The sequence below is a fragment of the Colobus angolensis genome, unplaced genomic scaffold (assembly GCF_000951035.1).
Source record: "Colobus angolensis palliatus isolate OR3802 unplaced genomic scaffold, Cang.pa_1.0 Scaffold32, whole genome shotgun sequence".
Taxonomy (NCBI): domain Eukaryota; kingdom Metazoa; phylum Chordata; class Mammalia; order Primates; family Cercopithecidae; genus Colobus; species Colobus angolensis.
Window position 1 is genome coordinate 5,784,275 of NW_012116488.1, and position 138,338 is coordinate 5,922,612.

The 138,338-nt window shown below is 48.8% G+C and overlaps 2 protein-coding genes and 1 long non-coding RNA gene across 3 annotated transcripts; 1 reads left to right on the plus strand and 2 right to left on the minus strand.

Moving 5' to 3' along the window:
* DEGS2 (delta(4)-desaturase, sphingolipid 2) lies at positions 1-12,846 on the plus strand. Its single transcript, XM_011951481.1, has 3 exons — positions 1-84; positions 9,505-10,247; positions 12,355-12,846. The coding sequence occupies exons 1-3, from the start codon at positions 3-5 to the stop codon at positions 12,499-12,501; spliced, it is 972 nt and encodes a 323-aa protein (XP_011806871.1). The 5' UTR covers positions 1-2; the 3' UTR covers positions 12,502-12,846.
* Positions 12,847-14,776: 1,930 nt separating this feature from the next.
* Positions 14,777-98,201, minus strand: EVL (Enah/Vasp-like). The gene is made up of 14 exons (XM_011951482.1): positions 97,917-98,201; positions 76,405-76,573; positions 62,982-63,159; positions 36,306-36,369; positions 33,331-33,395; positions 31,053-31,282; positions 30,107-30,228; positions 26,732-26,792; positions 23,226-23,289; positions 21,547-21,613; positions 21,389-21,451; positions 17,747-17,813; positions 17,201-17,258; positions 14,777-15,313 (listed from the first exon to the last, which is right to left on the minus strand). Exons 1-14 carry the CDS (start codon positions 97,925-97,927, stop codon positions 15,276-15,278), a joined length of 1,257 nt encoding a protein of 418 aa, XP_011806872.1. The 5' UTR covers positions 97,928-98,201; the 3' UTR covers positions 14,777-15,275.
* LOC105518474 lies at positions 18,802-20,577 on the minus strand. Its single transcript, XR_001002838.1, has 2 exons — positions 20,124-20,577; positions 18,802-19,838 (listed from the first exon to the last, which is right to left on the minus strand). It is a non-coding gene; the product is annotated as an uncharacterized LOC105518474 (long non-coding RNA).
* Positions 98,202-138,338: the final 40,137 nt, after the last annotated feature.

A 138,338-nucleotide genomic window follows, 5' to 3' on the forward strand; every position in this document is an offset into this window, starting at 1 on the left:
CCATGGGCAACAGCGCGGGTCGCAGCGACTTCGAGTGGGTCTACACCGACCAGCCGCACACGCAGCGGCGCAAGGAGATACTGGGTGAGCGCGGCGCGGGGCTCCCGCCGGGTGGTGACCACCCCGTTGGCCTGTCTGGCGTCGCATCGGGGAGTCGAGCCCAGATGGGCCGCTCAGCTCTGGCCCAAATGCCGGCGGGCGCTCCGCCATTGCTGCTCCCCTCCCCGGGGTCCCCGGCCGGTTCCCCGAGGGTCCCCCACCCTGGCCGGCTGTGAAACTCCCCGGGACCTGAGGATTCCGAGGACCCGAGTACGGGTCCGTGCGCCAGGGAGCGCGTCTCAATTGCTCCTCGTGGGTCGCGGGATACGAGCCACTCCCGGCCGGGGCCGGGGCGCAGGAACGGCCCCGGGACGCGCTACGAGGCGCACGCGCTCCCTGGCCCGGAGGCAGCTTGCGCGCTGCGGCGCCTCCACCCGCAGTCACTGGGCGCCTGCTGCGCTCAGAGCCCGTGGGTCCCGCGGCCACGGGCGCCCCAGCCTGGAGTTCAGGGCGGATGATCGCCAGGAAGGGAGCAAACGCGAATGAGAGGCGCGCGTTTTTCTTTGAAAAAAAGCAAAGATTGTACTAAGGAATCCGTCTATTCTGGCATGTCGCTTATTACGTGGCGGCTGTTTTCCTTGTCGCTTCGTGTCCTCTGCGAGGAGGGCATCTTTACCCACTCGCAGTCACTCTCGTTCATGTCAGAGGCCCCATCCAGCCCACAAGCAAGGTGGCCGCAGTGAGTCGTCCTTGGCCAGGGCTTACGGGGTCAAAGGGTCAGCGTCTGGAGAGTGACTTTGGCCAGATGCCACCAAATCGCCGCAGGCTGAGACAGGCCTGCCCCTCCCGCTCCCACGCGGGAGGCACCCCTGCCTAAGTCAGCACCGCGCGTTGGCACACCTTGTAATCTTCAGTCAGATCGGGGAAACAATACTATTTCATTGTGGCTTTAATTTGCACTTATTTGATGGATGGTTTCACATTTTAATTGGGTGTTTTGTTTTATTTTATTTATTTATTTATTTATTTATTTATTTATTTAGAGACAGAGTCTCCCGATCTTGGCTCACTACGACCTCCGCCTCCCAGGTTCAAGCGACTCTCCTGCCTTAGCCTCCCGAGTAGCCGGGATTACAGGTGTGTGCCACCACAACCGGCTAATTTTTGTATTTTTAGTAGAGATGGGGTTTCACCATGTTGGCCAGGCTGGTCTCGAACTCCTGACCTCAAGTGATCCACCCGCCTCTGCCTCCCAAAGTGTTGGGATTACAGGCATGAGCCACTGTGCCCAGCCAACTTTTTCTTTCTTCCTCTTTTTTTAATCCCATGGCAGCATACTGAGAAACCATCACTTTTAAATGTTTGAAACCCAAGATATATTGGGTGGCTAGCCTGTGACTGCATCCCGAGGTAGCTGGGGCCTCAGGAGCTGGAAGCCTCTGTGTGGGTTTGTGACTGCTGTGGTTTCTCCTGGGAGGTGAGCTGCAGCCCAGCATCGTCTGGTCCCAGCAGCGGTAGCTGCCTCCCCTATGCTGTGGAGCTCCTGAGGAGGGCGGGGAGGAACCTTGGGGGTCATCTGACCCTCCCTCCCTGCTCATGATGTAAACAGGGCAGGTGTCCTGGCTACTGCCCCTCAGCAGGTCTGAGGTGGGGCTGAGGTTGAAGCAGGGGCCTCCTTGGCCCTGTTTGCATTTCTGTCCCCTCCCCTGGTTGTCCCCAGCTTCCCCTCACAGGACTCATTGGCTATCTGGCCCCATGTGGAAAAGGCAAGAGGCACATGGCAGCCAGTATCCTGGTCCCTAGGAACTCATATCCATAGGATAGGAGCTGGGCCTACCCAGGGCCACCTGGAGGGACCCAGACACTCTGGGCTGTGGCTTCACTTTCCCAATCTGCAAAACGGGCAGTCGTCCTACCAGGCAGAGTAAGTGTGAGGACGAGATGAGACCTCAGCTGGGAAGGTGCCCGGGACGGTACCTTGGCCTCCAGGACATGGGGAAGGAGCTCTCTCTAAAGAGGGAAGCCACAGGCCCTGGAACCAATCCAGGAGGCTTTCTGGAGTGGGTGACTAGGAAGGTTGAAAGACTTAGGGAGAGGCACCTGGGGCCAGGGCGTGGGGATCACAAGTCCTCAGGGCCAGCTCTCCAGCTTGACCCACACTCCTTCTCCTGTGGGGAGGAAGCAGGGGCTTCCTTTCCAGCTAATAAACTTGGAATGTGCCATTCCCTCCCTCCCGGGCACTGGCACAAGCTGTTTCCCGGGTGAATGTCCCTCCTCCCTGCTCTGCCACGCTCTCTCTTGGTTAGCTTTGCCTGCTTAGTTCAGGCCCACCTCCTGCAGAAAGCCTTCCACTGCTCCCAGGCCTGGCCCAGCTGGATGGGGACCCCTCCTCTGGGTTCCCCTCCAGGCTACAAGCCCTCTGGGCTCTTTGGGGGCACAGTTCAGGAGCTTGGATGTGGAGCTGAACTCCTGGCAAGGACCCTGACACCCACTCATTAGCCACGGGTGAGTTTGTAAACAGAGGAAGGAGTTGAGGCCTGGGCAAATTAAAAGGGGTTAATAAATCATACCTTCCTACTGGGGCTGTTGTGCAGATTAAATGAGGTGATACGTAAAGTGCTTATTCCCGGACTCGATGAGTATCAGCTGCGATAATAGTTAATGTCTCAGAGATAGACCTGGCAAGGCCTGTCGTTTCCCTAAGGACAGGGAATACTCTGCTTCCTCCATGCCTGTGCTATCCCAGTCCTCGGAGAAACGCTGTGTAACTGCCAGCATCTCTTTATAGAAGAGGCAGGAGTGAGGCTCAGAGAGGGGAAGCAACTTGCCTGGGAACACACGGGCCAGGCTGGTGCTCAGGCAGCCTCCTGCCCCACCCAGTTGGCTCCTGCAGCCTATGCCAAGCTCCTGGGTGCCCAGGGATGTTCAATAAACATCGTAATCTCAGAGTCAGAATCCAGGAAGTCCTTGCAAAGAGCTGGCTCCAGGAGCTCTGGGGTTGGGGCCAAAGTCCCTCTCCAGCTCCTGCCTGGGAGGGAGACATGCTCCCCAGGACATAACTTCCTAAGAAAGTGGGGTCTCCTAGGCCAGGGCTGAGGCTCCCTGGCCTGAAAGGGCAGGACCGGAGCCAGCAAAACTGGTCCCATCAGAGATCCAGCCAGGCGTGGCTGGTGGAGTAAAAGGCAAGCTCTGGGTTTGTTTTTTTTTTTTTGAAAATGAATAGCTTTGTAATTTTGTTTGTTTTTAAATTATGAAAGCACGGCGCACATGGTTTTTTTTGAATACAAAAATTCAAATAAAGAAAAACAAAAGAGGAAAACCCGGAAGCGAGACTGCTGGCCGTTGCTAGATTATTTGTTTCAGAAAGGCCGGGACTGGGGCTCTGTCAGTGGTAACTGGTAAAATCCAGAACCAAACTGCCAGAGCCATGAGAGGAACTTGGGGCTCCATCTCCCAGCCACGGAGCTGCATGGCTGCAGGGCAGCCCCATCTCTGTAATGTACAGGGGCCTGGCTGCTCCCAGACCTTCAGTATATATTTGTCACTGGAAGTGAAAGGCAGGTTTAGTGAGCGGCCGGTGAGAAGGTGGCCACTTTCCACAACTGCCAGATCCAATTAGGTCCCAGGGTACCTTCCAGAATGGACAGGGTCAGGCTTGTCTCTTGGCACAAAACCTCAGGTGGCAGGGATGGAAGCTGTGGGTAGGTGGCTTCCGGAGCATTAGGCCAGGGCTAGGGAGGAAGAAGTTTAGGAAGGAGGGGATGGATTAGGAGGACTTTGCTGCCTTTGTGAGGAGAGGCTTGTCCCAGGTCGGGTTACTCAGCCATGGATGGGTGGGGGAAAGGCCACGTTGTATGGAAGCATTTCCTGCTGTGGCCACCAGGTGACATTGTCAACCCTGAGCAGCTTTGTGGTGGATCAGGGAGCTGGGAAGCAGGTGGCGGCAGAGGTGGAATGTTGGCGCAATGACAGGCAGTGACAAGGGGCACCTCCCACGTGGCCAGTGAGTGACTGTCATGTGATGGCATTTGGCCTCCCTGGGAAGGTGGTAGAACAGGTCTCCCTAGATGTTGCCAGAGCCCGGGCTTGGGGGCTCAGAGGGGTCCAGTGTGGAGGTGGTGAGAGGCCCCTTTGCTTTCGGGAGCCCTGCTGGGGACAAGACAAAAGTGACTTTATTGCCAGCCAGTCAGGAGGGGCAGGGGTGGAGTGGCCTGCGACTGAGAGGAGGAGTCTGACATGGGGTGGGCCCTGTCTCTGCCACTCTTGGAGGCAAGGGCACAGCAGCTTCTCTGGCAGGGGACTGTTTCTGATGCAGTCCCTCTGCTCAGTGGCTCAGCGGATTTGTCAGGAGAATTTCTGGGCAAAAGCTGTAACTCATCAGTCGCACCAGGATGATGCAACTGTCGTGCGGGTGCAGGGGCCTTTGGGCTGGCCTCCCCTCAGCAGGCCCTGCCTCCGACTCTGCCCTCTGGAATTTTATGAGCGAGCCTGCTAACTGATATAAGTGTGCAGATCTGCTAGTGCCAGACATTTGACACCTTGGCACCTGCTGTCCCTTCTTCCCCATGGGCCCCTAGGGAAGACCCCATCTCCATGTGCTCACAGCCATAGAGGCTGTCAGAGCAGACGCCTTACAGATGGAGACTGAGGAGACAGGTCCAGAGAGGGACGGGGCTTGCCCAAGGGCACACAGGAGTCTGATTGAGCCTGATCCATGATTTTTCTTTTTTGAGACGTTTTGTTGCCAGGCTGGAGTCCAGTGGTGGGATCTTGGCTCACCACAACCTCTGCCTCTTAGGTTCAAGCAATTTTCCTGCCTCAGCCTCCCAAGTAGCTGGGACTACAGGCACATGCTACCTTGTCCAGCTAATTTTTGTATTTTTAGTAGAGATGGGGTTTTGCCATGTTGGCCAGGCTGGTCTTGAACTCCTGACCTCAGGTGATCTGCCCGTCTTGGCCTCCCAAAGTGCTGGGATTACAGGTGTGAGCCACTGCACCCAGCCCTGATCCAGGATTTTCTCTGGATGCTTTGTGGCAGTGTAGCCAAGCACTGCATCACTGCTGATGGAGTCCGAGTCCATATCAGGGCCCTGCTCAGCACTGTGCAGGCCTGGAGTCGGGGGTCCTGAGTTCAGGTCTTGGCTCTGTCAGCCTTGCTGCACCTTCATGGGCCCTTTGCACCTCCCTGGACCTCAGACCCTTCATTTCTGTGTCCTGCCTGGACAGGGTGACTTCTAGCAACAGCTGTCGTTCATGGCCACCTGCCCAGAAGCCTCGTGCCTCACCTGGGGCCACTGCTGGAAACTGTCTGTGTGGGTCTGTGTATCTTGGTTCCAGGTGGCTGTGCACGTCGGGTTCTGTGCTACCCCACGGAGCAGAGAGCCCTCAAGGCACATGTGTCACCCAGCTACTCCTGCCAGCCAGGCTGGAGGTCTGGGAGGGCAGAGTCCCTCCTCAGGTCAGTTGAGTGCCCACAGCAGGGCAGAGCTCCCTGGCTGGGCCAGGTTTGGGTGTCTAGCTAGGAATTGCAGGTCTGCAGTTCCTCGCGGGGCTGCCAGGGAGCTGTGTTTCTCCCTGTCCTCTGCCTGGGGCTTTCCCCCTCTCCTGTGACCCGGAGAAGATGGAGCCCAAGGCCATGGAACTCACTGACTCCCACTCCCCAGTCCCACCCATTCTCCTTGTCCCCCTTTCCTTGAGCCCCTGGAAGAGGCCCTGAATTGGTCAGTGTTCTCCAGAGAGACAGAACTGATAGGATCTATTTATCTATGTATATATGTGTGTATCTATCTCTCTCTCTCATCTATTATCTATCATCCATCTATCTATCTATCTATCTATCTATCTATCTATCTATCTATCTATCTATCTAATCTATCTATTTTTGCCATTACTGTCACCCAGGCTGGAGCGCAGTGGTGTAATCATGGCTTACAGCAGCCTCAAACTCCTGGGCTCAAGCGATCTTCCCACCTCAGCCTCCCAAGTAACTAGGACCATAGGCACACACCACCACACCTGGCTAATTTTTAAACTTTTGCATAATAAGGTCTTGGTCTTGCTGTATTGCCCACTCATCCTGACCTCCTGGGCTCAAGCAAACCTCCTGCCTCAGCCTCCCAAAGTGCTGGGATTACAGTGTAAGCCACCACGCCTGGATCGATTGATCTATCTATCTATCTATCTATCTATCTATCTATCTATCTATCTATCTATCTATCTACCTATCTACCTACCTACCTACCTATCTACCTATCTACCTACCTACCTACCTATCTACCTATCATCTATCCATTCAAAGAGGGGATTTATTAGGGGAATTGGCTCATGTGATTATGGAGGCTGTAAAGTCCCATGACAGACTGTCTGCAAGCTGGAGACCCAGGGATGGCAGTAGGGGTAGCATGGTTCAGTCTGAGTCTGAGGGCCTCAGAACCAGGGAACTCGATGGTGGAACCCACAGTATGGTATTGAAGGCCTGAAAGCAGAGGGAGGGTAGGGGGTGCTGGGGTGGTTCCTGGAGTCCAAAGGCTGGAGTTTTGATATCCAAGGACTAGAGAAGCATGTGTTACAGCTCCAAGAGAGGGAAGCAGGGGGAGAAGGAGAGAGGGATGGGAGGAGAGAGGGAGGGAAAGACAGGAGGGAGACCCTTGCCTCTGCCTTTTTGTTCTATCGGGGTCCCAGCTGATTGGATGGTGCTGGCCCACATTGTGGGCAGGCCTTCCCCACTCAGTCCACTTACCCTCTGCCAGTCTGGAAACACCTTGACAGACACACCCAGAAATAACACTCCATGGCTCTCGAGGAGTTCCTGAGTCCCCTTGGCACTCAGCTCTGGTGCCCCTTGCTTTCTCCATGACACCCACCCTGGCATCTCCTTTCCGTCCTGCCTTCTCCATGATGCCCACCCTGGCATCTCCTTCCCGTCCTGCCATCCTCTGGTGCCTTCCTGTTGCCCTCCCTGCCCGATGCCCTCCACGGACCTATCCTCGCCACCTCATCTCACCCTCGCCTTGCCCCGGGCTGCACCAGAACGGCTTCTGCTGAGACACCATGACCTGGCTAAGTCCAGGGACGCCTGCCCTCTCTTCTTGTCCCTGGACCTCTGTGACCCCTAGCAGCTGACCACTTCCAAACTCTGGCTTCAGTTACTACCCCATCCTGACTGCACCCAGGGTGACTTCAGCCACAGCCCTCTCCTGCACATCCAATTTGCATGGCGTGGTCCCGAGTGTTCCTGGCATGTCCCCATTCCCACTCCCCCAGGGACCTGGGCGCTCTGGAGCTGAAGATGGTAGATTTTTGCCATCTTTGCAAAGAGCGTGGGTTGTTTTCTCCTGGCAAGGAGTTAGTCAACTGACCTTCTTGGGTGGGTGCAGAGTAGACCCACTCCTAAGACAAGGCTTCTGGGGGGCCCACTGGAGGCTGGGGTATTCAGTGAGGCCTCTCTGCCTCAGTGGGTTGGGACTCCCAGCCTACGCCGCCTCTGGAACTCCTTGGTGCAAAGCTCCAGGAGCTACTGTTTCCAGAACTGTCACGGGGCTCCGGCTCTAGCAAAACTTCTCTGGGCCCTGGGCCTTTGGCAGGAGCCCCTGGACCAGTAGCATGGGCATCTTGGGCCCCCTGAGTGCCATTCTCTGCTTGTTCAGCTCCTTGGAGGTCCCTCAGCCCTGCGCTGCAGTCCAGCAGGTACCTGCAGGCAGGTGAGGTGACCTGGGGCTCCCTGCATCTGTTTCCTTCTTGAGTCATGCCCTGTGCTGCCCGTGCTCAGCTACCTCGTGCACTGCCCAGTTTTTAGTTACTTCCAGTTGGTGGCTCCCGGGCCTGTAAGCTTTGGGCCTGCTCTTGTTAAAACAAGCCAGGGCCAGGTCATTGCCCCAAGACCAGCTTTTACTCTCAGAGCACCTTTAATGACAACAGCACCAGCTCGTGCCTACTGAGCGCTGGCACCCCCAGGACTCAGACTATCGTGCTGGCCTTCCCATAGCCTGATGGACATAGAGGAACAGCATCCCCATGTCCCAGATGGGAAGACGTAGGCTGGTGGGGCCCCTGCTGTTGGCCAGGTGATGGCTGGGGATGGGCCCCTGAGGCTTGTTGGGACCTGCCTGCACTGGGCCTCCTGCCAGATGCGCCAAGTTAGAAACAGCCCAGAGTTCACGCAGAGGGGACTTAGGGGCATGCTTGTTGGATGGGCCAGCCCAGTGGCTGTTTCTGGGCTCCCAGCGGCTCTGGAGGCCCCAGCACACCCATGGGAGATAGGACCAGCCCATAACTGGGGCTGGGTGAGGGGCTGGCAGGGTGGGCACTGGTGTCCTTCTGTGTGCAGGTTTCTCCTCTCTCTGGTGGTCCAAAGTGGAGCCCCTGAAGGCAGGCTGGGGCTTGGAGGGGCAGCTGAGTCCTAGGAGGTGCTGAGGAAAGCAGGAAGGGCGCGGGGCTCCCTGAAGGTGGGCTGCACAGGGCGTGGGGAGGGACCCCGAGGCCGCACCACACAGGGAGAACTTAGTATCTTTGTTTAGCAGATGGGCAAAGTGAGGCCCACTCTCCAAGGTCAGGGCTGCCAGGCTCTGTTGTGGCTCTCACTTCTGAAGGGTGCAGGAGTGGCTGATGCTTGTCTGCACCCAAGAGCTGGAGGGCCTGGGCTGGCCTCCCCAGAGCTGCTTGCTTGTGGCTCACCTGGCACAGGTGTGGCCTGCCCCTCCCTCTTGCCCCAAGGCTTGGCCTCCTTCCAAGGGGAAGCAGCAGCTGGTTGCCTGTGGAACGGGGACTGGGAGGGGGGCCGGGGTTAGGGTGGGAGTGGGGCTGGAGCTGGCCGGCCCCCAGGTAGGTTGGCTACTGCCCTGGGGGCAGGGGCGTCCCTGGGTAAGAGGGAGGCAGTAGGCAGTGGCGCCCTTGGACCTGCGGTCTCAGCCGACGTCCAGGCACACAAAGGGGACTTCGCATGCAACTCCTTAGCCCTGGGCCTGGGCCAGAGCCTTCCTGAGTGGGAGCTGCCAGTAGGTCCTCCTAGCTTTGCCTGACAGGAGACATTGCTTCCCTGCCTGGGACCACTTTGCTGTGGGCGCTGGGCCCCGACCTCTGGGCTGAGGCCCCCAGTGTGCCTGAACACACAGGCAGCACTGAGGCATGGCCTCTGAATCGTCCCCGCTGGCCCGGACCTACTAGGTGGGAACAAGGTGGGACGAGGCCTGGCTCAGGGAGCAGCAGGGCCTGTCTGCCAGCGTGGGCTGTATGTGCCTCTGCTGGAGTCCTGCCTTCTGAGTCTGGCGGGATGAGGCTCGGTCGGGGGAGGGGGGCAGCAGGCCCTCGAGGGACAGGGCCTGTGTGCAGGGGCAAAGGGACCAGCGAGGTTTGCTGGCCACTCCTGCCTTCTCACCCCTCGGCCACCGCAGTGGGAAGGAGCGTGCGGAGGAGGGTGGGGTACAACCCCACTGAGCAGGGCCTCACACCTCCCTGTCTTCCTTGCAGCCAAGTACCCGGCCATCAAGGCCCTGATGCGGCCCGACCCGCGCCTCAAGTGGGCAGTGCTGGCGCTGGTGCTGATGCAGCTGCTGGCCTGCTGGCTGGTGCGCGGGCTGGCCTGGCGCTGGCTGCTCTTCTGGGCCTACGCCTTCGGAGGCTGCGTGAACCACTCGCTGACGCTGGCCATCCACGACATCTCGCACAATGCGGCCTTTGGCACGGGCTGCGCAGCGCGCAACCGCTGGCTGGCTGTGTTTGCCAATTTGCCTGTAGGTGTGCCTTATGCCGCCTCCTTCAAGAAGTACCACGTGGACCACCACCGCTACCTGGGCGGTGATGGGCTGGACGTGGATGTGCCCACGCGCCTGGAGGGCTGGTTCTTCTGCACGCCCGCCCGCAAGCTGCTCTGGCTGGTGCTGCAGCCCTTCTTCTACTCGCTGCGGCCGCTCTGCGTCCACCCCAAGGCCGTGACCCGCATGGAGGTGCTCAACACGCTGGTGCAGCTGGCGGCCGATGTGGCCATCTTTGCCCTCTGGGGGCTCAAGCCCATGGTCTACCTGCTGGCCAGCTCCCTCCTGGGCCTGGGCCTGCACCCCATCTCGGGCCACTTCGTGGCCGAGCACTACATGTTCCTCAAGGGCCACGAGACCTACTCCTACTATGGGCCCCTCAACTGGATCACCTTCAACGTGGGCTACCACGTGGAGCACCACGACTTCCCCAGCATCCCGGGCTCCAGCCTGCCCCTGGTATGTGGCTGGGGCGGCAGGGCTGTGGCAGGGCAGGACTGCATGGCCATCTGAGGAGGTGGAGGCCCTGGAAGGGCCTTGGGTCATACCCAGCAGCCTCTCCCTTTTTGTGCTGGTCATGGCATGGCCACTTGCACTTGTCCCCAGGGCAGGAGGAAAGGCCACACAACACAGGCGAGTCCTCTGCTGGAGGCTGAAGCCAATTCAGGGAAGTAGGGTCTGAGAGGCATTTCACACTTCAGGCTGCCTGAAGCCGCCATGATACTGACGGGGTGTCTTCCATGAAGCGGGGCGCATAGCAACACTGCATGGGGAGCACCACCCTTCCCCTCTGCAGGCTCTTTCCCTGCCCATTCCTTGTCATTGCCCTGTGACCCTCCAGGGGCCAGAGAGGACAGGGTGGGCCTTGCTCTTTGCAGCCCAAGGGGCTTGGCCAGAGCTGATGGGGAGTGGAAGTCCCAGGTATGGGCACCTCTGCCTCGGGAGACTGAGAGCTGGAGAATTTCTGACTGAGAAAGGAGGAAGGGGAAGGGGGAGGAGGCGCCGTCCCTCAGCCATTGCCAGCCTGCGCCTTGGTAGCCTCTGGCTGCCTGGAAAGAGCTGGAGTGACCTGTGGGCAAAGGGGGCGGGAGGAGGTGGCACCGGGGAGGTGTTCGAGCGCCTGAGCGCGCCTCTGTGTGCACCGGGGTGTGCCTGTGTCTGTGAGCCTGTCTGCCCTGCGATGGTGGCTGGATGCCTGCCCCGTGTGCAGGTATTCGCATGTGCGCTGGAGCGTGCGCGCCCGTCTGTGTGTGGTTATGTGTGAGCGCTTACCAGGGTGTGCAGGTGTTTGTGCACACGTCCCTGTATGTGTGTGCACCCTGGCTTGTGAGACTCTGGAATCCCTCAGACCGAATTCCAAGCCTGGGCCATGGCCTGTGCCCTCCATTCCGGCTGGCAGTACAAAGGCGGTGCTCTGCACCAGGGATCATCTCACTTGAACCTCACCACAGCCCAGGAGGCAGCTGCCTCCTCATCCATTGTCCCTGCTGTGTACATAAGAAGGCAGAGGCGCAGGGAGAGATGCCCGCTTCAGGAGGTGATGAGGCGCAGGGAGAGAGGTGCCTACCTCAGGAGGTGACAGGGTACAGAGGGGAGAGGTGCCCATCTCAGGAGGTGGCAGAGCAAGAACCCGGACCCAAGTTGGCACGAGTGCCTGCTGTTAGCCACAAGCCTTTACCTCTCCTGAGCAAAGTGAAAGGCTCTGGGTACCTGGTGCTGGCCCTGCCTCCTGTGGCCCTGCTGCCCTGGCTTTGCGGCCGGGCTCCCTGCATCCTGACAGCATCCTTAGGAGGTGACAGGGCGCAGAAGAGGCAGGAAGGGCATCCCTGTGGTGGAAGCTGGGCCAAGGCTGCATGCTGTTGAGCAATAGGGCGGCGTGGTGGTGGTGCAATTGCGGGCGCTGAAGCTGGGAGCACTTCCTGGAGGAGGCGGGTGGGGGTGTGTGTGTAGAACAAAGGCTGGAGGGCACAGCAGGTGCTCAAGAGGCCCTTGGAACGTGACAAGCAGTGAGGCTGGCTGAGGCCGACGCTGGCGGGTCACAGGGCTGAGATGCATGGGCGTGACACTGTGGCTTGGCAGGACTCAGGTGGGCACTCAGCACTGTGCAGGCACTGCGGGGAGAACCCCCCGGGGGCCCACCACCCCAGCAGTGGGGTCTGCCAGATCAGAAGGTGGGGTGGGGCCAAGTGGAGTGGGGCACTGAATTCTGCAAATACCACTTGGGGCAGGGTGCTCCGAGCCGAGCCTGTGGGTGCCTCTGCCATAGCGTCCTGGGCTCAGCTAAGGCCACTGGGCCCTCCAGCAGCCAGCACCAGCCTTCTGGGCACCCAGGGAGTGGTGAGTGGCAGGGAGGGCCAGAAGGGTGGCCTTGTGTTTGGCTGAGCTGGACGTGGGCACCCCAGAGGCAACAATGTGTGTGCATTATGTACACCCGTGTGTGTGCGCGCGGAAACATGTCTGTACGTATGTGTGTGCGTGCCCGCCACGTGTGCGCGGGTGTCTGAGTGTGCTCACGGGTGCGGCCCCGAGGAGAAGCAGCCCCTCAGCCCCGCCCTCCTCTCTACAGGTGCGGAAGATGGCGCCCGAGTACTACGACCACCTGCCGCAGCACCACTCGTGGGTGAAGGTGCTCTGGGATTTTGTGTTTGAGGACTCCCTAGGGCCCTACGCCAGGGTGAAGCGGGTGTACAGGCTGGCAAAGGATGGCCTGTGAGCCCGGGCTGCCTCCTGGTGGCGGTCATCGTCCCCCACCGGCCCCTTGGCCTCGCGCCCCAGCACTGAGGGGCTGCATTTCCTTCCTGTACCCCGGACTGCTGCCCTTGTCCCCGAGGAGTGTCCTGGGCAGAGACACCTGGCGATAGCAGTGTGGGCTTCAGGGCTCCATCTGCACGTGGAGTTGCCCTGGACCTTCAGCGTGGCCCTCCCTGTCTGGGCCTCACCGGGTGAGACCTGGCCCTGCCCCACCGTGACCTGCGTGCTCTGAGCCCACGGTCCCCACGGAGCTGACTTCTCTGGGGTGCCTGTGCCCTACATTAAACCCAGCCTTTGTTTCACAGCCCGTGGACTGTGTGCTGAGGGGTGGTCTGGGCTTGAGCCTGGCCATAGGGAATGGGGCGCGAGGCCGCCCCAATGGCTGGAGCTTGAGGCCTGAGTGCCGCTTCCTCCAGGCCAGGCCCAGGTCCTGCCGTGCACTCCTGGCTCTTTGTGGGATGGTGGCTGCTGCTGGGCAGCGCTCCCTGAGGGCCTGCCACTGGTGTGCACACGCACCGAGGTGTGGACAGCAGAAAGCTCACTTTGGTCATCTATGTGGCCCAGAATCCCCTCCTAGCAGCCCGGGGACCCCACTGCTCCCTTGCCTGGCTAAGCCCTGCAGAGGCTGGCTCCCCCATCCCCCTGAGCCCACACCACCTGCCTCGCCCACACCCCTCAGGCCTGCTCACCTCCTGCTCTCCCTATCCCCTCCTGCGGCGGTGAGCATCCCTGAGCCCAGAGAGGGTCTGTACCCCATACCAGCTCGGAAAAGGGGCTGGGTGGGGTGGGTCCTGATGTCCCAGAGGTGGGCAGGCAGCAGGAGGGGTCCCTGGGTGAGGCCCTCCCTGCCAGAGAGGGATGGAGTGGGCCCAGCCCTGCAGCTCCCACCACAGCCCTGGGGAAAGGCGGCGTCAGCCTCCACGACTTAGGAAGGGAGACTGAAGCTATAGTCAGGGCTTGAAGGCCTCTCCATGAGTGGGGTGCCAGGGGCTGTCCCTGCTGACCTGGGAGATACAGGCCTCCCCCTATACCTGGGAGTGGCCCCCCATGGTGCTGGGCTCCCGTGTCCCTGAGTGGGCAGCTTGCTGAGTGGCGCAGGGAAGGGGCCTGAGCCCAGGACTTGTTCTGCGAAGGAAGTGCCGCTGGCCCCAGCACCAGGACTTTGAGCCGGGCGGCCCCTCCCTGTGCACACAGGCCCGCCCACAGGCCGAGGGGAGCCCCAGAGCACCCACTCCTCCTGCTGTGCCTGACGGGCGCCTCGTCCAGCACACTTCTGCAGACAGCGCAAAGGGACATGTCCCGGCCTCACCCACAAGCTGGAGGCTGGGCCCAGGGTCGGAGGGTGGCTCTGAAGACAGTCCTTAGAGCTCTCCTGGGGAGCCTACAGGACTCCTGGCCTGGGGGGCAGCAGGGAAGTAGGAGAGAGCAGCTCTGAGCTGTGGTCTGCAGGCCCTGGGTTAAAAGTGCCACCAGACCTAAGCGAAGCCACTCAGAGAGCTGAGCCTCCTAAGGGGCAGAGCAGTCATATTCCTGTTGCTAGGGCTGCCAGGAAGCCCAAAGACATGCAGTGTGCTAGGAGCTGGCCCTTGAGATCAGCCACTGGGTCCCAGCAGGCCAGTGCTGGTTCCCTCCCCTGCCATGGCCCTCGGGCGCTGGGCACACTGCTCTGTGGCCGCAGGAGGTCATGTGGGGGAACTAGGGGCATGAATGGTCACAGGATCTCAAGGCCTGCCTGCTGGTGGCCCTGGGTCCTGGAAGCTGAGGGTCAGAGCCTCTGTCTGTGGCTGCTGCCAGAGGGCAGGGGCCTGGGACAGCCCATCGCAGGCCAGGTGGTCCTCCCAGGAGACTTTGTGGGGCCGAGAAGGCAAAGCTGCCTTGCATTTGCCTGGTGCCTGCTGAGCCCCAAGTCCATCCCTGCCCTGAACAGGTTGCTCGCAGGGCCCTGCCCATCAGAATGCACACAGAGTCCTGTGAGGTTTGGGGTGTGGGCTGCTCTTAAGAGCCATCTTTCTGGGGGTCCCGTAGGGAGTTCCCTACAGACAGGACCTGAAGCCCAGCCCCAGGACACCAGCCCACCCTCCCGGGCCTTGGGAATGTTTGAGCCCAGGTTCCTGTTGAAGACTACCACCTTGCTCCTACCTACCACCCCCGGTCACCGTGGTCCCGGGCGCTTCCCTGAAAAGGGGCATCCCCAGCCTGCAGCGTGAAGGATCAATGCGAAGGCCCGAGCCCGAGGGTGCGGACAGTAAACTGTTTATTACTGTGTGGACACAGACACCGTGGTGCATGACAGACAGTTTCAACACCATGAGCGCTGGGGACAGAGCTGCGCCTGGACAGCTCTGCGGTGTGCAGTGGCGCCACGCCGGGCCGGCGGTCACTGCCAGCTGAGGCGCTAACAGCGCCACCTGGGAGAAAACCTGGAAACCGTCTAATGAAGCAGGTGACTTAGGGGCATCTCTCTAGAAACCCAAAGAAATGTACCTTAAATAAGCAAATATAAAACACAAAAAAGATGAGCAGACCTGGTGTTCTGTGTCAGGTAGAATCTAAAAAACCCAGGAGTTGCACTTGGTTTCCTCACTGTAACGTGTGGTCACAGGTCAGGACGGTTCGCGGCAGCGCGCCCAGGCTCCTGTGCGTGCTCCGGTGCACTGGAGTCTGGGGCTGGCTGGGCTCCTGGCTGTACTCTGTCGCCGGATGGACTCGACGTCTCAGCGCTGCGAGGCAGGCCCCTTACGTGGTGCTGATCCCGCTCAGCTCCTGCCTGATGGCTGCGGGACAGGGGGCGGCAGCTCAGGTGCAGCCAGGCTCCTCATCAGGGCCCTGCACCCCTGGTGTGGACCTGCCTGGTATCTGCCCCGCTCCATCTCCACGGAGCCCCACCCAGGCTATGGCGCAGACCTCTGGGGTGACGACAAAAGGCTTTGGGTCTCATCTGTTGTTCCTCCTGCGGCGGACCCTGCTGTCACTGCCCTTTTAGGGGAGGACCTGGCATGGAGACAGAGGCTGATGCTCTGCCTGTGGCCTCATTGCTGCTGAGGAGTGGTGGGCACTGGAACCCTGGTGTGAGGAGCTGCTTTGTGTGGGGACGCAGGGTCTTTGTAGGCTCTGGACAGGTGGGTGTCCAGGTGCCGGGGGCCCGGGAGCCCTTCCCCCAACATAGTGGAGGCCGAGGCTCTGCCCTTCCAGCTCCTGCAGGGGTCAGCAGGAAATCTTGGCCCTGGTCCCCAGGGACCACCCTGGCTCTGCTCACTCCTCGGGAGAGGCGGGGCCTCTCTTGTCTTCTTGTCTCCTCCCGGCTTCCTCACCACCCCAAGCTAGTGCACCAACCCCCTGCCTCCCAAATTTGGGCCTTTCCCTCCTTTCTCTGGTATCCACCCCCTCCCGGACTCCCCCTCCTCTATGTCAGCTCAGGCCTCTCCCTGGATGGACCTTGTTGGGCCAAGCGCCAACAGCCAGGAGAAGGTGAGGGGTGGTGGGGGCGGAGCATCCCCCAGCCACAGGGAGCGGCTTCTCAGAGCCCCTGGCCCAGCCCATGCCCCTCCCTGGGCTCTCGGCCAGGGTGGCTTCCACCGGGGCTGCACCCACGGCAGGTGGAGAGGCTGTGGTGGGCCCTGAGTTTCTGACCCAGCTAGGCCTGGGGCCGGATGGCGCCCAGCAGTAAGGTGGTGTGACCAGTTGGCTGGGTGCCTGCCTATCGCCCAGGCTGCCTTTTCCCCTCGTTTGTTAACTCCTTATCTCCCCAGCCCAGGCCTTTGGGGGAACTGGACAAACAGGAACTGAGTGCTCTCTGCTCAAACAAGGGTGGGCCGGCTGCGGGAGGAGGTCCGGGTCTTTGGACTCCCACCTGCCTCTTACCTCTGCCATCAGCCTCCACCTCTGTGTGCTTGTGGGACCCTTTTGCCCAGGTCACTGCGATGCCCTGGGGGCCAGACCCAGCTACACACCCAGGTGTCAGCCTTCGTCACCCTGGCTGGGGAGGCAGGTGGGGGAGCTGGCACAGGCTGTGCTGCACAGCTCTGTCGCTAGGTTGAGTCTGCCCTGCCCAGACTCCCCCTTTTCCTCTGGCTGCAGATCTGAGCCAGTGCGCTCAAAGGCTCTGGTGGAAACCAGAAGGACGGATGTGATGCATTGAGACCCGCCCTGCTCAGAAGCCAGAGGCTGCTCCCCGCCTGCTCCCCAGTCCAGGGCCAGGCAGACTGTGAACGAGCTCAGGCATGGAAGGTGCTTCTGTAGTGCTTGGTCTCCCTGTACCCCCAGGAAGGCAGAGTGGTCCCCTCAGAACCCCAACACCGGTGACTGGAGGTGGCAGTATCAAGAAGGCAACATAAACCACCAGGGAGTGAAATGACAGAAGCTCAGGTGGCTTCCTCCAGACCTGGCTCTGGAATGATGCTGGGGTCTCCCCTCCATGCACTTCCCACAGGAAGGTGCGCAGGGATGTGGAAGGTCGGATTCAGGCGTCATACTACCAGGGAGCTACAAATTCTTAGGCAAGCCACTTAGCTTTCCTGAGCCTGTTTCCTCAACCAGAGATTGTAAGAAGAATGAAATCTCTCACAGGGCCCAGTGCAGCATGGGCTCCAGCTCAAAACTGCAGGTCCCCAGCCTGGGTGACAGGGACCCTCGTCCTGTGGCCCGCCTGGGGCTCCACTCACCGTCGATGATCTCTTCCTTCACCTTGTGAAGCTCTCTGACCACCTCCTCGAGGATCTCCTGTTGGGAGAGGCGCGTCCAGGTGAAGGGACAGGCAGTGGAGACAGAAAAGCTGGCCTGGGCTGGGCTATGTCCGAAGGGTTCGGGGCCTCCTGGGCCTCTCCAGAGTTGCATCTGTCACCCTCGTCTCCTCGTGGCCCCCTTGCCACGCTGAGGGGGGACGGTGTGGGAGGCCTGGGAAAATCCTGCCGCCCCCTCCCTCAGGTAGACACCACTGAAGCTAAGGGCTGCCTCGGGGCAGAAAGCCCCAGAGGCAGGCCTGGGGGAGGTGCCCAGAAAGGTTGAGGGACATCCTAATTCTGGTGATGGCAGGGACTGGGGACGAAGGACAGGCTTGAGCACCCCCTTTCCTCCATGGCTGTTCCTTGACTGGCCTTTTGGGAGCCACGTGTGGGCCCCCAGGGCCTGCGGGGCTGTGCTGGTCAGAGACAGTCCCCAGCCTGCTGGCTGCCCTCAGCCTCTGAGGGAAGCGCACAGGGCACGCTCACCTGCTTCATCCGGTCCAAGTCGAAGGCATCCAGGGCCATGTCATTCACGCTCCCAGCAGGCTTCATCCTGGGAAAGGGCGGGTGCGGTAAGTGGGAGCAGGGCCTGTGGGTGCCCTGGCTGGAGATGGGTGTGGGGGAAAGCTGGCTGTGCAGAGGCCCCGCTCAGGCTGGGCCCACCTGCTCCCCTCGCTCCACAGAGGCTGCTTGCTTCAGACTCTGGCCACCTCAGACCCAGTCTCTACCTGGAGAGGTCTCCATGGATACTGTGACCATATTTCCCAACCCGAGAGCCAAGGCTGGCTGGGGTCAACAAAGAAACCGCTTTCTGATCAGAGAGCTCTTACACAGAGGTGGCAACTTAAGCAACAACATCGCACCCACCTGCTGCCTCCCTGGAAAGAAAAACAGTATCGACAGCCTCCTCCTCAGGCTGGGAGCTCATGCTCCAGGTTGAGCTGGGGTTCGGGGAAGCAGCAGCGGAGGCAAGAGGTACAATGTGAAGTTGCACGGTTGACACCAGCCTGGAGGCGCGCTCCTGACACACACCAGCACCCCCGGTGCTGGAGCCGGTGTGCAATCTTGGCTCACTGCAACCTCTGCCTCCCAAGTTCAAGTGATTCTCTTACCTCAGCCTCCCAAGTAGCTGGGATTACAGGCATGAGCCACCAAGCCCAGCTAACTTTTGTATTTTTAGTAGAGACAGGGTTTCACCATGTTGGCCAAGCTGGTCTCGAATTCCTGACCTCACGTGATCCACCCACCTGGGCCTCCCAAAGTGCTGGGATTATGGGTGTAAGCCACTGCACCTGGCTGGTTTTGCTCTTTCGAGGTAGTTTGCATGGACTACTTCTTTGAAAAGTTTCTGAACTAAGGTAACTGATTTGAATTTTATTTTTATTTATCTGAGACAGGGTCTCTCTTATCACCCAGGATGCAGTGTAGAGGCCTATCATGCCTCACTGCAGCCTCAACCTCCCAGGCTCAAGTGATCCTCCCACCTTAGCCTCCCAAGTAGCTGGGACTACAGACATGTGCCCTACTTTTTAAAAATTTTATTTGTAGAGATGGGGTCTCACTGTGTTGCCCAGGCTGGTCTCGAAGTCCTGGGCTCAAGTGATCCTCCCGCCTCGGACTCCCAAACTGCTGGGATGACAGGCATGAGCGCAGTGCTGGCCTGATTTGAATGTTAATGCGTCACATATGCATCTTCCCTGGAAGATCTTGGCAAAATGCTTGTCTATCTGGTCTTTTCAACGTGACTTGGTGCTGCAAGACACACTGCTGGGACCCAAGTTCCCTCGCACACGGACAGGGTGGAGGCTGGAGCCCATGGTTTCAGGGAAACGTAGGTGGCATGAGCCCCTGGGTGCGACCATGGGCACACACACATCTATCTCGCAGGGCCAGCCTTGGCTGCTGAGGGGTCACGGGCACAGATAAGGACCATCTGGTGACTCTGAGGACCACTGTTGCCCACAGCCAGGGAGAATAAGGATGAAGAATGCGTGTTCCCACACCCTCCAGATGAGCTCAAGAAAGAGGCCAAGCCTAGCCCTAAATAGGTCTGTAATTCTGGGTCCTGAGAGTCAAACGCATCTAGCCAGAGGCCCCTGGGTCCTTCAGGCCTCTCCTGTGGGTTCCAGACCCTATTCCAGCAACAACTGCTGGGACACCTGGGCCGACTGCTCCACCTCGCCTGGCCCTGGCCCTCTCCATCTGCGGCCCTGAGAGCCACCCAGCGAGAAACACAGCAGGCTTCCTAAGCAATGCAACACACCAGAGGGGTGGTGGTACACACTCCCCTTGGAGCCATCTGGAAATTAGAGAACAGATTTGTCTCAGAGCTAAAAAGAGACCCTATTCCAAGCATGAATGGCCTTGACAATGTTCCTGCCCGGTGAGCGACCCTTGGCCACTCACAACATGGCAGCCTGCCTTTGCTGCACCAGCAGGACATGGCGGGGTCTGCTGGGAGCACTGCAGGCTCCCCCTGCTGCTGTATCTGCTCCAGGGCCCTCGCTTTGCCCACTCTGGTTGCCTTCCCCTCCCCAGCCACCATCATGGCACCCTGTGCCTCAAGCTCCCTCACACCCTGCACATGAATACAATGTAAACTTCCAACTCCTCCCTCCCTCACACCCTGCACATGAATACAATCTAAACTTCTAACTCCTCCCTCCCTCACACCCTGCACATGAATACAATCTAAACTTCTAACTCCTCCCTCCCTCACACCCTGCACATGAATACAATCTAAACTTCTAACTCCTCCCTCCCTCACACCCTGCACATGAATACAACGTAAACTTCCAACTCCTCCCTCCCTCACACCCCGCACATGAATACAATCTAAACTTCTAACTCTTCCCTCCCTCACACCCTGCACATGAATACAATGTAAACTTCCAACTCCACGCTCCCTCACACCCTCTTCCTCACCCTTCCCGTTCCCCACCCCATGGCCTGCTGTCTACTCCGAGGTGTGGGAGAGCTCGCGGGTGGCTGCAGGCTCAGGGCCCTGGCACTTACCCTTCCTTCTGCTTGGAAGGCTGTCCCCATGATCTCCATACAGCAGACTCCTCCTCGTCCGGGTCAACGAAAATGCCAGCTCCCGGCAGAGGCCTGCCCCACCCCACTCCCCAAAGCACCCTGTCCCTTCCACCATGTGACCCGCGCCCTCTCCAGAGCACCCTCAGGACCACAGTGGCCTTGATCACACGGTGTTCTCCGCAGGCAGGGACTGTCCCCAGCACACGGCCCGGCTGACCATAAGCCTTCGACAAACCCCAGCTGACTGCTAAGACCGCCTCATCTCTGTCCACCTGTACTGGTCTTGGCATTGCTGCCAGGGCCAGGCCTGGCTCTGCTCTGCTTGCCACCTGTTTAGCTCTGCAAGGCCAGTTTCAATGCCTCCTGCTCTGTGACAAGGATGGTTTCCCTTCAATTTGTGGTGGCAATGGAGACATTCTTGATGCAGGTTCTAGAGCCTTCAAATTCAGGCCACATGTGCCTCCAGATACTATGTGGCTGGCTGCCTCTGCCTTTCTGGGCAACCTCAGTTCCAAATATTCTATCATGTTGTCATGCCAGCTTTTGACTCGGGAAATATGGTCAGCATGTCTGTGGGGAAACTGGCTGTGTGTGCTGGACGCAGAGGAAGGACTCTGGGCTGGAGGAAAGGGGTGGGGCTCAGGGCCAGAGACAGGACTAGTTGAACTGCAGTGTGCAGCCCTGGCTAGTGACCACACTCCATGTCCAGCTGTTGTTTGCACAGCTGTCCCCACCACTGCCCTGTGCAGCAGGGGTTAACACACCTCACTTTGTGGGGGGAAAAGAGAGGCTTGGAGAGGTCCCCTAACTTGCCCACTGTCACACGTAGTGAGTCCAGAGCTGGGACTCCAGGTTGGCCCCCCTGCACTACCTCTGTGGACAGGTCACTGCTCTCCTTGGTCACTGCCCTCAGAGGGAGGAGGAGGAGCTGCCAGGACCCGAGGTCCTGGGTCTGAAAGAACAGATCACCTTCCCAGAGCAAGCTGTTAAATGCCAGGATGTGAGACAAGGTGCAAGGGTGTTAGTCGCGGGATGAGGGACAGAGGAGCCCCAAACCCTGGGGAACATGTGAGCAGGAGGGTTGTTCGGTACCTAGAGTGAGGCTGCGACTGAAGGGGGCTCTTAGCTTCGGGGCTCTTTGCCACAGACGGGGTTCTACGGCAATGGAATGAAACAGACATGTGAATCGGCGCCAGCGCCCACCTCTGCCCCACCAGCCTCACCACTCAGGCCTTCCCGGGGCAGCTCACCTGGACAGAATCGAGGACACAGGTTTCTCCACCGAGTTGCTCCGCTCCCAGGGCTTCCGGCCAGCCTCTGTTAATTCATTTCATGGATGAAGAACCTCACAGCTGAGAGGACTCAGTAGCCACCCCAATCCCCTAAACATCCCAACAGGAAGCCCGCACCCATGCCGAGGGTGCAGAGCCCCGTGGCAGGAAGATTTGATTTGAGTCGAGACAAAACCTGGCTCCTTGTTCTCAGTCCCCCATGGCCTAGGTCAGGTTGACCCTGACCTGTGACCTGGTTCTGAGCCCTTCACTGTGCCAGGTCTCTCTGGAACGTGAGCCTGCTGGGAAGGGACCCAGTGACTGGAGCCACAGGGTGAGCAAACAGGACCTCCCTGGACATCGCAGCACAGCCTTGCTCCCACATGTGGTGCGGCGGCCAGGCCCCTTAGCCTGGCACCTGCTACTGAAGGGCTCCTTAGTCTGCCCCTAATGCTGCGCTTGGCTCTGTCCCATTCTGGCTGGCTTGTCTTTTCTTTTTTAAGGTAAGTGGTATTCGGTTATATTTTGTTCTACTCCAAAAGATTTGTTGCATTTGTTGCATTAAAAAGATTTGTTGACTTTGCAGGATGAGCAGAGGCAGAAGACAAAATCTCTAGGGGTAGTGGGGCAGCTGCCTGGCCCCGAGCTGAGCCTTGGCACCCTGCAGACCAACTGTGGGATTGAGGCAGTTTTCCACAAAGCCACCTTCGGGGACAGGCGCTGGGCCTGCAGGCACTAGACCTGGGGCTACAGACATGTCCCAGGTGTGTGGCCTTGAGCAAACCACTTTCCACACAGATGGGAACCAGGGAGCCCACTCACTGGACTGTTGGAAGAAGCAAACAGGGCGGGGCATTGATCATGTTCATCAACCAGAGGAGGCAGATCAACATGCCAGGCAAAGTCTTAGGAGGAGAGGACATGGGGTGCAGTCTCACAGGGAGGCGACACCCAACCCGAGCATGCCCGAGAGACACACACGAACAGCTGGCAAGAGCCTCCTCTGCCCAGCTAGGGCAGCCTGATGCCCCTGCCTCTCCTCGCTATGCTCACGAGCACAGGCCTGGCACAGAGCAGGTGCTGCAAAAATGGTTGTCGAATGAACAACCCTGGGGTCTTCCTCCCACTGCGAAGCCTCATCATACTCTCCTAATTACCTCCCATCTGCCACAGCTTAGACAGAGAGAAACCTGAGCCAGGGAAGGGGCTGCGTTTCGGGTGGAGCAAGATCTACTGCCATCTCTGTAATGTCAGTCATCAGCTGGTGTTTCATCGGGAGACATGAGTCCTGACACTGACACTGCTTAAGAGCACTGGCCCCGGCCAGCCTCAGGAGCCCTGGACACAAACTCCCACCCTGGGATGTGCTGGCAGGCAAGTGCCTTCCCTCATGCCGGACTCAGGGTCCTGGTGGGAAAGTGACGCGCAGGTCACCCTGGGGACCCCTCACAGTGGGTCTGCTCTAACACTTCCTGTGCTCCCGCATAGGCTCCTGGGGGAGGCTCTGGAGGACCCTTCAGAACTGGGCCTCCCAGCGGCCTGGCCCTCTGCTCAGGCATACTAAAGAGGCGGGATCAGAGGGTCCTCTCAGAAGGGTCCCCCCCCTCCCACTCTGAGACCTCATGCCTCAGTGGGGCCAGCGGGGGCCGCCCTCTCACCTGAGGAGTTAGGTGGCTGGCTGGCTGCTCGGGTCCCCGGAGAGGGGGAGGTACTAGGATCTTCCTAAAACGGAGAAGAAGGAAGTCTGTTTAGGAAGGCCACCTGGGACCAGGACAGGACATCACTGGACACTTCATAAAACCTCAGTTTTCCAAATGTCCCCAGTGAACACACATGACTTTTATAATTAGCAAAACATTAAATATTTAAAAGTGAAAACTCAAAATCTCAGTGCGGAGTGCATCAAGCCAGTGGACAAACCGGGGGAAGGGAAGGCTGCAGGGAGCTACCGGTTCTCTGCAGGGTGATGCAGAACTTCCTTCTGCCCCTCAACAGCCCCAAGCCCCGAGCCCCCGTGGGCCGGATGCCTCCCGTGTGTCATCTGGCTGACTTCTCGTGAGCACCCCGTGGAGTGGCCTGCTCCCCCTGTGCGGCACACACACCTGCCCGTGCAATACGTCTGTGGCAATGCTCAAATAGTGGACGTGTTCACCCAGCAGTGGAACACCTGACTCTCATCATGCACGGCACGTGCGTCAGGACGATTTTTCAGTATCAAGTACGCGCCACTGATGAAGTATTAAGAGTAACCCTTCCACTTGACGGAGCAGGATGCACAGCATTCAAGCTGCTGACAGGCGGCCTCCCAACCTGACGTGTCACTCCACTCCGAAGCAAAGAACCTCTGTCACCGTGGCAGAGGTCTTTGCTTTGTCTCCTCTGCTCACTACGTCCCCACACGAGAAGAGGCCTGGCACCTATCAGGAACACCCTGCGTATCTGTGTGGTGAATGAGTAAGTCCTGGGGGGGCTCTGGTTGAGAGACAAAAGCAGGTGCCAGGCTGCAGGTGTTGGGATGAGGTCCTTAGGCCTCCTCATTTTAAAGACAGCTGAATAACAGATTATGTCAATCCACACACACGTGTGGGGGCCGCGATGAAAGCTATATAGGGTGACATCAGAGTCACTAAAAAATTATCATCTTTTCTCGTATGTTTTTTTTTTTAAACCTCCCTGCTTAAAAGGGAAGTTATGCTTCGACTCTAGGCTGGGAAAGAGATGGCCACAGCGCTCCCCGGCCCTGGGCACAGAGGCTCGCATCCCTCCTCTGGCAGTCGCAGTCCGTGAGGCAGCCGTGCCTGGCGTGCCTGGGTGCAGGTTTTCAGGTGGTAGAACTGGTCCTTGGAGCAGTAACTCCACTGGCCCACGGCCAGCTCTGCCATGGCAGAGTGCCTGCCCAAGTCACCGGACTCCACATTTGGGGCTCTTTTCGTCTTTCAGATAAGCCTTCTTTCTTCTCTGTTAATGATAAACGTAGTACATGTTCACTGCAGAGAATTGGTGAAATGCCGGGAAGCATAAACGAGAAAATGAGCGCCGGCCATCAGCCTCTCTCCCTCCCACTGTACTTGTTTGGTGTGTGGATCTTCTGAAGGCCCTGCTCTCTTTAGAGGCTAGTCCCGGGTGTGAGAAGGGACCATGGCAAACAAGAACCAGCTGTAGCCAGGGGCCTATCGACAACAAGAGAGAAAAGACAGGGGTCTGAGGAGGAGAGTGCCATCCTTGGGGTTGAAGGTTTCAAGAATGTTCCTCTTTTAGAAGCCCCTGGGCTTTGAAATCCATTCTTAGAGCTAGAGGAGTGAGAGTTTTAGTTTTCAGGGGCTGGGACTGCAACATACTGGCACCTGATTAAGAAAGGCCAGCAATGTCTTCAGAGCCCCAGGCCTGTAGCTGGAACAAGGCCACAGTATTTTGATGTCTGTGATTATCCTGTGGCCTGCAATTTCAGAAATTAATGGCAAGTCAGTTGGCTAAACTCCACAGCATGTGCCAGGTACGGGAATGGTGGACGTGTGAGAAGCCCAGGCCTGGCCCTCCAAGGGCCTAAGATCTGGCAGGAGACAGTGAGTCTGCACAAGCAATCGTGCCTGTGCTGAGGGCCTGGGGAGAAGACCAGGGCTGGGATCAAGTAGTGAAGAGCTTGTGAGGCCTGGGGGTCGGGAGGCTGTTTTTTTTTTTTGTTGTTTTGTTTTGTTTTTTTTTTTTTTTGAGGCGGAGTCTCGCTCTGTCGTCCAGGCTGGAGTGCAGTGACGCAATCTCGGCTCACTGCAAGCTCTGCCTCCTGGGTTCATGCCATTCTCCTGCCTCAGCCTCCTGAGTAGCTGGGACTACAGGTGCCGCCACCGCGCCCAGCTAATTTTTTCTATTTTTAATAGAGACGGGGTTTCACCATGGTCTCGATCTCCTGACCTTGTGATTCGCCCGCCTCGGCCTCCCAAAGTGCTGGGATTACAGGCGTCAGCCACCGCGCCCGGCCGTTTTGTTTTGTTTTTGAGACGGAGTCTTACTCTTGTTGCCCAGGCTGGAGTGCAATGGTGCAATCTCCGCTCACTGCAACCTCTGCCTCCCAGGTTCAAGCAATTCTCCTGCCTCAGTCTCCCAAGTGGCTGGGATTACAGGCATGTGCCACCACACCCAGCTAATTTTGTATTTTTACTAGAGATGGCGTTTCACTATGTTGGCCAGGCTGGTCTCAAACTCCTGATCTCAGGTGATCCATCTGCCTCAGCCTCCCAAAGTGCTGGGATTATAGGTGTGAAGTGTTGCGCCGGCCGGGAGGCTGTTTTTTAAAGAGTAAGGTTTATGCAGAGAAGTGCAGGCTGAATGGGAGCTGGCTAGTGGGGCAAAGGGACCCATATGTGCCCAGGACAGGGCTGAGAGGTGCGGATCAGCTGGGAGGGCTATAGCCTCAGGGTAACACCAGCATGACCCTGACGAATGGGAGGACAGGGCAGGAAGCCTACTCCGGTCCCTGGCAGTTGTATTTCCTCTCACTCCGCACTGAGGTGGAACCTTTAAGGCACTTGTAGTTAAGGCTAATCTTAGCCCTGTCAGTAGCAGTCTTTTTATAGGAAAAGCTTAACACAGAGGAAAAGAGAATTAGCTGCCCTAAGTGGAAGCAGATGTTGGGAGTTCTGGCAGCCAGGCTGGCTCTGGGCTGCCTGCTAAGGACAAGAGCTAGGGGTCCAGGGCTCCTTTGCCACAGCTCACCTGAAGCTCCTGCTGGAAGAGGGGTCTTTAGAAACAGAAATCATTTGAAAACAAAAACCTCCCTGGGCTTCTGGCAGACGTGCCCCACTGCAGTGTACTCTTGGGAGTCCCAGTCCCGACGAGACCCTGGTTGGTCTGTGCTCCCCGGGGCTCCTGGGCAGGCGAAGTAGCCCTGCGCTGCAGTGCCAGGGCCCCAGGTTTCTCCCCTGTTGGGCTGCAGCTCCAAGGGTGGAGCAGTGTCTGGTCGGTGGTGCTCAGTGAGGGCAGGTCTGTCGCTGGGGCCAGGGTGGTGCAGGGGCAAGCGCTGCAGAGACCCTCCGCCCCTCCTGTGAATCACCTGAAGAAGTGCCCATCCCACGCAGGTCCCAGAGGCCTCGCCTGAGATCAGAGAGCCTCCCTGGCGATGCACTGATCTCAGTGGGAAGCCTGAGGATGGGGCAGGCTGCTTGCTTACCATTTGGCTTTCATCTTCCTTCTTCTCAGCTGGCTTGTCTGACTGGGAGGCTGCTTTTCTCCTAGGCACAGAGAAGGGGAAGATAGAGATCAGCTCCTCACATTCTCACACTGTCCCAGAACTCTTCTGCCTCCTCCCTGCCAGACCCACCCCAGTCCTCAGATAAACCTGTGGGGGAAAATGACGGTGTGAAGGAGGCGGCTTGTCCAGGCCCCGTCTGGTGAGGAGCCAGGCCCAGGCAAATGTCCAGGCCCTCTGTGTGCTCATGGCCTGGGACACGAAACTGGTTTAGGCAGAGGGCGAGAAGCCTCTGTCTGTTTAGCTCTACTGGTGGCAGCTGCAGTGTCCGAGGGGTGGAGGGGAGGCGGGCGTGCTCTGTTCCCAGGACACCGAAGACCTGGCCACATGGGACAGAGAGGCACTTCTCTGGGCTGCAGTCTGTCACACAGGTCAGGACATTGGACACTTTCACCCTAAGGCCCTCGTGTCTCGGAACTCAGTTAACCCAGCCACGCCCTCCCCAATCTAGAATGCCACTCAGAGCCTGGAAATGCTCAGAAGAGGAGCCCTGGAATAGGTCCACGTGACGCCCTTGAGTCGGTTCACACACCTCCCCAGTATGAATCCCCGTTTCATGTACTCTAAAACCTCACCCATATTTTTTGGCCTCAGTGGTATCTGTTGACCTCCCAGATCTACACAGGCAGACCCTCAGTGTTCCCCAGAGATAGGCTTCTGTGGCTCTTCAACTTGAGATGAACTGCCCATCAAGCATGGAGCTGGTCTGAGGTGTGGCGAGGGGCCATGGCCTCTGTCTGTGATGGGCCCATCTGGCAGCCTCCTCAGCTACAGCAGGGGCCCCTTCTTTAGCTCTCATCTCAGGACAGGTCTGCCCACCTCGTCCCTCAGCCCAGAAACCAGGGAACCACCCCTGACACCAGCTTCTTGTAACAGTCAGCCTGGTCAGTTCTACCTCTAAATCTGGGTACCCGCCTGTCCTTTTTGTCTTTACTTTTGACACCTTCCTGCATGCCCCCATCATCTCTTCCTGGACTGTCAGAGTCTCCTAACTGGCCTAGCCAGGATCATTTTCACCTCACCAGCTGCCCCCCAGCAGCCAGCGTCCCATCTCTTAGAAACAGAACGCTGACCAAGCCACTCGCTCGCAGGGGGTGTCGGCAGGAGGAGTGTCTGTGAAAGTGCTGCTAAACAGGGGCTTTCCGTCCATGGTTATTTCCCTCCTGTCCTCCACTACTGGCAGAGAGACTCAACTGCATGCCCTCAGAGGCAGGAGACAACCAACATGAAAAGAAACCTGGCAAGGGCATTGTCATCGTCAACTCCACCCAGGAGCCATCACTAAGGTGGATTTCAAAGAGCAACCTGATTGATCCCTGCTGAGCTATGCAAAGCATGTGTGTTCTCGGGAGGGCCTTGGCTCTCCCACCAGCATCTGAATCTCACTGGCTCCTGGCAATACTGGCCTTGTCCTGTTCTTAGACAGAAAGGTGCTTCCCCTCAGCTTGGTCTAGGACTCAGGGAGAGCATTCATATTTTCTTTTCCAAAACGATTTCTATTTCTCTGTGGCCCATCCTCCCCTCTGAGTGCTCTGAGGTGGAACTGGATGCCCTGCACCAGGAGGCTCCCTCTTCCAGCCAGACTTTTGGTCCATTTCCTCCACACCTAGCTCTCCAGGCACAGAGGGTGTCGGCCTTCCCAGCTTTACCTTAACTCTGCCCACTGTCCCCCTCACAGCACAGGACGTCCTCATCCTTCCGTGAGCCCTCCCGGCCTCTCCCCCATGGAGCCCTTCGCCTCTTTGTGACGGCTGTCAGCCCCGCACACCTGGACTCACTCACAGGAAACTGCTCAGAAGCCTGCCTCCTGTCTTGGTGATTTACACACGCCGAGGCCCGTGCTGCGGATCCACCTTGCTGTTCCCTGAAACACGCGGAGCCTCCCCTCCCTGCCATCTGTGATGCACGCAAAGAGGCCCTTGGCAGGAAACCCAGGCTGTGTCCCCGCCATGAAGTGCCACACCAGCTGCCTGCACCTGTGGGCCTCTGTCATCTCGCGTCATCCTCATGGAGCCACGGGAAGGTAATGAGAGGAACTAGGACTGCAGTGTGAAGACCCTGGGCACACACAGAGTTCTCACTTGCATCAGCCAATTGGAAGGCAGCTGGGAGGGCCAGGAGAAGGCAACAAAGTGGCAGGGGGTGGAGGTGGGGTTACCAAGGGAACAGGGTCCCTCCTGTAGCTTCCTCTATTCTGGCAGGAGAGGCTGCTCCTGTGCCCTCTGCTGCCTAGGTGAGCCACGATATTGGTAGTCCAAGGTGAGCACATTCCTGATGCCAAGTCATATTTTATTTTATTTTATTTATTTATTTTTTTTGAGGCGGAGTCTCGCTCTGTCGCCCGGACTGGAGTGCAGTGGCCAGATCTCAGCTCACTGCAAGCTCCGCTTCCTGGGTTTACGCCATTCTCCTGCCTCAGCCTCCCGAGTAGCTGGGACTACAGGCGCCCACCACCTCGCCCGGCTAGTTTTTGTATTTTTAGTAGAGATGGGGTTTCACCGTGTTAGCCAGGATGGTCTCGATCTCCTGACCTCGTGATCCGCCCGTCTCGGCCTCCCAAAGTGCTGGGATTACAGGCTTGAGCCACCGCGCCCGGCCGCCAAGTCATATTTTAAAATAAAATCCAAGCTTTGCATCCCTTTTGAGAAAGACCTGGATGATCTCCCCACCTGCTCGGGTTTCATCTGGGGAACAGCAGAGAGCCACAATGGCAGGCTGCAGCCACACCTGCTGCAGCGAGCAGACACACATGGCCAGGTCTCAGGCCCTAGAGTCCGGCCGGGATGTAGATGGAACTGCTCTCTCTCTGTCGCTCAGGGCAATGCCCTCTGGGCTCCTACCCTTCATAACTCCTCCTGAGTCCTCCATAACGAACCCTGGAGGATGGGGTGCCTTCACCACACATTCACCAGAGTGTCCTCTGCAAACTCGACCACTGTGGCCACATCTTATTTCTGTTAGGATCTTAAGAGCGAGGACTGTTCTTTTTCCTGCGTTTATCTCTGAAATTGTCTCCAAATTTATCTCTGCTCAGGACAGGGCTAGTACATGATAGATGCTTCAGGAAATACTTGCTGAGCTAAAATGAAGGATTTGGAGTTTAAAGGACTCCTGTGGGCTTGCTGCTTCACACTAACCCCTTGAGAAGTAACCCCAGGGGAAACTTAAGTAACAGTTTCCCCTGCTTGGCTAAACCCAGGGAACAAAGATTCTGGGGCCAAGAAAGGATTCTCTGTGCAGCACTGGGGGCCAGGAGCTTCCCACTAGGCACAAGTCTCGGGAGGTGTAGAGACCTACCTCTTGGCCAGCAGTTTGTTCATTTCCTCCATGAGGCCTCCTCCGCCACCCCCACTGCTTGCCCGGTTGGCATCGGACTTTGAGGTCCCACTGGGACTGGAGCCTCCAGATGCATCTTCTGGCTGAGGAAAAAGGAGGCCACGTTTTAGATTCTGCTGCTGATGGCAGAACAGGGAGCAGCAACTACGTGAGGGGATGCAGGGGACTGTGTGCGTGTGAATCCTATGGCAGCAGCACTGCAAGGGGCCTCACGGACCATCTAGTCCATTATTCCCCAACCCCACCGGGGAGAAAACCAGAATCAACAGAGGGACAAGGACCAGCCCAGGTCACACAGGTCGCAGACACGCCCCAGGCCTGCAGGCTCATGGTCAGTGTCTTTGCCAAGACCAGCCATGACACATGGTGGGAGGGAGGGAGGGGAGAAGAGACTGTTCTGTGGGAAGGAAACACAATGTAAGCCAAAGGTCTGTATCAGAGCTATTCTTACAAGCACAGTTCCAGAACATATGAGCAAGGGCTAGGGAAGAAACAGCCAGGTGGACCTAGTTGCCAGGATACAGCTTTGTACAGTGGAAAGGGCAATGGACTTAGATTCAGGAGACCCAGGCTTGAGTCCAAAATCTGTTATTTATAAACGGTATGACTTGAGCAAATTATTCAAGCTCTTTGTGCTTCCACTCCCTCATCTCTAAAGCGGGACATATTTCTTGCCCCACGCATGAAGGTCAATGTGAGGCTCAATGGCTAACTAAAGCACCTCATAATTTCAAATTGCTGTCCCATGCGATTTCTTATTTGAGAAAAAGGGGCCAAGGGCCAGCTAGCTTTGGGCAGGGAAGTAGTTTGCTCAGCGTCTCGCAGACGGGGGAAGGAACACAATCGCTTTGCAGATGGCATAAGCGTCCCTCGGTCCCATTCCCGCCCCGCGCACAGGAGGTCTTACCCGTTGGACTCTTCTCAGCTTGGCCCCAGCTATGGCAGCGGCCAGTCCTGACATGGAGCTTTCGTCGTGGCTGGACCCCTGGGCTCCTCCAGCTGGCAGTGGGGGTGGGGGAGGTGGGGTAGCCCCTGTGGGTGGAGGTGGGACTGGGGGTGGGGGTGGCGGTGGAGGCCCACTACATGAGACAGGGGCGCTGGCTGCAGATGAGGGATGCCCTGGTGGGAGGATGGGCCCTGAAACGCAACAGTGAGGCTCAGCCAGCTCCAGCACTCAGCTGGGGGCTAAGCCTGCTGCTCTCAGCTCAGGTTCCCCAGAGGAAGGACAGAGGGCAGGCTGCTCCTCAGAGGGATGAGGAACAGCTCCAGGCCTGCTTCATCCAGGAAGCCCCCATGGGATGAACTTGGCTCTGGCACAATTATTCCCTATTCTGGTGTCCTCAGTACTCCGGGGCCTGGCTGGACCCACAGTGTCCTCTATTTGCTTAACATTCCTTGAGCCCAGGCAATTTCCTCTTGCTCCAATCATGTTTTTCCAGGGGGAGAGGAAGCTGTCTGGTTACAGTTTGTGCCTCTTCTCTTCTCTGCTCCTTCTAAGAACCTAGCATCCCCTAGGCAGAAGCTAGTCACCAAGATCCAACTGTGACTGACACTTGGTCTTTGGAGGCCGTGGCAGGTACTGTGGGTCCCAGGGCCAACTGGGGGCGTGGGTCAGGGCGCAATGCTGAGTGCTGGGCTCCAGCATCATCCATCCAGCCCCCTCCGCCAGCGCTGCCTGAGCCTGTTTTGTGCCAGGCAATGTGCTAGGTGCTGGGTATGGTGCCGGGGAAAACCAGCCACAAGCTCTCTGCTCAGGGTGCTCACAGCCTGTGAGGAACAGTCAACAAATTGCACGGGTGAATGCAGATGGAGGACTGTGGCAAGCTGACAAGTGTTACCAAGGGCAGGCACACGGCACCATGCTGGCATAGAAAGAGGTGCTCCAGCCTGGCCAGAAGTTCACGGAAGACTTCCTCACAGAAGTAACTGTGCGCCGGGCGCGGTGGCTCCAGCCTGTAATCCCAGCACTTTGGGAGGCCGAGATGGGCGGATCACGAGGTCAGGAGATCGAGACCATCCTGGCTAACACGGTGAAACCTCGTCTCTACTAAAAAAATATGAAAAACTAGCCGGGCGAGGTAGCGGGCGCCTGTAGTCCCAGCTACTCAGGAGGCTGAGGCAGGAGAATGGCGTAAACCCGGGAGACAGAGCTTGCAGTGAGCTGAGATCCGGCCACTGCACTCCAGCCTGGGCGACAGAGCGAGACTCCGTCTCAAAAAAAAAAAAAAAAAGAAGTAACTGTAGAGCTGGGACATGACTGGAGAGCAGGGGTTCAGTTAGGTGAAGAGGGGTAGGCAAAGTGTGAGGAAGGAGGAAAAGGATGTAAAGTGCTTTAGGCACCAGAGGGAGAGAGGGCGGGCACAGGCTGTTCCAAGAGTGATGGGGAAGGCACGACTTGATGACAGCGTCAGACCTGCATCAGAAATGCAGAGTGGCTGGTGGGGGCGCAGGAAACCTGCAGCAGTTAGGTGGGGGTGATGGGGTCAGTCAGCATCTCACAAGCAGGGCGCTCCTGTAACCAGTAGGGGCTCGGGTTTCTCATCAGTAAACAGGATAATAGTTACCTGCTCACTTCATAGGGTGTTTGAGAAAATGAAACAAGACAAAGCACATGAAAGCACTTGGTAAATTATCCAGTCCTTTGCCTATCAGTGAACATGACAATTTCTGGAAAACCCTTATCCTTCTCCTTTAACATGCTAAGCTCCACCAAACGTCCAAGACGGACGTGTGGCAGCACCTCCTGTGGGAAGTCTTCCCTGACCCAGGGTGGGCCTTCAGCACCTGCTCGTCACTTGCCACAGTGTGCGCTATGTGACACGGCAAGGGTGGGTGCGCTGTCTCCTTGACTGGACAGTGGGCTCCCTGAGGGCAGGAACTGCATCTGCAGTCGTAGTCATGTCCCCAGCCCTTAGCGCGGTGCCTGAGACACGGGAAGTGCTGGCTGAATGTCCACTCCGGAGGAGGCTGGTGGGCAGTGGCCAGACCCAGCTGAGCAGACTCCCCAAGCCTCTGCTCTGTTCTCTTTGCTACCCTCACCATCTGAAGTGGCGGTCGCACTTTGAGACCGAGGCTCCCCGTAGCTACTCACACAGCGCCCCGTGTGTCCCTGGGCCTCATCTACGTGGAGGGGCTACCACCCAGCGCCAGCATGGGAGTCGGCCCTAGGGGAGGAGGGCTCTCACCTGTGGCCGAGGTTCTTCTTTCTAGAGATTCCTGTCGCTGCTGCTGGTGCTGCTCCATCACTTGTCTGAAAAGCAACCACAGCGGGGCAGTCTGACTTCTCCACACTGGAGAGCACACTCTGTGCCTGTGCTGCGCTTGCAGGCTCCGGCTTCAGTCAGGTTTCGCCAGTGCTCCACAAGCACCCCTGTGTGCCACAGCTGCCTCTACTTAACAGGAGGGGGATGTGACTGGGTCCAGCTCCCGAAATGGGAGCACCAGCTGTCTCCTGAGTCTCAGGCACACTGAACACAGAGCTCCTCATGGAAGGCCAATGTGATTCCACTCCCTAGAGTGACCAAGCTCTTCCCTGGGCTAGATGAGCACATCTGGCTTTTGGGGGCCTGTGGCCTCAACAGACCCAGTCTCAGGAACGCCTGTTCTTAGGACCTGGCCAAGCTTTTCCCGGCACAGTTCTCAGGTGTGTTTTAGTTGCCAGCGGAAATGGACACAAAGGCTACACTTCTCATTTTCTTTACCACAGACCGGCTACAGGCCCGCCTTCGTCTCGGGGGCCGTTTGGTACGCTGAGGCACACTGCTACGTGTACCACAGTGGGAACTCACATCCCAGTTCCTTATGGCAGGGTGGCCTCAGGGTGCTCTTCAACGCAAGCTGAATGAGGACACTGAGCCCCAGGTACATCCACAGAATCCAGGGACCGAGTTCTGGAGTGGGAGGCACCTTAAGAAATCATGCAGGCCACAGACAGCATCAAGAGCTCAGCTGGTGTGGTACAAACTGAACACCTGCTATGGAAACACAGGGTTAAGAATTGCTCTGAAGGCAGCTCTGGGCTTGGTGGGAGGGAATGCCAGAAACATCTATTTCATGGGGTTCTTGTAGGGTGTATGCCTTAACTAAAACAATATGGAATGCCCAGGTGCAGTGGCTCATGCCTATAGTCACAGCACTTTGGGAGGGTGAGGCGGGTGGATCAGGTCAGGAGTTTGAGACCAGCCTGACCAACATGGTGAAACCCCGTCTCTACTAAAAATACAAAAATGAGCTGGGTGTGGTGGTGTGCGCCTGTAATCCCAGATACTCAGGGGGCTGAGGCAGGAGAATCTCTTAAACCCAGGAGGCAGAGGTTGCAGTGAGCCAAGATCGCGCCACTGCACTCCAGCCTAGGTGACAGAGCAAGACTCCGTCTCAAAAAAAAAAAAAAAAGGAAAAGCCCCTTTTAGCATTAAGTTCTGAAAGGCTCCCAGCAGCATCTATATTAGTGTCTCAAACTGCTGAAACCTCCCCAGCAGGAGCCACACACCTGGAAAACCATGGTAAAATCACAATATGTGAAAAATACTCAAGTCACGTCTGAACCTATGATACTGTTTGGATGCTTGGAGTCTCTGCCTCACTAAGTCTTGCCCCTGCCCGCCTCCAAGAAAGTGGCGTGGGACAAGCGAGAGTCTCCCCTGCCGCATGTGTGTTCCTGTCTTGAGGCAGGTGTGTGTGTGTGTGTGTGTGTCTTTGCGTGCGATCACGTCTTGGGGCAGGTGTGTGTGGTTCCACCTTGGGCAGGTGTGTGTCTGTGTGTGTGTGTGGTCCCGCCTTGGGGCAGGTATCTGTGTGTGGTCTTGCCTTGGGGCAGATGAGTGCTTGTCTGTGTGTGGTCTCGTCTTGGGGCAGGTGTGTGTGTGTGTGTGTGTGTGTGTGTGTGTCTGTGTCTGGTCCTGCCTTGGGGCAAGTGTATGTGTTTGTGGGTATGTCCCCTGCTGTTCACACCCCAACCGCCAGGCGGTGCTCCCATTCCCGGCCAGCCAATGACCCCACACAGCTTGGTTTAGGCCCTGGAGTACAGAATTCAGCACTGCGGGTGTTGAAGAAGCAGTTTCGAGAGAAATGAAGGACCCATTTAGCGGCCATCCACTCCTGTACGCTTACACCTGGCATCTGGTGGCTCACTCCTTCACGCCTTTTTGTGGGTAGGGCCGGCCTTGGGTCCTGGCAGGGAGCTGCAGTTGGAGTGAGACTTGACTGCCAGTCTGGGTTCTGCCTGACTCCCTGGTTACTCTGGGCTTCAGCCGGCTCATGGGGACAACAGTAAGAAAAGCCCTGAGGGTGAGTGGATGAGACAGGCAGAGCAAAGACAACACCATCTTCACATCGGGAAACTGAGGCTTGGAGCAGGAACTTGCCCAAGGTTGCAAGGCACTCATTTCTCAGTCTTAGGAAAAGGCCAGAGGAGAGGAGGTCTTGGGATAAGTCCCATGCCATTTGGTGAGAGGGGTAGGTGGGGGCAGACGCGAGCTTTCCTGACTCCTAGTCCAGGACTGACTTGAGTGTAGCCACAGAGAGTTGCAGCTTGACTCCCTATCTGACAAAGTTGAGTGAGGAAGGCCCGGGCCGGGCCCTACCTCCCTTGACACAGAAGAGGCAGAGGACCCATCGCTGAGAGGGCAGACCTAGGTTCAAGTTCTGACTCTGCCATTTCAGGGCAATGTGACCTTGGGAGGCTGCTCCATGGGGACCCACCATGACTGTAATTTCAGGACAACAGCCTTGGCCCTTCCTCTTCCCCTCATGCTAACACTTTAGAAGCTCCATGGGGTGAGAGGGTTCATTCCTGTGGTCCCTAGCCCCATCCCATGGGAGCGACTGCCCCCCAGGCTGAATCCCTCATGCCTGGACTGTCTCCTGCTACACTGGGGAAGAGGAAGTGAGGCGACAATGGAGAGCACTTGGGCTCTGCTGGGTCACCCTGAGAGCCATCCCGCTGGAGGTCAGTAGCACTCTCTGTAGAATGCCAGACTCCCACAGTCATTCCTGGTCTTGGTGTCCGGGACTAGCGGCTGCGCACTGGCCCCCTCCTGCAGCGTATGCCTCTAGGAGTCCTGGCCCTGGCTGCTGGTGCATCCTCACCCGTTGAAGGCACCCCTGGCCACCCAGCCCGGTAGGGAGATGATCAGCCTGGCCCCTGTGGGTGCTGGGTTACCTTCTCTGGATGTCCATCTCATCAGGAGAAGGGCCATTCTGCACCTGACGCTGGCTGGAGGGGCCTGTGGGCAGAGAAGCACAGAAACAGAGTGGTTAGAGGAAGAAAGGCCCCAACAAACCCACCTGGAGCGCTCTCCATCTGTGCCCACCGCCTGGCTGCAGAAGAGACATCCTTAAGAACCTTTTTAAATGTTGGCCTCACTCACACCTGTGTATCACTCACCCCACCTCACTCTCTCACCCTCTCTCCCTCTCTCTCACTCATGGCTCTTCATTCTGAACCAATAAATGAGACCCAAACTTTCACACGGTTAAAAATTACCCCTTTCAGTTACTGACCCTGCTCACCTTCTCTCTCAAACTATCTTCTTGCTGCTTCAACCTTCTTGCTGGCCACCATCCCCTCAACCCTTTAACACTGAATCTGGCCTCTTTACATCCCACCAGGATGTTCTAATTAAAATCACCAGGGAACTGGGGATTGCCAAACCTAACAAATCCACTTGATTCCACTTCCTTTTTTTTTTTTTTTTTGAGACGGAGTCTTACTCTGACGCCCAGGCTGGAGTGCAGTGGCGCTATCTCGGCTCACTGCAAGCTCCGCCTCCCGGGTTCACACCATTCTCCTGCCTTAACCTCCTGAGAATCTGGGACTACAGGCGCCCGCCACCACGCCCGGCTAATTTTTTTTTTTGTATTTTTAGTAGAGACGGGGTTTCACTGTGTTAGCTAGGATGGTCTCGATCTCCTGACCTTGTGATCCACCCGCCTCGGCCTCCCAAAGTGCTGGGATTACAGGCGTGAGCCACCATGCCTGGCTGATTCCACTTTCTGAGCAAAGGACAGACACTGACCGCTGGCAGATGTTGCGGTCAGAGTTAAAACCTGGGTGTGTCTGAGCTGAGGCCCATGCTTCTAGCCCTGGGGTGACCCCTGCTGTCTGCAAAGGACGTCTGGAGCTGCAGGTGGGAAGGAGCCAGGCCCTGCCCTTGCTCCTCTTGTTCTGGACTGGTGCGGAACTTTCTGGCCACATCCCTGCGCTGGACCGTGAAGGAGGGACCTCCTGCTGTGCAGCCCTCCTGTTCAGAGGAGGCTGGAGCTGGTGTCTGTGCAGGGCTTCCTGTGCTGTGCCACAGCTAAGCTTCTGCCCCCACCTAAGAAAAAGCTGACTGTTCCTTCTCTGCCAGCTCAGGTGTCACTAGGGAACTGCAGAGTCACAGTGACCGGCGGAGGGGCTCTGGGCAGGCTGCTCTCATACTTCCCTCACTCTTCCCTCACTAGATGGGGAAGAGGCTTTGTTTCTGCCCCAGGATGTCCCCACATCGATGATGTGGGGACACCCCTGTTCCCTCCTACTTCATAGAGGACCAAGGTCTTAGTGGTTCTTCCCTCCTTGTTCTCAAGAAACAGAAGGAATGAATATGTGAATATTATGAGAGCAATGTCCAGGCACTTTTCTTAATTTAATGTTAAATCTAACTCTAATTCTCACAACCCTGTAAGGCGGCTCCCATAAGGACTTGTAACAGCTGGGAAGCCAGGCCCAGAAAGGCTAAATGGCTTGCCCAAGGTCTCACATATAGCAAGTGGCAGATGCAAACCACGTGCAAATGCCACTTTCTTTCTTAAACTCCATCAGACAGTGGTGTCAGATTGAGACCAGCTTGAAGAACGAAGGATAAAAGTGGCAGACTCATATGCTACCAAAAGAGCTGCAAGCTGCCCTCCGACGGTGTGCAAGGTGCTGTGGACACGTGTCCCCGCCACCCCCCGACTGCCACTCATCCTGGCTGAGGCGGGAGGAATTCCTGGCGTTTCCGCTCCATGTCCGGGACTCGTGCCTGAGCCGCTCTGCTGTGAGTTTGGCACAGGCCTTGGGCTCTGGCTTGGACAACTGGACATCCGCCTTGTTCTAAGACTGGGTCTCGAGGGCTGAGTTCACTCCTGGATCTGGATTTTGTCCTTCTGGGGGCTGAGTCCCTGTCTCTGTGACCCGTCTGGCATTTGGTCTGAGGGTTGGCCCTGCCCTAGGATGGAGGCCTTTCCATGCTTGGGCTCCACCAGCTGCCGCAAGAGCCTTCTGTCTGTGGCCTGGCCTTGCCCAGGTCACCGTAACTGTCTTCCACCCTTGTCAGGACCCCAGATGGCAGCCAGCTGCCCGCACAGAGGCCTGTGTGGTTTTGTGCTTTGGATTCCCCATTTTGCCTGCTGGGCTGGTGTCCTCCCAGCACCCTCCCAACCTGTTTCTCCAGAGGGTGGGGAAGTCCAACAGGAGCCCTGACCCTTCGAGGGGGGCTCTGGCCCCTGCATCTAAGACCTAATTAAAAATTGGCTGGAGTTTTAGACACGACAGAGCAGGAAAGGATAACACTTGATTGCACTGATTGCATAAAGCTTGCCATTCTTCTTAAACTAAGAAAGTGTTCAATTGTTTTGAGCCATCATGGCCCTGAACATCATGAAGTACAGTCCCTTTGTTTTAGGGGTAGGAGCTAAGGCGCAGGGGTCTGTCCCATGTCACCCAGGGTAACTGTGACAGACCTGAGGTTCCCATCGTCTCCTTACTCCTGGCCTCCTCTGCCCCCAGCACAGCTTCCCTGTGGCAGTCAGCAGGAGGGACAGGGACGAAGGTCATTGCTGCAGATTGCTGGTGGTCCTTGGGAAGCTCCAAGCAGCAGCCCCTCAGCAAGTGATTCTTCAGTGGGAGGAGTAGCTAAGGAAGGCTCCTGGCTGCTGGTAATCAGACTGCCTCGTGTCTAGTGGTGAGGCACTACACGACTTCCCTGGGGGATGCACACAGAAGCCAAGGTGGAGGATGTGGCACCTGTCCCATGCTGCAGATGAGTACCTTAGAGCCACTTCTCGCCGCCCGAGCTGAGCTTGGATCCCACAGGAGCCAGGGTGATGGGGATGCTGGGGGTCCCAGCTCTTCCCTCTCTGCCTCCCACAGCTTGTTAGGTAATGGAGTCTCATTGGTGCTGTGTCGGCTGCCCCACAGAATGCCCCGCTTCTCTGCCGCCACCTGACAGCCTCGGCGTCTCTCTCGGACCCTCACCTCCACTCTCATCCTGACAGTGCGGCCTAAATGATGTCTGGAAAACACAGACACGAGCCGCACTAGGTTGGGCCCAGGCTCCACTGAGTAAGATTCAAGGCTTTCAGGCTAGGCCCCAGCCCACCTTGTGGCTGCGCCTCCCCGACAGCCCTCCACAGCTGACCTCCTCACCTGCACACTGGGCCTGGCTGCACTATGCTTCCCGTCTCTGTTTTGTGCGCTTCTCAACCCATGTGGGTCACCTTTTTCTGCCGTCTCCACCAAGCAAGGCTTCCAGGCCCAGCTTGGTGGTCACCTCTTCCATGAAGTCCTCCGCAGGTCCTCATGCTCCTTCTCACCAACCGGTGCCCATGCGCCTCTCTTAAAAACTCGCAGCTTTCTTACCCACATTCCAGTAATCTGGGAGCTGCCTTCTCTTCTGTACTAGACCCTGGGCTTCTCGCGGGTAGAGAGTACGTCTCACTCCGCACTCCACCCTCACAGCCTGGCTGGCATCAGACACTCGGTATATTCTACTGAACTGAGTCAGGAAAGGGAGAAGGGGCTCAAGCTCACTTACCCTGGGGGAAAGGTTCAGGTGAAGGAGTCATGGTGAACTGACCTGAGTGAAAACAAAAACCTAGGAGGTAAGCCACAGAGATACAGGGCTTAGAAGGGGTCCCCCAAGTTCATGCTTGTCCAGAGAGGAGGCAGCAGTGTAATGATGCCCTGCCAGCACCAGGTACCCTCTGCTGACCAGAGGCATTAGGGACAAATTAAAGCCACGGGGCTGCTGACCCAGCCTTTGTCGCAGGGCTGTGAGTTTCAGACGCCCTTCTGCTAGAGGATCTGTGGCTCTGCACACGGTGGCAGAACGCGGAGTCACCTTCTGCGGCCATGAGGTGCGCTCCTTTGTACAGTAAATGTACAGCAATGACGGTCTGCGGATCACATCTTAATTGTCTTGTTCCCATGAGGTCCTAACCTGGGCAGGCAGTGGGCACGAGAGGACCTGGCCTGCGTTCTGCCTCACACCTGCCTAGCCATGCACCCCCAGGCAAGCTACTGTGCCCTCATCTATGAAATGGGAGTCCTAATACACTAATGCTAATAGTGGTACTTCACCAAGCTGCTGTGAGGAATAAACAAACTCTAGGAGTAAAAAGCATATGGTAAGCCATAAAGTGCTGGAAATGTTTGTCTGCATTACTGTTGAAAGCACACTGTTGATCTTTCTGCTGAGTCGGACAGGAACCTGCCTGTGTGCTGGCTTAAGTGGCCCTCTGCCCCCGCGGCCTTGCTGGCGCGGTCCCCTCGACGGAGCACCTTCTTCTCTACAGGCTGCATGCACTCATTGCCCAGCTGGTCCCACCATGGCCCCCTGAAGTACACAGGATGAGTGGTGGTGGTTCTCAGGGGTGAGGGGACTTGCCCAAAGTCACAGGGTTTGTGACGCTGGCCCCAGTGTCCCAAGCTTGTAGAGTCTAGGAGCCGATCTTGCCGAGGCAGGGGCCTGGCCCATTGACGTGGGACTCCAACTAAGAAAACTCTCATCCTCTTCTCACTCATCTCAGATAAATTTTGTTAAGTCAAAATAAAGAGGATGAGATAGGAAACAAGCATGAGAAAAAATTCAAAAATTAAAAAAGGAAAAATAAAAGGACCCATCACGCTACAGACAAATGAAAATCAGAAAGGGAAATTTTAGGTCCAACATCACACAAGAGCAGGGTGGCTGGGCACTCCTGGTGTCATGTGGGTCCAGCCCCTGGTGGCAGGGCTCACACCTGGTAGCAGGCCGGCCATAGGTTCCCTGGCTGACCTCTTCTCTGAACACAAAGAGCTGTAGGAGGACAGAGGCTGAGACCCAGCCAAGGCTCAAGTCCAGGCTGGCCTGCTCCAGGGCCCGCTGGACCATGATGATTCTCAGGAAGGAGCTGACTTCCTGCTGTCCTGGAGGCCCACTTTCCAGCTTCAAGTCTAACTTCCATCAAACACCCACTCCTCCCAAACACAGCAGTGACTCAGAAGAGCCCTTTCACTCTTAGGAGCCATGAGGTGGGGAGAAACACACAAGAGGGGAGGGCAGGCTGGGCCAGACTCAGTCATGAGCCCTCCTGAAAGGGAGGGGTGGTGAGATGGGGTGAGGGGGCCAGTCACAGGGGACAGGAGCTGATAGACTCAGGGCAGTCTATATCACTGACGGGGAGTGGGGCCAGGAGGTCTGAGTCCCTTCTCACTGGGGAGAGTGAGCACTGGAAGAGGCTGGCTCCCGTCTGGTGGCATCTCTACCTGGCACACACTGCAGGCGCTTGGCAGGTCACTCTCCTTTGTTGCTATTCTGCAAGCAGGGACATGAAGAATTGCCATGTGCCTTTCACAGCCTGCTCCGAGGAGGAGATGAGCTTATACCTGATCTTTGTATTGTACCTTTTCAAAAGGCTTTTATAGCATCTGTCACTAACATAAGGATTTGACAAAAGATGTCAAAGAAAGGTACTGCCATCTTCAAGAAAGCGGTCCTGGTGTAGTGGAAAGGGGTAGGGAGGGCACAGAAGAGAGGAAAAATCTGGGCACGGCCGGGCACGGTGGCTCACGCCTATAATCCCAGCACTTTGGGAGGCCGAGGAGGGCAAATCATGAGGTCAGGAGATCGAGACCATCCTGGTTAACATGGTGAAACCCCATCTCTACTAAAAATAAAAAAAAATTAGCTGGGTGTGGTGGCAGGCACCTGTAGTCCCAGTTGCTCGGGAGGCTGAGGCAGGAGAATGGTGTGAACCCAGGAGGCGGAGCTTGCAGTGAGCCGAGATCGCACCACTGCACTCCAGCCTGAGCGACAGAGCGAGACTCCATCTCAAAAAAAAAAAAAAAATCTGGGCGCACATTATGGGATTCACAGAGAATGAGCCAGATGCAGGTGACACTCCTCCCCTCCCACTTCCTCAGAGCCTGGCTGAGGTGCTGAGACTCAGGCGTGTCACAGGACAGAACCAGGTCAGGCGTGGCCCAAGTGTAGGAGAGCACCTGCTCACAGGACTCTGAATGTGAGTCCCTGAGTTCACCAGGATCCATGACACATGCTTGCACATACCAGGAAGGGCAGGAGGAAGAGCATGGCCAACAGAACAGCCTGACTTTAACTCCACGGACATAACTGTTTTGCTCATCTCTGTATTCCCAGTACTTACCACAGTTTTTGACCTATAGTCAATGCAATACATATTTATTAAGTATGTGGATGACTGGCCTTGGGCAAACTGTCTGAGCATCTTCAGCCACTGGGTGAGACTAGAGTGAGTGACACAGTCTTAGAGAAAATAGCAGAAGTCTAATGGTTCATAAGCTCCCAGAGCGGGAAATAGTGGCTGAGCCGAGGACTGGGTCTCACGAGCTATCAGTGAGTGAGATACCACAGGCCACCAATGGTAGTGTCACTTAGAAAATACAATGAGTTGGCCGGGTGCGGTGGCTCAAGCCTGTAATCCCAGCACTTTGGGAGGCCGAGATGGGCGGATCACGAGGTCAGGAGATCGAGACCATCCTGGCTAACACGGTGAAACCCCATCTCTACTAAAAATACGAAAAAAAAAAAAAAAACTAGCTGGGCGAGGTGGTGGGCGCCTGTAGTCCCAGCTACTCGGGAGGCTGAGACAGGAGAATGGCGTAAAACCCAGGAGGCGGAGCTTGCAGTGAGCTGAGATCCGGCCACTGCACTCCAGCCTGGGCGACAGAGTGAGACTCCGTCTCAAAAAAAAAAAAAAAAAAAAAAAAAAAAAAGAAAATACAATGAGTTGGGGTAAGGAAAGAGTTCAAGTTTATTCAGTGTCTATTACACTATGTACTAGATCCTGTGCCAGACACTCAGATGCCACCTTGTTTAGCCTCCCTCGTCCTAGGAATCCTGCTGTGAGCTCCACTTTACCCATAAGAAAGCTGGAGAGTTGGAGAACTGAAGTAGCATCTTTGTGGCCTCTGAACAGTCAGCAGTTAAGCCAGGCTTCAACCCTAAAACAGAGGACTCTAAAGCCCTCCACAGAGTCACCAAGACTGCAGGGGGACAGGATGCATGGAGGAAGAAGGGTCAAGCGGGGCACAGTGGCAGGGAGAGCAAGAAGGGGAGTCCAGCCCCGGCACGAGTGTGAGAAGCTGCAGCTCGGAGCCCCCTGGTGGAGCCCCTTCCTGGGCAGGAGTGTGGCACATTGCAGCCTCTCAGCACCCAATGGCCTTGCTGCCTCAATGCCCATCCATGTGGCACCAGGAGAGCTATCCCAGGAGCTGGACAGGTTCTCAGGGCTGTACAGAGAGCCTTGGGAGCCACCCGGTCCGACATCGAGTGCGAGGCCCTAGCCGGGGTGGGTGGTTCTCACTGGCAAAGTCTTCTTCCCAAAGGGTGAAATCTGTTTTGCCAGGACTGCCCCCAGTGGTCTGTCAGGACCACAAAGGCCGTCTCTCTGTGCTGGCCTGGCGGCCCTGGTGCGCTCCCCTCCAGGCCTCTCTTGGTCCCCGTCCTGTCTTCCAGTCCCTTCACGCCTTGGCTGTGCTCTTCCGGACAGTTCTGGTTTGTACTAATCCCCTTCACAGTGAACTTTGCTGGAGCTCTGCCAGGAAGTTAGGTGTGTGGGAGTCCCTCTCCTCTCTGGACTTCTGTTTTCTATAACGTGAGAAGGGTGGAACCAAGGATCATCAGCTCCAAATTTCTACAACTCTAAAGGACAAAGGAGGAAATACACTAACATGTTAACAGTGGCTGTCTCGGGATTGTGGGCTTATATTCCTCTTTTTGGATTTCCAAATCATGCACTACCTCTAAACAAATAAATGTCTAAGAGTCCCTACAGAGGAGAATCCCTGCTCTGCGATCCATCCCCCACGAGGTGTGGCGGGTGCGGGGTAGGCAGGGAACGGCGTGGCTCCTGTCTGAGGTAATGCATTAATTTATACAGCCAAAGGCAGGCAGACGAGGTGAGGCACTACTGACCCCTCCTCCTGACGAAGGCCTTCCTCTCGCCCACCCCTGAACATTTATGAGGCTCTGGGACACCAGCCCCCAGCTCCTCTGGGATGGAAGGGATGGGCTCAGTTTCCAGTTAGTCTCTATGGGAAAGGCATCCCCTGGGGCTCCTGAAAAGATAGAACCTGAGACGCTAGGAGTGCCAGAGACAAAGGATCCAGCACTTGCTCAGCGATACTTGATGGAATTTCTGGCCAACAAACGACAGCCACCTGGTCTGAGCTGGGCAGAGTCCCAAGTCCTTCTAAGGCCTTCCTGCTCTGCCATCTTTCTGGCTGGCTCCTTTCCCTCTTTCCAGAGGGTCCCCTCATTTTACAGTGAGATTGGGCCATCCCCGGCACACGTCTCCCTCTTGTTACAAGGCCCTGCTTTCCTCACAGGTGCCATTCCTATCACCAAGCGAACAAGTGTCCAAGCAAGGATGGAGTCTGTGAACTGGGCTAAGCTTGGTCTGGCCACGATCTTTACCGTCACCTGGCCAAGGCCATACAGGAATTGGTGGCAGAGCTGGGACCAGAGCCCATAACAAATGTCTCCCGGCCCAGGGCTCTGTCCACCCCAGTGCACTGATGCTCAGCCCTGGTTAATAAACAAACAGCTCTGCATTTGTCTTTGGGAAACAAAGGCAGCTAGTGTTTAACCCTATCCTCGAGCTCAGCTCAGGAGGAGACAAATACCCGACTGTCACCCTCCCTATTCTAGTCACCCTCCCTATTCTAACACGAGCTTAGACAGCTTAGTTGCTTGCTTAAAGGAACCCGGAGTGAATTTTCCAGTCTTTCCGGCTGAGTCCTTACCACGTGAATTTAGGCTCAAACAGGCTGATGTGTCTTACTCAGATTACCACAGCCAATGACCCACTGGAATCCTGCAACAGACCCTCCTACCTAACTAAGCCCTGGCCCTGGGCTTAGCAGAGACAGCTCACGGTGACCAACAGGTAAAGCTGTGTCTAGGGGCTCAGGATCTGAAAGACCTGTCAAGCTGGAAGGTCATCACTTACAGATGTGGGGATGGCACTTCCGAAAGTGGGGGACTGACCAGGGCCACAGTGGGAAGCACCACCAGCCCTTGCAGTCATGCACCAAAAAGGAGACACCGGAGAGGAAAAGCGTTTGAATTCTGACAAAGGACAAAAGGGGGCCTGGTGCTGCCCATGTACTGGTGAGCAGCACCCCTTGTGCAGAGGGGTCCCGAGTCCCAGGGAAAGGGCAGGGGCTTGTCCAAGCTCACATTCACACTGGGGAAAGCAGGGCTAGACCCAGTCTCCAGCTTCCAGGCCAGGACACCCCACTCCCACGGCTTGGGCCCACTAGGCTGTGTTCCTTAGGGGAGTTGTTTTCCCTGTAGAATATTTTCTCTCTTCCTAATATGCTTATTTCGGCACACAAAACTAACCTTAAAATGAATCTCAAACAGAACAAGTTGCAATAAAAATCTGCCACATCTTAAGCTTAATGGTTTACAGAGCATCACTGCATTTTTTTTTTTTTTTTGTGACTAATCTGCCCAATCATCCATGGCTGGGCCTATTAACCCCATTTTATAGGTGGGGAAACTGAGGCTCGGAAAAGCTACCCAAGGTCATGCGCCTCCAGTGAACGGTGCTGCTGGAACAGAAGCTCAAGTCTCCCAGTACCAGCTGCTGGTTCTACCCTGCCGCTTCCGCAAGGATGTCATTGCAAACCCCGTAGGTGGTCAGTGACAGATACTCGCCCCAAGATCCAGCACTCCCACCCCCACCCCCGGAGCAGGTGGGAGTGAAAGGAGAGGCCCATGAGGAGCAGGGAGGAGAGAGAGGGGCTCCCGTCACCTACAGCTCACTCTGCAAAGCACGGTGCAGTCCCAATGGCAGAAGCAAAAGCAGTGGAAGGCCCACTCCCTGCTGACCATCACGGGCAGGGCTCCGCGGCACAGGCCAGGGGCACCTCTTACACCGGGCCACTTACCTCTTCCCTGTCGCCTGGCTGGCGCAGTGGGAAACTGATACGCCATCCAGCCACCAAGTGGGCTTCCCCCCTCAATCTTTAATGAGGCTGCTCAGCTAACCTATCAGAACCTTCCTGCCCACCTGACTCCAGCAAGCTCCCAGGGCCCTGGCCCTGGAGGACTGTCCAGACCCCTCGTGGGGCCCGGCTCACAGGCCTCGGTGACACCAGGTGTCTGCCAGGAGACACTCCCTAGGCGGCACTCCTCTTAACCCTGTGGGCAATGGGATGGAACAGAGTAGGTGTGGCGTCAGAAGGGAGCAAGTGTACAGAGAATGCCTGTGAGGCATGCCTACATTTGGCACCACCCCAAACTTTGGTATGGGAAACCCAAGTTGGCACCCTCTCACAGAAGTAAGGCCCATTTGATTCCCCCCGGCCTTCCTTTGCTCGGCCCCCTGCTGGACTCCATGAAATGCTTCCTCTCCTGCAAACTGTCTCTTAGGAGCATCCTCTCTGGCCTGTCTAGATCCAAGCCTCACGCTCTCACTTGGAGAGCTTTCCAAGAATCTCCAACTGGCCCCTCTGCCTCCGCTTATCCCATTGAGTCTGCTTACAGAGTCAGTTTCAGAAAGCACTGGTCTTCCAGGCTATTCCTTGGCCAGGAAACTACTGTGGTTCTCCACTGGTCCACATGGGAACCTTGGGATTGGGTTCATTCTTACTTTGGGATTGGAGGCCTCTCAGGCTCCAACTTGCCTGTCCTAGTGCCCTGACTGCTGCTCCCAGCCAATCCCACCAAACCTCTCTCCTCCCTGAATGTCCCAACTCCCTTAGCTCCCTCTCTCAGGAATACCCATCATTCCCTCTTTGCTTCCCTGGAATCCAGTTCAAATAGGCAAAATACACATGGATTTTAAGAGCACAACACTGGACTTCAGGAATCCCCCCCTCCACCCCTCACACTTGCTGCCTTGTGGGGGGCATCTGGAGCTTGGGACCTCATTCCCTCCTTGATTTCCCTCCTCCCGGCCCAAATCCTTCCCTGACACGATGAACAGACTGATTCTAGCGGGCCTTGTGACCCTGGGCCGGCTACTCACTTCCTCTCACTGGGACTTAATTTCCACACCTGAGGGCTAGAGAGGAAGCATGAGGAAGAAGATGACAGCAGCACCCACCACTGAGTGCCCATTACCTGCTGGGCACTGTTCTGAGCACACAGACTGGAAGCCATTTAGAGTTAAATCTGAGTCCTGGCTCTCACTTGCTCTTTGACCTTCCTCGCAACTCCAGGCATGAGGCTAAGCCCTGGGATGTTATGCTCAAAGCCTGCCCTTCTAGGCCTGGTCCTGCGTGTTCCTCAGCCCTCCCTTTCTCTTCTCCCACATGCATCCAAGATGGCAGCACTAGGTTCACATGCCTCTGCGTCGTTGCCTATTTTGCTTCTTTTTGGGCTACTCTTCTAACTGGTGAACGTCTGTCCAGCCCCTTTAAGACTCAGATCAGGCATGCCCGCCCTTGGAGCTCTCCCAGTAGCTCTCCCCTTCACCACAGCCGCCCCCACAAGAAGCCCTGTGTTCTCTCCACCACAGCATAACATACACTGTATTGACGAGGCTCTCTCTCCACCCGGCTGTGAGCTCTGTGAACACAGGGACCATGTCTTATTCATCTTTGTGTTCTGGTGCATGGCCCAGAAGAGATGCTCAGTAATTCACAGATGGGGTCATAGCTGTGGATACAAATGCTCCCCTGGAACTTACAATCTAGAGAGGAGAGACAGGCAACAAATAAAGATACAACATGTAGGAAGAAAAACACAGCAGAGAATGAGAATTAAAGGAATGTGTGTGGGTCGTTCTTAAGACAAACTGTGATTAGGTGGTGTAAACAGAGGCCTGGATGAAGTGAGGGAAGGAGCCCTGAGGTTTTGGGGAGAAAACATTCTGGGCACAAGGGGCCTTGGGTATAGAGGCCCTGAGTCAGGAGCATGCTTGGCACATCTGGGGCATGGTGTAAGTGGAATGGAGGAGGAGAGGTAGACAGTAGGAGAGGAAGTGAGTTCAGAAAGATAGCATGCCGGGCTACGCAGGCCTCGGTAAGGATGTGGACTATATTCTGAGTTAAGCTAAAATCCTAGAGAGTTCTGGGCAAGGGCTGATGACCTGACTGAGAGGTGAAACGCAGTCTGCTTGCTGTGCAGGGAATGGACCAAAGTGGGCTAAGCGCAGGAGCAGGCCAGACAGGCAGTGGCTGCCATGAACCCCCGCTGTGTGGACACCCTGGATGAGTGATGGCAGGCAGCTGACAGGCAAGGGGGCAGGGCCTCAAACACTCACAGCCTGTCCATTCTCAAACTGGAAACTGTATCTCAAGTTCAGCACTTGGCTTTCTGAGTCTCCAGGTTATCTACCAAAATATTTGAGCTGGCTCTTATCTTATATGAGCTGAAGCTGGCAGGCTACTTGTAAAACTCATTCCTTAGGAAAGAAATGATACATGCTACGTGAGGAAAAAAGAAAACAGCTATGAATGAATTCTTCCCTCACTTTCGAAGATGTGGGTATGTGGCTAGAAAGACGGGTCAGGTTAAATGTTTATAACAATCAACCTCTGACCAAGCTGGGTTATGGTTTAGAAAGCTGGAGGGCTGCCAGCTGAGCAGGGTCTTTTGAGAGGCAGTCTGCTCCACTGGGCAGAGACCAGGACTGGAAATCAGGACATCTGGGCTCTGGGCCTTGAGTTCTGCATTTACCAGAGTGGCCTGGGGCAACTTTCTTAGCACTGTGAGCCTTTGTTTCTTCCTTCTTAAAATGGAGAAAGTAATTCCTGCTGTCTCCCTGCAATCTCAGGGGGATGTTGTGAAGGCCCAGGGAGCCGAGATCCAGGCACAAGAGCATCCAGGAAGAGGTTTGTTCCTTTCCCTAAGGACTATATGGCTTAGCTCCGGGGGGTGGCACACCAGAATGAAATGACTCTGGCTACAACTGAAGGGTGAGATTGCAGTGTCTAGGGCCTGGGCACTCCAGGAACAACCTGCATTCATGATGCCATATGCTTACAAATCACAGTCCTATCTATTTTATCACTTGAGCCTCATGACAACCCCGTGAGGTGGTTGTTACACCCATTTTAAAGATGAGGAAACTGGCCGGGCACGGTGGTTCACACCTGTAATCCCAGCACTTTGGGAGGCCAAGGTGGGTGGATCACCAGAGGTCAGGAGTTCGAGACCAGCCTGGCCAACATGGTGAAACTCTGTCTCTACTAAAAATACAAAAATTAGCCAGGCGTGGTGGTGCATACCTGTAGTCCCAGCTACTCAGGAGGCTGAGGCAGGAGAATCGCTTGAACCCAGGAGGCAGAGGTTACAGTGAGCTGAGTTCGCGCCACTGCACTCCAGCCTGGGCGACAGAGCAAGACTCTATCTTAAAAAAAAAAAAAAATGAGGACACTAAGGCTTAGAATGGTGAAATGGCCTGCTCAAGGTTTCACAGCTGCTCCATGTGACAGGGTGGAGCAGGCGCCTGGGGCTAGCTAGGGCATGGTACTACTCTGTCACCTGCCCCCAGAATCTGTGCCACTTCTGTCAACCTCTGTGCTGACCATGGCAGGCACACCTCAGCTGGCTGCTTTCTGAGCCCCACCAGGAGGCATCAGGAAGGTGCTCGTGAGGCAAGGCTGGGGAATGAACCACCACCTATCTCGAACCCTGACTGGGCACATGGCACCTGGGCTGTATCTACAGAAGACTAAAACTCCAAAGGAATCTCGCCAATAGTGTTAGGGAGATAATCCTGGGACTGGTGGAAGGAGGAGACCTCTCTTCTCTGGGATGTAAACTGCAATAAGCCAGCGGCTCTTTTGAGGATAATGGCAGCAGCAGGATGCGGGCGGGATGCTGTGAAATTAGGGGCCCCGTGAGGCATGAGCAGTACCGCCAATGCACAGAGGGAGATCCCCAGGGTACGGCAGAGCCTCTTCTCAGACCTTGATTTGAACTTCCAAACCACTGAGATCTGCTGGTGCCGTGGTCCTCCTCCACCTCAGATCCCCCCATCCACCCCCAGCCCTGCAGGGCCCAGGTTCAAGCCCCGCTTCCCTCAGAAAGCGTTCCCTGGCCATCAGGATCCAAGCAGCCTGGCTTCCCTCTGTGTCCCAATGTGATGGCTGCTGGTACCACCACAGGAGTTGATATTGTTAGTCACTTTTTTTTTTCCTGAGACAGGGTCTTGCTCTGTTGCCCAGGTTGGAGTGCAGTGGTGTAATCACGGCTCACTGCAGCCTCAGACTCCAGGGCTCAAACAATCCTCCTATCTCAGCCTCCTGAGTAGCTGGGACCACAGGCACACACCACCAAAACTGGCTAATTTTTAATTCTTTTCTAGAGACCAGGGTCTTGCTATGTTGACCAGGCAGGTCTCGAACTCTTACACTGAAGTGACCCCTGACCTCCTAAAGTGCTGGGATTACAGGCATGAGCCACTGTGCACAGCTAATATTGTTAGTTACCTTTGCAAGTAATTTTTTTAAAAAAGAGTAACTTCAAACTGTTATAGCAATGTAAAGGTGACAAAGAATGTTTACAAACATCATCTCATGGTTCCCTCACAACAACCCTGTGAGGTGGGTCTGATTCAGCCATTTCACAGATGGGGAAACTGAGTCTTAGAAAGGTGAGTCACATGCCCAAGGGCGCACTCCTGGCACAGCTGGTACTGGAACCAGATCCGAGTTCACGTCCGAAGTTCCTTCCACACTACGTACACCTCAGGGCCACGGCAGCTGAAGGCCCTTCCACAGGCTGTGGCTGGAGAAGGCGCTCCTCTGTTTGGGGTGGTGATAAGTAGGCCAAGGTGACGGGTGCGATTTCTGTGTGAGACAATTCCATTAACCATGTCCCTCAATCACAGATAGCACCCCTCACCTTGAGCCCAGTTTCACAGGCTGGCCAGCAAGCGGTCTTGGTTCAGGAACTCCGTCTTAGTCTGCAAAGAAGGGCGCGATGGCAGGAAGTGTCAGGCTACGCAAGGCACACAATATGACGTGGGCACAAGCTGGGAGCTCGTTCCGTCACCAGACGCCTCTGATGTATCAATCTCTCTTCAGCGCTCCCGAGACACAGAAACAGACACCTGCCCTCGAGGAGCTCACAGTCTAGACAAACCAACCCAGGGTCCAAACAAATGGGGCAGCAGTGTACGCAGAGTGGGAAGGGGTGCCTGAGGTCTCCTGGGGCACCAGGAAGGCTTCACAACAGCAGGGCAAAGGCTGAGCAGAAGGAGACCAGGAGTATGGAGAGAACGTGCATGAGGGCAGGAGCGGGGCCCTTTAGATGCAGCCCAGGGAGGACAGACTGAAGAAAGACAAGAGAGGGTGGATGGGTTACAACCCCATTACAACACTTCAGGTGACAATGGGAGCCAGTGAGTCAGAGGGACCCAGGGCTCAGGCCAGTGCACAGCCTTCACTGCTGGACATGGTCCCACAGGACCTCGATGCTGAGCTGGGGCCTGGGCTGAGTCAGGAGACAGGACTCCAGGCATGGCAGCCTCTGGGTCCTGGTGTGCTCCTACAGCCAGGGATGGATATACTGAGAGCTTATAAGGCAGATGGCGTGTGGGTTTTTGGGGTCCACAGACTAAGATGTAACTTTCTGAATTTCCAACCTGACTGGATTCATGCAGTGGGAATAGCAGGACATGCCAAGTGGCAGCTGACTGTTAGGACAGAGGCAAAAATAAAGCCCTGCGGGAGCGCAGGAGGGAGTGCAAAGTCACGGTGCGGGCGGGCGGTGGCTGGAAAAGGCTCCATCTGTGGAGCCACATTCTGACAGGACGAGTGAGATTTTAGAAGTGTGGGGAAAAGTGAGAGGGGAAGAAGGGCCAGGGGCACAGGAGAGCCTGAGTAAGAGTGTGACTGACGGTGCGACTTGGGTAGCTGTTGGCATGGAGGTGTACGAAGGCCCTGCCTCATCCAACATCTGGAGCCCTGGAGTGAGAACAGGGGTGGGGAAGTAAAGAGACACATCCAGCTTTCAGAAAGGGGTCGCCAGGGGGCAGCTGGGAGCAGGCAGGAGGCCAGGGGCTTGCCGTCCTGTCCCCCTCAGGCAGGGCCGCCTGCTTTCTCTCGGGTGGCACGAGGTGTCAAACGGCCTCGGCGGCCAGGGAGATGAAGATAGTCCAGTACTTCCTTGTCTTTAGGGGAGAAAGAGAGGTAATTTCCAATGGAAAGAGGTTCATGAGAAGCAAAATTCAGCCCCACCTCCAAGAGCTATGAGGTTTAACAACCTTCCACTCCCCTCCAAAGAGCACATGGAGCTGGGCCTGATTCTTCCCGGGAAGGCCTGTCGGTAAGTCCCTTTCCTGGGCTCTTTGTCAACACTGTGCTGAGGTTGCAGCCATTGGGCCACTGGGCATCGATGAAGGCCGTAAGAGGCTGAAAAATTGGGAAAACATTTATTATCCAGCACCAGGAGCTTCATATTTTGAAATATATCAATGATGTTATTACACCAAACCAAGTAGGAAAAGGATGTACATTATGCTCCAAGAGCCAAAGAGAATAGGCACTTCATCTGCGTTTTAAGTCGCCTGGATTCCCACTAAGCTATGGGGTTTTTCTTTTTTCTTTTCTTCAGAGTCTCACTGCATAAAATCAATGAAGAACTACTCTGGCTGCATCAGGGTGAGGGCCCTGGTATACCTTGGTGGACCCCGGAACTCCTCAAAATAGCCACTTTGAAATCTACTGCATTCAACCCCCAAACTGCAAATAAACTTGCCTTTGACCACACATGCTTCTGTCCCACCCCCCACCCACTCCAGCAGCAGGGGCACATCTGACAAGATTTCATTAGTGAGAACCAAATGGGAAGAAACAGTCAAAATCTAGTTACTCAACCCTCTCCGCACCAGCACTGTTTTCCGTGCACCTCGGCCCTCTTCCTAAAGCCTGGTCCTTTTCTGGTCCTTGGCCTAGAAAAAGTGATCTTTCATGAGGGAATGCTAGCGGAGGAATGCTGGGTGTGGCCACGGTTCTGCCCAGACTTGTCCTGTGGCCTGCACACACCCTCCCCGTCACTGGGTCTTGGTTTTGTCATCTGTAAATGTAAATCCAGTCTCATGACACCCGAGCCTCCTCCCCTGGCTCCCACTCACTGGCCCTACCTGGCCTAGACTATTTGCCTTCTACACCAGCAGAGGCTTTGAGGGGGATTTTCTTTAAAATTCACTCCCACTATGTGGTCGAGTGCCATCAGCTTGGGGTCTTGCTTCAAGTGCCACCAGGGCCCTGCTCTCCTGGAGTAATGGGAGATGATGACACGATGACTCTGGTAAGTTCTGAGAGGACCTACAGTGGTTTAATGGAAAACTGCTGGATGTGGGGACAAAAAGAGGAGCAGCATGGGGCACAGCCCTGAAGGCCACATATCAGGCACCGGGCATCTTCGTGTCATGTGAACTGCCACCAGCCTCTGGTGTCATTCCATCTGCTGATGGGGGAGGTGACTTGCTCAGGGTCACAGAGACCCAGCGTAGCCCGGCTCCAGGACATACACTCTTCCCACTAGACCAAGCTGCTCCCACTACACTTCCTGGCACTGGAGAAGAAGAGGAGCGTGTTCTCGTCCCAGCTTCTCTTCCTGACTGGGTCATATCAGGAAATGGTTTGGGCCAAGTACTCACTTCCTCCCTCTGGGGCTCAGTTTTCCTGGCTGTGAGATGAGACAGACACTGTGCTATCTACACGGCACCTGTTAAGCAACGACCAGGAAAGACACGGATACGATGTAGGAAGGAAGCAGCCTGAGTTTCACAGAACTTCAACTCTCTCAGGCCCAATGGTCCCCTTTTTATCATAACATTTTGTAATGATGCTTGTATTATCCTGAAGTGAAATTCATAGATTACATAGCCTACCTACAGAAATTAGGAAAAGATCAGTACAATGCCTTACATGTACTGTAAAGGAGAGAGAAAAGAGAAGTGGTCTATAATAACATGTGCATTACAACACATAAAGAACCAGATCCAGCTACACTAGGAGACAGAGGTGGTCCACACCTGCACCCACCCACAGACCCACTGGGAGTGCTGCTGCTGCAAACAGATGTGACGAAGGGGAGGTCTATGGATGACTGAAATGTCACAGTGACAATGCCGGAGATAGGACTTTCCAAAACAGAAAACAACTCTTGGTAAAGTTACAAACAAAATTAAGTATGATTTTCTTTTGACTATGCAGTAGCTGAATTCCTAGAAAATTCAGCACATACTAAACCTGGTTAAAAAAAAAGTGCTTTTTCTTAAAACAGAGCAAGCTCTGGCTCAGATAATAAATGAGTTTTTCAACTGCATGTTTTGGTGGGACATGCAAAACAAGACTTCACTGTGCAGGATAATCCTGCACATTGCAATGTGTCTAGTGCCCCTGGCCCCGCTGCCCCTAAATCACCAACACCTCTCTGTTTCCACTTTGTCTCTGCTGAGAGCTTCTTGTCTAGTCTGACGTTGCCATTTCAGAGTCTAGAACATCAACACCTACAAAGAAGACAAAACGTAACTGAAGCCACATGCGAGGCAATGGCTGAGTGGGGGCAAGAGCCTCCTCCTAGCTTCCAGGGCAGGTTCTCTCCCTGACTCAAGGAAGCTCATGGAGAGTCAAACTTTGTGCAGAGTTTCAGACACTGTGGCAGGGGAGGCATGTTCCTTATTCAGCTGGGACGTGGCCAAGCGGCTGCTGCTGCTACAACCACTACTACTTACTGCTAGTCACCATCCCAGCCCTTCCTCCCTGTGCTAGGCTGTCTGTCTCAGAATACTTCTACAGCCATCGTCCCCTTGGACTCTCATGCTGCAAGACAGACATGCCACGGATAACCACCTACATTTCATAGATGAAGAAACCAAGGCCCAAGAAAGGGAAGTGAGTTGCCCAAGTCGCATGCAAAGGAAGAGCACGGCCAGGTCTAGCACCCAGGTCTCTTGGTTCCCTCAACACCATGACCTCTTACCAAGCAGATGACAGCTTACCCAGCACCCTGAAGAAAAGGGCCTCTTGCCTGGTAAAAGACTGTGGAGGACAATCAATACTCTGTGTTCCAAATGAGGATACTGAGGCTTGCAAATGTCACTAGACCTGATGAGGTCGCACAGTAAGCCGATGGTGGGACTAGGGCAAGAGCCAGGCCTCCTGAGTCTCAGTCTGGAAGGCTAGAACTGCGGTCCCTGTTCTTAGAGGGTTGCTGAGATTCAAAAGGTGAAAAGGTTCGTGCAGTTATCACACATATCCTGAGTCCCTGTGGTGGGTCCCCTCTGTACTTGTTCTAGAGAGGCAGGGATGACTGAGACAATACAGGTTCTGCTCCCCATAAGACTAGCGTGCTAATAGGGATGCTGGTACCAAAGAGGCGTCCTGAATAAAACATGCTAAGTACCATGAAGGAGTAAACATGCAGGGCCAAGGGCACTGGCTGCAGCTGCCCAACAGGAGGCAGTAGGTGGACCAGCAAGGGTGTGGCCCTGGATGTTGGCATGACTGGTACAAGGTGTGACTCTGGGGCCCAGTGGCTCTACAAAGCCCTCTGTGAGGCCAGCTCCCATCCCTTCTTTTCCTTCAGCTACAGTAGTAGCTCCAAAGGTTTTTTTTAAAAAAAAAAAAAAAAAAAAGGTAAAGGGAGGAGAAACTGGATTATATATCCCTAAAACCATTCCTATCTTTAAATTCACTTGTGACTGCAGCTCAGCGGGGGGATTATTTATCTACACATTTGATCTCACAGTGGAGCTGCCATGCTTCTTTCTCACGTTCCTGCAGTGATTCATCCAGGGAAACTCTTTCTCAAATAGGCACTCAGACTTCTTATAGTTCCAAATAAAGATTATTATTAGGACCGTTAACTGTTATGACTATTTTTAATGTATAACTACCTCATCCCCAACATAATGGGAGCTTTGCAAGGTTTATAAAAACCTTGCAAAGTTCTCTGAGAACTTTCTGAGGAGCAGGGAAACGTCTTGGCCCTGGGACCCTCACGCTGGTGTGAAGAGCTCCTTATTCCTTAGAATTGTCTCAAATAAACCAAGTGGCCACCTTCACTAATTAGGAGGCACAACCCATAAAGTAACTCATGCTTTGAGACAATATTATCCACATGAATAACCAATTGATCCAATATGAGGAAAGGAGCAGCCAAAGCCAGAGATCTGATAAACCATGAAAAGTAATGACTTTCAGCTTTCAGGACCAGATATTACAATAAAGAAAAAGAAAAGTAATGGCTGAAGGTCTGCCTGAGAAGAAGAAGATTTAAACCACTACTGTCATAATAAATAGAAGAACTCAAAAGTCAAATCCCCTGGGGCTGCTGAATGCAGAGGTAGACTCTGCACTTGTCCCCAGCCCAGTGCCACCTGAAAAGGTCACAGTGGGTTTTAAAAAGACAGCAACTATTTGTCAAATACTTACTGGGTGTTAGGAACTGTCCTGAGCACTCTAAAGGGATGATTACAGTTAATCCTCAGAACAACCAACGGGTAGGTACAGGTCAGGCGACTGGGGTACAGGGAGATCAAGTAACTTGCTCAAGATCAGTACATACGCACACACACACACCCCCACATGTATACACACCCGCTCACACGCACCCTCCTGCAGCACGTGCATGCATATACCCACAGCACACAGGGCCCTGGGCGCAGGGATGTGAAAAACACAGACAGGTGGCACATACCTTCTGCCCTCAGGAGCTTGTATCTATGTACTCAACACTCAACAGCTCTTTTGGGTCTGTAGATGCATCATGCACTGTGATGGGTGCTGGGATCCAACGGGGAACAGGAGTTGCTGTGTCTCTGCCTCTCACAACAGCCTTGTGGGAGACCAAACAGCAGCCAGACCTCAATGTTACAAAGTTGTAAATGGCAATGGGGAGCATGGGGAGCACACAGAAGGGGTGCCTCACCCTGACCTGGGGTGGGCAGGAGGGGGCCACAGAAGTCGTCCCAGAGAAAGGGACACCCAGTAGGAGAGGAAAGATCAGTACATGAGCAGGCCAAATGAAGAGGAAATGGATAAAGAGAGGTAGAAACCAAGTGTCCTGGGAGGCCAAGCGGGGAGACAGAAGTTGAGGGAGGAGGAAAGCTTTGCTGAGAGAGCATTAGGCTGGATCCAGAGGGCTGGGGAGGATGTTGATAAGCAGAGATGGTAAGAAAATATTCCAGGGAGGGAACAATATTTGAAAGGCTTGGCATCCAATCCCTACAGGACGCTGCCTTTTCTACATCTGTCCTTGGCTGTGTGCCTTTCTACTGTTTGTATATTTTTAGAAAAGAAAAACACAAGCTCATCTGAAAGCTCCCTGTGTGCTCTTGTCATTTTTGGTATCCTTTTCCTTAAAAAAAAAAAAAAAAAAAACTCTGGGACAATGTAAAACGACAACCTCTCAAGCCCCAGAGCCACAAAATCTTGCCTCTGGTTTCTGTCCCTTTTTTTTTTTTTTTTTTTTTTTGGGACAGAGTCTCGCTCTGTCACCATGCTGGAGTGCAGTGAGGCGATCTCAGCTCACTGCAACCTCTGCCTCCCGGGTTCAAGCAATCCTCCTGCCTCAGCCTCCCCAGTAGCTGGGACTAGAGGTGCACGCCACCATGCCCAGCTAATTTTTGTATTTTTTCTTTTAGTAGAGATGGAGTTTCACCATGTTGGCCAGGATGGTCTTGATCTCTTGACCTCGTGATCCGCCCACCTCAGCCTCCCAAAGTGGTGGGATTACAGGCGTGAGCCACCGTGCCCAACCTTTCTGTTCATTTTTAAAAGTAGGTGACAGTACAATGGTGGGTGTCAAGATCAGCAGGCAGCAGAGAAATACTCTGGTCGGAACTGCCCTTTAAGGAGAGAAGAGGAACGGGTGGGTGTGGGCTGGCACGGGAGAAAGAAAATGCCAATCCTCCCTCTGGCACTTCTGGAGGAATCTAGGTCTCTTAGCTGCTAGCTTGCCCTTCCCCACCATTACACCAGATGGTGTCTCTTACAGAAGCCAGACGAGGAAGAGCCAAGGAATCTGTGACCCACCAACATGACTCTAGGCGCTAAACAAGAAGTTTCTCCAGCAGAAGGAAAGGTCCAAGGAATGACAAACACAAATAACAGTAACTCCTAAAATGTAGACAATGCAGACATCACCTGACAGTCAAAGAGGTGTAATTATCCTCTATCATGAGCCTGGAACATACCACATGACATTAGGCTGCCTCCATTCATTTGTGGAAGGAAATACAAGATTGCTTTGTCATTAGAGGATGCACGCACCTGGGGAGTGGGAAATCATGCAGATATAACAAAAGGTGCAAGGAGGCTGTGTTCCTCCATGCTGTGCTGCATTTGTCAAAGGTACTGATAAAAATAATGGAAAAGATGAAATTGCCTACTAATGTATGAAAAATGTCCATCCTTACCAGTAAAGAAAAATGCAAGTCAGACCGGGCGTGGTGGCTCACACCTGTAATCCCAGCATTTGGGAGGCTGAGGCGGGCAGATCACTTGAGGTCAGGAGTTCCAGACAGGCCTAGCCAACATGGTGAAACCTTGTCTCTACTAAAAATACAAAAATTAGCCAGGCATGGTGGTGGGCGCCTGTAGTCACAGCTACTCAGGAGGCTGAGGCAAGGTAATCACTCGAACCCAGGAGGCAGAGGTTGCAGTGAGCTGAGATAGTGCCACTGCACTCCAGCCTGAGTGACAGAGCGAGACTCCATCCTCCCCAAAAAAGAAAAAGGCAAATCAAAATGTTTTCCTTTCTCTTGTGTTTACAAAGATTAATGAGAGTATTAATGCCTAGTGCTTATGAAGTCTGAGGGGTGGGCAACTGTCTCTTGCTGGACAGCATGTAAACCAGGATGTTCATGCTAGAAGGCATTTGGCGAGACTTCCCAAAACTTTATTTTCTAATTTCTATTTATTTATTTTTTGAGACGGAGTTTCACTCTTGTTGCCCAGGCTGGAGCATAATGGTGCACATCTCGGCTTACTGAAACCTCTATACCACCTGGGTTCAAGTGATTCTCCTGCCTCAGTCTCCCAAGTAGCTGGGATTATAGGCATGTGTCACCATGCCCAGCTAATTCTGTCTTTTTTTTTTTTTTTGAGATGGAGTTTCCCTCTCGTTGCCCAGAGTGGAGTGCAATGGCGCAATCTCAGCTCACCACAAGCTCCGCCTCCTGGGCTCAAGCGATTCCTGCTTCAGCCTCCTTAATAACTGGGATTACAGGTATGCGCCACCATGCCCGTCTAATTTTATATTTTTAGTAGAGACAGGGTTTCTCTATGTTTGTCAGGCTGGTCTTGAACTCCCAACCTCAAGTGATCCGCCTGCCTTGGCTTCCCAAAGTACTGGGATTACAGATGTGAGCCACCGCACCCAGCCTAATTTTGTCTTTTCAGTACAGACAAGGTTGGCCGGGCTGGTCTCAAACTCCTGACCTCAGGTGATCTGCCCACCTTGGCCTCCCAAAGTGCTGGGATTACAGGCATAAGCCACCATGCCTGGACCCAAAACTTGAAAAGCACATATATTATTTGACACAGAAACATGCCCAAGGAAAATAACTGGACAAGCATACGAATATGGACACATGAGATACAAAGTACACATACACATAAAAATACAAGAATGCCCTCCACCACATGAGGGTAATCGTGGAAAATGGGACAATCAACATGTTTCCAAGTAGATGGTGCTTACATCATGGCATATCTTTGCATGGTCCTCAGCAGACTACCTTAGCCACATAAATGTTAGAAGGTTCATACTTCAATTTTTTTTTTTGAGACAATTTTTTTTTTTGAGATTTTTTGCAATCTTGGCTCACTGCAACCTCTGCCTCCTGTGCTCAAGCCTCAGCCTCCCAAGTAGTTGAGACTACAGACACATGCCAACAAGCCAAGCTAATCATACACACTGTATGATTTCATTTACATGATGCTCAAAAACAAAAGTGGACTTCGTATCTATTCTTAAGTTCAGGGACTGCGAGGAGGGGCCTTTTGGTGCTGACCACATTTTCTTTCTCGGTCTGGCACTGGGGACCGCGCACGCACGTGTGTAACAGCTCATCAAGCTGCATCTGCGTATCTGCGCATGGTACTGTCAGTAGACTTGGGCCTCGGCTGAGGCAAAAGCGTATTCGTCAGTGGGCTGTAGGACCTCCAGTCCATGCAAAGGAGGCCACTGCCAGCTGAACCAGAATGGACAACTAACTGTTCCCCCTCATGACAGCTTCAAACCAGGGTACTCTCACGTTGTATGCACACATCCAAACTAGCTGATGTCTCCCACCCCTGCCTCAACAAGACACTCATTCAATCCCAGGGGATGTAGGAGGTCGGGTTCTGGATCTTACCATCTGACACCGAGAAGTTATTTCCTCATAATGGGGCATGGCTTTCTTATCTGAAAATGACGGCAGGATTAACTGAGTTACCTGTGATTCTCTGGTGAATTTAATAAAATAACTAGTAGTTTTTACTGAATTTAAGCACTAGCTCTGAAAGTGCCTTTTTTTTTGCCCTCAAGGTAACTGCATGTACAAGTAAAATAACGCTTAACTCCCACATCCTGGAGGCAGGCAAGGTAAGTTCAGATGGAAATGTTAAACTCAGCTCACGGTTCTTGGGTGGAAACAGTTTCGTAAACATTTGCTGGGCGCTTACGATGCCTCAGGCCCTGTAATCATCACTCAACACTGCCATGGTTAAGATGTTTCCTTACGATGCCATCCAAGTACTAAGCAGAACGTCCACAAACTTTGGAGCATTGTCAAGAAGGGAGAGCTGCAAGTACCTGCTCTATGCACTACCCGTGGGAAGCATGTTCAAAATACATTCTTTATTTACTTAAAAAAACCACAAAACTCTCCGACAGAGAGAGAGAGAGAGAGAGAGAGAGAGAGAGTGTGTGTGTGTGTGTGTGTGTGTGTGTGTGTGTGTGTAAGAGACAGGCTCTCACAATGCTGTCCAGGCTGGACTCAAACTCTTGGACCCAAGTGATTCTTCTACCTCAGCCTCACGATCTGCAGGCATAATGCACCACCATGCCCATATCTCCTAGAGCTTAAAGCAGGTCCTAAAGCTCCAACATATCAGGCCCTGTATACACCTTTTTTTTTTTTTTTTTTGATAGAGACAGGGTCTTGCTATGTTGCCCAGGTTGGTCTTGAACTCTGGACCTCAAGTGATCCTTCTGCCTTGGTCTCTCAAAGTGTTAGGACTATAGGCCTGAGCCAGCACGCCTGGTCCCAGGACATATTTGAATGCCACAGCCCTCCAGGTTCTGAGTACTATGTCTCTTCATTTCCCACCTCAATTCTGGTAGCAGTAACAGCAGCAGCAACAATAATGATCGTAATAATACTCACAAATGCTAGTAGAGTTGTTACTAGGTCAGGCAACCTAAGAAACATTTTACATTCCAGTTCATTTAAATGTAAAAACAACCCTATGTCCCCCCATTTTATAGGTAAAGAAATTGAGGCATAAAAACATTCAGTAACTTCCTCAAGAGTTCCTCTGCTAGCATATGTCAGAACCAGGACTCAAACTGACCAGTGTGACTCCATGCCTGGTTCTTAACCACCAAGTTCTCCCAAGGTAGGCTCTCCAGCCAATGGCAGGACCATAACCCAGGCAATCAAGACACCCATCCTGGGAAAGCCTTGTTTCTCCCTCCAAAGCTACCACTGCCAATGTCCAATAAAAGCCACACGTAAGTTTGCTTCTTTGCTTTAACTGCCCTGCTGAAAAACTTTTTGCTAGCCCCTCTCCCATTGTCTACCCTAAGTATCAAGCCAGCCCAACGTCTTCCAGGTATCTGGGGCCTTTCACTGTGCAAGCCCCAGCGCCTTTTCAATTTCATTTCCAATCTCTTTCCTATCGGCACTCCAGGCCCCAGAAATGCTGCATCGCCCTCTTCCCAGCACAAGCGGGTTCACTCAGGCCCTTCTGCCTTTGCTGCTCTTCCTGCCTGCGATGCCCACTCCCGCCTCTGCCTGTGACCTGCTCACCCAGAACGCCGGCTCAGATGGCACCACCACTGTGGAAGTCTCCCTTGGCGGCTCTGACGGGCAGTTACTTACATCCTATTCTGTGGTCCCTAAGTACCTTACATGTACCTTTATTAAAACACTGACTGCAATACATTCCACTTAGCTGTTTGAGAACCTGTCTACTCTGAAAAACTAAGAGCCTTGAGGGGAAGGCCGCTGTTCACTTCTTATCTATTTTGCCTACACAGTTTCTTGCCTTCAGTAAGTATTTAATAAACTTTTGTTAAACATATGAATGAATAATTAAATTTAAAAATAAAGTCTTGATTGTTTTCTCCCATCTCTCTCAAACGATTGTTCTGGAATACGGAAACAGGATGGCAAGTTTAAAACAGATCTGGATATGTGGCTTCAGGGACACATCTGTACAAATCTATATCTCACAAGTGGCAAAGAGATACAAACTCCATTCTTTCCTCCTCTGAACTGTTGTATCTCTAAATCGAGAGGCAGGCAGCAGCTTTCTCTGAGAACACATGCAACCTCGGCTCGATGCAGTGACAGCGCTAGGACGCCCGGAGAGCCAGAGCTGTGGGAGGGCAGAGGTAGAACAAGAGAGGGTCTCGGCATCAGGCCAAGACAAAGTCCTACTTACCTCCTTCTTGGGAATTCATGATGTTCAGGGCAAACAGCATTGCATTGGAGAACGTGGTTGCCTCTTCTTTACTTGCAAAGTTTAAGCCGTAGACCTGGCGGGCATCTCGCCACTGGTGGAAGGTTGGCGTGGCCTGATTGTACTTCAGCCCTTTCACAATTGAATAATTGATCACAACCTGGAGGAGAAAGGAGAGAGAAATACGTGTAAATAAATAAAATGTAAGTGAGCTGGAGGGCGCTGCGATGGGGCAAGTATACTGTATCCTTGAGAGGACAGGAAGATGAGGATGGGGTTTGAAGGGAAAAGCAGTATCAGGTAGATTTTCAGACCATAATATATAGAACAGTGAGGGTTTGCAAAACCTGTTCTTTCCTTTCACTAACAATGCTATGTAGTTACAACCTCCAGATGAATAGGTGAGCTCGGAGGCAGGTTCCCTGGGCTCTGGTTTGGCCCTGCCTCTCAGCCACTCCATGCATGGCAGTCACTGCACTTCGCTGGGGCTCAGTTTCTCCAGTTATAAGATGGAGATAATAATTTTGACTTTATCAATCTAATGAGGTTATTGCAAAGATCACACTGTGATACGTATCTTATCTACATCTTATTTATAGCTTACCTTCTAGATATAAAGCTCCTAAGGGCAAGTCTTCTATAATTCATATTTATGCCTCCTACAGCCCTCTGCACAGTGTCCAATACTTCGAATGCATTAATAAGTGGGTTATTTGTCGAAAGAATAACCTGGGAAAGTTTATGTACCACATATGTATACAGCATTATTCATACCTTCATTATTACTCAATCAAAAAGCATCAACTACTGCCAGGGGCAATGCCAGGCCCAGCAGGGAAGGATACAGAGACGACAGAATCCAGACATTCAGGTGCTTACAAGCTGCCAGGGGATTCAACACCAGGTCTGCCTGACCTCTACACTTCTGCTCTTTTAGACATTTAAAAGAGGATTATTTCAAAGTACTTTAAGACTATATTCCTAAGTGGTGCCCTGGAGGAAAAGATGCTGGGGCTGGAGCCCTAATTCTGCTTCCCATCCCTTCTAGCTCAAAGCCACATGATCTAATATCACCACACTCATGAATGATCGGTTTTTTGGTATGTCAAACGGAGAAGAATGTGATATGGCTATGGCATGGCACCCTCACAGTGTGTTGTGAGGATTAAATTACATATGAGAAAGTAACTGACACAGCTCCTGGCACAAGGTAGGCTGTCAGTGACTGAAGGGAGAAATATGATGATCTCTATGAATGGAAGCATGCAAGCAGAGTCTGGATGAGGCCGGAGCACCAGCTCTTAGAGACGTCATGGAAAGGATTTTGCTTTAGAAGTAAGTACAAGATGATTTCTCAGATTTTGTCTGGCTTTGAGGTTGCAAGGACTGTGTGATCTGAGGTTGGGGACAACTCTCTCTATGTTGATTTCTCACTTTCCTCTACTGCTCCACACAGCTGTGCTGCTGGATAAGGTAAAGCCAGAGGACAGCAAACCTGAGTGACATTCAGAAAAGCTGTTTTCCAAGTCTTGGGTGGAAGGTGGGCTTGGATCTTCCTATGACAGGCAGAGGCAGGGAAAAGGGGAGACACACACACACTACACTAAATCAGCTAAAGAAGTGTAACTGAGACCGGGCATGGTGGTTCACACCTGTAATCCCAGGACTTTGGGAGGCCAAGGTGGGAGGATCACCTGAGGTCAGAAGTTCAAGATCAGCCTGGCCAATATGGCGAAACCCTGTCTCTACAACAAATACAAAAATTAGCCGAGAATGGTGGTGGGTGCCTGTAGTCCCAGCTACTTGGGAGGCTAAGGCATGAGAATCGCTTGAACCCAGAAGGTGGAGGTTGCAGTGAGCCGAGATTGTGCCACTGCACTCCAGCCTGGGTGACAGAGCCAGACTATGTCTCAAACAACAACAACGACAACACCACCCGTAACTGTTTCACAATTTAATTGTTACATATTCACAGGCACATATTTTGGCCAACATCTACACACAAGTTCCAGGGTGGTTCTCTATTTTTTTGCTCTTTGTGCTAGGAGTATAGATTCACATGCATATACAGCTAAAACAAAAGATCTGGACTGTGGGAGACTAGGTTTAGTTATAGGTCACCAGAAAAAGGACTAATAAGAACTAGTAAATAATAATTAGTAACTAATAACTACCACAGAATAAGAACTAGCAAAGTTAACTGTTGTTAAAACAGCTCTTTAGATTACAGGGCACATTAATATTGGTACAGTGACCAGAATGACGGAAGAGAAGAAGCTGCTCCATTTTGCCCTAGTAAATCCCGATCAGAAGTTCTGTGTTCAAGTTTTTTTTGTTTTCATTTTTGGTGTTGCATTTCTAGTGGACAGTAGCGAACTGAAGCAAGCCAGCGGGAAATGCTTTAAAAATTGAAGAAGGTCTCGAAACCACCTTATATCAGGAATGGTTAAGAGATACTGAAGCAAGATAAAAGATGCTTTAGTGTCTCCCGACTACTGTCTCCAGATATTTGAGGAGATATTCAGGGGAAATGAAATTTAGAACCCTATGATTTGATTTTTTTAAAAAAATTTTTAGTATGTTTTTTTTTTTGGATGGAGTCTTGCTCTGTTGCCCAGGCTGGAGTGCAGTGGCGAGATCTTGGCTCACTGCAACCTCTGCCTCCCGGGTTCAAGCGTTTCTCCTGCCTCAGCCTCCCAAATAGCTGGGACTACAGGCGCCTGCCACCGTGCCCGGCTAATTTTTGTATTTTTAGTAGAGAGGGGTTTTCACCATGTTAGCCAGGCTGGTCTCGAACTCCTGACCTCAAGTGATCCACCTGCCTCGGCCTCCCAAAGTGCTGGGATTACAGGCGTGAGCCACTGTACCTGGCCTTTAGTATGGTTTTTTTAAGATGGTGTCTTGCTCTGTTGCCCAGGCTGGAGTGCAGTGGCACAATCTTGGCTCACTGCAGCCTCCACCTCCCGGGTTCAAGCGTTTCTCCTGCCTCAGCCTCCCGAGCAGCGCCCGCCACCACACCCAGCTAAGTTTTTGTATTTTTAGTAGAGAGGGGTTTTCACCATGTTAGCCAGGATGGTCTTGATCTCCTGACCTCATGGTCCACCCACCTCAGCCTCCCAAAGTGCTGGGATTATAGGCATGAGCCACTGGACCCGGCCTAGAACCCTATGATTTGAGATCTCTGGTTGGCTACACTCTTAGAGGGGAACTTAAGGTGAGTGAGAATTTTTTCTCCCCAAACCTCAAAGTGGCTCTTGGGGGAAATGCGAATTGAGGGGCAGCTGATGCCTAATCCAGAATACGGATAGCGTGGCTAGCAGATAATCACTGAAGGGGCTAAACAGCACCTTAGGGCTTATCTAACTCAATCCGCTCTTTTTACAGTAGGGAAACGAGGTCCAGGGAGAATGAGTGACTTATCCAAAGTTACACAGTAAGCTAATGGGAAAATCGGATTTAGAAGGTGAGGACTTTGTGATTTTTTTTTTTTCCAGTATGGTAGTCCCCGCTTATCCATGCAGAATTGGTTCCAAGACCCCCAGTGGATGCCTAAAATGTGGGTAGTACAGAACCCTATATAGACTATGTTTTTTCCTATACATACATACCTATGATAAAATGTAACTCATAAATTAGCCATAGTCAGAGACTAACAACAATAACTAATAATCAAATAGAGCAATTATAATGTTTGGAATGGCACATAATTTAAAATTTATGACTTGTTTATTTCTGTAATTTCCCATTTAATATTTTTAGCCTGCAGTGGACTTGGGTATGTGAAACCTCAGAAAGCAAAGCCACAGCTAAGGGGAGTACTGTTATATAATGAGCTGAAATCCTTCTTCCTAGAATTCCCTCTCTGGTCCTAGCACTAAGCTTTGGAGCCTCACAAATCCCTTCTAACTGCAGGAGGTTTTAGGATTTGGACTAGGAGAGTGCAGTGAAGCCTTTCTAGAGGACGCATCCCTGTTCTGTAACAGGCTGGTCGCTGCCACACATGGGGCTCTGCCACACATGGCTGGTCGCCGATTGAGGGCTCCTGGCCCTGCCGTTTCTGTTCTATCTATAACTGCACCACAAAGGCTACTCACCAAGTGCTGCTGTTTGGTGTCTACACACAGCCCCCAACAGTCTACAACTGCTTTGAAGACAAGCATACTAGGTACAAGGAATGAGCAGAGGGTTTTACGTCAGAGGGTACTGCATTAAAACCCTGGCTTTACTACTTTTCAGTTGTATAACCTTAGACAAGTTGCTCATATCAGTTTCCTCACATGTAAGATGAAGATAATATTATAAATAACACTGCACTGAATATTCTTGTGAAGATGTATTTCTACAGGATATATCCCTGTAAGCCAAACGGCCAGAGAGACGTGAGCATTACAAAATTTGTATTTATTATTTAAAACTTGACTTCTAAAACAGGAGTCCAGTGCAATACGTTCTGGATGTATGTGCGGTGACAAAAGGCCAATGTCACTTGACCATCTGTTGAGGCAGCCAGTGTTTCTTAATTGCCAGACCTGACCAGCCAACAGCTAAAATCTCAGTACCTAATGGTTCCACCTCTTCGTTTACTCCGCTTAGAGTGAGTCAGAGTATCCACCTGAACACATGCATTTTTGCAAGTCCACTTTTGGGTGAGGCTGCTTCATTTAGTACCCATCACCCAACACTCACCTGTGGAGATAACTATGTTTCTTATTTCTAGCACCACTGGCAAAATATGTCTGCTCTTTTTTTTTTTTTTTTTGAGATGGAGTTTCACTCTGTTGCCCAGGCTGGAGTGCAGTGGCGCGATCTCAGCTCATTGCAAGCTCTGCCTCCTGGGTTCATGCCATTCTCCTGCCTCAGCCTCCCGAGTAGCTGAGACTACGGGTGTCCGCCACTACGCCCGGCTAATTTTTTGTATTTTTTAGTAGAGACAGGGTTTCGCTGTGTTAGCCAGGATGGTCTCGATCTCCTGACCTCATGATCCGCTTGTCTTGGCTTCCCAGAGTGCTGGGATTACAGGCATGAGCCACCGCACCCGGCCGTGTCTGTTCTTAAGCTACACAGAAATGGACTCCTGTGGTATATGGTATGTACTCTTTTGTTTCTGGCTTATTTCCTTCAACACAGTGTTTATGAGATTCACCATGTTATTGCATATATCCATATTTCATTCTTTTTCCTTTTTGAGATGGAGTTTCACTCCTGTCACCCAGGCTGGAGTGTAATGGCACAATCTCAGCTCACTGCAACCTCTGCCTCCTGGGTTCAAGTGATTCTCCTGCCTCGGCCTTCCAAGTAGCTGGGATTATAGGTACATGCCACCACGCCTGGCTAATTTTTGTATTTTTAGTATTGATGGGGTTTCACCATGTTGCCTAGGCTGGTCTTGAACCCCTGACCTCAGGTGATCTGCCCACCTCAGTCTCCCAAAGTGTTGGGATTAGGGGTGTGAACCACCGAGTCTGGCTGAATTCTTATTGACTGCTACACAGTATTCCATTTTTTAACCACAAGTTCTCCATTCTCCTGCTGATGGACATGGGTAGTTTTGCATTCTTGGTTGTTATGAATACAACTGTTATGAACATTTTCATACATGTCTTTTAGTGGACATAGGTACTTGTAAGGATATAAGAAAAACTAAGGTGTTTTTCCTATTCTCTTCAGACCCCAGAATGAGATGGGGTCTCATTCTGTCACCCACGCTGGAGTGCACTGGCATGATCATGGCTCACTGCAGCCTCAAACTCCCGGGCTCAAGGGATCCTCCTGCCTCACCCTCCTGAGTAGCTGGGACATAGGTGTGTGCCACCATGCCTAGCCAATTTAAAACTTTTTTATTTGTAGAGACGAGGTCTTGCTATGTTGCCCAGGCTTGCTATGTTGCTATGTTGAACTCCTGGGCTCGAGTGATCCTCCTGCCTCGGCCTCCCAAAGTGCTGTACACTCATATAGTCAAGAGCCACTGCACCTAGCCTCTATTCTCTATTCTCACACACCAAGTAAGCAATTCTGCAGATTCTCAAGTACACATCAAGTGTCCTCTATAATTCTGATGTTATGTACCTGGAGACAGCATCAGGTTCCACACGTTGAGGGCTGAGTCCCACAAGACTATCCCAACTTCAGATGCCAGTCCAAGTGCAGGTTGTGACTTGTGCTTCTGACCCACGAGCTATAAATCAGGGTTATCATGACCCCTGCTTTGGGTCTGATGAATTTGCTAGAGTGCTCACAAAACTCAGGGAAACAGCTTACCTAGGTTTACTTGTTTCTTAATAAAGGGCATAACAAAGGCTACAGATGAATGGGCAGATGAGAGACGCACAGGGCAAAGGATGTGGGAAGAGGATGGAGTTTCTCCGCCCTCCCTAGGCATGCCCCCTCCAGGAACCTCCACCAGGTCAGCTCTCTGGAAGCTCTCCCAGCTCTGCCTTTTTGGGCCTTTTATGGAGACTTCACTGAATGGGTATGATTGACCACTGTGTAGAAATGTGATTGGACAAAAAGGGTGTGATCTCACACTAACAGACTGAGTGGGGAAACCCAGCAAGGCCTGTTTATTCAGATTCTCCTTGGCCTCTCTGCAGCATTCCTTCCTCCAGGGTATGGGGCAGAACCCATTCTGAAATGAGGGTCTTAGCACCTACAATCAGACAAGGTAGGTCAGGGAATTTCGTTAAGACCAGTTTCCAGTCAGAAAAGCAGGGGACGATCCCTGCCTTGGGGAGAAAAGCAGCAGGTGAGGCCAGCAGCATGACGACATTCTAATAAGGGATCTGGGATCTACCAGCTAGAAAGTGTGGATGAAAACTAATACATACATGATAATATCACAATCTTCTATCCAGTGAGCATGCCAAATTCACTTAATATAATTATATTAGTATATATTCTTATATTACTATAATAGTTTGTAGCTTTCACATTTTCCATATACACTATCAAGTCATCTGCGATGTAAGATGGTTTTGCTTCTTCCTTTCCAACTGCTAAATCAAAGAGGTGACAGTGAACATTCTTGTCTTGTTCCTGAATTCAGGGGGGAAGTGGGATACTCAGTATGATATCAGCTATAGTTTTTGTTTTGTTGTTGTTTGAGGATGCCCTTTATCTGATTAAATAAATCACTTTTATCTTTTAATTCCAGTTTCCTCAATTTTTATCATGAAGGGATACTGAATTTTACCAAATGCTTTTTCTACATCTGTGAGACCACCTTATGGTTTTCCGGCTTTATTCCATTAAATTAATCTTGCATTTCTGGAATAAATCGTATTTGTCAATATTTTCTTTTTAATACATTATTAGATTCAAGTCATTAATCTTTTGTTCAGGCTTACTTACTGCATTATTGTTCATTAGAAATAATGGCTTGCAATTTTCTTTTCTTGTAAGGTTCTTGTGCAGTTTTTGTATCCTGGTTATACAGCATGCTTATAAGAAGACACCATAAGAAGTGGACTTTGTTTCTCTCATCTCCAAAGGAGTAATGTAAGATTGGCATTGTTTCTTCTTTATGTTTTTCAAGAAATATGTCCATCTTATCTAAGCTGTCAAGTTTACTAGCATAAGGTTATTAATAATGTTATCCTATATTTTTAATGTTTCTACGATCTGTAGTGATTTCCCCTTTCATTCATTATATTGGCAATTTGTGTTTTTTTCTTTCTCACTCTCAGTAGAGGTTTATTAATTTTACTTTTCAAAGAACCAACTTTTTCCCTCAAAAAAACCAAGACATTTTGTGTGTCTCTATCACACATCTGCTTTCTACTTCATTAGTTTTTATTTTTTCCTTCCTTCTACTTTTGTTGGGTTTAATTTGCTGTCACTTTTCTTCTACCTTCTTGAGATAGTGGCATAGATCACTGAATTTCAAACACTCTTCTTTTTCTAATATACGCATTTATAGCTATACATTTCCCCATATGTACTTTTTGGGGCTTTTTTGTTTTTGAGACAACGTGTCACTTTGTCATACAGGCTGGAGTGCAGTAGTACCACCATGGCTCACTGCAGCCTCAAACTCCTGGGCTCAAGTGATCATCCAGCTTCAGCCTCCTGAGTAGCAGGGACTACAGGCACATGCTACCACACCCAGTTATTTAAAAAATTTTTTTTGGTAGAGGAGGAGTCCCGCCATATTGACCAGGATGGTCTCAAACTCCTGGCCTCAGGTGGTCCTCCTTCCTTGGCCTCCCAAAGTGTTGGGATTACAGGTGTGAGCCACTGCGCCCAGCTCATATGTACTGTTCTATCTGCATCCCACAAGTATTGCTATGTTATATTGTCATTACTGTTCAGTTCAAAATATTTTCCAGTTTACACTGTGATTTCTTTTCTGTCTCATGGTTCATCCAGTATTACACTACTTAACTTCCAAACATTTGGAGATTTTAAAAGTTACCCTCTGTTACTAATTTCTGGTTTAATTCCTCTGTGGTCAAAGAACATACTCTGTATGAGTTCCATCCTTTTTAACCTGACACTTGCTTTATGGCCCAGCATATGGTCTATTTCAGTAAATGTTTTATGTTTACTTGAAAAGACTATGCATCATACAGTTGTTGGCTATAGTTTCTACAAATGTAAATTAGCTCAAGTTGGTTAACAATGTAATTCAAGTTTTCTGTCTTTACTTATTTCTATTTCTTTATTCAATCAGTAGCTTGGAGGTATGATTAGAATCTCCAGGTATGCTTCTGAATTTGTCCCTTTCTCCCTTTAGATTTTTGCTTTATGTGTTTTGAAGATATATGAATGGATTCATACAAATGTAGAGATGCTATGACTTCTTTTTCAACTGCCCTTTTATCATTAAAAAGTTTGTCATTATCTTTAGGAATACTTGTTGCCTTAAAGTCTACTTTGATATTAACATAGCCACATCAATTTCTCTTGGCTAGTGTTTGTAAGGTTTACCTGTTTCCAATTTTTCACTTTCAACTTTTTGTTTTTGGAGGCTTGTTGGGATCTCCTTATCAGCTTTATTTTAAAAATAATTCTCCAAGGTTTGGCTGAACTGATCTGGACACTTGCTGAAGGATGAACATCTTTTTTTTCTTTTTTGAGACGGAGTCTTGCTCTGTCGCCCAGACTGGAATGCAGTGGCCGGATCTCAGCTCACTGCAAGCTCTGCCTCCCGGGTTTACGCCATTCTCCTGCCTCAGCCTCCCGAGTAGCAGGGACTACAGGCGCCCGCCACCACGCCCGGCTAGTTTTTTGTATTTTTTAGTAGAGACGGGGTTTCACCATGTTAGCCAGGATGGTCTCGATCTCCCGACCTCATGATCCGCCTGTCTCGGCCTCCCAAAGTGCTGGGATTACAGGCTTGAGCCACCGCACCCAGCCTAAGGATGAACATCTTAAAATGTCAAACTTTTTGCATAGCAGCCCATAATTACAACGTTTGCACAAGTTTTATTCTGGGGAATGTAGGAGTAAGTAGGAGTGCCTTTCCTGTTCTTTTAAAGGAAGGTCTTGCAACTCCAAATATAATCATGGACCACATAAAGATGTTTTGGTCAACAACAGACTATATACGATGGTGGTCCCATAAGACTATAGTACGGTATTTTTACTATACTTTTTCTATACTCACGTATGTTTACACACACAAATACCACTGTGTTACAACTGCCTGCAGTATTCAGTATGGTGACATGCTGTACAGGTGTGTAGCCTAGGAGCAACAGGCTGTACCATACAGCCCAGGCGTGTAGTAGGCTGTACCATCTAGATTTGTGTGAGCACGCTCACACGACAGCAAAATCCCCCAGGGGCGCATTTCTCAGAATGTATCCCCGTCGTTAAGGGGTGCATGACTGTACTGTCGTCACATGTTCTGGGGGCTTCTGGGTAAAAAGAGTCAAGAGTCCTTTACAAAAAAGAAAGTTGCTTGATAGTGGAGAACTATCTTCTTGACCCCATATATACCTGGATCTAAAAACTACAGAATCTACAGACTGGCAAAGACTTTGGAGGTCTCATCTCATCCAAATCTCTACTTGATGATAGACTGTCTTTCCCAGAATCTTACCTCTCAGGCTGGCAATGTAATAGTTTCCATCTTTCAACAGTACGCTTGTAAGAAAGCTCATCCTTTTACTGCATTAAAATCTTTTTCATTATAGCATCCATGCAATATTCCTAGTTCTGTTCTCCGGGGTCCACATTGAAAGTGAGATTTCTCTTCCACATGGCACCCTTCAGAGACTTGAAAACTGCGGTCACGCCCCCTTCAGTTTCTATCTTCTCCAAGTAAATATCTCTTGTTACTCCTTTGATTGTTCCCCATATTACACTGCTTTCAGATCTTTCACCAGTTTGGATGCCCTTCTTCTTGTAGATTCCAGTTTGTTGTACTCAGATGCGGTACCAGCGTTCTGTGGGAAGAATGACCCATGCAGACCAGAGCAGGACAGTAGTCTCCCTTCTTCTGAACCTCTGCCTCCACAAATTCGCTCACCTCTATTAATTTACTCTATTAATTTATTCCATCTCTATCAATTCACTCTACTACTAATTCAGCCTGAGAACTCACTAACATTTTTTGTTTTTGTTTTTTTGAGACACTCTTGCCCTGTCACCCAGGCTGGAATGCAGTGGTGCAATCACAGCTTACTGAAGCCTCAACCGCCTGTATTCAACAGAATCTCCCACCTGGCCTCCTGAGCAGCTGGGACTACAGGCATGCCCCACCAGGCCCAGCTAATTTTTATATATTTTTTTGTAGAGATGGGGTCTCACTATGTTGCCCAGGCTGGTCTTGAACTCCTGGGCTCAAGTGATTCACCTGCCTTGGCCTCCCAAAGTGTTGGGATTACAGACGTGAGCCACTGCAACAGCCACATTTTTTGGTGACCAAAACTCATTCTCAACGAAAAATCCTTTAGGTTTTTCACCCTGAATGTGAGATTTAGGTTAGATTTTGGCTAACAGTACCACAACTTACTATATATTTTCCCCACAACTGATTACCTGGTTTTATGTCCACCTAATCAGCAAAATGGCGATAATAATTCTTGTATCATTATCCTTACTGAGAGAAAGAAATAATAGACATGAAAAGTGCTCCATTAACCATAAAGAGCATTAAACATGTAAGATATCCCTATTTAGTTATAAAAACCAGGAATCTTTGACTTTCTTAACATATCTGACCACTTTAAGGTGGTAGTCCACACGGGCTAAAACCAAATCTGTGAAAATCAGTCTTTCTACTGAGGTCCCTAAAAATTGTTATGGACCAGATTTCCTGCCATTTTCTCTAATGTCTTGGTTTACCAAGAATCTCTTTTCTATTCCTAGCTAAACATGCCCCATCCCTCAATCCTGTCTGACAGCCTGTCTCCTGAACATGCGATTCCAAGTGGGAGGCTGTGCTTCGAACTTCTCAATCAGACTCCAGGAGGCCTCTAAGAATCAACACAGCCCTCCAAATTTAAACAGGATACCACTCAAGACTGCTGTCAGTCCCTCCTGGGGTGGGGAAAAGGTCTCTTTCTCAACATGTGGTTTCCTCTGAAGGAGGCTGTGAGGTGCTGAGGTCCCTGAGAACAGGTGGTGTTTGGGTTTTGGGGAGCTCTCCCTTCCCATGCCCTTTCCAGTACACCATGCTGTCTTCCTACTATGCCCTGGAGGGCAACCAAGAGGCAGGAAGGGAATGGAAAACTTGTCATAATAAAAGTAATCACTTAGGGAACATCTACTGTGATTCAGGAACCGCAACTAGTGGACCTTGTGTCAAAGATATGGAGGTATTGCCCTCACAAGCCCCAACCACCAGGTGTTCTAAAAACTTGAGATATTTTTGACACCATAATTGGGTCCAAAGGTTCTGTATATCCTGCAATGTGTGGCACAGTGTGTCACTAAAAGGCAGATCTAGAATTAGTGAATTGCTATTTTAGGAAGGCAGCTTCTATAAGGTTTCTACAAAGACATTTATACCATTATACCATTAAGGCTCATCAACAAGGGAAAGGGATGCCTCTGGAGGTACCAAGGTTTCAAGGTTAGAAAGACTACCTTTTTTCTTTTTTTTTTTTTTTGAGACGGAGTCTTGCTCTGTCGCCGGGCCTGGAGTGCAGTGGTGCAATCTCGGCTCACTGCAAGCTCCGTGTCCCAGGTTCATGCCATTCTCCTGTCTCAGCCTCCTGAGTAGCTGGGACTACAGGCGCCCGCCACTGTGCCTGTCTAATTTTTTTGTATTTTTTATAGAGATGGGATTTCACCATGTTATCCAGGTTGGTCTCGATCTCCTGACCTTGTGATCTGCCCGTCTCGGCCTCTCAAAGTGCTGTGCCCATCTCGGCCTCTCAGAGCGAGACTCTATCTCAAAAAACAAATAAAATAGAAGTGCTGGGATTACAGGCGTGAGCCACTGCGCCTGGCGACAAAGACTACCTTTTATCAGGGGTCCTGGGGTAGGGATGTCTCTGTTAGCCATGAGCATCTGAAACTTAATAGGGCTATTTTGGTTAAAGCAAAAACCCAATTAACAGGCAACACATTAAAACAGAACCCAGAGTTTCTGTTCTCTCTCTTCTGATTGCTGATTTTTTCCAAGATAGCAGCTAACCTGCCGCTCAACTTAGCTGAAACTTGACCCACTAAGACTGCCACAAGATGCTGTTTATATAGAGTTTTTCACAAATGCTATAATTACAGATCTGTTAACTTCACTGCTATAAATGCCCTTGTCAATCTCTAAGAAGAGAGTCGGAGGGAGAGCACCGAACTAACCAAAGTCACTGTTAGTTAAACCTGTGGTTAAACAGGTTAAACAGCCTGTTTCTCCACGTCCCTATTTTAGGCCATGTCACATCAGACTCTTTTGCCATTAACTATGTGTGTATGACTATTTACGACACAGGTGGACATGACCGTTCTCTCGTATTTATGTAGGTGTTTACCAGGTACACTCACAGACTATCTTATCTGATCTGCCTAGGTTGAACTATCAGGGAGAGAAATGACCCCAGGTTCTCCCAATCATCTTGATACTCTTTCTAAAGTAAGACTTAGAAGGTTGATGAACCCCAAATCTTAATAGCCACCCTACATGTGAGTAAGATGAACACATTTTTGCAATACTACTTTTTCAAAGCTTTCCCACATCTATTATTTATTTTAATCTGACAATAACACAGTGAAATAGGGAGGGTATGGATTTCTGTCTCCATGTAACATAGGTAAAAAGTGAAATCCAGAAAACAATTTGCTTAAGGTGTCATACCTTGAAGTATGAGGATATGGAGTCATAATCTAAGCCCAGGTCCTCTGATTCCGAATATTGACCTTTCTGTTCTGACCTCTTAATGATAAGTGTATGTAAGGGGTGGGTGGTGAGGAGGTGGTGCGCAGGCTCACGGGTATAATCTGTAATTCCAGCACTGACCTGCTGATCCTGCAGCTTGACTCCAACGACTCTGAAGGTGTTGCTGGCAGTGTTGTGGTAGATGTTGATCCGGCTGAATCCCTGCTGGCCAGGTTTGATTGGTACCCATTTCTTACTGGTGTCATCGTAGACCATCACGGAAGCCCGGGCTTGGCAGATACTCTGTTCACTGCGGAGCAAGAAAAAACTGGTATCAGCCTCAGCTACAGGGGATGGAAGTAGACTGTGCCCTTTTGTGAAATAGAGGCCATTTGCTACTTGACATAAAGAAACTTTCCAATTGCCAGAACTTCCAACTGTCTATAGAAGAACTGTCTGGTGAGGTGATGAGCTTACATTCTCTAAGGAGCTTGCAGAATGGAGAGAAGGTTCTGTGCCAAAACTTTCAATAGCTTGGAAGACTCACAGCTTTGTCTTCAGGGGAGAAGTTGCTTGAATAAGAAAGGAATTACAATTATAATTTGCCAACTGTGCACAACATTCCATGTACTGTATTATATAAGAGAATGTGGCCAGGCACAGTAGCTCACGCCTGTAATCCCAACACTTTGGGAGGACAAGGCCAGAAGATCACTTGAGCCCAGGAGTTCGAGACCAGCCTGACCAACATGGTGAGATGCCCCCCGCCTCATCTCCACTAAAAATACAAAAATTAGCCGGACATGGTGGCACATGCCTGTAATCCCAGCTACTCAGGAGGCTGAGGCACAAGAATTGCTTGAACCCAGGAGATGGAGGTTGCAGTGAGCCAAGATTGCACCACTGCGCTCCAGCCTGGGAGACAGAGCGAGACTCTGTCTCAAAAAACAAATAAAATAAAATAAAATAAAATGAAAAAGAGAGAGAAAAAAATGCATTAAAGCACCTAAGCTTCACGACTTAAGAAGCAGCTATTTATTACCTCCATTCTCCATTTTTTAGATGAGAAAAAAGTGGCTCAGAGACTTGCAAAGATGTATACAAGTTCACACAGGTATTCAGTGATTAAACTGGGGATTTCCAACCACTTCTGTCTCATTCTAGAGCATATGACATAGATAATATTCTTTGCAACATCCAACAAAATGCTTCCTTTATGGCATTATAGTAGGGTAGCATCAGATAGGCTACATAGGCAATGAAATATTTAGGTGATCTAAAGAAAAATGTGGCCGGGCGCGGTGGCTCACACCTGTAATCCCAGCACTCTTGGAGGCCGAGGTGGGTGGATCACGAGGTTAGGAGATCGAGACCATTCTGGCTAACACGGTGAAACCCCGTCTCTACTAAAAATACAAAAAATTAGCCGGGTGTGATGGCGGGCACCTGTAGTCCCAGCTACTCAGGAGGCTGAGGCAGGAGAACGGCATGAACCCGGGAGGTGGAGCTTGCAGTGAGTCGAGATCGTGCTACTGCACTCCAGCCTGGGTGACAGAGCGAGACTGTCACACACACACACACACACACACACACACACACACACACAGAAATCTCATTTGTTCAAAATATGACAGAGAAGCAGGGAAGAAGCCCCTGGAAGGATAAAATGGCCATCACTAAAATTAACACACTAAAACTCCTGCCACGGTATTTGGAGGAAGTCTCTCACAGCCCACTGGCTCTTCATAAGCCTACTAATCTTTAACATCTTCTCCAGCATATTAGAATTCCCAAATTAAAAAAAGCAATACTCCTTCATTCCTACTTTTTTTTTTTTAAAGAGGGAATCTTGCTTCCTGAAGGTAGGCACACTGGCCACAATGAGGAGTGGTCATCAGCACGCCAGGCTGCGTAAAGACAACGAGGGACTGGAAACAGTATTGTAATGCCCAACAATTTGGGAGCAATCATACAGAAGCAAAGTGTGTACAACAGTGGATTATTATAATGCTGAGACCAAGCAGTTGAGAAAAAGTTGTATTATCTTCACTTCCCCACACTTAAGAAGACAAGCAAACAAAGTATTTGATAAAGATCAAAGATCTGTACCCCCAGCCCTGTGGTTATGAGACGAAACAGAAAAAAAAAAAAAAAAAAAAAAAAAAAAGAGAAAAAAAAAAAAAAAAAAAAAAAAAAAAAAAAAAAAAACCATGGTTTTTATAGGATTAGTTCTCTGTGACTTGGAAACCTCAACTTGACCAGCATAGTCAGTTCCTCAGTGTTCTAGAGGGCTGAGCTTTCTCAGGGCCCAACTCCCCTACTTCTCGGAGACTGTGGATGATCCAGTATATGGATTATTATCATACTTTTTAACAATATTTTTGTGTACAGTGCCATATATAAGGCCTTCCCCTACATACTCCCTCAGTTTCACTTTGAATGAACCCCATGCACACCCTACGACATGAGGGCCAGGGCCGGGTCTCGGGCCTGCTCTGAATGCCTGCACTGCTGGGTCTCCATCTTGCTGCTGACTACCTGGCTCTGTCTCTGGCAAACGTTTAGGAGCCTAGGGCACACTTGACCTCAGCTGTCCCAGCCTTGTGTTGAGGGTCCTGGGCACATCTGTGGGCAGATGTATTCAGAGTGAATCATAAGGGTTTTGGTCTGCAATTTGTGTTGCATCATTCTTCCCTGAAATTCATCATTCATTCCACAATATTTAAGAGGGTGGCAGTTACCATCTCTGTGTTTTGGGGCCTGAAACAACGTTATCTTTTAAGAGAATGTGCTTAGGTGAAGTTGCTCCTCCCCTAGTTAAGTCTTTGGGGCCCTGTCCTCAGGAAGTCTAGTAATTAGAGTAAACCAGCCGGGTATGGTGGCTTACACCTGTAATCACAGAGCTTATAGGAGGTTGAGGCAGGAGGATCACTTGGGCCTAGAAGTTTGAGACGAGCCTGAGCAACATAGTGAGACCCTGTCTCTACAAAAAATAAAACACATTATCCAGGTGTGGTAGTGTGCACCTGCAGTCCTAGCTACTCGGAAAGCTGAGGCGGGAGGATCACTTGAGCCAGGTTGAGGCTGGAGTGAGCTGTGATTGTGCCACCGCACTCTAGCCTGGGTGATAGTGTAAGAGTCTGTCTCAAAAAAATGATGATGATATTAAATAGCCGGGTGAGGTGGCTCACTCCTGTAATCCCAGCACTTTGGGAGGCTGAGGCAGGTGGATCACGAGGTCAGATTGAGGCCATCCTGACTAACACGGTGAAACCCTGTCTCTATTAAAAATACAAGAAATTAGCCGGGTGTGGTGGCAGGTGCCTGTAGTCCCAGCTACTCGGGAGGCTGAGGCAGGAGAAGGGCGTGAACCTGGGAGGCAGAGCTTGCAGTGAGCAGAGATCGTGCCACTGCACTCCAGCCTGGGCGACAGCGTGAGACTCCGTCTCAAAAAATAAAAAAAAAAAAAGTGTAAACTGTACCCAGAACCGATAGACGTTGGGTCAAATCATAGTTCTATCCCAATGTAAATGAGCCATAAATCGAGTGACGGGCTAAACTCTGGCACTTACTGCTTCTGGTACACTCAGTTGCAAACTGTGACAGTAGAGCTTGCAGTGAGCAGAGATCGTGCCACTGCACTCCAGCCTGGGCGACAGCGTGAGACTCCGTCTCAAAAAATAAAAAAAAAAAAAGTGTAAACTGTACCCAGAACCGATAGACGTTGGGTCAAATCATAGTTCTATCCCAATGTAAATGAGCCATAAATCGAGTGACGGGCTAAACTCTGGCACTTACTGCTTCTGGTACACTCAGTTGCAAACTGTGACAGTAGACAAGTAGGTGTGTGTTTTGGATGCTGTCTCAGGAGCTAGGAGAGATCCTGAGATGCAGCATGCTCTTGGTTAATAAAACATGGGTTTTATTAAATCAGAGGGATCTGAGTTGCAGCCCAGCTCTACCACTTGCTAGAAGGTGACCACAGAGCCCCTGGGATGATTCTGGGGGAGCACTCTGGGAAGGTGCTGTGTGAGGGGCAATGCTTTCTAGAGTCCCTGTGTGGCAGCCACAGAAACGTGCCTTTCAGTCACCCTGCAAGAGAACGTGCTATGGGAGCAGAGCTGGTGCACAGAGGCCATGCTGCTCCCAGGCTGCTCCCAGCCACTGACTGAACATGGCAGGGGGACTAGTGCCAGCCCATTCCTGCCCAACACAGGACCCTTCTGTGGGGGAAGCCTTGGTTTGGGGACGTTCTATCAGCCTGGCCCAAATGTTCTCCGCACTGTGATGTGGTCTGAGACGCTTCTAGTCCATCCTTCCTGGCCTTTCTCCTTTCGCAGACTTTTGACCTGTGTCAGAACCTGGCACAGAGCAGGTGCCTAATCAATCTCACTAAATAATCTCAGAGCTGAAAAGAACTATAGACACGAATCCACTTTTATGTCCAATGAAGCTGCCCTGACAAGTCCACACTGAGCTTTGGGGGATGGAAAACTTAACTTACTACTCTCCAAAGCAACCCGTTGGTTGTAATTGGTTTTAATTTAGACAATCCCTCCTTGTTCTGAGTGACATGCAACTCACTGCTCTCCAGAGTCACACAGGGTGCTCTGCAGAGCCTGAGACAACCCACCAGATAGCTGAAGGAAGAGCGCTTCCCTCCATCAGCCACACGACAAACGACCAGTCCCCTCGCCATCCCAGTAACTAATCAGTCTGGGTCCTAAAACTGGGCCAGTATTTCAGGTTTGGTCTGACCAGTAGATGCTAGTGGGTCAAAAAACATCAATGAAAGAGAGATAGGTAGAACAGTACCTGCCCTCAGCGAGCTCCCAGCTAGTTAGGCAGTCAGACGAGTAATTATAAACCTTATGCAGCCCGGAGGGATGCGATGGAGCGGGGGACAGGGGAGGCTTTCTTCTTTTAAATTTTTATTTATTTATTTATTTTTTGATACAGAGGCTCACTCCATTGCCCAGGCTGGAGTCCAGTGGTGCGATCCTGGCGCACCGCAACCTCCGCCTCCCAGGTTCAAGCGATTCTTGTGCTTCAGCCTGCCATGAAGCTGGGACTACAGGCATGTACCACCACACCTGGCTATTTTTTAAATTTTAGTAGAGACAAGGTTTTACCATGTTGCCCAGGCTGGGCTTGAACTCCTGGCCTCAAGCAATCTGCCTGCCTCAGACTCCCAAAGTGTTGGGATTATAGGCGTGAGCCACTGCACCAGGCCTGGGGAGGCTTTCTGAAGAAAACGCTGTGTGGGTTTTAAGATGAAGACTTTCAACCCCTGCATGAATGCAGGAAGGGGATGTGGGGTTTTAGGTAGAGGAGACAGGCAGCTGAGCAGAGGCAGGGAGGCAAGAACCGCCATCGCATATAGAGAACCGCGAGCACTAGGTGGGAATGAAGCGTACCGGGGTATCACACACCTTTTAGGGGAGTTACAGAGATGGCATAAATAAAGCACTGTGCTTGCTACTAGATGCCTGAACACCAATAACCATTTTTCCCATTTTTCTTATTATAATTATAGCTACAGGTTCTTTTTATTTGCTGTTGTTAGCACTTTAGGTTCAAATTAAACTGGTGGTTAACCAAAACCCCTGGTTTCCCCCCGCCCTTTAAATAGTGTTGGTTTGTCTCTTATTTTATTGCTACTAACAAAACCTAAATGCAAGGAAATACACATTTATTCTACTTAAGATTTGTTTTGCTAATTTGGGCTTATTATACCTTTGAAATTTTTTTGTTTTAATAAAATCTCGATTGCTATCTAACCTCGACATTGCCTCTGAGCAATATATATTCACTTGCCTTTTCGACATCTTCACCTGGATAAATACTCAAACTCTGTAACATATACATCCTCCCTAGGCATCATAAATTTAATTTGTCCAAATCATCTATCTCTTGAGGAAATTTATTATTATTATTATTATTATTACTATAGAGATGGGGTTTCGCTATGTTGCCCAGACTGATCTTAAACTCCTGGGCTCAAGTGACCCTCCCACTTGGTCTCTTTGGTCTCTCAAAGTGTTGGGACTACTGGCATAAGCCACTGTGCCCAGCTACGAGGAAATAGGATAGGCAAATGTTTTCTTAAATTATTTATTGAATAACTGAATGGATGAGCTATTTTTTAAAACACATACATACGAAATTTCATTTACTAAATGGTTCCCATGAGGTCTTCACGTCTCACAGACTTCTTTCATATGATCAAAACAATCTGTTGATTAGTTGGGGAGTGAAATCAGTCAAAATACACTGGTTTGTTCTGTATGGTGTTAAATTAACAGGTTGGTGGACTTCTTTCCCCCCTGGGATCTAGCAGGCATCTCTGAGCTGTAGGTGTAACTAGAATTTCTCTCTTGGGGGAAGGCTCTTTTCAAGCAAGCAGTCCAATTCCCCTGTCATTTTGGGCCTTTGTACATGTACTTGTGGGGCCCATATAATTTGTGCCTGTAATTTCTCTCCGTGTGTCATGTGAGACCTAAACTTTTTTTTTTTTAATTATACTTTAAGTTCTAGGGTACATGTGCACAACGTGCAGGTTTTGTTACACGTGTATACATGTTCCATGTTGGTGTGTTGCACCCATTAACTCGTCATTTACATTAGATGTATCTCCTAGTGAGACTAAACTCTTCTACGAGAAACACCATGTGACTCTAGGCCTCAGCTTCCTCATCTGTACAAGGTGAGTCTGACCTCAGAGCTCCCTCAGACAAGCGCTGAGTACTCGCTGAGCTCTGCCCATGAGTTCAGCATGGGGCAGGGCATGGCAGGGAAGACGGGAAAAGCCATAATCTTTGTTGTGTCGCTGGTTCAGCAGTTAATTTTTTTAGACCATACATCAAGCTTGTCCAACCTGTGGGCCGCATGCAGCCCGGGAAAGCTTTGAATGCAGCCCCACACAAATTTGTGAACTTTCTTAAAACATTATGAGATTTTTTTTAAAAAGCTCACCAGCTATTGTTAATGTTAGTGTATTTTATGTGTGGCCCAAGACAATTCTTCCAATGTGGCCCAGGGAAGCCAAAAGACTGGACACCCCTGCTATGGATCATAGACCACTTTTGAATGTCTGTTGAAATCTCTCACTGAAGAGAGAGAGAAAAAAAAGCAAAACACACCCCAAATTTCCTATATGTAACTCTGAAACCTAATCATAGACCTTCCAGGACTGGATGTAGGAAATCAGTAATGCATTTCAAGATAAAACTATTACACAGGCAGCTGGGTGTGATGGAACCTGCCTGTAGTTCCAGCTACTCAGGAGGATGCAGGAAAAATCTCGCAGCATGGCCCTCTGTAATGACAGCCTGAAGTCAATCTCAGGCTCTCACTCTCTAATCCTTCTGGAAAAGTCCAGGCTCTGTGCCCCCGGACTCTCACTCCCCGACTCCCTGTGTGGCTGGGAGCAAGGTTTCTGAATTCTCATGGGCTGACACAGACACGCCGTCCTAGCCCTGTTACTTCCTTAAAGGACAGAGTGTAAACTCATCAAGTAAGGTCCACAGGATGGAGCGGGGCTAACTATGAGGTTTGTCGGGAAATGCGAGTCCAGGGTTGAACCTGGAAAAAGCACAGGATGTAGACCTGTCCACAGAGAGGCTAGCTCCTGCAGCCCCATGCTTGCTTCTCCCTCTGCCAGAGCGCTTTTCACTTTGTCCTGCCTCTCAGAATCTGCTGACGTGTCTGCACCACCAGCCTGTGAGCTCCTTGAAGGCAGGAACTGTGTTATTTTCCCTTTGGTAAAGCCAGTCCCTGTATGCTGTAGACATGAATAATTGTTAAACTAATGACCCTGACTGTGGGAAAAACAGTGCATTTATGATTGTGTGCCCGTGGGAACATTCTACTCACAATCCTCTCCATTTATTCTCAGAGAAAGTGTAACTGCCAAGCAAAAGCATCCGTCACAGATTACCATCAGCCTTCTGTCTCATAACAGCCTGGGATGGGTGAGTCAGGAAACCACAGCTCTGCAGGTGGGCTCCTGTGCAAAGCGAGGCTCAGCCCTGCCTGCTGCCTCTAAAGGTGCAACTCAGCTCTGCCTGGGCCCAGGCCTGCAGAGAGAAACCCGCTCCTCCAGAGGGAGGCCTCTGGGAAGGCACAGGCTGCCCACTTCTGCTCCTCTGGAGTGTCAGCCTAGGTGCCACACTCCTCCTTCCTGGAAAGCAGGCGGCCAATGCCTTTCTCTCCCTGGGACTGGCACAGTGGTCCTGCTCAGCCTTAACGCTCGGACTTGGGAGCTCCCTTTGGACAGAACAACTCTTCATACTCTGTCTTGAGGGCCAATTTTCTCTTCCCAGTAGGACTGGGAACCAGCATTTGCCCATAACAGAAGAATTTCCTAGGAGGTAGGGCATTCGGCACTAAAACTGGGATAATCCAGGGCAAACCAGGGTGAATGAACTGCCCTGCTGGGAATTCCTTTCTTATCTTTCACCACAGTAACCATCGCAAGGGTGGGCACCTAACAAGCACCGCCCCAGCTGATACCACTGGACCTCATTCCCTACTTCCCGCTGTTCCCCACCCAGTTCGTCCTGTCACTTGCTCTCTCCATTTCCTCACCCTGCCCCACCCCCACCCTGCCGTCACTCTCCAAGCCCCCACTGGAACCTGGCCCCTGGGCCTGAGAATACACTTAAATAAGCCCAGACAAGGTTACTGCCTTTCCACTTCCAGCTCCAATGCATGCTTTCCAGCTCTCGAGTCACTGGGCCTGTTAGTGAGTCAGGCACTGCTGACTACGTCCTCACTTCGAGAACCTCTCCTCCTTAATCCCCAGTCTTCAAATTCTCCTGGCTTTCCATTTTGCTCTCTGTGATTCCTGTTCAGCCTCCTTCACAGGGTTCCTATTTATCTCTTATGTCAAGTGTTTTTAATCCGGGGTCCAGGGAAAGGCTTGAAGAGTCTAAGAAACCTCCAAAATTATCTGCAAAAGTGAGAGTGCACGCTGCTTCTGGAAATGCATTTACCATGTTCTTAAATGGGTTTGCACTCCAGAACAGATTTTAAAATCAATGTGAACTACATGGAATTTCTTATTTTACTCTATGCTCACGAGTCTCAAAACTGTATGCACGGCCGGGCGCGGTGGCTCCCACCTATAATCCCAGCACTTTGGGAGGCTGAGGCGGGCGGGTCACGAGGTCAGGAGATCGAGACCATCCTGGCTGAAAGCCATCTCTTAAAAATACAAAAAAAAAAAAAAAAAAAATTAGCCGGGCGTGGTGGTGGGTGCCTGTAGTCCCAGCTACTCGGGAGGCTGAGGCAGGAGAATGGCATGAACCCGGGAGGCGGAGCTTGCAGTGAGCTGAGATCCGGCCACTGCACTCTAGCCTGGGCGACAGAGCGAGACTCTGTCTCAAAACAACAAAAACAAAAACAAAAACAAAACAAAACAAACAAAAAACTGTATGCACTGTAAGAGTCAGGTGAGTGTTTATTAAAACATAAATCCCTAGGCCCCCATTTAGGAGATTCTGATGCAGTAAGTCTCAGGCGGGGCAGGGTCTCTATTGTAACACACATGCTTGCTGGTTCTAGGCAAATGGTCCATGAAGGAAACTTTGAGGACCACTGGTTTTCACATCTCCTCACGGGCTCTGTCATCCATGCCAGGGTTTACACGATCACCAATACACTGATAAATCCCATGTAGACGACTCTCCAGTCCTGTCCTTTCTTCTAAGATATGGAGCCATATTTCCAACTGTTGGACATAACTTAGACACCTCACAATTCAACGTGCTCAAGAGAGAAAGCATTCTTTCCACTGTTTCCCATTTCAGGGAATGGAAGCAACACCTACTCAATCCCCTGAGTCTGAAACCTGAAGGCCATTTCAGATGCTTTTTTGTGCTTCACCCTCTACGGACCAGTAGCCCTCTATTCTATTTCTTAAATATCTTTTGGATCTGTCCCTCTCTCTCCCTTCTTGCTGCCAGTCCCAGCCCTTGTTATTTCTCATTTAGACCACAATAGCCTCCGAGCTATTCGCCTGCCTCTGGTTGAAATCTCATGCCTCCAACTCTTCAATTGCAATGTCACCAGAAAGACCTTCATCAAAGGCAAACTGACTGAGCCTCTTCCCTCACTGGGAGCTCTGCCACTTACTAGCTATATGACTTCATACAAAACTTATGTGTTCCCCAGTTTCTATCTATAGCTTATCCTCCTTTATCTGCCCATATCTTTCCCCTTTCCTCATCTTCTTTATAGGGTTGTCTGGAGAATTAAGACTTAACATGTGTAAGCACTTGGAGCAGTACCTGACCCCATGCGGCATGACGAAGGGAGTCATCGTTATTAAGGAATATAATCCCAGCTCTGGGGCAGGCACTCAGGGGCCTTCACATTGTAGCCCTTGCCAAAGTGTTCATAGCCAACCCAACCCTTGGCTTAGTCTTGTGGAAATGCACACAGGCCCCTAACACACACCCCAGCACTCTGTGGCCTCTGCTCTGGCTCAGGCCACTTCCTCTGCCTGGGCTACTTTTCTCAGCCGAGCCGAGCTGACCCAAGCCGACCCACTAATTCCTACTCATCCATAAAGACTTGGAATATCTGTTATCTCTTCTAGAAAATCTTCCCTGAAGCCCCAGGCTGAGTTAGATGGTCCTTCTCTGAGCCTTATTATCCCTATTATCATGGTCCTGTGCCTACCATCACAGCACTTACTGCAGCAATGTCTACGCTAGGACCCTCTGCTGGTCAGTGAACGCCTCCAGGGCAGGGGCCATTTCTTCTAGGCAGGTTTCTCCCTATGTAGAGTGAGGACTTAGGCCACAGTTCTCTTCCTATCTGTTGACCTCTAGAGGTCCAAGACTACAGGGTAGATTCCTCTACCTGGTCCCAGGGAACTTCCTTTCTTGCTCTGCTGGACCTGAGGCTGCCCACAAATGGCCCAGCACATTTTAGCAAGGAAGGACCTATCTGATCACACAGCCCAACCAGCAGCCTGGATAGCCAGGCTTTACCTGGTAGCAAAAGCATCCCCATGATATTGGGCCAATTAAGATGACTTTTCTGCTATTCCTCAAGTAATTAGGAAGAGATATTTCTCCTGCCCAAGATGATTTCTTTTTCCTACACCTAGAGGTTTGAATCTTACCTCTTCTCAAAGCTCACATTGTCACTGCTTTCAAAACACACCTATCCACCCATTCCCATTCATTTAATAACTACTAACAGGCATATGGCTCAGCTCTGAAGGAGATTATAATCTATCAGGAAAAACAGATCATTGCAAAATGGGTGTACGAGAGTATTGGGAAGGGAGAACATCAGGCTTTGCAGGGGGAGTTCTTGTCTGTAAACCAGAGCTGATGAAATTAGTATGGTCTATTTATATGGTGATTAATAGATAAGACATGAGGGTACCCAGTACCATGCTGGGTACATTCTTCATACTCAGTAGGTGTGTGTCTCTGTCCCCCAAACCCCACCCCAAGGTGCCATGTGCCTCTGATTACTTTCAAGCCGTCACGACAGCCACTTTGAGCTATCCTCTTCCCAAGACTGTGGGCTTCTGGAGAACAGGCCCATGCCTGAGTTCAGATACCCTTCCTCGGTGAGCCATCGTCCTCAGCATAGCCTGGTGCCTCTGGCCTGGGCTCTGCAGCTGCCAAGTGCATTAGAAAGGGGTGAGTACTGAAGGGTGGGGGGCTAGAGGGAAGTAGCCATAAATAAATGTTCCCAAAGCTAAGCAGAAACACAGCCAGACTGAGGCAGTTTGTAAAGTCCTGACTTGTTTACCTCCAACATACAAGCAACAAAAGTGAATCTTAAAAGCTGGACTGAGAACCATCAGTAAGGAGCCTCCTGGATGGAAGCAGAGCAGCCCACACTGAGGGGTTTATACAAACCTGTCTGGGCACTCCAGCACAGAGCGGAGGTGGGGTCTACCCAGAGCCCCAAGACAAGGCCCAGCACAGAGGAGGAGACAGGGGCCTTCTCCTGTACCAAATTCCAGTCTCTCTCAGAAGCACATCACTTGCTAGTTCAGCAGACCCCCTGCAGGCATGCAGCTTGGCTCTGGTAACATAGGTGACATCTACACTGACTTCATACAATGCTCAAACCACCGTCACAAGGTCATTATCACATTTATTCCCACTTCACATTGTGTGCTTCCCCCAGGTCACACAGGGAGTCAAGTCAGAGACACTGCTGGACAGGACCCTGCCTCCTGCCATCCGGAGGCCTCTCCTTCCAGCTCTCGGAGAACTCTCTCACACTATGAACTCCCCTCTGCCCACAGGCAGCCCCACCCTGTCTCCCCTCAGCCTGGCCCAGCCTCACCATTCTACTCTTGCACAGACTTGCCCTCCTTCTTGCCCTCCTTGCCTCCTGTATGAAACTTCTCAATTGGCTCCCATAACACCGCATAGCTTGGCTCTTCTCTGGACTGCCCCTTTTCTGACCACTGTCTTTCCCAAGGTGGAGAGGAGCAGAGAGAAAGAGTACTTTAGAGAAAGTCTGGCTGCTGGTGCCCACCAGGAAGCAGTGTTGTGCTGGGAAGCAAGGCTGGGCACAGAGAGTTAAGGCCAGCCCTCATCATGGAGTCAGTGTGGGGAAGTGAGAACACTCTGGACAACAGCTCCAGCTCTGCCCCAGGTCTGCCTCTGTCGCTTGCCAGCAACAAGACTTCAGGGAGGTATGTTTACAGCTCTGTAAGACGAGGAGAATCATCTTTTTGGACTTTCTTTTGCATTTGCTGGAGATCAAATAAGGCTGATGAAATAAACAGGAGAGCAGTTTACTAAACATGATCAGCACCCAGCAGATACCATCTTGAACAAGGACAATGCTGGTTGAATAAACAGCAAATCCGTATGAGGCAAGACTTAGGGTGGAATCCGCATGAAACTGCCTTCCGTGTCCACATGGAGAGCTGTCATTATCACGTAGTCTTTTAACTTCTAAGGAGAAAAACAAGGTGGCAGGTTCCTCACTGTGGCCTGGGGAATTGCCTCAGGCCTCACCAAGTGGGACCAGGCTGTCGGGTCCTGTCTTTGTGGAATGGCCCAGATCCACTGTGGAGGTCACTGAGGGCCCACTCCTGAGCCCTGCTGTTGGGAAATCACAGTTTCCGGGCCCTGATTTGCTGCTGTGCTTTCCTCTAGCCTCTACTCACACTGCCCTCCATCCCCACTACTGCCCCCAGGGAAGACTCCCTGAACCACACTGAAGAGAATGCTAATGCCCACCCTCGGGCCCCTGCCGCTCCCCTCAGCTGCTTAGCTTCTCTGCAGAACACTTACCATACTTGCCACTGAACTGAGGGGCAAGCGCTTCCATGAGGCAGGTTGTTTGGTTTGGTTTTTAACGTAGTGTTCATCTCGGTAGCTCTAGTAACTGGGACCTAGTGATTGCTCAACAAATGCCTTTGAATAACTGCTGGCTTTTGTGTTTGCTGAGTTTTGCCAGGTATCGTGTTTCTCAGCCTGCAAGGATTTTTGTGGTGGGGGTGGCACGACTCACTTGAGATCTGGCCACCTCTGCTTTCTCTTTCTTTTTTCCTGTATTTATTTGAAAAACAAAACAAGGGCCGGGCACAGTGCTCACACCTGTAATCCCAGCACTTTGGGAGGCCAAGGTGGGAGGACAGTTTGAGCCCAGGAGTTCGAGACCAGCCTGGGCAACACAGATCCTGTCTCTACACAAAATAAAAAAAGTTAGCCAGGCATGGTAGTGGGTGCCTGCAGCCCCAGCTGCTCAGAAGGCTGAGGTGGAAGGAGGATCCCTTGAGCTGAGGAGGTTAAGGTTGCAGCGAACCATGTCTGCACCACTGCACTCCATCCTGGGTGACAGAGCAAGACCCTGTCTCCAAAAAAAAAGAAAAAGTGCTGTACGTGCAAAGTGTCACAAGAGAAGGGCATTTAGTTCTGCCTGAGGGACCCAAGGGATGCTGTCATGAAGGGGAAGCAAGACTTTTCAAGAGGAAACAAGGAACCATTTCAGCAAAGGCAGAGTGGTGGGTGGGGGGACCTCAGTCATCACCCTGGGGCCTCATCACTTCTCAACACCTACCCAGGGGAATGAGGAAGCACACCCACGCTGCCATGTCCCAATTCAGGGACTGAGAAACAGAGACGCTTGGAATCACAGCCTCATTGGAGCTGAAAAACACTCTGCAGTGATTTTCTTAGGAAACAGGCCTAGAGAAGGAAGTAACTTGCCTGACACCCATGGCTGATCCGCGGCAGAGCCTGGACTAGACAGCAACCTGACGTTCTGTCGCGCAGTAAGGCTTTTCTGCTCCACTTGGCGACGCAGCAAAACCCAACTCCAACTTTTACTATTTTGAAGCTGTTTTTCACTCCACCTTTTTACTCTGAAAAATTTCAAACCTACAGGAATATACAAGGGACACTCTTGCACCTTTCACTAAACACGCCCATGGTTAACATTCGCCGCATGTGAGTTATCTCTGCCTTTCCCCTGAGCCATCTGAAAGTCAGCTGCAGATATCATGATACTTCAATCCTAGGGACTTTAGCATACATTTCTTTAAAATAAGGATATTCTAATATATAACATAAATACCATTGTCACAACAAAGAAAATCAACAATTTACTAAAAATCTAATACAGAGTCCATATTAAAAGTTACCCATGTAATCCCAGCACTTTGGGAGGCCAAGGTGGGTGGATCACCTGAGGTCAGGAGTTCGAGATCAGCCTGGCCAATATGGTGAAACCCCGTCTCTACTAAAAATACAAAAATTAGGTGGGTGCAGTGGCACATGCCTGTAGTCCCAGCTACTCGGGAGGCTGAGGCAGGAGAACTGCTTGAACCCAGGAGGCATAGGGAGGTGTAGGTTGCAATGAGCGGAGATAGCTCCAATGCACTCCAGCCTGGGCAACAGAGGGAGACTCCGACTCAACAACAACAACAAAAAGTTACCCAATTTTTACAAAATGTTTGATTTTTTGGGGATGCAGGATCTGCTCATGGATTACATTTGGTTGAGCCGTCTGCTTACTCTCTTTCAAGCTAAGCTAGAATGGGAAACTATTTAAAATTTTTTCATTGACAAAGATGTTGTGTGTGTGAAAAATTCAGGCCAACTGAAAGTAGACTGTAGGTTGATTAAAAGGTGACTGCCAGATCTCCAATGGAAAGCTGTATTTTCCCCTTGGTAATTATTAACTCACTTATAGGGTGCCATTTTTTTCTTAATGGGCATAGGTGTGAAACAGGTTTCATGCTATGAAGTAGACTTAAAATGTTTATTGTGAAGTATTTCAGGCCTGTGAGAAGTAAGTTCCCACGGTCCCACCACGCAGTCTAGGAAATCTGACAGCAAGTCCTAAAGCTGTTTAGTTCAAGTGACGCCTGCATCCTCCTCCCAGACCCAGAGCTCCTCCTCTCGACCAGGGGGAACTGCCACCTTGCAGATGGTGTTTTCAATTCCATGCATGCTGTCTGTAGTACAGCCATACAACTGACTATTTTACATACATGGTTCTCAAACTTTTTTGGTCAGAGAACCCCTTTACACTCAATTATTGAGGATGCCAAAAAGCTTCTGTTTTATGTAGGTTAAGTCTCTCCATATTCACCTTATTTGAAATTAAAACTAATACTTTTTTAAAACACAAGAATACACAAGCAGACATTTCATTAGCTGCCACAGTGATGATGTCAAAACATCACATAGCTCTGGAAAATTCCACCGTGCATTCATGAGACAAGAGCTGAAATGGCAAATGATGTCTTAGTAATATTATAAATATAGTTTTGACCTACAGACTCCTTGGAGGGTCAATCTCTGGAGTACATTTTGAGAACTGCTGCATTACAGCAGTGAAAGACAATGAATTCGCTCTCTGTGTATTAACATGGGAAACCCAAATGGTGACTGAGCCCCATTTTTGAGAGAGTTAGAATTAAAGCAAGGCTTTGGGTAAATAAAGTCTACATTCAGTGTTAAACCCTGACACCTTCTTTTCTGTCCAAATTGGTTGCCCACGTCGTGGGCAATCAAGATGTTTGCCTTTTCTCCTTGGATGCCACCCTCTCAGATGCCTGAACAGCTGGTCTCCATTTCTCTGTGAAGTCTGGTGCAATCTAGAAAAACACTCCAATCAACTGTTGGGGGAGTCTGATATTCCTAGACTGACCCTGTCTCATATGCATCTCCCATACTCTTTCAAGGTCACCGACGTAGCCCTTTCTTTGGGGAGCCATCTGACAGTCACGTGGACGTTAAGGCTACTCACACCTCAAAAACATTTATATAGGTTGCTCTGTGTCTTCATCCCAAAATTTGCGTCCCCAGAGTCTGTGACTCTGATCACTTGTGAAGTGGAAGAGGTTTTAGCACAGCCTTGGGACAACCGTAGAGGCCTGGCTTGGGCCAAGGACTGGGACAGTATGTCCAGCTCCAAGGATGAATTAACAGCTTGGGAATGAAGACCCTGGCTCTGCCCTTACAAACACCCCAGATGACAGAGCAGCCACTTGGACTCCGTGTTATTTACTAGGCACAGAGACAAACATGAATGCATAACACAAGCGTCCTGCTCTGAAAGAGCTCTAGGCTGGTAGGAGAGATCCTGAGCCGACAGAGCATCAACAAGAGATACGCACGCAGGCACTGGGTGCTACAGGACGGACGAGGTCTCTTTTGTCTCTTGTGGTATTAACAGCACAGAATGACGGAGACTGCAAAATAGAGATCAGGAGGGCCTCGATTCTAGCCTTGACTCTGCAAACTGAGACGAGTTTAGCTTTGAGAAGTTAGTTGAGAGGGCAGATTCTGATCCTCTCAGAGATCAAAAGCTCTGCCAAGTGACAACAATGTGACCTGGAATACGTTCCTTTGTAGGCCCTTGTTTTCTTTTTGAGGTAGGGTCTTGCTCTGTCGCAGGCTGGAGTGCAGTAGTGTGATCATAGCTCACCGCAGGCTTGAACTGCTGGGCTCAAGCAATCCTCCCACCTCAGCCTCCTGAGAAGTTGAGACTATAGGCTTCAGGCATGCACTACTAGACCTGGCTAATTTTCTTTTTTTTTTTCTTTTCTTTTCTTTTTATTTTTTTTTGTAGAGACCAGATCTCACTACGATGCCGAGGCTGGTCTTGAACTCCTGAGCTCAGGCAATCCCCCTGCGTTGGCCTCTCAAAGTGTTGGGATTATAGGTGTGAGCCACAACGCCCGGTCAACCCTTGTTTTCTCATCTGTAAAGTGGGAATAGTGATACAAAACCTCAAAGGGTGAGAATTAAATAGTATGTATATCATGTAACTAGCATAATGATTGGTTTATAACACTCAGAAAAGCTGAGCTGTTATTTTCCTCTTCTGTGGGTTCAGTTACCAAAGTGAAGCCATTGGACTAGACCAGTTCTCATCCATTCTCTGCCCCAGCCCACCTGAATATCTTAACACTCTCATGAGAATAACCTAGAATCTCCAGAGGAATGTTTCTCAACTAGAGGCACATGGGATTCTTTGAGATACAGGAAGGCAGAGAAGCATCAGAAGCTCTCCAAATGATTTGGCTACAGGTCTTTAGGGAAGTGTGTGTTCCCATGGAGAGTGAACAGACCACGTGATCTCTGAGGGCTTCTTCAATGGCCTCTGGGACTCTCTCATTTGCCTGTGAGGACTGGAAACACCTGTGAGGAAAGGAAACACTAGGCGTTCCTGGAGACTCCTCCAAACCCTGACACAAAGGCGTACAACTGGGTGGGAAGGACTGTAAGGTGAACCGTGGCTGTGTGAGACTTCTTACATCTTTACAGCTTCAAGATGTGCAGCACAGTGGAATAAACAGTAATGATTGTGCCCAGGCAGCCACAGTTCCTTCACTACCTGACAACAAGTGAAATGTCTGTTTGTCTGGTCTCTTCTCTAACATGCCACACCAGGAAGCTCCACTGAGTAGCAGTTTTGGTAGCACAGGAATCTCCAGGACCATATATCAAAGTAGTTAATGAAATCCAGCAGTTCAATAAATGTGTATTGTCAGGCAATGTTTTAGGCATTGGGGATACACCAGTGAACAAAACAGGCAAAAATCCCTGCCTTCTGGGAGTTTACATTCTAGAGGGGTAAAGACAGACAGTACACAGTGAAACAAACACATTCTACAATATGTTAGAAGATAGTACATGCTTTAGAAAAAACCCACAGCCTACCAAGGACAACAGAGAGACCAGTGAAGGAAATGAAATTAACTGGCTGGCCCCAAAAGTGGCAGACATATCACGCATCCATGTCACATTTCCTGCTGCTGCACTGCCATCTCAGCTAGTTCCTGCTCAGGTCAGCCTTGTTCAACCCCCATTTCCCGGGAACCTGTTCTGCTAGGCCCACGCCTCTACCGATTCCTCCAGCTAGCACCCCAGCTGCCCCAGCGTGGTGAAAGGAATCACCACCCACCTAAGACATGTCTGACTCATGTTTCCCCCACACCCACGTGTGATCCACCAGATAGTCCTGGAGGCTACAGCACCACGACACTTCCTAAATCTGGTGACTTCTCACCACCTACCCTGACTGCTCCACTGCTGGCCCAAACCACCCTCACCTCTTACCCGGATGACTGCAGTAGCCTCCCAAGAGGTCTTCCTGCTTCTATTCTTGCCACACTGCCAGCCATTATCCACACAGGTGCCAGAGTGATTTTCTTAAGCTTCTATTGGACGTCTTTCCCTTTGCTTCGAACCCTTCCTCCAAAGGCTTCCCCTAACTAAATTCTGACATATGCACTAAATTCAGCGCAGCTCTCAGGCTTTGCCGTAGGGCCTGATAAAGCCTGTGCCCTTATTTGCCTTCACTCTTCCTTCTTCATGTTGCTCCAGTCTCTGTATTTTTCTTGACCTTTGAACCCAACAAACTGTTCCTATTTCAAGGCCTCGTCCCCATCTGAGGATACCTGCTGCCCCTTCCACCCCAAAGTCTTCAGATTTTACATGGCTGCCTCATGTCCCCACAGAGGGCACTGGCTAAGGCAGTGGCCCCGTCATTCTCTACCATGCTGCTCCATTGTTTTCACATCTCTTGTTGATGGTTTCTTGACTATATTCTGCCTCCCTACTCTGCCCTCAGTTGGAGGACAAGCCTGCCTGTCTTGTTTACCATTGTGTCCCTAGCACCCAGAGCAGCCGCTGGGTGACTGGCTGCCTGTGATGCCTGCCAGTGCCTTCTGAAAAATCATTCCTATCCTTCAAAGTTCACCTGAGATCCCACTTTCTCTTTCAGGTCTTCCCTGACAGCCCCCAACTTCTCAACTCTTACTGCCCCTCCTGTCTATGCTTATTACTGTCTATGCTGCAGGGTCCTTACAGCGAGTCGCCTCCTCATTTCTGTGAGTGCTGCCTTCCTCACTCCCTACCAGTCCCTGAGGACAGAGGCCGCTCCAACTCAGGCGTAAGAGCAAAAGGGCAAAGCATCTGTGGTCAGGAGGCACAGGTTCAAGTCCTGGGTCTATCACTCACTGGCTATGTCTCAAGTTACTCTCTCCTTCTAAGAAACAGAAGCAATAAGAACAATGCTAGCTGGGTGTGGTGGCCCACACCTGTAGTCCCACTGAGGCAGGAGGCTTGCTCGAGCTTGGGAGTTTGAGGCCAGCCTGGGCAATATGGTAAGACCTCATCTCTAAAAAATACAAAAACAAAAACACCCCACAATGCCACCTTCAGGATTACTGCGATAATTAAATAAAATAATGTCAGTGACAGCATTCTGTATGTTGTCATGCACTCAAGAGAATTCCTAGCTCCTAATCCAGTTAGGGCTTGGAAAATGTTTCTTGATTGGTGAGTAGCCAGAGCTAGAGCTGGTAAGATATATTTGCACATTAAAAAGGCCCTTCGTATCCCCACCACAGGCGCCATGGTACCCCCATATGTCAGTCAGCACGAGGAAAAATGAAAAGTTCACAGCTCCTATGGCGGCTGACCCTGCAGCTCCACGAACGCTGCTTCCACCAGGACTGTCACTATGGTGCCAGGCCAAGGACCTGTGGCAGAGTGCAAGCAGCCTTGTATGGGGAAGGGACGCTCCAGAAAACCTGGGCTTTTGCTTTGGTTCAGCCACTCTGCTCCCCGTAGACAAATTCTGCTCCACACTGGGCCTCAATTTCCTGATCTGTGCACTCAAGAGCTGGACTAGATTAGTGCCATCTTCAGACTTGAAAATCATCACCACCAACAACAATAGGACTTTTTTTCCCCCTCAATTAATTATCAAGGAATACATAAAAAAGACAAAAGTAGAGTTATTTTGGCTGAAGTAGAGGATAAGATGCCCAAAGCATCACTAACCTAGGTAAACTACTGTAGATCATCTCCAAGGTCTTTTCAAGACGGAAACTTCTAGATTTCTATGATTTTAAAACTGGAAAAGAAATTGATGTGCCTCCTCCCCATTTACTTCTGATATAATTTTCTGCAATTAGTAATTCTAGGGTAGAATAAGCTGCCAGAATTTTTCACAATGTAATTTACAACTGAAAATGACTTTGGAAGTTGATATGCCTTTGAAATGAAAAGTATTCTGTTTTCCAAAGTTCCATTCAGAAGTCCTCTAAAGTTAAAGGAAAGTTACTAAAATGATAGGAGCAAAAATAAAGCCCACTGGAAAATAAGCAGCCCTGGACAAGTTCTACCTACCACCATGTCAATTTTAACAACTCACTGCAAACTGCTTCTAAAGAGCCTGTGTAGTGTGCTGCGAAAACCACCGGATGAGGCCATCCTTGTTAAACCCTGGTTCCATTCCTTCCTCAACCTGCCATGTGACCTTGGACAAGCCCCACAACTTTTCAGAGGTTTTCTCAGCTACGAAACAGGAGTGACGACAGCGTTCTCATCGATCTAACACGGTTAAAAGATTCAAATAAGAAAACTTGGTGAAATGGCACTTTGGAAATTGTGAAATAATTTTCAAAGTGAGGGACCATTACTTTATGCTAAAAAACAAAGCTGTCATAAGTCAATCAAACAAATGCCCCAAACCCCACAGGATAAAAGTCTGTCTGTCCTATCATCTATAATCTTTCAGAGTTGTACGGCAGGGGAGAGGCAGGTCCAAAATGTAATCTCCCCTTTAGAAAGAACAATCTCAATGAGGAGTGCAGTTTGTAGACTGGCTGGCACTCACACATGTGCTAAACAGCAACAGCCTAAGGTCACAAGTCTCACAAGTGGAGGGTCAGGATTCTTGCTATTAAGTTCATGAAGTTCCTGTAATAAAAACAACTCTCTCTGCCTATATTTAGATGAAACAACCAGTCTCAGGTCATTCTAGAGAGAAGAGCCAGGACTCACCAAATGTACCTCTGAGCTAAACAACAATTCCCCTAGATGGCTCAGACCCTCCTCCCTATAATCTGAGGCAGGGGCTAATTTCTGAGTCAATCCTTCACCCAGAAACCATTAAAGGTCACAGGCATCAAGAGACACAGGCCTGTGTAATGGAAAGACCAGCGGCTGGAGAGTGAGCAGATTGTCACTAACGTGCTGCGCAACCTCGTGTACGTCCCCTGCCCTCTGGTCATGGATTTCTCGATCCGTATACTAAGGGGGCATGAGATGATTTCCACAGCCCATTCACCATTAAGATTTTAGGTTTCCTCTTGACATCCCTCTGTTCCCGGTATTTGTTTCAGTACTCACCTTGTGGCCATGGCTGAAAAGTGGCAGCACAGGGAACCCTGAGGAGGTGAGTCCTGTACTCCCACCGGGCTATGCTGATCAGAGGACCACAGACCCTCTGAAGACAGCAACTTGATTTTTATAGACTACTTAAAACCAAACAGGAAAAGGAAGCTGAACCAGAGACAAAGGGGAAACAAACCCAAGTGAAAAACTGAAACCTAGGTAGAAAATAGAGAAACAAGAAGCTAGCAGTGCAGAGCCCTACCAGTGTGGGTGGCTGAGAGGCACTTCACAGGCCTGACCCCTCCACGGCTGGCAACCTCAAGCCTCTAAGCGCTTCCTGCAAGGGTGGGTGAAGCCTGCTGGAGGTAGGGGCCAGGTCGTGGTGCTGGCCCCCGACTAACTAGCTCTATAGTCTGTCTAAGTCAATGCCATTTAAGAGGTCTGGGCCTCGGTTTTCCATCTGTTATAGAAAGTGCAGGCTCAGCACAGACGACTTCCCATAGGCCTTAAGAAAAGGCTACAAGAACTCGCAAGAGTCCCCACTGACTCTCCAGAGAATAGACGACTAGATGATAAAGACTATAAGCTGATCTTTTTTTCTTTTTTTTTTTTTCTCTGAGACAGAATTTCACTCCCGTCGCCCAGGCTGGAGTGCAGTGGCATGATCTTGGCTCACCACAACCACCGCCTCCTGGGTTCAAGCGATTCTCCTGCCTCAGCCTCCTGAGTAGCTGGGATTATAGGCATGTGCCACCACACCCAGCTAATTTTGTGGTTTTAGTAGAGACAGGGTTCCTCCATGTTGGTCAGGCTGGTCTGGAACTCCCGACCTCAGGTGATCCACCTGCCTCAGCTTCCCAAAGTGCTGGGATTACAGGCATGAGCCACTACGCCAGGCCGCTGATCAAGTCTTAATATTTGACTCTGGAACAAAATTTGTACTTCTACCGAGGAGACACCTCTCTCTAATGAGGACATTTAAGTCAGCAATTTAGAGCCTGAAAGGAAAACATCTGAGGAATACTGGGAACTTGGCTTTGTCATTTGTTCATTAAATGGCTGGCCTCAACTGTAAAATGGGGTTAGTTATACTTATTTTGCCTATCTCCAACAGTTCTCATGAAGATAAAATCCAGTTCAATCTTTCTTTCAAAATCTACTGAGAACTCACTAAGAAGCATGCACTGTGTTAGAAATCACAGACAAAAAATTGAGAACGACCGTACTCATCCTTAAAGGACTTTTATGGCTTAGAAAAGAAGAATCCTGCCCTCTGGTCATGGATTTCTCCATCAGTATACTAAGGGGACCTGAGATGATTTCCACAGCCCATTCACCATTAAGATTCTAGGTTTCCTCTTGACATCCCTCTGTTCCCTGTATTGGTTCCAGTACTCATCTTGTGGCCATGGCTTGATAATGTTAGCAAATATTTAATAGATCCTTTAAAATATTGATACTGTGAAAATAGCTGTACAGAGTACGGTACAAAAGAAGTATCAGTTCTAATTGGAGAAATGAATGCACTTTGAATGCTAAAAGTGAATTTTAAGAGGCTTTTAATGATATACATTTCCCTTTAAGCACGGTTTTAGTTGCAAACCACAATTTCGATGTGTTGCAGTTTTCTTTTTTCTTTGGGTTCAAAATATTTTTAATTTTCTCTAGTGATTTCTTCTTTTATCCATGGATTATTGAAAGTGCTTTGTTAAATTCTGAAATATTTGGTGTTTTCCTATATCTGTCGCTACTTATTTCCAATTTAATTCTACTGGGCCCAGAGAACATATTTGGTGTGACTTCTTCCTTTGTTTTTCCTGGTATGATCTCAATCTTTTCACATTTATCAAAATGTGCGTTATGGCCCAGCATGCAGTCTACCTACACACAAGGAAAGAATGTGTATTCTGAAACTGGTTGGGTGCAGTGTTCTAAAATGTCAGTTAGGTCACGGTGGTTAATAGTATTGTTCAGAACGTCTATGTCCTTGTTACTTTTTGTTGCTGTTGTTTGTTTTTGTCTAATTATTCTATCAACTGCTGAGGGAAAGGTCCTGAAATCTCCAACTGTGACTGTGGATTTCCCTCTTTAATTCTGTCACTCTTTATTTCATGGATTTTGAAGCTCTTATTAGGTATATTTTTCCACGCCGCATTGGTTTTCTGCATTGCTGTAACAAATTACCACAAACTGAGTGGCTTATCACACACACACTTACTATCTTAAGAGTTTTGTAAGATCACAGGAGGTCAGAAGCCCATCATCATCAGAAGTCCCACATGGGTCTCTCTTGCTCACCTTTCTCAACTTCTAGACACTGCCTGCATTGCTTTCTCATAGCTCCTCTGTCCGCTTTCAGAGCACGCAGCATCGCTCTGACCCTTCTTCCACAGTGACATCTCCATCTGACCACAGTGTGGACAGGTTCTCTGCTTTTAAGGACTCATGTGATTAGACTGCACCCAATGGATAATCCAAGATAACCGCTCCATCTCAAGGTCCACAATTTTAATCACATCTGCAGAGTCGTTTTTGCCACGTAAGGTAACATTTTATTTATTTACTTTTTTAGAGACAGGGTCTATCGCTGTCACCCAGGCTGGAATGCAGTGGTGTGATCATAGTTCACTGCAGCCTCAAACTCCTGGCTCAAGTGATCCTCCTATCTCAGCTTCCTGAGTAGTTAGGACTATAGGCACATACCACCATGCCTGGCTACTTTAAAAACATTTTTTTAAATAGAGATGGGGTCTTGCTATGTTTCTGAGGCTGGTCTCAAACTCCTGGCCTCAAGTGATCCTCCTGCCTTGGCCCCCAATGTGCTAGGATTACAGGCATGAGCCACCATGCCCATCCCATGTAAAGTCACAGAGTCACAGGTTCTAGGGATTAGGGCAGGGTGATGGCATTACTCTGCCTACTACACATCCTTTCACCTTCAGTCGATTTGTATCTTTGTCCTATAGACAGTGTGTGACTGAGTCTTGCATTTTCACCCAGTCTGACAATTTCTATCTTTTAATTGGGGTATTTAGTCTATTTACATTTAGCTTATTGATACAGATGGATATAGGTCTACTACTTGGCTATTTGTTTTGTTTGTCTCATCTGTTTCTGGTTCCTCTGTTCTTCGTTTCCTGTATTCTTGTGGGTAAACTAAATACTTTTCAGAATTCCATCTTTCTCTGTTGACTTTTTAGCTATACTTCTTTATTTTTTTACAGGTCTTTCTAGGGATTACAATATACATTCTTAACTTTATAAAGTACACTGAGTTAATATTGTCCCACTTCAGTAAAATGTTAAGAACTTCATAATTGCTTAATTTCATTCTCCACTCCCATCCTTTATGGTGTAGCTGTCATATGTGTTACATACTCAAAATATAATGTCATATATTTTTGTTTTAGACAATCATATATATATATATACAGCTGACCCTTGAACAGCACAGGTTTGACCTTCATAGGTCCATTATACTACTACTTTTTTTGAGATGTGGTCTTGCTCCGTTGCATAGGCCAGAGTACAGTAGTGCAATCACAGCTTGCTGCAGTCTCAACCTCCTGGGCTCAAGCAATCCTCCCATCTCAGCCTCCCAAAGTGCTAGGACTACAGGTATGAGCTACCACCACGCCTGACCCAGGTCCACTTGCACATGAAATTTTTTCTACCTCCGCCACACCTGAGACAGCAAGATCAACCCCTCCTTTTCCTCTTCCTCCTCAGCCTACTCAATGTGAAGATGACAAGGATGAAGAACTTTAAGATAATCCATTTCCAATTAATGACTAGTGAAACTAATTGAAATATATTTTCACTTACGATTTTAATAAAATTTTTCCCTAGCTTAATTATAAAAATACAGTGTATAATACATACAATATACAAAGTATGTATTAACCAATTGCTTATGTTATTGGTAAGGCTTCCTGTCAACAATAGGCTCTTAATAGTTAAATTTTAGGGGATGCAAAAGTTTTAGGTGGATTTTCAACTGTGTTAGGGGCCAGCACCCTAACCCCTGGATTGTTCAAGAGTCGTGTGTGTGTGTGTATTGAAGAAATAAAAGTCTTTATGTTTACTCACATATTTCTCTTTTCCAGTAATCTTTATCCATCCCCGAACACTTGAATTTCCTGTTTTCGGTTTGTTTGTTTGTTTGTTTGTTTTTTGCAGCCTGAGGAACTTCCTTTAGAATTTCTTCTTGTTTTTTTGAGACAGGGTCTTGCTCTGTCACCCAAGCTGGAGTACACTGGTGTGATCTCGGCTCATTAAAATCTCTGCCTCCCAGGCTCAAATGATTCTCCTGCCTCCTGCCTTCTGAGTAGCTGGGACTAAAGGCATGCACCACCATGCCTAGCTAATTTTTGTATTTTTAGTAGAGAACGGTTTCACTATGTTGCCCTGGCTGGTCTCAAACTCCTGAATTCAAGGGATTCGCTTACCTCAGCCTCCCAAAGGGCTGGGATTATAGGCGTGAGCCACTGTGCCCGGCCTCCTTGAGCATTTTTTGTACAACAGGTAAGTTGGCAATAAAATTCCCTTACTTTTCTTTTATCGGAAAAACATCTTTGTCTTCAAGCCTCAAAGCACTTTTTGTGAATAGAGAATACTGAGGATTTTTTTGTCTTTCAGCACTTGTATTGTTTCACTGTTTTCTGGCCTCCATGGTTTCTGCGAAGTCAGCCATGATTCACATATAATGTATGTAATGGATCCCTTTTCCTTTGGTCATTTTTAATATTTTCTTTTTCTTTCGTTTTCAGCAGTGTGACTGTGATGGGTTTAGGAGTGGTTCTTTTTGCATTTATTTTGCTAGGGTTTCATTGAGATTCTTAGGTATGTAATTTAAGGCTTTTCACCAAATTTGGGAAATTTTGGTCATTATTTCCTCAATTATTTTTCTTCTGCCTTATTCTCTTTCTCCTCTTCCTCTGGCACTCCAAGTACACATATGTAGACCTCCTGATATTATCACAAGGCACTGGTAATTCTTTTTAAAATATTTTCCCATTTTTCAGACTAGATATCTATTGATCCGTCTCCAAGTCCACTACCCTTTCTTCTGGATCTCTGATCCACTTTTAGTCTCATCCAGTAAATTTTTCATTTCATTTGCAGTAGTAGAATTTTCAATGGGCAAGTTTTTTATAATTTCCATTTCTCTGTTGGGATTTCCTGTTTGTTCACTTTATCCACCTTTTATTAAAGTCTGTGAACATATTTATTATGGGTAATTTGAAGAACTTGCCTGTTCGTTCCAACTTCAGGAGCATTTCAGGTTCTACTGACTGCTTTCTTCCCCTTAAGTAGATGTCATATTTTCTGACTCTATATGTCCACTAACTTATGATTGTATGTTAGATACTGTATGATACATTGCAGAAAGTCTGGATTATGCTATCTTTCTTTAAAGATGTAAAGTCTGTTCTGGTAGTCAGGGAAATTACTGGCAGATCCTTTTGGTGCTACCAAGCTTGGCTCAAACCTTTCTTCAGTTGTATTTCCATTTTGAACTTAGCCTTAGGGGTGTGCCTCCCCTAAACAACCCCCCAACTCCACCCCTCCACCCCCCGCCCGCATCTGACTCAGGAGCAGAGTCCTACTCCCAAGGTGTGACGTTCTGGGATCTCAACTGAATGCCTGAGGTGTTCAGGGAAGTTTCTTCGTTCAGGTTAAGCTGGATCTGCAACATCTCCCAGAACTGAATGACCTCTGGCATCATCATTCAGCTCTCAGCCCTACAGCAGGTGATCTCTGCCAGGCCTCATGAAGAGTCTCACTCTGCACATGCACACCCAGCCCTCAGCCAACAATCCAACCAGAATCCTTACAAAGAACTCTGCTGTCTTTGCCCCATCACAGGGCTTCCATTTCTCTAGTTCCTTGCCCTGCAAACTCCAACTATTTCAGTGGCGTAGAATTCTAATATCTGCCCCGAGCTGACTAAAATCACCCTTCCATTTGGGCTCCACCACTCCATGCCGAGACTAGATGGTAACTGCAGGCAGAAAGCCAGGGGCTTCTGCTTCTCATGGTGTTTCCTCTCTCAAGAATCAAAGTCCTATCCTGTCTGTCCAAAGTCTGAAAATGGCAGGGATTTAATATCTTCCATGAGTCTCAGTACCCTTTGTATACTCAGTGCTTCACATATTTTACAGTTTCATAGTTGTTTTTGTCAAGAGAGCAAGTCATTACCATTATTCTGCCATGGCCAGAAGCAGAAGTCAATTATGATTATTAAACTACAAACGGGTATTCTTTCTCATTTTCTGAAGATGCTAGCCTAAGAGTAAACATCTTTTCTGTGAGAAGTGTCTTTCAGTTTCACCCCTCGTTTCCTCTGTCCTTCACGTTACTACTGCCTTTTCTCGGTTTCACTAGGTAGGTAACACGTAAGAGTGAACCTTTTGGGGGTATTATTTTAACTCTATCATCTAGCTTTAATAAAGCACTTGAGAAGAATTATGAAAAGAAGCAAAAAATGTGGCAAGCTTTCTGAGCAGGGTGCTATGAGATAGGGATTCCAGCCCTTGCTTTGTTATTGACATGTTGTATGTTCCTGGGCATTCAGGTCTCTACTTTGACCCTGGTGTCTCCAGGTCCGATTAAAAAAATGATCTTATAAATAACCATGTACTGCAGGTGTGGTACCAATTCCTAAATCGACCATGTCAGGGCAACAGAAAATGTTGGAAAGATGGAATAGGAACTGTTGACACTTGTGAAGCAATTTAGCGAGCAAGTTAAGAAACATATCCTGTTTAAGGTAGCATCTTATAATGTGACACCATGAATTGCACTCAGCACCTGGTATACTGCTTAGGTAGCAGGTACAGTGTAAGTGGTGACTGTATGAATAACTATGCATGGATGAATTAATTAATTAATGAGGAAGAAGGGCATCAACTCACACAGGATATCGATATTAAATCCTAAGGCATTTATTTGGCTTTGGATTTTGAACATAGTAAATGCTCAATAAACAACAACTGTGTTGACTTGAATTAAAAGATGTGCTTTCCATGTGTCCAGACCCCAACAGAAAGCAGAGTGGGCTGAAAATAAATCACAGAGCTGTACTAGAAGACACTCTACTTAGGAGATCTAGTTCAAAAATTTGCTGTGGTGACTTGGGAAAGTCAACTTTCTTTCGTGGGTTTTAGTTTTCTTTTCTGTAAACAGACTAATCTCACTTCTCTTTCTTTCTCATTGGGATGTTTGCGAATGAAAGGGTCTTTCACTAACCAGAAATGAATTATGTTTGTATAATACTGACATTTCATGAGAATTTGTGTTAAGAAGGCAGGGTGTTTTGAGTACAAAGCCCTTGTGTTGTGGGAGTAGAGAAAAGGAGGACAGAGAAATGGCTACCCAAAATTAAGTTACCATCTCTAACACATTATGAAATCCTATTAACAATGCTGCAGTAGGCTTTTAAAATATAGTATTTTATATGTGCTATCATTATTTGACTCCTGGAACCTCAACTATTGCTCCAAAAACCAAAATGGAAATTGGAACTGCCAGAGATTCTGGTATTCTCAACTATTCTGCCTGAGAGACATTTCTTTAAAAAGTTTACACTAAAATAGCTCAGCCAGCCACAAGACGCTAAAGTGCCTTTTCCTTTCCAGTTCAGTCACAGTTCAGTTTCAGCTCTTGCTGAGAGGACCTGCCTAAGCCTGCCTGCTCTGTGAAGTCTGTTTATCATACCAGAGGGAAGACATGAAGAACAAACAACTCAGGTAAAAAAAATCAAAAAACAAAGAACAAAAAACAACTCCAAATCATCTTTCTGATGATCTGAGACTTGTCCTCAGAAAATGTTTCATTTCCAGAGTTACAGCATCTGGAAAGAAAGCGTAAATGACCAAATAAAGCAACCCCGATGTCAGTCGAGCAATCTCTTAGGGGGACTGTAATATGGCTCTTCACCAATATCTGTGACCTCAGACTTCCGTGGACTTGTGTTCCTGAGGACACAACGCTACATATAATCTTTCTCCATATACATCTTTCATCATATAAAGGGAGAAGTAAAGGGGAAAGGTAAAATCCCACCACCGGACTCCTGGGAATGGGAAATCTAGTTTCTTGTACACGCCCTGGTGGTTCAGGCTCCTGTGCCTTTGTAAACACAGTTGTCCTCACCTCCTGAAACAACCTCTTACCCCATCTACAGGCAAACTTGGGTTTGTCCTTCAAGATCCAATTTACCTATATCTTCTTTAATGAAGTGTTTACTGAGTCCCCAGGATACAGAAAATTATTCCTGCTGCTGTGCTACTTCTGTATTTTGAAATTTTATCAATTTAGTGGTCACAGAGCATTACCCCTTTAGGAAGTGACTATCATTTCTTATTCATCTTTTATAATCAATTGTGGGCAGCACAATTCTTGGTACATGGTATGTGTTCAGAATCTTTGTTAAGCTATTTTTTTTTTTTTTTTTTTTTTTGAGACGGAGTCTCGCTCTGCTGCCCAGGCTGGAGCGCAGTGGCCGGATCTCAGCTCACTGCAAGCTCCGCCTCCCGGGTTTATGCCATTCTCCTGCCTCAGCCTCCGGAGTAGCTGGGACTACAGGTGCCCGCCCAGCTAGCTGCTAGTTTTTTGTATTTTTTAGTAGAGACGGGGTTTCACCGTGTTAGCCAGGATGGTCTCGATCTCCTGACCTCGTGATCCGTCCGTCTCGGCCTCCCAAAGTGCTGGGATTACAGGCTTGAGCCACCGCGCCCGGCCCTGTTAAGCTATTTTGCCTGAAAGGACGCAAGAAGTGCACGAATTACTAGTGGTATGAAAAGGGGACAGATAGAGCCTTGTGTTTTCAAGCCTAGAGTTTGCTGAGTCTGGCCTCTGATACCAGGCCACCCTGCCCTGAGGTACTCCCTTTCAACCACACTCCTGGTTAAATTCATCTGCAGCAGAAGTAGACCATATATGCCAGCCAAGGAAACCGAATATTCTAAGGAAATCATTACTAATTCCCAGAAGAAAATTATAACATCTCAGAGAAACACAAGTACCATAAAAGAAAAACTTAAAAGACAGATAACAAATGAAGCAACCTCTACCATGGGAAATAGAATTTAAAAATCCAAGAAGTATAATAAATGTCTTTGGAGACACAAGGGAAGATACTTAAAACATTAAGTGAGAATAAGCCATAAGGAAGAACAACCAAGCAATTTTTTTTAGTATAAAAATATAATTGCTGAAATAGAGAACTCAACAAATATGCTCAGCAGAAGAAGCAAAGATGAGAAACTGAGAATTGGGTCAAAGAGTTGACCCCAAAACATCAGGTAGGGAAAAAGGGACAGGGAGGACAGAAGCATCAATTTCTGTATAAAAGGCATCTCAGAAGCAAAAAAAAAAAAAAGAGAGAGAGAAGTGAAATGACAGAAAATTTTGTAGAATTCAAGAAAGATGTAAGAGCTCAGATTGAAAGGGGTGGGCCGGGCACAGTGGCTCACGCCTGTAATCCCAGCAGTTTGGGAGGCCGAGGTGGGCGGATCACGGGGTCAGGAGTTTGAGACCAGCCTGACCAACATGGTGAAACCCCGTTTCCACTAAAAATACAAAAATTAGCAGGGTTTGGTGGCGCATGCCTGTAATCCGAGCTACTCAGGATGCTGAGACAGGAGAACGGCTTGAACCCAGGAGGCAGAGGTTGTGGTAAGCCAAGATCCAGCCATTGACAACAGCCTGGTGACAGAGCAAGACTCCATCTCCAAAAAAAAAAGAAAAGAAAAAGAAAACAACGTGCATGCACACATACAGACACAAACACCAGTTACGGTATCTAACAACAGCAGAGACAGAGACAATTCTAAAAGCTTTCCACATAAAACCAAGTCATCTACAAAGGAAAAAAAATCAGACCAGACTTCTCCACCTCAACTAGAGTAAAACAATGAGATATTATCTTCAGAATGCTGGAGGAAACAAATTTTTGAACCTTACATTTCATTCCATACCAGTCTAAAGTATCATATACACGCAAGGAAGAAATAAAGATATTTTTAGGTATACAAGATTTCAGAAAGTTTTCCAGGTACAGACCTTCTTTGGAAAAATTTCGCTGTATATATTCTAGCAAAAAGAAAATTTACCCCTCGGAATAAATAGCAGGATATGGCAAGTGGGAGCATCCAACTGAATACTTTTAAGCCATGAAGAGGGAATGAGGTACTGACACACGCTACAACAGACAGACCTTAGGAAACACTATGTGCAGAGAAAAACGTGAGACACGAAAGGTCACATATTATATGATTACATTTATATGATATTCAGAATAGGCAGATTTAAAGAGACAGGACACAGATTTTTTTTTTTTTTTTTTTTTTAGAAGTAGTCTCACTCTTGTCACCCAGGCTGGAGCGCAATGCTGCGATCTCAGCTCACTGCACCCTCCCCATCCCAGGTTCAAGCAATTCTCCTGCCTCAGCCCCCCAAGTAGCTGGGATTACAGACATGTGCCACCACGCCCAGCTAATTTGTATTTTTAGTGGAGATGGGGTTTCACCATGTTGGCCAGGCTTGTCTTGAACTACTGACCTCAGGTGATCTGCCTGCCTTGGCCTCCCAAAGTGCTGGGATTACAGACATGAGCCACCGTGCCTGGCCAGGACACAGATGAGTGGTTGTCACAGGCTGGTGACAGGGGATGTGTGACTGGGTCTTAATTTATAAAGGTCACTGAGAATGACACAAAGAGGTCAGTGCCATTGAAAGAAAAGTTTAATGTCACTCACAGTTCCCCCACAAAATAAGAGGCACAGCACAACATGCAGGGCCACGGGGGAAGCACCAGAGTCAATAAGGAGACAGGAGCAAGGGGAAGGCAAAGGCCACAGCCCTTACTGGAGCTTCCATAGGGAAGGCAAGGCAGACAGGATAAATGGCTTAGAAAAGGCTATAACTGAATAATTCTAGCAGGCTTTGGGGCCTAGGAGGTGTCCCTAGTTGTCTGGAACCTGGCTCTGGGTTGATTTAGAGCAGGAGAAATACTGGCTTGGTGTGTGAGCATCAGATAAAGAACGTGGCTGGGGTATGGACTCAGGATTGGTTGGTTTATAATATGAACGACAGACTCACCAACAAAAGTTTCTTCTTACTGTCTCTAGGAATTAACTAACCCTGGGAGGGGTAGTCTCTTCCCCAGCCAACAAGGCCCCATAAAGATGTCAAAACCTTGGGCACAGAGGCTCACTTCTGTATTCCCAGCACTTTGGGAGGCCGAGGAGGGCAGATCGTGAGGTCAGGAGATCGAGACCATTCAGGCCAACATGGTGAAACCCCGTCTCTACTAAAAATACAAAAATTAGCTGGGCTTGGTGGCACATGCCTGTAATCCCAGCTACTTGGGAGGCTGAGACGGGAGAATCGCTTGAACCTGGGAGGCAGAGGTTGCAGTGAGCTGGGATCACACTACTGCACTCCAGCCTGGTGACATAACGAGACTCTGTCTCAAAAAAAAAAAAAGAAAAAAGATGTCAAAACATCATAAAATACAAAAAATATGATTGATACGGAGTGAGGGAACAGACTAATCAATATGGAACTCCCTTTTGTGATAAAAAGAACTATGCAAGAGGGGCTGGGCACGGTGGCTCACGCCTGTAATCTCAGCACTTTGGGAAGCTGAGGCAGGACTGCTTGAGCCCAGGAGTCTGAGACCAGCCTGGGCAACATGGTGAAACCCTGTCTTTACCAAAAAATACAAAAATTAGCTGGGTGCAGTAGCATGTGCCTATAGTCCCAGCTACTCAGGAGGCTGAGGTGGGAGAATAGCTTAAACCTGAGTGATGGCTGGGCGCAGTGGTTCAAGCCTGTAATCCCAGCACTTTGGGAGGCCGAGACGGGTGGATCACGAGGTCAGGAGATCGAGACCATCCTGGCTAACACGGTGAAACCCCATCTCTACTAAAAAATACAAAAAAACTAGCCGGGCAAGGTGGCGGGCGCCTGTAGTCCCAGCTACTTGGGAGGCTGAGGCAGGAGAATGGCCTAAACCCGGGAGGCGGAGCTTGCAGTGAGCTGAGATCCGGCCACTGCACTCCAGCCTGGGCGACAGAGCGAGACTCCGTCTCAAAAAAAAAAAAAAAAAAAACAACAAACAAACAAACAAACAAAAACACCTAAGTGATAAAAATATATAAAAACTAGATAAAGATGGTGGTTATACAGCCACAATTTTGCAGTATGCAATTCAGTGGTGTTCAGTACATTCACATTAAAACAAAAATCTCATAAAGTTTCTTATTGCCTAAGGTTTAATGATGTCTGAATAAACAACAATAATCAATGACTATTTTTAAGTAAAATATCCATAACTTTGCTCGAAAATTCGACACAGCAACTTTTGTATACGTATAGGGTGTTATTCTATGAAGAACAGAACATGGTAAGAGTACATTAAAGACTGAAGGAAGCTGCAGACACTGACAAGCTTTAAAACGACGATAAAGAAAAATAAGTATAAGCATGGATCACACTAAGGGAGGAGTAGCCATGAGGAGAATAAATAGAACTTATAGTTTCTCACTCAACTGAAGAAATGTAATATATCCATCAGAAGGCGAAATGAGAAAAAACAAGGAGAAAAAGCATACAAAATAGAAAATATAGAATAAGACAGCAGTAATAAAAGCATGTTGATCTTCCTTTTTTTTTTTATTTTTTGCTTGTGTACTGCTATGGACTGACTGTGTCCCCCAAAATTCATATGTTGAAGCCCTAACCCTCAACTGGAGACAGAGCCTACAGAAAGTCAATTAAGGTAACATGAGCTCCTAAGGGTAGGGCCCTGATTGATAGGATTAGTGTTTCTGTATGAAGAGATGCCAGAACATGTGCACTCTCTCTTTTTCTCTCTGCCAGGTGAGTGCGCTGCAAGAAGGTGGCCATCTGCAAGCCAGGAAAAGGGCCCTTGCCAGAAACTGAACTGACGGGCATCTTGATCTTGGACTTCCCAGCCTCCAGAACTGTGAGAAAATAAATGTCTTGTTTAAACCACCTAGTCTATGATATTTTGCTACAGCAGCCCACGCAGACTAATACACATACCTTCTAAAAGTATTTAGAAAATCTGTATATCCTGCATTTTTTTTTTTTTTTTTTTTTTTTTTTTGAGACAGGGTCTCCTGCTGTTGCCCAGGCTGGAGTGCAGTGGTGCAATCTCTGCTCACTGCAACCTCTGCCTCCTGGGTTCAAACGATTCTCCACCTCAGCCTCCCAAATAGCTGGGGCTACAGGTACACATCACCATGCCCAGCTAATTTTTGTATTTTTGGGTAGTGACAGGGTTTCACCATGTTGGCCAGGCTGGTCTTGAACTCCTGGGCTCAAGCAATCTTCCTGCCTTGGCCTCCCGAAGTACTGGGATCACAGATATGAGCCACCGTGCCTGGCCCCTCCTGCATATTTTTAAGGTAACACCAATTTTTCAAGATAAATTTAAATGGCTGCAAAAAGATATAATATTTAGAAATATTATATATGACATGCATGTGTTAAATATATTACATTTATAAATGCAATTTAATATGTAAGTGTAAGCTGTTTCAGAATTTACAAAAAAGGTCTGACATAGAACATAATTGGCAAAGCCTGTCTGCTCTGTCAAACATTTAGGCGAATCATTTAGGCGAATCAGAAAAAGTCTGACCTTATTTTCAACTCAAATATGCTCTACACATCACAGTGAAAGCACAGCACTTCGGGATTCTTAGTTTTAAAACCAACTACTAGATAGGTAAGGCATGGGGATGCGCCATGAGTTGGCAGCCTGGAAGAAAAAAGACCTGCCCTTCCGTTATTTTTTACAGAGACCTTCTTTGCTTTGCTTTTATGAGACTCTCTTTTAGGGCCGAGTTCTCAAATTATTTCTGTTTGGTCCACTGAGGTATTATGTCCTGAGGTAAGCTAAGGAAGCATCGTAAAATGTGGAAGGGGTCGGTGATATGCCTTTCTTCTATACACTGAGAGGAGAAACATGAAAGCTGATGGGAGAAAGGAGCAGCAGTACGCAGGCACATTTCCTAACAGATCAACATTGGCCTGGAATATACACGGAAGTGAGAAATCAAGGAATTGGCTCCCTTGCCAATTTATCCCCAGGAAGTCTTTATGTACCCCCAGGAATAAACATGCCCCAGTTTGAAGACTGCTGTGTTAATGTAACAGTAATGAATACTATAAACAGGTTACAATTACTGGCCAAGCGACAGGAATTGTTAAGATTGAATAAAAAACAAGAACCAGAGTTACGAAGTCTACACAAGATAGCTAAAACCAATGAATGCTTCAAGACTGAAAATAAAGAAATAGAAAAGTTATAATGCTGTTATAAGTAAAAAGAAAATCAAGTTAGCAATTTTAATATCAGACAAATAGAATTTAAGAAGGAAAAGAGATTAAGAAACCAGAAGAATATTATACAGAAGTCACCTTCATCCATGGGGATATATGTTCCAAGGCCCCCAGTGATGCCTGGAACCATGACAGTACTGAACCCTATGTATACACCGTAGGCAAGAGTAGATCTCATAACTGAGACAGATGCTAAGTGACTGAGAAGCAGGTAGCGTGGACAGCGTAGATAGGCTGGACAAAGAGATGATCCATGTTCAGTCAGGACGGAGCAGGACAGCGGAAGGTTTCATCATGCTACTCAGAATGGCCTACAATTTAAAATTTACAAATTATTTCTAGAATTTGTCACTGAATTTTTCTGGAACAAAGTTGACCTCAGGTAACTGAAACAGTGAAAAGCAAAACCATGGATGAGGCAAGGGGAACTACTGTATGCTAGTAAAAATAATAAGGCTGGGTGCAGTGGCTCACGCCTGTAATCCCAGCACTTTGGGAGGCTGAGGCAGGTGGATCACTTCAGGCCAGGAGTTTGAGACGACCCTGGGCAACACAGTGAGACCCCCATTCCTTAATTTTTATTTTAATTAGATGGGCGTGGTGGTGCCTGCCTGCAGTCCTAACTACTTAGGAAGCTGAGGCGGGAGGACTGCTTGAGCCTGGGAGGTTGAGGCTGCAGTGAGCTACGATCTTAACCACATCACTTCAGCCTGGGGAACACAGTGAGATCTAATCTCAAAAAAAAAAAAAAAAAAAATCATGAGCTCATACACAAATAATATAGCATTATGGAGAGAAATAAACACTTGTAGCAAATATTGTTAAAATATGAATTAAATATTTTTTAAAACACACAAATTTTTAAAAAGCAAGGACACGTTAGCTCCCCACTGAGATACCTCCTGTTGACATTTCTTTTAAAGTTATATATGTTTAAAGACAGAAAACTCAAAGTACAGGAAGATACAGAAGGTAAATTAAAGCTCCTCTCCTTTCCCCGATCCTTTCCTCCCCAAAGATAACCACTGTTAACACTGGAAAAAAATGTTTTTAGAGGGTGGGAGTTGGGGGATTTACAATTCTCATTTACGGCAGTCCACTGTTGCTTCCTTTATACCTGTGTCCCCTTGAGCGAGGATCGACTAACGTAAATCCTGCTTTGTAAAAAGGTCAGAAAACTTGTGCAACTTAATGTCTCAAAAAGTGATGCAAACATGCTATAACATGGATGAACCTTGGAAACATTAGGCTAAGTGAAAGAAATCAATCACAAAAATCACATATTGTCTGGTTCCATGCATATGATATGTTCAAAAGGGGCAAATCCATAGAGAAAAAAGTAGATTGGGGTTGCCTAGGGCTGGTGAGGAGAGGCTGCGGGAGATGGGAGACTGACTGCTAGTGGGTAGAATTTACTTTTGGGGTGATAAAAATGTTCTACAATTGGCCGGGCGTGGTGACTCAGGCCTGTAACCCCAGCACTTTGGGAGGCTGAGACGGGTGGATCACGAGGTCAGGAGATCGAGACCATCCTGGCTAACACGGTGAAACCCTGTCTCCACTAAAAAAAATACAAAAAACCAGCCGGGCGAGGTGGCGGGTGCCTGTAGTCCCAGCTACTCGGGAGGCTGAGGCAGGAGAATGGCGTAAGCCCAGGAGGTGGAGCTTGTAGTAAGCCGAGATTCGGCCACTGCACTCCAGCCTGGGCGACAGAGCCAGACTCCGTATCAAAAAAAAAAAAAAAAAAAAAGTTCTACAATTAATTGTCGTGATGGTTGCAAAACTGTGAATATACTAAAAACAACTGAGTTGTATACTTTCAAAGGGTGAATCTTATGGTATGTAAATTATATCTCAATAAAGCTACTGTTTAAAAATGCCCCAAATGCAGACTGAAAATACAAATGCTTCCAACTGGGTTATGAAGTAACAGGAGAATTTTGAGACTGCTGAAGAAAACCATCCCATCATTCTGACTCACATCAGAAACAATACTCAGTAGAAAGGACTGTATCCAGGATGATGATTCTCAAGTTATTTCAGCTATCCGGAGAGTAAAAAGACATGAAATGAAGCAAGGGCACTTCTGGCAAAAAAGGCGTCCCTAGAATACAGCAGTTGCAGTACATGTGCTCTTCGGCTTCCAGGCAATTCCTGTGAACTTGAACGACGCTCACACACTTTGAGGCAAGCCTACAAACTCGACCTGAGAACCGTTTATTTCCCAAGCTAGAAGTTTCCAAATCTTCTGCTTCCTTTCAATGATTTCCAGTGGTTTTAAAGAAAATTTAAAGAAAAATAGGACACATTAGCTAGACTTGGTTAATTACAAATCAAATAAATCAAATAACACAAAACTACTTTACTACTTAAATTACTGGAGTTTTTGTTTTTCAGACCTTTTTGCTTGGTTTGGTTTTGCTTCTATTTCATTTCCATGAATATAACACCTGTATAGATTGGTGATGTAACCACCACCACAATCAGAAGGCAGAAGAGTACCATAACTCCCAAGCTCCCCCAGCTCTCCCTTTGTAGTCATACCCGCACCTACCAATTCCCAGCAACCACTGATCTGTTCTCCCTCTCAATAGTTTTGTCTTTAGGAAAATGTCATGTTAATAGAATCATATAACATGTAGCCTTTTATGACTTCTTAGGCCTCCTTTACTCAGTGTAATGTCTTTGAGATTCATCCGAGCTGTTGTGTTAGTTAATAATTAGCTCCCGGCCAGGCGAGGTGGCTCAAGCCTGTAATCCCCGCACTTTGGGAGGCCGAGACAGGCAGATCACGAGGTCAGGAGATCGAGACCATCCTGGCTAACACGGTGAAACGCCATCTCTGCTAAAAAATACAAAAAAAAAAAAAAAACAACAACAACTAGCCAGGCGAGGTGGCGGGCGCCTGTAGTCCCAGCTACTCGGGAGGCTGAGGCAGGAGAATGGCATAAACCTGGGAGGCGGAGCTTGCAGTGAGTTGACATCCGGCCACTGCACTCCAGCCTGGGCGACAGAGCGAGACTCTGTCTCAAAATAATAATAATAATAATAATTAGCTTTTTTTTTTTTAATGCAGAGTCGTGTTCTGTTGTATGTATGTATTACAAGTTGTTTATCCATTTAATCAAAGGACATTTGAGTTGTTCACAGTTTTTGGCAATGGTCACGAAAGTTTTCATTTCCATAGGGTGACTATGTAGGATTGCTGGGTTATATGTTAACTGTATGTAAAACTTTATAAGGAACTGCCGAACTGCTTTCCAGAGTAGCTGGGCCATTTTGCATTCCTTCTGGCAGTGTAGGAGAGTTGCTGCTCTGCACCCCCAAGGCACTGTCAGTTATTTCATCTTAGTCACTCTAGTAAGTGCATATGATATCCTAATTTTAATCTGCATTTCTCTAATGATTAATGATGTTGTGCATCTTCTCTCGTGCTTATTTGCCATCTGTATATCCTCTTTGGTGAAGTGTCTGTCTTTTGCCCAACTGAAAAAACTGAATTACTTTCTTACAGTTAAGTTTTGAGAGTTCTTTATACATTCTGAAGACAAACCCTTTGTATTTGTAAATATTTTTTCCAAGTCTGTCTCGTCTTTTCATTCTTGTAAGATTATCTTTCACAGAATAATAGTTTTTAATTCTGATGAAGTCAAAATTTATCTTTTTGATGAAATTTAATTTGATGAAGTCCAATTTCTCCTTTTTCTTTTATGGATGGTGCTTTTGCTATCATGTTTAAGAACCTCTTCCCTAAATCCCAGGTCATGAAGACTGTCTCAAGTTTTCTTCCACAAGTTTTATAGTTTTAGATTTTATATTCATATTTATGAACCATTTTGAAGTAATTTTTGTATAATGTGTGAGGATTAGGTCAAAATTCACTTCTTTTTGCATAAGGGTGTCTAATTGTTCCAGCACCATGTGCTGAAAAAGCTATACTTTCTCACTGAATGGACTTTTTACCTTTGTCAAACATCACTTGGCATTTTTGTCAGGACCTATTTCTGGACTTTCTACCCATGTGTCCAATCTCTCCGTAAGGTATCTTGTAAAAACACAAGGCTAACTCAGAATCTGAATAACGAACAGTGGTTGGGGACCTGGTTTATTCTGTAATATAGATTGCGGAATGTGTAACCCAGGCTACACAAATGAAATATTTAGATTAGTTTTTGATACTGCAATATAAACAAGGCACTGCCAACCTGGAAGCATTCCTTGATGGTAACTAAGATAATGAGGCAAACAGAAATCATAACATTTGACAACTGGCTGAGGAAAGTTTCTGTCCTGGAGAGATGAAAGGAGAGTGTGAGCTCTGGCTCTGGACCTGTGCAATGGAGCTCAGTGGAAAGAACAAATCCTTCTGTGTGATCCCTAGGGAGATGATTCTGACCAATGCCTAGAACCAGGCACTGGTGCTTGGGTACAGGGAGTCCAGAGAGAGATAGGCTATGCTTCCTGCTTTCAGAGGGGGAAGCTACAGGAAAACTACTTTGGTTTGACATTGACCATCTAGCCAATGGTACTATATGGCACCCATCTACTTTAGGTAAGAGACTGGATCAAAGGACTTGCTTTGACTCTGAGCTCTGATTGTTTCCTCAGGGCTCTAATTGTTTTCAAATTAAAGCCAAGGACAGTTTCTGTCCTTGGTTTCATGACTTCATGAAGAAACTGGGGTCATGTAAAACAAAAAAAAAGAGATCTGCTCAAGGTCTCAAAATACTGGCTGCTAAACTGAGTTTAGAAACCAACCCTCCTGTTGGGCGCAGTGGCTCACGCCTGTAATCCCAGCACTCTGGGAGGCTGAGGTGGGCGGATCAGGAGGTCAGGAGATCAAGACCATCTTGGCTAACACAGTGAAACCCCATCTCTCCTAAAAATACAAAAAAATTAGCCAGGCGTGGTGGTGGACGCCTGTAGCCCCAGCTACTCGGGAGGCTGAGGCAGGAGAATGGCGTGAACCTGGGAGGCAGAGGTTGCAGTGAGGCGAGGTCACGCCACTGCACTCCAGCCTGGGCGACAGAGAGAGACTCCGTCTCAAAGAAAAAAAAAAAAAAACCAAAAAGAAATCAACCCCTCTAATGTTTAGTTCAGGCCTCCTTTCTATTATTTGTCAAAATTCTTTTTTTTTGGCGAGGCGGAGGAAGGAAGGTCTAGCTCTATTGCCCAGGCTGGAGTGCACTGGCATCATCTTGGCTCACTGCAACCTCCACCTCCCAGGCTCAAGCGACCCTCCCACCTCACACTCCCGAGTAGCTGGGATTACAGGCAAGGGCCAACACACATAGCTAATTTTTGTATTTTTTGTAGAGGCAGGGTTTTGCCATGTCAGATAGGCTGGTGTTGAACTCGTGAGATCAAGTGATCTGCCCGCCTGGGTCTCCCAAAGAGTTGGGATTACAGGTGTGAGACACCTCACCTGGTCTATTTGTCAAAATTCTTAATCAACATTGTGTTTGTTAAAGAATAAATAACCCAATGCCTTCTTCAATGACCTAAGCCTCATATATACTCATTGTATGTGTGAGGCTGAGTATCCTTAATCCAAAAATCTAAAATTCAAAATACTCCAAAATTCAAAACTTTTTGAATGCCGACATGATACTGGAAGGAAATGCTCATTGGAGTATCTTGGATTTCCTCGTTAGGGATGCTGACTCAGTAAGTATAATACACTGTCTCCTGAGTTTTTCTTATCATTTGGCTATCTCAGAGGCCTTTACAGAGAAAGTAATCCTACGATTTGAAATTTCAACACTTTTTTTTCAATGACAAAATGGGGGAAAAATCAAATCAAATCAAACAGGTCTTCTCTGAAGATTTTATTTCTGCTCTGAGCTGTTCTGGGTGACCTACTACTCTAATTAGGCTGGAAATAAACCTGGCTTTCATGAGATGCAGGACATGGCTGGAGGAAAAAGTTGTCAAGACTACTTACAATCATCAGTGCCCACAGGTCTCAGAGCATTCCAAGAATTCATTGATTCATTCCATAATTCATTCTGCCCATTAAGCACAAACACAGACACCCAGGGAGAACAAACACCACTGGCTGATTAAGCTTTACTGATCTGCCCAGGACAGGACAGAGCTGAAAAAAACAATAATGCTGTAGTTTATCAATAGCGCCTCAAATGGGTAGTGTGGTATAGCAGAAGTCAGCACGGCTGACAGTCCTAGCTCTACCTCTCTGAATGTGTGTTCACTGACAAAATGGAAGATTAATCCCGTCCTTTCAACTTGACTGAGTGCTGGCAGGGATCAAATGAGACCGAGGATATGAGAAGTGCTTTGCAGACTGAAAATCACTATGACCTACACGAGAGAGTTCTTCACCTAACAAACGTGCTGGGCACCTATTACGTGACATGCTCATGCTAAACACCAATGATAGGAAGTAAAACATAATGCAGTCCTGGCTCTCAAGAAGACAGTCAGATGTCTGATAAAGTATGGCAGGCGTGATAACGAGGCAAGAGCAGCAGATGTGAGAGCACAGGAGGGCCCTTAGCTTACTCTGGACACTTAAAAAGATGACCAGGAAGAGGTGCCAGGAACAGAGGATTAAGGCAGGAGTAGGAGTTATGCACTAGCTTCTGGAAAATATCACATACTCTTTTATTTAATACTCAAAACAATTCCACAAAGTGGGCATTATTTTTATCTTCACTGTTACTGTACTACAAAGCAGTGGCTCCCAACTGCAGAGGGGAGTGAGGTGGCTGCCTTAACTACATCACCAGACTTACCAACTCCTCTGGCAGCATTTAACAACACACTAGCTATAACTAGGCACTCCCTCCTTTTATTGTCTCTATGCCTAGCTTTTGCTCCAGTATTTTTTATTTATTTATTTATTTATTTATTTATTTCTTATAGGGTCTTGCTCTGTCATCCACGCTGGAGTACAGTGGTGCAATCATGGCTCACTGCACTGTCCCCAGTAGGAAAGTGGTATAAAGATGCTCCATGGTCCCCCCTCCAAACCCCCACCAAAGTGGGCCTGCTTCAACTCTTATATCCAAGCTATCCTGGGGAGCTCACTGCTGAAACACTCCATGCTATTTCTCACTGTCCACTCAGGCAGCAAGGACCCACCCCTGCGTAGGTTACCTCCAGCTGATGTGTGGAGACGGTTTAGGCTTGGTCTTCTCCAAGAAGCCTGGACCGGGGAATTAGACACCCACACGTACCCCAGGTCTGCCTGTGGCACTCCTTGGATCACACTGTAATTACAATGGTCTATTTCCAGGTCTGTCTTTATGCTGTGAGCTCTCAGAGGACAAGTATCAATCTTCATCCGTCTTCCCCAGTGACTGGCAGACTAAAAGTGTTCAAATTATGTTTGTTCTCCTATAGCCCTTGGTTGAAGTCTTCTTGACAGTTTTAATATGTAATTCTGGAGTAAGGGTTTCTTGTTCTTGTTGTTATTGTATGTATATTTAAGCCAGAATCTCTTATACAGAAATACTGTGTGCTGTGAAAGTCAAAATATTACAAAAAACAGGGACTATCTCCCTTCCCATCCTAGCTTCCTCCCAAGGAAACTACTGTCATGAGTTTCTTGTATATTCTTTCACAACTATGCTATGCGTGTTCACGCATGTTGTGAATCCCCCAACCCCCTTTTCCCTCACAATGGGCGCACCCTATAATACTATTATAAACCAGGCCGGGCGCGGTGGCTCAAGCCTGTAATCCCAGCACTTTGGGAGGCCGAGACGGGCGGATCACGAGGTCAGGAGATCGAGACCATCCTGGCTAACCCTGTGAAACCCCGTTTCTACTAAAAAAATACAAAAAACTAGCCGGGCGAGGTGGCGGGCTCCTGTAGTCCCAGCTACTCAGGAGGCTGAGGCAGGAGAATGGCGTAAACCCAGGAGTGGAGCTTGCAGTGAGCTGAGATCCGGCCACTGCACTCCAGCCTGGGCCACAGAGCAAGACTCTGCCTCAAAAAAAAAAAAAAAAAAAAAACTATTATAAACCATTATAGAAAGAGGAGGTGATCGATAATTTTAGACGTCAACTTGACCAGATTCAGGAATACCTAGAGAGCAGGTAAAGTGTTATTTCTGGGTGTGTCTCTGAGGGTGTTTCCAGACTGGCATGAGAGTTCGTGGACTAAGTGGGGAAGATCCACCCTCAATGTGGGCAGGTACCATTCAATCAACTGGGGGCTCAGATACAACAAAAGGGCAAAAGCACTTTGGGAAGCTGAGGTGGGAAGATAGCTTGAGCCCAGGAGTTCTAGACCAGCATGGGCAACACAGCAAGACTCTATCTTTACAAAAAAATTTAAAAATTAACCAGGCGTGGTGGCATGCATCTGTACTCCCAGCTACTTGGGAGGCTGAGGTGGGAGGATTGCTTGAGCCCAGGAGCATGAGGCTGCAGTAAGCCATGACTGTGCCACCGTACTCCAGCCTAGGCAACAGAGTGACACTCTGTCTCTAAAAGAGAAAAAAAAAAAAAAAAAAAAACAGGCAGAGGAAAGGTGAATCCCCTCTCTTCTGGAGCTGGGACACTTCTTTTCCTGCCCCTGGGACATCAGAAGTCCAGGCTCTCCAACCTTTGGTCTCCAAGACTTGCATGAGCACCTCACCCCACCCCATCCCACCCCCACCCTCGGCTCACAGGCCTTTGGACTTGGATTGAGCCACAATACTTGCTCCTCTGGGTCTCCAGCATGCAGATGGTCTATCATGGGACTTTACAACCTTCATAATCATGACTTAATACCTCTAATAAGTCCTCCCTTGTATATCTATATTTATATCTATATCTATATCTATATCATCTATATCTACATCTACATCTCTCCTATTGGTACTCCCTGGAGAACGCTGACTAATACAGAGGGGTTCCTAACCAGAGGTGCTCAGATGGATTTCAGTGACCTATAAAACCCTAAAATCTTATGCAATGTTGTTCCACGGTGAACAGGTCTATGTAAACCTACCCACAAAGGTTGATGGAGCTGAAATGCTGAAAAAAAGAGGTTGACAAATCCAGTTTTTCAGAAAGAAAAATTTAATAAGGACTCACAAACAGAAGCCATATCTCAGGTGGCCTTGAGAGAGTGGATCCCTGCACTGTCATCCACCAGACTCAGGGGTTATATACCACAGAAAACTTGAGTAAGGGCAGGGTTCATGGTAAGTATGCATTTACAATAACATCAATGTTGGTGAGTATATAAAAGTAGAAATCTCAGAGGCATTCCTGGAACTGGGGTCAATCAGAATTCAACATGGCAGATTAGTATCCCAAATGGAGTGGCTTTAGCCTCCACAAACGTTGTAGCTTAAGCATATTATACTTTTTCAGGAGAACATGCTAATAACTACCATTAATTTCTCAAAGTAACTCCTGGCCTCCAAAAAGAAACCTTCCTACCAAAAAAAGCATAGGAACTGGCCCTGGGCACAGTGAATGCTACTGAAGCACCCTCATGGCAAACTGTGCTCTTGTCAGTAGCAGAGAAATCAGAAGCAATTCAGAGAGTATTCTGAAACCTGTTATCAATGCAAATCTAATACACAGCAAAGAATATCAGGTAGGTCTGGAAATTCTATTTGGCCCGGCACTTTTAAACCCATTTGCTAAATGTAACAATGTAATCGAAATTCTCTGTCTTAGTTACTTTCTGCCTCAGTTCATCAGGGCTCAATTTGGTAGCCTTGGTAGCCTCAAGCCACACGTGACTACTGAGCACTTGAAACGTGGCCGGTTCAAATTGAGAAGTGATGTTAGTGTAAAATATAGCCCAGATTTCAAAGACTTAGTACAAAAATGTAACATAGTTAATTAATAATTTTCATATTACCATAGTAACACTGTTGAAATTATATTTTGGATACAGTAGTTTAAACATATACATTTTTAAAATTAGTATGATCTGTTCTTTTTACTTTAGTTAATATGGCTATTAAATATTTAAAATTCCACATGCAGCTCCTATTTGTAGCTTGAGTTGTTTTTACTGGGCAGTGTGGCTTCAGAGATCAGTGTGCAACTATTGATTATTCTCTGTTCTGCAATTAATTGATTCCCACCTTAGAAATATTTTCTTCTGGAAATCAAAAGTAAAGCTTTCAGATAGGGTTTTCTAGTCAGGTATTACTGTTGGCACACAAATAAACACTTCACCAAAAAATACCTGGAAAAATATACTAAAACTGACACATTTATTTATGGGGTGTAAGTCCATGGTGAAATCCATTTGGCAATACCCAACTGAAAATATCTTTGAAGGCTGGGATGTATTTTGCACGAATATCACTTCTCAGTTTCAGCAGGATGTAAGTCTAATAATAATCTCTTAAAAGACATTTACTGAGCACCTCCTGTGTGTGAGGGTCTTCACATTTATTACAATCATTTCCACTTTAAATATGAGAAATCTGAAGCTCAGAGAGTGGCTCCAGGCCATTTGACTAGTAAGCAGCACAGACCCAAGTCTTGGCCACAAGAAAACTGCCCCATCCCTCCTTCTGCCCACACTCTGCCTTCTTTTATGTTTGCATCACAGGACAGTTCACAAAGTTCTGACACACTGTATCACTTAATTATTTAAACTATGCCGTGAAGTAAAACAGGGATGTTACAATTACCATCTTAAAAGGAGGCATTCAGGCCCACCTCACATCTCACGGCTTGTAATAGGAGAGCATAATCTTACAACAAGGAGTTCTGGGGAAAAAAGTTCAGTATCTTTTCCTTTCCATGCTACTAATCATAACTTCCGTCTTTTAAAACTGACTGTCTTCCTAGCTTTGGAGTTAAAAGGAATAGGAGAAGAGGAACATTTATTGTTAACAATAATCATATTGTATCAACAATACCACTGTTTCTAAGTACATATTTCTGCATATTATGTATTATTATTAATATAACATCACTGTGAATTTATAGTGTTTATCAATCAGAATTCAACATGGCAGATTAGCATCCCAAATGGAGTGGCTTTAGCCTCCACAAACGTTGAAGCTTAAGCATATTATACTTTTTCAGGGGAATATGCTAATAACTACCATTAATTTCTCAAAGTAACTTTATGTTATTACATCCTCTATTTCATTTGCTCTTCCATGCCCACATTTATTATTCTTATTTCAAAGAGGATGAAACTGCAGCATACAACAGCGAAGTGCCTTATGAAAGCTTTCAGAGCTACTTATAGACCAAAACACAGGCAGTAAATGTAATGAGTTAAATGGAGACGCGGAGACGCACTGAGGCAAAACCTCTCCTCCCGGTCTCGCATCGCAGGGAAGGTGCCTCACTATTCAATATATAAACCCTTTGGTGCAGACCGGGGAGATGTAAAAGCAAAGGAATGGAAGACCTCCTTTCTTGGGGTGAATTGCGTTTGCTGTCTAGGAGTCAGGTTCCGTTCCGCCCTGCCCAGATGGCTGCTTTCTCAGGGGCAGACGAGCAGCCACACCCTACCTTCTCTCTGCTCCCCATGCTAAAAGGAAAAACATGGGGAAACAATGACAAAAAGAACTAATCCAAGTCCAGAGAATGTAGTTTGAATGCAGACTAGACTAGACGGGAGGCTAATCTGAGCCGAGGAGAAGATGCAGGAGGAAGGGAAAAGCTACGTGGTAGATTGCAAACAAGGAAGAATTCAAAAGAGAAAAAATACAGTAATGTTAAAAATGCATAAAGTAGCGAGAAGAGAGAAAACGGAGGAACAAAAGGAGCTGGTAAAAATCTGTAGTAAGGGCTGCAAAGTGCTAGTAACAGGATCACTGTGCATTGAGCCGTTTGCTGAGGTTGTTCAAGTGCCACACTCAAACACACAAAGGGACAGAAGCTCATGGAGGCTGGGCACAGTGGCTCACGCCTGCAGGCCCAGCACTTTGAGAAGTCAAGGCAGGAGGATCCCTTGAGCCCAGAAGTTTGAGATCAGCTTGGGCAGCAGAATGAGACTCCATCTCTACAAAAAAGTTAAAAAATTAGCCCAGTGTGGTGGTGTGCACTTGTGGTCTCAGCCTCTCAGGAGGCTGAGGTGAGAGGATCACTTGATCCCAGGAGGTCAAGGCTGCAGTGACCCATGATCGCATTCCCAACTTGGGCAACAGAGTGAGACCCTGTCTCTATTAAAACAAAAACAAAAAGCAGCTCATGGGATCAGCCACACCCTCCAGACAAATAGTCAGAGAGAACAGAGTGCGTTAAGATATAGACCAATTCCAGGCTAGGAAACTACTTACCATCCCCTACTGTAGAGAGAACCTCACTGTTGTTGTTGATTTAGAAATTTCTTAGATGTGGTTTATTCAACACTTCAGTAACTCTAGTTATTTTACTCATATTATGTGTCCAAATTATTCATCTGATTAAAGTTTTGCTTTAAAAGGTCTCTAACAACTGGGTGCAGTGACTCATGCCTATAATCCCAGCACTTTGTGAGGCTGAGGTGGGTGGATCACCTGAGGTAAGGACTTTGAGACCAGCCTGACCCACATGGCAAAACCCTGTCTCTATTAAACATACAAAAATTAGCCAGGCGTCGTGGCGCATGCCTGTAATCCCACCTACTTGGGAGGCTGAGGCAGGATAATCACTTGAACCTGGGAGGCGGAGGTTGCAGTGAGCCAAAATTGTGCCACTGCACTCCAGCCTGGGGAACAAGAGTGAAACTCTGTCTCAAATGGCCTCTAACAAGGATTGTTTTAACTAGAAAATAACTGAACTTCATACTAACCCTTAGTGGAAAGTTAGAAAAGCTGAAATCATGGGGTATTCACATGAGGAATCCTATTTTTAAAATATTTGTCACTCACAGGGTCTCTGCCCCCAGGGTTTAACTTTGAAAAGCTCAAGTGTTCTCACCTGTCCTTTTTCCCTTCAGTTCTTATAGTTATTTGGTGACTTGGTTAATGATTCTGTTTTCTGAAATCTCATCTGGAGAAGCCAGTCCTGGCATAGCTGCAGAAGGAAACACAGTCCCCACTCTTGAGGAATTCATCTGCTTTTGGGAGAGGCAGGATATATTCGAGAGAACTCAAAAAGTCGGAAAAGTAACCAATAACCCAAACCGTATCCCTAGTTTCTGATCTTTGTGAGTAATCAAAGCTATATTCTTTCTTTACAGACACACACACACACACCTTTCCACCCAGGGCACAGCACACAGGGTACTGACTTGTACCTAAGACCATCTCAGACAACTACCCACCTAAGCTGTGACCTCTGCCAAGAGTTGAGGGACATCAGTGAAGTTCTAGCATTATTCTGTTTAAGTTTGTTATTATGAGCAGTTAATTTTTCAATTAATAAAACTAGCTTATTAAAAATAAAAAAGTTTAATGGCACAAAGGGACAAGTGAAATGCAAATGGGACCCAGACTTGTTCTCCTTGTTAAGACAGTATCCTGATTTGGGACTAAGAGCCCTGGCTGTCCAGACCATGTGGGCTTTAAAACCAAGAGGAGGTAGTGGTGGGCAATCTTATCCGCCATCTGAGTCCATTGCTTCTGCTCTTTGATATGGCAGGTCAGAATATTTATGGCCCAACAGAGCTGGGAAGTCTGTCCAGACAAGAGCATGATAAGATCAGTTTGTTTAAAACTTGCTGTGGATTTATTTGCTTTGTCCATGCTTAGCAATTCTCACCACTTGCCACAACTTCTTCAGATTTTAATTTCCTTATTTTCCTCTCAATTCTATAGACATGGCCAACGTGGTGTTTTATTAAATCTACAGAGCTGGTTGCCAGGCACATCCTTCCTTCTGCTGCCTGCAGCTCTCCACCTGCAGTATCCTACCCAGGATGATTTCAGCTTTCCTTAGTCTGCACTTTCCCCTCACTGGAAAGCAGCAGAATGGGAATCCGTAGAGCTAGTTCCAGTCCTGTTGCTAACTAACCTGGTGATCACAACCAAGCTCTGACCCTTTCTAGGTGTGTTTCTTCCTCTGTAATTTCTAACTTGCTGAATGTGGTGTTAATTAAATGACGTATTGTTAATACAGTTCTCCACCCTCAATAGTTGAATAAATAAATGAAAGCTATCCCATTTGTATCCCTAATGTTTAACTCTGAATGAATGAAAGAAGAAAACTATAGATTTCCTGGGACATAGTGGCTGTTTTGGAAATACCACCCACTGGAAATATCTCAAGGGAACTGGCCATGTCTGCTCTGGGGAAGTGAAAGGTAAACACTGTGTCCAAAAGAGGGACTCATAGAGATCTGAACGAGGGGATACCTAAGGAACTTTTTTGGTTCTAATATTCTATATTTTATTTGTACATTTAGCAAACACTGCTGAAGACTTGAAACACATACTGGACACCAGCCAGGCCTGGAATTAATGTCACATGTTCCTTCTAGTAATGCATATCTAGAAGGCAGGGACTGACAAATCCAGTAGCAAAAGGGCGTGAGAAGTATAGAAACACAAGTAGGGCAAAAGTAGTTTCAGAGTATACGAGAAGGAAGATTAATTCTACCCGGGGGAATGAAAGAGGAAAAGGTAAGTCTCAAACACTGAGCAGAAGGCCCCTGTTAGAAGGGCTTTCCTGGAAGTGATTCCTTGAATCAGTGTCATCTAGCTTTCTATCTGGATGCTACACCTTGGAGAAATGACTAGACAGTGATTGTCTCTCCAGAGCCTTTTATTCCAGGATCTTCAATGGACTGCCATTCAGATGTGGTCTTGAGTCCCCTCACCTTCTTCTTCTTTCTTTCTTTTGAAAGAGAAGCCTATCTTAGTTAGCTCAGGCTGTCATAACAAAATACCACAGACTGGGCGGCTTAACGGCAGCAATGTATTTTCTCACAGTTCTGGAAGCCCAGGAGGAAGGTGTTGGCAGGTTTGCCTTCTCTGGAGGCCTCTATCCTTGGCTTGTGGACAGCCACCTTCTCACTGTATCCTCAGAGGGGCCTTTACTCTGAGCATGAGCATCCCTTATGTCTTCACCTCCTCTCACAGTCCTATTGGACTAGGGGCCCACTCTTAAGACCTAATTTAACCTTAATTACATCCTTAAAGGCCCTTCCTCTGAATAAAGTCACACTGAGGTCACGGGCTTCAACCAGTGAATTGTGGGAGACATAATTTAGTCCGTAACAGTGCCCTAGAGTGACACGGTCCTCTATTACACACCTAGACAGAAGATAACACTGCAACTGTGGTCTGACAATTCTGAAGATGACTGGGATGGTCATCTCCTCTGGATGTAAAAATGATACACATTTTAGTCTGCTTTTTATTTCTCTTGTAGTTTTGCATTATTCAGGATTTTTTAAGTTGCAAGTAACAGATGTTAACAATGAAATTTGTTGTTTATATACTGCAAAAAAAAAAAAAAAAGTTTATGAGTAAGCCTGGCTTAAATTAAATGCCTGAATGCACATGGTCAAGGCTGCCATGAGAACTTGCTCTCTTGCCATTACTGAACTCTACTTCCCTCTCTCTTGGCTTATTAGTCTTTCCCCCACACGATGGGAAATAATGATTTGAGGCTTTCGTGATCTTGACAGCTCTTGACCCCAGAAAAAAAACAACAACAACAGTATCTTTTACAATAGTTCTAGCTCAAGTCCCATAGAGCAGCGGTCCCCAACTTTTTTTGGCAGTGGGGACCAATTTCAAAGAAGGCAATTTTTCCATGGACTGGGGCGGGGTGGGGGGATGGTCCCACCTCAGATCATCAGGCATTTGAGTCTCACAAGAAAAGCACAGCCTGGTTCCTTTGCATGTGCAGTTCACAGTAGGGTTTGTGGTCCTATGAGAATCTAATGCCACTGCCAATCTGACAGGAGGCAGAGCTCAGGCAGTAATGCTCACCACTGCTCACTTCCCGCTGTGTGGAATGGTTCCTAACAGGCCATGGACTGGTACTGGTCCTCGGCCTGAGGGGTTGGGGACCCCTGTCATAGAGAATTCTTAGATGACAAAACTGCCCCTAAACCAGTCACCATAGCCAGGGGATTGAGTCTTGGTCTGGCCAGGTCTGGGTCATGTGCTGCCCCTAGGTGAGGTGGGGGATTAGGCCACAGTCAGATTACTGTGGAATAGAAAATGCTAGCTCCCCTCCATCCAACTAACCAGCTGCTGGCAAAACACATATCTTTCTAGAAATAACAATGCCATCCTAGCAGAAAAATAGGTGTGTTAAAACTGATCTGAATGCCTTTTCTTTTAAATTTCTCAATCTTTGTGCAATGTCTTACCTAGTGGAACAATCTCAAACTGATACTTGTTTCTTCGGCCAGGTGCTAGAAAACAAATGTTTCACAGAGGGTGAATGACGCACCTGCACATCTCAGTGCTCTCTCCATCAGTGGAAACCACACTGGCATGCAAAATGGCAGCACAATTCTCTTCCTGACAGGTCTTAATAAATTAGAGCTAGACTTTATCACAGAAACAGTAAGAGTAACTACATCAATAGGGTGATGCATTAGAAATTCCTATTTAAAAAAAAAAGAAAAAAAAAAAAAACAGATGGCCACATCTGAGGGAATGAGCAGTGCATAAAAAGAAAGAAAAAAAGAAAAAAGAAAAACACATACACTGTTGAATGAAATTACCATCTTGGAACCATGTAAAACATTTATTGCTGCCAAAAAAACACATAATAAACTCCCTAAGCAGTCCAAACCAGGGTACAATACAGTGAATGAAGGAAACACAGGTTCTGATTTTCTAATTGAGTGACTTCATTATAACTCCAAAAATACAAAAACCAGCAAAAACATAATTCAGAAAGAAAATTTGAGGAATAATGTCTCATTTTAAAAGTTTTTCAGTTGTAACATATCAGTTACAGAACCCAGAGACACAGAAGGCAAACTTCATTCATTCCTCCAACTGTTAATTGTTCTAGTAGCTGGTAGTTGCTGTGCTAGATACTAGGGCAGAAATAAACTTGGTAAATAACAATTTTAAAAACAACTTCGAGCTTTACTGCTTGCTAAGAATTTTTGCATATATAATCATACTTTTCCTCACAACAACCCCATTTTACAGATAAAGGAGACTCAAAACGAATATACAATTTGCCCAAAATAACACCATAATTACCAATAAGAGGAGGAGCCCGAACTCACATCCAAATGGGACTTCAAATCTTAAACCCTTTTATCTTAGGCTTTTTTTTTTTTTTTTTTTTTTTTCAAAGAGCTGGGGTCTCACTCTATCACCCAGGCTGGAGTGCAATGGTGTGCTCATTGTTTACTGTAGCCTGAAATTTCTGGGCTCACATGATCTTTTTGCCTCAGCTTCCTGATTAGCTGGGCCCACAAGCACGCACCACCATGCCCAGTTAATTTTTTATTTGGTTATTTATTTTTGGTAGAGACAGGGTCTTACAATGTTGGCCAGGCTGGTCTCAAAATCCTTGCCTCAAGTGATCCTCCCACTTCAGCCTTCCAAAGTGTTGGGATTCATTTTAACCTAAAGATTTTCTTCTTCCTTACTCTTGTAATTGATATACCCAGATTCTCCTTCCACTATGGCAAGTAGTGTTTTCTAGAGTGTAAACTCAAAATTAAGTGTTATGTTTAGTATGTGGGAAACTCAGGGGCAAAATCAACATTCCCCTTCCCATAAGACTTCTCAGACCCTTCATGCTACTATGTACTGTCTTTTTTGGGGCAGGAGTGATTACAATTTTTCTTTTCTTTTCTTTTTTTTTTTTTTTGAGACAGAGTCTAGCCCTGTTGCCCAGGCTGGAGTGCAGTGGCATGATCTCAGCTCATTACAACCTCTGCCTCTTGGGTTCAAGCGATTCTTATGCCTCGGCCTCCCGAGTAGCTGGGATTATAGGCGCCCACCACCATGCCTTTTTATTATTATTATTATTATTATTATTTTGTATTTTTAGTAGAGACGGGGTTTTGCCATGTTGGCCACGCTGGTCTTGAACTCCTGATCTCAGGTGATCTGCTCACCTCAGTCTCCTAAAGTGTTGGGATTACAGACGTGAGCCACCATGTCCAGCCTACAGTTTTTCTTAAACTGACCACAGAACTTCTTGTTTTTGTTTTGTTTTTCCCATGAAGCCTTGTGTATGACTAAAACAGCAGTCAAAACACAGGTTCCAGAGTCTGATGGTTTTGGGTTCAAATGTCAGCACTGTGTGATGCTGGATACATTTTTAAAGCAGCATATAACTCACTTTCTTCATCTGTGAAATGGACATGACAATAACAGCAGCTATCTCACAGGGCTCTTGTGAGGCTACAAGTACACATGCTTATGTATATCAAGTGCTTAGCAGGTTACACTGATTACAGTCAAGTTCACTAAGTGTGAGATAGCCACTTATTCAACAAAACATTATATAAAACAAATGTCACTAGAACAACCAATAGGTTTTCCTTGTTTTACAAAATTCAGGTAGAAAGCAGCTACGGAAAGATGAAAACAAATGTTGACTTTCTGGTTAGAAGACGCAGATCCAAATCCTAGCTTTGCCACTTAAGCAGTGTGACTCTGAGGAGGTGATTTAACCTCTCTGAATCTTAGAAGCCTCTTAGGTAAAACGGTAATAATAATGTAACCACCTGACTCTAGAATCTGCTTTTGTCTGATGCTCATAGGATTACTGTGAAAATTAGATGTGATAACGAAAGTGTCCACAGTACACTGGGTGCATTTGAAAGTGTGTTACCTTGTTTGTATATGAATCTAGAAGAATCAGAAGCTCTTCATTTATATAGGTAAGGACTTTTAAAACTTCACATGGGTTTTTACTAACTCAAACCCTTTTGTCAATCCCTACAGCTTTGAAAATCTACCATTCGGCCCTGTTAGTATTTCCGGCTGATCCTTCCCATCCACAAACAGATGCTGCTCACTGGATTCAGCACTTCCATCAAAATCCCCAAAAGCCTTCATGCTTAGAAATGAACAGACATAAAAAAGGCAGCAACTATCCTCTTTACTGCCATTTCCTCTTCTAGGGCCTGCGACATGACCAGGATAAAGTAGGGGGTTAAAAAAAAAAAGGTAATAAAAATGAATAAACAAAGAGTGCTGAGAAGCCAAGATGTATGCAGCTCTGCTCAAGTGTGACAGATGTCTTCAAGTAACCCTCGATCCAGTTAAGAGGATAAGACAGAGAAAATTAAGTATCAGATTATTTATTATATACCTTAAGTGTTGCATGAGAGTTCAGAAAAAAGAGAAATTTTGCGGGCTGTAGAGATCAGAAAAGGCTTCCTAAAGAAATACTGCAAGCACAGGGCTGGGTTTTAGAGGATTTCATGAAAGAAAACAAAGGTTTGGAAATGGGGAAGCCAAGTGGTGAGTGCAGATCCAGACTAAATCATTTTTATGGAGTGGAAGGAGCCAAGCTTCAAGAGACAGTAGCCAGACCATGGAGGGCTCCACCTGTGGAAAACAATGAAAAGCTGTCCTGGCAATGGACAGAATTTTACATCCACAAAGTAGTGGTATACCATCCTCTCATCCCACCTTTCTATGAGGCAAGCTGTGTTTAAGCATTCGGTCATGGGTAGGGATGAACTGATTAGTACTTTGTTCATTCCAGGGATCTGATAATCATGAATGTCCCAACCAAGAAGCCCAGGACAACAAACAAGAATTTTATCAACTGTAGCAAAACCTGTCAACCTTCTCTTCCTTAGGAATCTCTATTCCTTCACTCCCCAATAAGGTGGAGAATAAAAGTACACAGTCTTCATTCTGTGGCTTTGGAAGAGCTCTAAGGTACATTTGATTTGAATGCATCCTCTCTCCAGGAAAAGGAATTTAATCACTGAGTACACTTCTTAAATCACAGAATATGTTTCATTGCCCTGCTCATAAAAATACATCCAACCACTTTTATCCATCTCCTCACCTCCCTTAGGAAGCCTCTATCTTGACTTGATACACAGTTGTCTGATCTAGCAAACACAGTAAAAAATGAGTAAGAGTGGTAACTTCCAAAAAACTAGGCAGGGGAGCCCTGCGGGGGGGCGCTCATCTTCCTTGCTCCTGGTTCTCTTCCTTGGTGTCTTTGGTGTGCAGTCTGTGCACATGGGACCCAGAGCTGATTTTCAAATAGGAAAGAGCTCCAAGTGTTCCTGTTTCTCCCAGGGCCACACAACAAGTGAAAGTAGATAGTCTTTTCTCTCTTCTAGCAGTCGTGCTGATGAAGATAGGGGGCAGAGTAGTCGCAAAGAATGCACTGTGAGTCAACCCTGGCATTTGGCAGGGTCTGAACTGGTTAACTGGAGTGAAAATAATTCTTATTGTCCGTAAACTATTATGAAATGCCCTGAAGAGCCCAGTGACTAGTCATTGAGGTATCAAATCCAAGAAAGACCACAAACCAGCATAAGTTCTAGATCAAACATTGTAGTCTGTACAAGCCACACTTCTAACACATCTAGGATCAATCTGCCTTTGGAGGTGCCAATGGAATTCCAAAGCACGCTATAGCACTTTTCATTTTCCAGTGCTCTTGACTATGAACGCTCACACATTGCCATTCTTCTCTCTGAACATCTCTGCAAATAAAATATTATTCCTATTTTTCAGGTGGAAAAACTAAGTCCCAGTGAAGTTATGTGACTTACATAAAGTAATGCAGCATCATTAGAACCTAGGGTTTCCAGGTTCCCAAGCTCAGGTTCTTCCCGTGAACACCAGCAAGGCGTATACATCAGAATCATCAGTGGAACCTTAAACAGTGCACATGTCTGGGTTTCACCTGTACATATTTGGACTTAAGAGGTTTGAGGAGTGGCCTGGGCACCTGTCTTTAGATTGCAATGGGCCCTCTCAGTGAGAAACATTACATAGAATTCCCAAGTTGAAAGTCACTCTTGAAAGCTCTTCAGTAGATTCTCTTGCTGTCCAGGAGAGCCACCCCAGAATGTATCCCATCATAGCTACAACTGTTGGAAGGGTGCTCTTCACTGAGTTTTCACTTGTAATTCACTCTTCCCTACACAGAAGAGAGTTGTCCACTGCAGTCCTAGTTAGTTCAACAGACACTTACTGATCACACCAGGCTCCAAGGATAATGAAATATGACATGGAGGAATGTAGAACAATGAATAATGTAATGGGCTGTGGGCTCAGTACAGAAGCACTGCAGACTCAGAGAACCAGGGGTCACTTGGTGATGGGCTCTGGTTCTATTATCACAATTAGCCAGAAAGCACTGTAGTCCTCGTTTGTCAACTGCAAGGAACTTATTAATCTCTCAGACCAGTGAATCTGCATGCAAACCAAGCCAAGATCCAAGCTCTCAGCTGATTAGTCACACCATGTTTGGTTCACTGTGTCATAAACATTTCAGTAGCAAACATGACTATCTTCCAAGGACTGATTTCTGGCATTCTGAGTCTGAATACTCAGGGAGAGGGGAAGACTAGAAGTACTCTAGCTTGAGAATGTGTCAGCCTTTCTCCTGGCTCCCATGCAAATTCTAATCCAGGACAAGGGTCTATAAAATGATTTGCTGATTACAGTAAATTAAAACAATTAATTTATTGAGTATCTAAATGCTTTATAGAGGTAATCTCGGCTGGGAGAGGTGGCTTATGCCTATAATCCCAACCCTTTGGGAGGTTGAGGTGGGCGGATCACCTGAGGTTGGGAGTTTGAGACCGGCCTGACCAACATGGAGAAACTCCATCTCTACTAAAAAGAAAAAAAAAAAAAATTAGCCAGGCGTGGTGGCGCATGCCTGTAATCCCAGCTACTCGGGAGGCTGAGGTATAGGAGAATTCCTAAACCCAGGAGGCAGAGGCTGAGGTGAGCCAAGATTGCGCCACTGCACTCCAGCCTGGGCAACAAGGCGAAACTCTACCTCAAAAAACAAAACAAAACAAAAAGTAATCTCATTTAATTAGCATAATAACTCTCAAAGATGGGTAATAGTCCCATTTTACAGATAAGGAAACCAAAGCACAGACAACTTAAGTAATTGCTCAAGGGGGTAAGAAAAGTCAAGGTGCTAGCAGCATTGCAAAACACCTAGTAGGGTTTCCCATCACTACTACTTATTCCCCAAAGGTGAAAATGTTTATCTCCGCAGAGCAGCCAACTTCAGGGCAGAGAAGTCACCAGTCACAGGGAAAGGACAAAATGGACTTGGGTTATACCCTGAGAAGAAAGCAAAAACTCTCCCTTCAATCAGCTAAAGCATGGTGAAGAGCACACTGTCCCCCTGCTCCTACACCTCAGCTCCCGCACACCTACTAGCAAGCCCTTGTCTTGATTTTCGTCCACCCCAATCCTACACCCTCCAAGGCTCACTCCCGCAGATGCCTCCTCCTGAAAGTCTCTTTTAACTTTCACTATGGCAAAACTGTGTCCACCTCCCGGCCACAGCACGTTATCTGTATCCCTATGGAATCCATCCCAATCTCCTATGTTAGTCTTTTCTTTGCTACCTGCTACTGCATGCTTTTGGTCTGTCTGTTCCACACCTCTTGAGGACAGTGTTTCCTGGAGGCAGGATTAAGGATTACGTATATTTACATTTTCTACTGTGGCTTATATTGAGTAGATGTTCCAGAAGTATTTGTTCAATGAATGGTTATCCTAATATCAAAAGGGCCCTCCCACATCCCTACCTCCAAAATGACCCATTGCCTGACTTTTCAGAACCTATATAGTTGAGGATATGTTTGCAACTACCCTAAGTAGCTAGCAAGAGACATACAGACCCAAGTTGGTATTCTGTTCCAGGACTCACTCCTCTAGGGAGGAATTCTTCCTCTTTGTTTTCTTTTGTTATTAGCATAAGCGACTACTATTACACTAAGCAAAGAGGAATGGGAGATATCAGAGACTGTTTTAAAACATGGCATTTGAATCTGTTAAACATTAACTGATTAAACTTTCACTGATTACAAAATATAAAATATACAAACAATAATGTTTTATAATTTATACACTTCTTTCCTATACATTATCCTCAAAATAGTCCTTTTGCTATATGTGAGGTAACTAAGGCCTAGAGAAATAAAGTGACAGTCATAGCTTACATTTCTCTTGTAGAAAATGGAGCCAAATATTGGGACTCCAGATCTACAACACTGCTTCACTTTGAGTAAAACTCAACAACTACATGCTTATTTAATAATGAAGAACAGATTTTTTTGTGTGTGTGTGCAATGGAGTCTTGCTCTGTTGCCAGGCTGGAGTGCAGTGGCGTGAACTTGGCTCACTGCAACCTCCACCTTCTGGGTTCAAGCGATTCTTCTGCCTCAGCCTCCGGAGTAGCTGGGACTACAGGTGCCTGCCACCACGCCTGGCTAATTTTTGTATTTTTAGTAGAGACGGGGTTTCACCATGTTGACCAGGATGGTGTTGATCTCTTGACCTCGTGATCCACCCGCCTCGGCCTCCCAAAGTGCTGGGATTACCGGCATGAGCCACTGCACCCGGCCGATAGATTGATATTTTTAAGTATATCTGTTTTGCCATCTTAACAACTAAATTATCTGTTTCCCAGTGCATAAAGGGCTCACACAACTCAATACAAAGAAAACAAATATTCTGATTTAAAAATGGGCAAAAGATCTGAATAGACATTTATCAAAAGACATACAAATGTCCAAAAGGTACGTGAAAAAATGCTCAATATCACTAATCATCTGGGAAAGGCATATCAAAACCACAATATCATCTCATACAGTTTTATAAAAAAGATAGCCAATAAGTGACTCTAGCAAGGATATGGAGAAAGGGGGGTCCTTGTACACTGCTGGTGAGAATATAAATTAGTACAGCCACTGTGGACACTCCAAAAGTTTGGAGGTTCCTCAGAAAAAAACTAAAAGTAGAACTACCATATGATCCAGCAATCTCACTGTTGAATATATATCCAAAAGAAAGGAAATCGGTATACTGAAGAGACTGATTTTACTCCCAAGCTTACTGCAGCATTAGTCACAATGGTCCAGATAGGAATTAAGGCTGGGTGCAGTGGCTCATGCCTGTAATCCCAGCACTCTGGGAGGCCAATGTGGGTGGATCACTTGAGGTCAGAAGTTTGACAGCAGCCTGGCCAACATGGGGGAACCGTGCCTCTACTAAAAATATAAAAATTAGCCGGGCATGGTGGCACATGCCTATAATCCCAGCTACTTGGGTGGCTGAGGCACGAGAATCGCATGAACCCGGGAGGTGGAGGCTGCAGTGATTTGAGATCACACCACTCTACACCAGCCTGGGCAACAGAGCAAGACTCTGTCTTAAAAAAAAAAAAAAAAAAATACAATCAACCTAAGCGTCCAACAACAGATGAATGAATTAATGGATTTTAAAAAGTGGTATTAATATACTACAGAATATTATTCAGCCATAAGAAAAAATGAAATCCTGTCATCTACAGCAATCTAGATGAAACTGGAGGACATTATGTTAAGTGAAATGAGGCAGGCACAGGAGAGACGAATACTGCATGTTCTCACTAATATATGGGAGCTAAAAAAAATTGAACTCATGGAGACAGAGAGTAGAATGATGGTTATCAGAGGTGGGAGAGGGTAATAAAGAAGGATAATTAGTAAGTACAGAAATACAGTTTGGTAGAAGGAATAAGATTCAGTGTCGGTAGTACAATAGGGCAACAAGAGTTAACAATAACTTACTGTATATTTCAAAATAACTAAAAATGTAATTGGAATGTTCCTAACGCAAAGAAATGATAAATGCTTGAGGAGAAGGGCATTCCAATTACCCTGATTTGATCATTACACATTGTATGCAGTATACTTGTATCAAAATGTCACATGTACCCCATAAGTAGGTATACTAATAATTAAAATTTTTATAAAGAAATAATTTGCTTCCCCAAATAATACCTTGCTTTTGGCTTATCAGATGGACACCAGGTGAAACTGTCAAGTCAATGAGGTCTGTCCATCCCTGTCTTAGCTGCTCCATTCTCTCTCCCTAGTCTCTCTGCCCTCTGCGTTCTTCCACCAACCAGTGCTCCCACCACCATCTATCAAAGACCCACATGGTTGTGGATTCCAACAGGCCCCGGGGATCCAAGACAGAGAGGGATCATAGCTCCCATAGTTGGGAACTGTGACTTACTTAATTCAAAGTATTTTCATTATCAGACATTTAATAATACTTCCCAGAGCTGAGAGTATACTGTCAGCAGTAGTTGGTAGGGATACAAGATGACGACATTCTCTCTGACCTCAAGGAGCTCATGCTTTGGTAGAGGAGAAGATGTGAGAGGAACTAACCATCATACAGCTACACAGCAGTAAGCGCTACACAGAGATGGGATGGAAGTGCTGTGGGAGCTGGGAGAAGGGTGGCTCATTCTACCCCAGGTGGGCCCTCTGCTCCTTTTCTGTTCCCTACTTTTCCTACATCTGTGGAGCATGTGTCAGGCACCACAACAAGCTCTGGGCCCACAGGAAAGACTGAAAGGTTGGGCTTATGGTTAAGAGAGAGGGTCGATTTATAGGATGGCATTTCAGGCACATAGTATCTGGGAAAGAGGGACTGAACTGAAACTGACCGACTCCCTTAACAGCTGGGTGACTTGAAGCAAATTACTTAACCTCTCTGAGCATCTGTTCTCATTTCTTTCATTCATTTAACAAATATTTATTAGATACCTTCTGTGTGCAAGGCACTAGGGATACAACAGTGGTTTTTGTTTGTTTGTTTGTTTTTCTGAGACACTGGAGTGCAGTGGCATGATCTTGGCTCACTGCAGCCTTGACTTCCTGAGCTCAGATGATCCTGAGCTCAGATGATCCTCTCACCTCAGCCTCCCAAGTAGCTGGGACCACAGGCGTGTGTCACCATGCCCGGCTAAGTTTTGTATTTTTTGTAGATACGGGGTTTCACCATGTTACCCAGGCTGATCTGGGGCTCCTGGGCTCAAACAATCTATCTGCCTTAGCCTCCCAAAATGCTGGGATTACAAGCGTGGGCCACTGTGCCCTGCCACAGCTGTGTGTGTGCTTTTTTTTTTGTTTTTTTTTTTTGAGACAGAGCGTCACTGTTGTTGCCCAGGCTGGAGTGCAGTGGCGCAATCTCAGCTCACTGCAACCTCTGCCTCCTGGGTTCAAGTGATTCTCCTGTCTCA

What these genes read in the sequence shown, in the direction of transcription:
- DEGS2 (XM_011951481.1), top strand. Translation starts at nt 3, where the DNA reads ATGGGCAACAGCGCGGGTCGCAGCGACTTCGAGTGGGTCTACACCGAC. An exon ending in GCGGCGCAAGGAGATACTGG is followed by an intron (nt 85 to 9,504) that starts GTGAGCGCGGCG and finishes TCTTCCTTGCAG; the next exon opens with CCAAGTACCCGGCCATCAAG. An exon ending in CGGGCTCCAGCCTGCCCCTG is followed by an intron (nt 10,248 to 12,354) that starts GTATGTGGCTGG and finishes TCCTCTCTACAG; the next exon opens with GTGCGGAAGATGGCGCCCGA.
- EVL (XM_011951482.1), bottom strand. An exon ending in CATGAATTCCCAAGAAGGAG is followed by an intron (nt 36,370 to 62,981) that starts GTAAGTAGGACT and finishes CTCTGCCCACAG; the next exon opens with GCCCCTCCAGCCAGCGTCAG. An exon ending in CAGTCGCAGCCTCACTCTAG is followed by an intron (nt 17,814 to 21,388) that starts GTACCGAACAAC and finishes GCCCTTTCCCAG; the next exon opens with GATGAAGCCTGCTGGGAGCG.